The 144,179-nt window shown below is 39.9% G+C and overlaps 1 protein-coding gene and 2 non-coding genes across 4 annotated transcripts; 2 read left to right on the top strand and 1 right to left on the bottom strand.

The window, feature by feature from the left end:
• Positions 1 to 6,090: 6,090 nt before the first annotated feature.
• On the top strand, positions 6,091 to 6,163 carry TRNAD-GUC (transfer RNA aspartic acid (anticodon GUC)). The gene has a single exon. It is a non-coding gene; the product is annotated as a tRNA-Asp (tRNA).
• A 45,189-nt stretch (positions 6,164 to 51,352) lies between these two features.
• LOC116150320 (uncharacterized) lies at positions 51,353 to 54,869 on the bottom strand. Of its 2 annotated transcripts, none has more exons than XR_004134005.2 (3): positions 54,641 to 54,869; positions 53,654 to 53,823; positions 51,353 to 52,245 (listed from the first exon to the last, which is right to left on the bottom strand). It is a non-coding gene; the product is annotated as an uncharacterized LOC116150320 (transcript). The 2 variants fall into 2 exon arrangements; XR_010377744.1 differs by having other exon boundaries at positions 54,699 to 54,869.
• Positions 54,870 to 55,123: 254 nt separating this feature from the next.
• PKP2 (plakophilin 2) lies at positions 55,124 to 130,195 on the top strand. Its single transcript, XM_031443813.2, has 13 exons — positions 55,124 to 55,374; positions 68,725 to 68,837; positions 69,598 to 70,277; positions 78,081 to 78,216; positions 90,168 to 90,375; positions 98,501 to 98,678; positions 113,326 to 113,443; positions 114,280 to 114,444; positions 115,313 to 115,486; positions 121,307 to 121,460; positions 125,650 to 125,839; positions 128,301 to 128,388; positions 128,520 to 130,195. Exons 1-13 carry the CDS (start codon positions 55,152 to 55,154, stop codon positions 128,586 to 128,588), a joined length of 2,496 nt encoding a protein of 831 aa, XP_031299673.2. The 5' UTR covers positions 55,124 to 55,151; the 3' UTR covers positions 128,589 to 130,195.
• Positions 130,196 to 144,179: the final 13,984 nt, after the last annotated feature.

Here is a 144,179-nt window from a genome sequence, read left to right as displayed (position 1 = left end):
GTTGAAAATAAAATACCCTGATTCACAATTGAAGGTTCTTTATGTTTCGTTTTGTCTTTACTATAAAACACAGTTGAGAAACCAGTAAACCATAATTCGGGGCACTCCTAGTGAGTCACGATGCCCTGCCTAATTGCTGGTAGCTTACATCAGCTAGTAATAGTTAGTAATAAAAACTAGTAACAATAATGCTGTTTATATCTCAAATGACTTTAATAACTCAATTATGGGTCAATCATTTGGATCATTTATTTAAAAATAAGCATTTGATCAAATATATAGACGAATCTATCTAATGGGCCCATAATACAGGATTGATTCAATAGACTATGGATGAAAGATAAAGGTATATTAAAATAGACCAATACTGTTGAGTGAAAAAAAAATCAGGTTTAAAAGTAGTATGGGGGGAAGGCGTAGCTCAAGTGGTAGAGCACACGCTTAGCATGCACGAGGTCCTGGGTTCAATCCCCAGTACCCCCTGCAAAAAATAAATACATAAATAAGTAGACCTAATTAACTCCCCCTCAAAAAATTTTTTTTTAATTTTTAATAAAAAGTAGTACAAATACTATAAACCCATTTTAATAAAATTATACATCTATAGAGACAAAATATATTATTGTATATATCTTAGTCTTCCATATGCTGGGGAGGGGGAATCAACAATTGGCAAGCCATGCAGGAGATGGCTGGACCCTGCTTCCCACCCTGAGGATGCTGCAGCTAGGAGACTGTGGGACATCTGACAAAGGCCAGTAGAGGGTAAGGTTTCTTATCACATCAGCCCCCGAGACCTCTGCCTGAAAGATTTGGTGGAAAGAAAAGTGATGAAAGTCCCTTTTCTCTCTCTCTCTAAACTTAGACTAGCAGCAAAGTATACTTGTGGAGCTACTTCCTCAGACTTAGTGACTCCTGGGGATCCTTTTCCTCCCAGAGGTGGTCTCTGTTTGTCTTTGTCTCTGTCTATCATATCATTTGACATAAGGAAGAAAACCATTCATCTGATTACGTTTTCCCTTCTTGTTCTGTGTCTTAAGAGCTTGGCTTTGTGTCCAGTGAGAATATTCTCTCTGATCTCTGCCTTTCAGAAGGCCCATTTACCAAGGTGCATCTGATGGTCAGCTAATAGCCTGGTGATTTGAGACACGAAGTCTTTTTGTCTGGCTGTGCCAGCTCTCAGGGGAATTTGCCACAAAAGGTGCCAGTCCATAAGAGGCCTTTGTCATCTCAAACTTCCTTGCCTTCAGTACACTTTTCTTACTGCCTAGAGCAATGAAGGGCTTTTACTTTCTTAGACTAACCCTGGGAATGAACTTTCCGAATCTTGTGAGAGCTGCATACCCTCACGGGAGATGCCTCTCATGTCTTTGGTTATACCATTTTTAAAAAGGATTATTGGTATGATTCACTATTTGAGATTAACAGAAGATGCTACCCATCAATGTCCAGATGATAGATCCTTTAAATCAGTTATATTTAAAGGGTAAAATCTGAAGGAGGAGATCAAGATTGCAGAGGAGGAAGATGCTGAGCTCACATCCCCCAACCAATGTATCAAAAATACACCTATATGTGGAACAATTATCACTGAAAACAAACCAGAGACTGACAGAAAGACTCTTCTACAACCCGAGCTGTAAGGAAAGGTCCACACGGAGTCAGGTAAAAAGGGTGGATAAAAATTCAGGTTAGGACCCACACCCCTAAGAGGAGAAACAGAAGAGTAGGGGGATATCAAGGGTTCAGAGACCCTCCTTGGGGAGTGAGGGGTTTGAACCACATATTACGCACCCGAGCCCCAGAGTCTGACACCAGGAAGACGAGTCCCCTTAGCTGGCTTGAAAACCAGTGGGACTTACAGGAGGGCTGTACGAAACTGAGACTCCACTCATGAAGATCATGTATACAGTTGCTCACTCCTAGGAACCAGGTGGAAGAAGCAGATTAAAACTGCGCAGGGCTCTGGCCAGTTTCCCATGACCACCCCGACCCACACTGAGTGCCCACACTGGCCCCTCTAACTTGGGTGCAGCTCCCTATTAGGACAAAGGCTGCCATTGCAAAGGAGAGTGAACAGTTTGGCTGGACAGAGCTAGCTTGGACCCAAAGCACAGAGCTTCTGATCCAGCACCTTGGGACCTGCTCCACCCCTCCAAGAGGTCACTGTTAACCACTGAGAATAGAAGCTCTGGCTTTAGCCTCTCTTTTTCCACCGCATCTCCCACCAAGGTGACAGTTGCCAGCACACTGTGGGGGAAGATGAGGCCTGTACTCACTTTAAATCCAGCTGTCTCACCAGAGCCACTAGGCACATGCAAATTGTACAGGGATGATCTTACACAAGAACATCCCTTCCAAACCAGGATATGTAACTGTTGCACCTCATTTCATAGAGACAAAGTTAAACAAAATGCAAAGACAGAAGTAACTGTTTCCATGAAAGAACAAGAAACAAACCCTGGAAAAAACAACTAATAAAACAAAGATAATTTACATGATTTCAAAGCATAACATAAGAATGCTAAGTAAATGTGTGAAAAGAATAGAAGAACACAGAGAATTTTAACAAGGAACTAAAAAATATAAAAAAATAACCAGTCAGAGCTGAAGTATACAATGACTGAAGTGAAAAACACACTAGAAGGAATCGACAGCACACTAGGAGAAACAGAAGACTGCATAAGTGATCATGAAAATAGAATAATAGAAATAACCCAAACAGAGCAGAAAAAAAAACCCCCACAAATTTTAAAAACAAAGACAGTTAACAAGACCTCTGAGACAACATCAAGTGTACTAACAGTCACATTACAGGGGTCTCTGAAGGAGAAGAGAAAGAGAAAGGGGCATAAAGTGCACCTGATGAAATTATGGCTGAAAACTTCTCAAACTTGAGGAAGGAAACAGATGTCCAGGTAGAGGAAGCACAGAGAGTCCCAAACAAGATTAATTAGAACAGACCCACACCAACACTTATCATAATTAAAATGGCAAAAGTTAAAAATAAAGAGAGAATTCTAAAATCAGCAAGAGAAAAAAAAAGGAGTCACATACAAGGGAACTCCCATAAGGTTATCATCAGACTTTTCTGCAGAAACCTAGCTGGCCAGAGGGGAATGGCAGGATACATTTAAAGTGCTGAACGGGAAACACTTACAACCTAGGATACTCTACCCAGCCAGGTTACCGTTCAGAATTAAAGGAGAAATTTTTAAAAAAGAAAAAAAGAAAGAACAAAAGGGAGAGAGAAATAAAGAAAGACTTCTCAGCCAAGCAAAAACTAAAACAGTTCATCAATACTAAACAGATGCTAAATGAAGTGCTAAAGGATATTCTCTAAGTAGAACAGAAAAGGCTACAACAAGAAGTAAGAATGTATAGTAAAGGAAAAACCCCACTAGTAAAAGCAAATAAATAGTAAAGGCTGTGAATCAGCCACCTAAATAAGCCAGTACAAACATTAAAGGACAAAATTGTAAAATCAACTACAAGTATAATAAACAGAGATAAACACAAAGATGTAAAATATGAGATGAGAAATGCAAAATGTGAGAGAAGTGAGTAAAAAATGTAGCTCTATTAAAATGTGTTTGAACTTAAATGACTATCAGTTTAGAACAAGTACGTATAGCTGTAGGTCAACACCCCATAAACCCCATGGCAACCACAAATCAAACACCTACAATAGGTATACAAAAACCAGAGAGAAGGGTCTATGGCCATACCACCCTGCATGGACCTGATCTCGTCAGAGAGAAGGAACATGAGCATACCACTAAAGAAAATCATCAAGCCACAAGGAAGAAACTAAAAGTACAGAAAAGAACTACAAAAACAAACAGAAAAACAAGTACAAAATGGCAATTAGTACATACTTATCAATAATCACTTTAAATGTCAATGGGATAAATGCTTCAATCAAAAGGAGTAGGGTGACTAGCTGGATGAAAAAACAAAACCCATCTGTATCCTGCAAAAGACTCACTTCAGGGCTAAAGACACATAGACCGAAAGTGGGGGAATAGAAAAAACATTTCATGCAAATGGAAATGACAAGAAAGCCCAGGAAGCAATATTCATATCAGACAAATCAGATTTTAAAACAAAGTCTATAATAAAACACAAAGAAAAGCATTATATAATGATAAAAGGATCAATACAAGAAGAGGATATAACATTCATTAACACATATGCATCTACTATAGGAGCATCTAAATATATAAAGCACATGTTAACAGACATACAGGGAGAAATTGACAATAATACAATAATAGTAGGGGACTTTAACTTACCACTTACATCAATGGACAGATCATCCACAAGGACAACTGATAAGGAAACAGTGGTCTTAAATGACAGATTAGAACAAATGGCCTTAAAAGATGTCTACAGAACACTTCATCCAAAAACAGTAACATACACATTCTTTGTAAATGCATATGAAATGTTCACTAGGAGAAATCACATGCTAGGCCTCAAAACAAGTTTCAAATTTAAGAGGATAGAATTTATATCAAGCATTTTTTTCACAATCACAAAACTAGAAATCAATTACAGGAAGAAAAATAGAGGAAACACAAACATGTGCAGACTAACAACATGCTACTAGAAAAACCAATGGGTCAATGAGAAATCAAAGAGTAAGTCAGAAAATATCTCAAAACAAATGAAAATAAAAGTAAAACTTTACAAAATCAATGGAACACAGCAAAAAGAGTTCTAAGAGGGAAGTGTGTAGCAATGCAGGTCTATCTCAAGAAAGAAGAAAAATTTCAAGAAAACAACTTAACCTACCATCTAGAGAAGTTACAAAAAGAAGAACAAAGTCCAAAGTTAGCAGAAGGAAGGGTATAATAAAGGAAATAAATAAAATAAGACAAAAAAAGAAAAAAATTAATGAAATCAAGAACTGGCTTTTTGAAAAGATAAACAAAATTGATAATAAAAAAAAAAAACTTTAGATAGGCTCATTAAGAAAAAAGACAGTATCCAAATAAACAAAATAAGGAATGAGACAGGAGAATTTACAACCAATATCACAGAGATTCAAAAAAATAAGAGAATACTACAAAGAGTTATATGCCAACAAATTGGACAACCAAGAAAGAAAGAAAGAAATGTCTAGAAACACACAATCTTCCATGAGTAAATTAGGAATAAATAGATAATCTGAACAGACCAATCACTAGTAGTGAAATTGAATCAGTAATCAAAACACTCCCAGCAAACAAAAGTCTAGGACAGATGGCCTCACAGTGGCATTCTACCAAGTATTAAGAAGAACTAATACCTATCATTTTCAAATTAGTCCAAAAAATGTAAGAGGATGTGACACTCCCAAACTGGTTCTATGAGGCCACCATTGTCCTGATTCCAAAACCAGACAGACACTACAAAAAAAGAAAATTACAGGCTAATATCTCTGATGAACATAAATGTAAAACTCCTCAACAAAATATTAGCAAACCAAATTCAACAATATTTAAAAAGAATCATACACCGTGATCAGGTGGGATTTATTCCAGGGACACAAAGATGGTTTGATATTCACAAATCAAATCAATGTGACACACACATTAACAAAAGGAAGGATAAGATCCCATGTTCATCTCAATAAAGGCAGGAAAAGCTTTTTAACAAAATTCAATATCCATTCATGATGAAAACTCTCATCAAAGTTAGTAATGAGGGACTATATCTCAACATAATAAAGGTCATTTATGACAAATCTCAGCCAACATCATACTCAATGGTGAAAAGCTGAAAGCTTTTTCTCTAAAATCAAAAACAAGGATGCCCACTCTAGCCACTTTTATTCAACACAGTTTTGGAAGTCCTAGCCACAGCAATCAGAGAAGAAAAAGAAACCAAAGGCATTCAAATTGGAAGTGAAGAAGTAAAACTGTCACTATTTCCAGATGACATGATACTTTATAGAGAAGACCCTAAAGTCTCCATACAAAAACTATTAGAACTAATAAATGATTTCAGCAAGCACTAGGATTACTAGAACACAAGATTAATATACAAAAATCTGTTGCATTTCTATGTACCAATAATCAAATATTAAGATGAGAAAGTATGGGGGGAGAGTATAACTCAGTGGTAGAGTGCATGTTTGTCATGCATGAGGTCCTGGGTTCAATCCCCAGTACCTCCATTAAAACAAACAAACAAACAAACAAACAAACCTAATTACCTCCCCCAAACAAACAAAAATAAGATGAAAAAGTTTAAAAACAATTCCACTAAAACCATGTCAAAAAAAAAAAAATAACAAAACTAAAAGTAAACTTAACCAAGGAGGTGAAAGACTGCATACTATACTATGAAAACTATAAAAACATCGAAGAAGGAAACTGAAGATGCTACAAAGAAATGGGAAAATATCCCATGCTTTTAGATTGGAATAATTAATATTTTTTAAAAGGCCATACTACCCAAAGCAATCTACAGATGTAATGCAATCCTTCCCTACCAAAATACTCGTATTTTTCACAGAACTAGAACAAATAATCCTAAAATATATATATGGAACTACAAAAGACTCCAAATAGCCAGAGTAATCTTGAGAAAATAGAAACAAGCTGGAGGGGTCACATTCCCTGACTGTAGACTGTATTACAAAGCTCCAGTCATCAAAACAATGTGACACTGGCACAAAACACAGATGCACAGATCAGTGGAACAGAACAGAGAACCCAGAAATAAACCCGCCCTCTTATGGTCAATTAATCTACAACAAAGCAGACAAAAATATGCAGTGGGCAAGACAGTCTCTTCAGTAAGTAGTGCTGTGAAATCAGGACAGCTACACGTAAAAGAATGAGTTAGAACCCTCCTCATGTCATATACAAAAATAAACTCAAAATGGGTTAAAGACCTAAATGGAAGACCAGAAACCATAAAACTAGAAGAAAACATAGGAAGAACATTTTTTGACATGAATAGTAGCAATATTTTTTGGCTCTGTCTCCTCAGGCAAAGTAAACAAAAGCAAAAATCAGCAAATGGGACCTATTTAAGTTTAAAACTTTTTGCACGGCACAAGAAGCCATTGACAAAAAAACAAAAAGAAAACCTACTGAATGGGAAAAATTGCTGCAAATAATAAGACCAATAAGGGACTTATTTCCAAAATATATAAACAGCTTATACAACTCAACATCAGAAAAATCAAACAATTTGATTAAAAAATGGGTAGAAGACCTGAGTAGACATTCTTCTGAAGACTGACAGATGGCCAAGAGGCACATCTTTGCGATGCTCAGTATCACTAATCATCAGAGAAGTGCAAATTAAAACCCCAATGACATATCATCTTACACTTGTCACAATGGCTACCACCAAAAAGACCACAAATAACAAATACTGGTGAGAATGTGGAGAATAAGGAACCCCAGTATACTGTTGGTGGGAATGTGAATTGGTGCAGCCACTATGTAAAAGAGTATGGAGTGTCCTCAAAAAATTAAAATAGAACTACCATACAATCCACCACTTCCACTCCTGGGTATATATCTGAAAAAAACAAAAACACTAATTAGAAAAGATACATGCACCACAATGTTCATAGCAACCTGTTGTTTTGTTTTGTTTTGTTTTTTACAATAACCAAGAATATGGAGGCAACATGTATTCATCAACAGATGAATGGATGAAGAAGATGTGAGATAGATAGATCAGTATATATATATCATATACCAGATATATATATATATATACACACACCAGAATATTCTTCAGCTATAAAAAAAGAATGAAATTCTGCCACTTGCAACAATGTAGATGGACCTAGAGAGTATTATGCTTAGTGAAATAAGTCTGAGAAAGAAAGACAAATACTGTATGTCATCATTTACATGTGGAATCAGAAATATAATACAAACAAGTGTATATAATGAATCAAAAACAGACTCATAGCTATAGAAAACAAACTAGTGGATACTAGTGTAGAAAGGAAAGAGGACACAAGATATGGGTCAGAGATTAAGAGATACAAGCTACAATGCATAAAATAGATAATAAGAATATTTTGTACAGAACAGGGAAATATAGCGATTTTTTCTAATAGCTTTAAATGGAGTTTAATGTATAAAATATTGAATCACTAAGCTGTAGACCTGAAACTAGTATAATGTTATAAATCAACTATACTGCAGTAAAAAAATTATAATAATAAAATTTGAATAAATAAATAAAACTAGCCAAATCTCATTTACCGCTGAAGCCTTCCAACCAATCCACTAGTCTCTCTAGTCTCTGAATTCTTATCCTTTTGTCTATACAACACATTTAGATCAATCTGATTCCAAGTTACATTGTTATTTCACTTTGTATATCTGTAAGACTGCCCTTTCCAATGAGAATGTAAGCAAACTGAGGACATGACTCTATAAGAGCCCAAGACAGCTTTACACACACAACCATTCGGTTCCTACTTTTCACATTTATGAGGGTACGTCTCCTTCACAAGGAGCTTGCTCAATTCCACTTAAATCATGAGAGGTCCAAGGTTCTGATGATCTTCTAACAACCCACAGCTAAATCAGTAATTCCTGTCAAAGATCTGTCACAGAAGAGTCCACCATAGCATGTTTGAAAACACTTCCAACTTGTATAATCCATTGTTGTTTACAGTAACTATGTCTTTATCTGATCATATGCCCATTGCTTGATTAAGCAAGAAATGCTTTTTACCTATGTTATCTGTATAGCAGTCAAAATATTTTTCAGAGGATGAATTTAGAGCAAATCTTCCCAAAGTTTGGTTTGGAGAACATGAAACTATTAAGATACTCTGTCAAAATTTTATGGTGAAATAAGAATGAAAATGCTGTGTATTTTACCCAACTCTTGGAAATTCACACTCTGCATTAATGTACTAAGGCTCCTGTGAATTCTTGCAGTGAGCAAACTTGCTTAATTTGGTTTAACCCAGCACTTCTCAGTGAATCATTTGTTGTATAACATTCAGTAACACGCTACAGAGCACTCTTAGGGAAATGCTGATTCTGAGATTCAGAATTTCATTTCCTCTTTCTTAAAGGACGTGCAAAAAGAAAACTGAATTATCACATACAGATTGTTCGGGTTAATTACAAGGAATCTTAACATCATAAGACTTTGTTGTGTCCAAACTTCTCCTTAAAAGGTTTGTCATTCAGAAGATTGTCTTTCAGTGTCTGGGGAACCAGAAAAACAATTCACATTATTTCAAGCTTCTTAGAAGCGAGGAGGATCATTTTGTTTACCAGTTAGCCTCCCCAGTGAACAGGACGGCTGTCAACTTTCTGGTCGCTAATATGGTTTTCCCAAAGGTTCATTTCTTATTTTTTTTTTTTTATTCTGGCTGAATTGTTGAATCTCAATGGTAATGCTTCAAAATATTCTATCTGGGAATGAATCTATTAACACCAAAGGAAGCTTTGGATTATGCACAGTGAGACTGCCTGACAAAAAAGAATGATGGAAAAGAGCATCTATCCTGATAGAGAACAAAGCCTCCTGGCTCTGCTTAAAATATTAAAATCTGGTTTGCAGCAGCTTCTGTCCCTCTGTGAAAACAGAGAAAGATGGTGAACGCTCAGAGCTGGAAGAGGGTTCTGGGTGCCATAGTAACGGCGCCCTCAGTGATGACATTATGTACCACCTGGCGCTCTCCGGACTAAATTGCAATATTATGTCTCGGTATTCACCAAGGTGGGACAAAGCCCAGGCATAAAACAGAATAACCACATTAAAGCAACAATTCACCTACAGGTTAGAGTAGGACGCATCAATCTTTTTTATACTCCTAATAATGTGCTTTGTGCTACCAGGTGTTGGCACCACAGCAAGATTTACGAGTACACAGCAAGACTCAAAGCGCTCTCAAAGTAAAACAGGGAGCCATCGATTTGTGAGTAACGAACCTGCGTATGACACCCGACTGAAATCTGGTTATTTCAGTAAGAAATTCTTGCCAAACTTTTAGTCTGTTTAATCAATAGATGTGCAAAGGGTAAGGTTCAGTGATCACTTCAGGGAAACACGGAAGAGAGCTGAGTAAGATCTTGGACCACAGGACCTTCACCGCATTAAAATGCACTGCTTCTGTGATGCAGTCACAATGGTTCATGGCATTAAAACTAAACAACCTACTTGAGAAAATTCCCAGTTTTCCACCTAAACAGGGAAAACACAGTTCCGCTCTAGCTTTACCCTCACACCATTACCATGCTCAAAATGCTTAGGACACCAGATGTGTGGGGTCTTTTCCCCAGCAAGCAATTCTCTGCAACACCAGCTGGGTGTCCTACAATTTAACTCAATTCTGACACTATCCACCTGGAGACAGTGTCAAATCCAACAGGTTAAAGGCTCAGTTCAACCAGACTGCCTCCGATTTCCCCACCCACCCCCAACCCCATTCCACGTGCCAATTACAAGCCCAGGCTACCGCCAGGGCTTCTGACTGGCTAAAAATTAAAAGTTTCCATGACTGCCACACCTTGGATTCCATTGATTTGCTAGAGCAGTTCACAGAACTCAAGAAAACAGTTATTTACTTTTACCAGTTTATTTAAGAATGTAATAAAGGGATACAATTAAACAGATGCATAGGGCAAAGTCTGGGAGGGTCTCAGGCACAGGAGCTTCTGTCCCTGTGGAGTTGGGCTGCCTCACCCTCCTGGTGCACAGGTATGTCCACCAACCTGGAATCACTCCATGGCCCATGGTATTAGGTTTCTTACAAAGGTTTCATCACATTGGCATGACGGATCATTAACTCCATAGTCAGCCCTTCTCCCTTCTGAAGAAGATGTGGGGTGGGACTGAAAGTTCCAAACTTCTAATCATGGCTTGTCTTTCAGATGGGCAGCCCCCACCCAGCGCCCACCCAGAGTTGCCTCACTGGAACAAAACGTACTACTATCACCCAGAAAATTACAAAGGGTTTCAGAGCTCTATGTCAAGCATCAGGGCCAATGACCAAATGAAGGATGCTCCTCGTGCTCTTGTCACTTGGGAAATTACAAGAGTTTTAGGAGCTCTGTGCCAGAAACCAGGGGCAGAGACCAATACACATATTTTCTATTATCTCGTGTTACCAAATAAAGGTAATGATAATTTCCCATCTTCCCATGAAAAAGAAATTCTTTATGGCTTTGTAAACTTATTGAAATGAAGCCTGTGTCTAACTGTGGGCCCTAATTCATTCCTAGACAGGTCAATATCCATTCAACAAGCATCTATTCATGGAGAATTTGTTCCACGTGGAGCATCACAAGTGCTGTGAAAAATATGTTATCATTACTATTCACCAAATATTTCTGCCTAGAGAGCTTTCCAGATACATGATGACTAAGCTCCCTGAGCCTTTCTGAAGTTGACAAGCAACTTGCTTTGGCCAATGGCGTGTGAGTAGAAGGGAAGTCTATTATTCTCCATTACCCTGGGTCCTTGAGTAACTCCACTGAGCAGAGCTCCCAGCTGACCCGTGTTGGACATGAAATCCAAGAGAGACAAACTTCTGTGTTATGTGACTAAGATTTGTATTGTTTGTTACCATAGAATAATCAAGACTTTATCAGGTAAGAAAAAGATAATCACTTTTTAGAGCACTTACTATGTACACAGCACATTATATATTATCACATTTAGTCCTCACCACAATCTCATAATGAAGGTATCTCTCTCATCATTTAACAGAGAAGAAAATTGTGTATCAGAGGGACTAAATAACTTGCCCAAGACCAAACAGCTGGAATATGGCAGAGCCACAAATCGGGTTCTTTTTTTGTTTTGTTTTTTTGGTTTTTTTGGTTTTTTTTTTTTTTTTTTTGGTTTGGTTTTATTTTTTATATTTTTTGCAGGGCAGGGTAGGTAATTAGGGTTTTGTTTTGTTTTGTTTTGTTGTTTTTTGTCTTTTGGGTTTTTTTGATGGAGGTACTGGGGATTGAATCCAGGACCTCGTGCATGCTAAGCATGTGCTCTAAGCATAGTTCTACCACTGAGCTATACCCTCCCCCAAAACCAGGTTCTAAATCCATACTCTTTCTACCACCCATGCAGCCTGTTCTTGAGGGAGTTAAATTCTAGCCAATTTTTTAAAACATAAAACACAATAATTTTGAGACAATACAAGTGTATAATGTATATATAGACAATACAGAAAAAAAAAACTTTGCAGAAATACAAATTTAAAAGATCCATTTGTTACAGAAAATCAGCCTCTGTACCCCAAAAGATGAATTCAAACTTAGTGACAGAGTCCTTCGGAGAAATAGAAAAGAGCAGCTTTATTGTTTTGCCAGGCAAAGGGGAATCACAGCAGGCTTAAGCCTCAAAAATTGTGAACCCATCTTGGGGTTGGGGTCTTGAGGTTTTGTAAGACAGAGCAGAAGAGCAGTAACAAAAAGGGGCAGTTTGTGGTGCTGTGTTCTTAATCTTTATAAGTCCATCTGGCGCCACGGAATACTCCTTAGGCTCTGTCCATTCTTCTGAGGTCATCAACCCGTGACTTTCTTTCCAGAAAACAGCTTCTGGGTTAAAGAATGGATAGGGAAGGTTGGGGGCTATTTTAGCAAAGCAATTGAGCATGTAAACAAAAAGAAAAATGAGGTGTGTCAAAATGAGTCAGCAAATGCCTTAGCATCAGGGAAGCCATTTTGTTAGTTATATTAGTAAGACTTCCACTCTTCCACATTTAGACCAAATGTAATTAGTAATAGTGATATAAATGGGTCTTGACTCAAATCTATAAGATTTAGCAAAATTTTGATGGGTAGGAAGAATGGAGATTACAAGAGAGGCTAAAGCACTGAACAAGCAAACATGGGCAGGAAGTTATTAGAAGACCGTTGTAGCAGAGGATTCTTATAGAAAAGAGGGGAAAAGATGCAGTAAGTTGGCCATGAATGGTCTCTTTATGTTTTATTCCCCCTATGGAACTAATTTTTAAGTATAACAGAAAGCCCTAAAATTCTAGTCAGTTCTAGTAGGACACATTGAGAAATATATTTAGGACAATTGTAAACATATTTGAAAATGTTACAACCTAAATTTAGATTCTGCAAAATCATAATGCTTTTACCTTAGGATTGTAATTCACCATTCTGTTACATCTTAAATTCAATTGTTAATTTTCTCAGTAAAGCACATATCAAGAAATACTTGTAGAACAAGACAGAAAGGGGTTTTACTGTATAGGCAGCAAGATCCAGTGAATAACCCCATCCTCAAATGGATGAAGGTGTCACTATCTTGTTACCCAGTTGAGTCATATGGATCCTGCTTGGGCCTCAGTCCAGCCAAGGCTCTCTGCCCCCGCAGGTGAGGGTTCTTTCCCCCTGTTTCGGTTCCAGGAGGCAAATGACAAAACCGAAGCTGAGATCAACACAGTACAAACCTTATTCAGTGACCAAAGAATGGAGAAGGGGGAATTAAGCTCACAGAACAACTTCTCCCCCATCTGGCTAAAGGGATTTACTTTTAAAGGGTAAAGACAAAGGCAGGAGGAGTGAGGCCAATGATGGGGTGGGGAGGCATATGCATTAGTCTACAGGGAAGGGCCAGTGCTTTTGTTGTTAGATGGAAAGAAGACGTGGGTAAGGGGAGAGGAAGGAGGAGGGAGCAACCCAGAAAATAACATACGCCTGTGCTCAGGATAAGGGGCTCCAAATTTTTTTACTTTCTCTAAATGAGGGCCAGCTAGGATCAAACACTGGCTGCACAGCAGAGAGAAGGACCAGCTTAACCTGACCCAGTGCTCATAATGTAATTAACATTACAGTTCGAGCCCCTCCCATAGGTTCTCTGTGTGCATCATGGGTAGAAACATGTGTAAAAGAGATGGGCGTGTCTGAGCACAGGGAACATGACCCATGCGTCAATCAGCCTGAGCACTCAAAGAACATAAGCCATCAATCAGTCAATCAAGAACCCCCCCCCCAAGCCAGGCTATAAGAGCAGGAGAGACAAAGGAGGGGCGCCATCTTTCCTCTCTTGGGTTGGCCCACCCCCCCAGTTCTCAGGGGTGTGTTGTATTTTATTACCTTTCTTCTTTACTAATACAATCTTCTGTTTATATCATGTTTTCTGTCTCTCATTAAAAATTCATTTTCTTCTGGTAACAAAGAAATGAAGTACCTTTTCCCCCCTCCTCCCAGTAACACTTTTCCCAAGGGAGTAGGGTGCCACCCCTTTTTATCCTTTTTTGATCCTTAAAGTCTGACCCTGACTGCTGGTAGGTGTGTCACTTAATATGCTAATATAGTAAAAATCAATGTATAAAGAGACTTAGGATCTGTTAGAGGTCAGATTTGTTGCCATCTTAGTCCCAGCCGGTTCCATCTGGGTTTTTTTCGCTTGTTTGTAGCTTCCTTTCTTATCTCTGGATCCTTTAACTTAAAGATTTATGTTAACTCCTGCTAAAGGTGGGCACTGGCAAGTCTGGAGAGAGGACACTCCTGCTAAAGGTAGGTGTTGGAGGGCTGTGAGCAAGGACACTCCTGCTTAAAAGTATGGGCTGGTGGGCTTTGAACAAAGACTTGGAGCAGCTCTGGCAATACTCTGAGTCAAGCCTAACCCCAGAGTTGAAATGTTGCAAAGTATAGACTTCTAGAGTAAAAAAGGAAGAAACTGAATTATTTAAAATAAAAGAAAAATGAGTTAGAATATTTGAAGAAAAAAGAATTGGGTTATAAGTTGCCTTAATGGATAGTAGGTATTGAATAAATGAACTACAAGTTAGGAAAAACTTCATAAGCAGGGAGGCAGCGATACACAGAGCATGTTTAAATTACAGCAAAGATCACGGAAGAGCAGAAGAGAAAATAGAAAAGTACTTGGAAAATACGTGTTTGTGAACAGATTTAGCCAAATAACCAAACAATAAATCAATGTGTTAGGGTTAGAACCAGATTACTGATGGGTTTTAAAGCTGACGAAGTCATCCCAAAGGTATGAGGCACCAGAAGCTTTAGAACAGAGGACTAATATAATGTGACAGGAGGGAAGGGGGCGGGCCACAGCCACTCAAGGAATGACAGCAACTTAACACCAAAACGGTGGAAGAGTCACCTCCTAGTGGGCCTTGAGGATTAAGAGGCTTGACTTCTAGGAGACCTTGAGCTTCATTATGTGCTCATTGTAACAGTGTGATCAAATAACACGCCCGCAAGCGCCATGACAGCCCCGAGGCTGACCGCAAAAGGCCAAAGAATGGGCGGTGGCCCAGTCCCTGGGGATCCCAGCCCCTTCCCCAGGGCCACTGGATGGATCTCCCCTGTGAAGGCCTGTGAAGCTACTGAGCCCATAATAAGTGACACCACCACGCCTAGTGGCCCTTTTCCGCTCCCTCCCCTTTGGGGACGGCCCACACTCTGTCTATGCAGTGTGTGCCTACTTTTACTTTAACCTGAGCACCCAAACCCCACACCTCTTTCCTTGCCTTTCTCTTGCCTTACACTCTATGCAGTGTGTATCTCTCTAAATAAATCTACCTTAACTCAATGGCGAATTCTTTCCTGCGTGAAGCGAAGGACCCACACTTGGCAGGTCACGTGCCAGGGGCTCAGCCCAGACCTGGGGCTCAGCCCTCCTCACGCCCCACATCCGCTTTCCCGCATCAATAATATAAATCCCTTATTTGTATTTAGTACATCTGCATGGTGGTTCTTTCCTTTTATGCTCCCTACAGTGCTAAAAATTGGTAAGAATACTGAGAAGCAATTATTTTGAGGTCTTTTTTTAAATTTTTATGAATTCTTTCTTCAAACAATACTAAAATGTTTTAAATGTGTAAGGGAGCAAAATTTGCCACCCCAAAATGTGTCTTTGACAGGAGGATTAATTTAGGCTGATTATTTTTAAGAAATCAGAGACTCAAGAAGTCACTTTTTACCTCCCCTTTAACTGCCTAAAGAATTTAGATAAAGGGCCTGTTCCCAGAACAGACCTATCACCAAAGATGTCTGCAAAGGACATGGGCTGGTGGGGGAAACTTGGCAGGGCTTGAAGACCAGTGTTCACTCTGTGACCCATTGTCTCCACATGGCCCAGCAAATACTTTGTTTACCCATCATTTGCTTTTCCGTCTCCATGTGAAATGCTTTCCTCCCCTTTGAAGTCCCAAACCACTACCCCCAACATCCTCTTTTATCTTCAGCTGAAAATGGTCTTTGAGGTGAGGGCTTCCACCATTTGGGGGAGCTACTCAGTTCTCCTCAATCTCTCCCATGTGTGCATGTGGTTGGGGGGGGAGGAAATTTTCCTCTGCCCTCCTAGGTTCTGCTGGCTGGCATGAGAATGAAACTGGCATGAGACAGATTAACAGGAAAAACTCAAACAAAGGTTTTATAACATGTGCACGAGGGAGAGACCCAGGAAAACTGAGTAACTCACCCAAGTGATGGAGGAAGCCCATCCTTCATCCTTGGTGGAAGACAAAAGAGGGTGCTGAGGGTGGGTGGAGTCAGAGTACCAAGATAATCACAGTAAACAGGAGTGAGGCTGTTCTGCAGATTTAAGTCACTGCCTTTTCTGTTGATAAGAGTTTCTAGAGCTTTGGTCATCCTCCTCTTCCTAGTACAGAGAGAAAGACACCCCTACAAGTACAGAGTTCCCTTATAAGTGTAAATGTTCCTTACAAAAAGGTAACTTCTACTTGGTTTTCAGAATTTCTCCCATGTCTGCTGTTTCTTAGAAAATAACCAACTTAAAATAATTAATATGCCAAAGAGACATATTTTGGGGTGGCAAGTTCTGCTCCCTTAGAATGTTATTAAATAATTTGCTTGATTTTTGCCTGTTAGTCTGTCTCATGTCAATTGAATTCTCAGACCAGCCAGAAGAACTTAGAAGGGTAGAGGAAAATTAATTCCTCCTGACAAATGAAAATAGTTTTTTTTTTATAAATGTATATACAACAGCACTTTCTACATTAAATTTAGAAAATGTAGTTTTTTAAAAAGTTCCATCAGTAATAGTAAATAATAATAATAATAATAACAATAATAATAATAATATTTCTATAATACCTCTGAATGAATCTAGCAAAAGATATATTAACTTAACACAGGTATGTGAATTTTACCCCAACAGAACTTTTACCAAAAAAAAAGTAACAAAAAAGTTCACAGATATAGAAATTAATGTAACATTCTGATATACATCTTCCAGATGCTCTTAAATAAAATGAAATTATACAATGTATGCCATTATGAAAGCTACTGTCTTTGATTTGACATGATATTAAGACTATTTTTAGAAGTCAATTAGCATAAAAGTCATATTAATGGCTAAATAGTATTTCTTTCATTGATGAAAACTTAATCAGCTGATCTAAGAAAGAAATGGAAATTTTTATTCCAGCCAAAGTGAGGATTATAACCCGGGAACAGCCCCTCAGAAAGCTCTGAGAACTGTTCTGCCCATTAGAATTCAAAGCACACGTATAGAAGTTTTTTTGAGACAGAGGGCAGTATATTAAATGATGTATTATTGACAGTTTACACAATCTAGATGTAAGCATACAAAGGAAGCAGTGGACCATGGGCCATCGTGGTCCCTTACAAGATCAAGAAGGAACGTTTCTTTAAGGAGTTGTCTGGTTGGTGCTGGGAGAATATTGCTCCTTATGACTGAGTAGGGTACTTCTGCTAAATGGGGAGGTTTGGCCGATGCATAACACAGACACACAATGCACAGTAGAGGGGAGAGAGGAGGTCAAAGGGCTGAGAAACCTTTTTATGTTAAAATTTTTCTTATCTGACCATAAAATACAAATTTTATTTCACACTTTATATGGATACCCCATAATTTATCGAGTCTATTGCTTGGCTATTATAACATTTTTAAATTTTGATGTTAAAGCAATGATGTGGGAATACTGTCAGATTATTTCTATTGGATACAATTCTAGAAAAAAAAATTGTGGATCAAAGGAAATAGACATGTTTTAATGTACATGTTACTGAAAAAGTTACAGCAATTTAAATTTGGAGAATTACCGTTTTCGCACACCTTTATCTAAATTGAAAATTATCACTTTGTATCTTGACCAAGTGAAAAACAGTGTATCATGATATCTTAAATTGCATTTCCTTAATTACTAGTGTGTCTCAACAATTTTTATACATGTACTCACAATAGGAACTTTTAATTGGCAATTCATATCCTTTTCCCATTTTTCTATTGATATGTTTGGTCAAGTGTTTTTCAAAGATAACTCCAGTTAGGACATGCTAAATAGATTGAGCTATGTGTGCTGCCTGACTGCAACTGAAGGCAGATAAGATTTCAGGACCATAAATCTTCATTTCATTTATATTGCTTATAAAGCTGTGGCTTGTTTTGTTTAGGACCAGAATGACATTGTGGTCAAAAGAAGAAAATACCAAAGAAATGTCCATTTTTAACCCAATGTAGTCAATAATCCTGGTCCATGTAGTTGAAAGCAGCTCTTTGCCCCTTGCCCGCTTGCCCATTTCTGTTCCCTTCTAGCCTTAAAAGAACCTGATTACAGGAATGCGATCCCTAGGCAGTTAACCTAACCCCTGACTTGTGCTCTCCTGAATGCACACTGCACCTTCCCTAACCTGTTGATTCTTTTCCTAGGTTAAAAGAAGTAAGAATGAAGAATTAAGTAGTTAAAGAACGACTAGCCCTCTACCCCTAAAGCCCCCTTAGTGACCCTGCAGACTGATCATGCCGGCAAGATAATATCTAAAGAGACCGTCAGCCCGTCTGCACGCAAAGGAGAGTGATGCATAATCCAACCTCCTGCCTGCATGATTCGCTGAGGTTCTTCCCCCTCTTCTCCCTTTAAAAACTGTCATGGCTGAGCAAAATCTTCGGAGTTGGTCTCGGGACATGAGTCCACCTTGCCCCCAGATTGCCAGCTTTTCTGATTAAAGCATCTTTCCTTTCTACTGACACTTGCCTCTCAAATATTGGTTTGAGTGGCAAGTGGCTGAGCCTGAGTTCAATAACGTAATCAAAAGCCATTTGAATTTTTAAACCCAAATCCTTTAATTCTACTTCTTGAACACTGGGAAAGGAAATGGAAACATGGAGTGACTAATAGTATTTGTTAAAAAGTTTCCTCTTCCTCTCCCATTCATCCTCTCATTCTAGTGCCTTTTGACCCTATTTCTCTCCTCAAAGCCACCTAAAACTTCCTCCTAGCCCAGGTAACTTTTGTTTCTATCCCCTTCCTCGGCCTCACTACTATTTACCGCGTGCTATGCAAATGTAATTTTAAAAAATTCTCCTCCCACTTCAAATAACCTCTCCACAAAGGTAGAAGGGAAAGAAAACAGTTTTATTATTAAATAAGCATTAAGCCAGAGTGTTACGCATATCACAGGCACTGTTGTAAGAGACTGCAAAGACAGAAGAACGTCTCAGCCTTTCATATAGCCAGGCATATCTAGTACATCGCATTTATGTTCTCAAGCTGAATAATAACTAGCTCTCAGGTAAGAGAACTGAGAGCACCATTCATCACGTGTAGTCCATCCCACATCCACTTGGTAATGAGGCGGGTCACCTGTGTTAGACAGTTGGCTGTATCCACAGAAGAAACAAACTTCTCATCTCTTGATGGCAGGAGATAGTTTTGAAGTGAGACACCCGCAGAAACTAGGCACCTACCGTCCCACAGAAGCTGGAAGGTAGGGACACTATTTTCCTTAACGTTTCCTTACATTTCAAAGAGATGGCTCCCCGGTCCTTGAGAAAGATAGTCCTGAGTTGTGATGTAAGCAAGAGTCTTATTTAGGATTTTTTCTTTTTTTTTTTTTTTTTTTCCTGTTTGTTTGTTTTCTTATTTTTCAGGGGGAGGTAATTAGATTTATTTATTTAAATTTATGGAGATTGAAACTATGACCTCACACGTGGTAAGCTACCACTGAGTTATACCCTCCCCCCTCCTTATGTAGGATTTTAAAAGATTTATGTGTATATATTCCAAAGGGACAATTAGCAGATTTTACTTTAAAATGCACTGGAAGAAAAGAAGGGGAGGGGGTCGGTTTCCCCTCCTTTTTGCATTAGAGAAAATAAAAGAATTGGTTTTTCTTTTTCATTTTGTATCTATATTCGCATATCAAATAGATTTACCTGACTCAGCTTGGCAACACCAAACTTTTCTCCTGAGGGCAGGGAAGACTAGGCCGGAGGGCTCCGTGATAGGAGGGCAGAGGGGGAAAATGCCTCACTGTCCCTGAGGAAATGTTCTTGAGGTGATTAAAACACATTTAGACTAACAGTCAGTGTCCGCAAGCTCCAATCTGACTCCTGCAATTAATTTGCTGAGTGGTCTGGGGCGAAGTAATTTTAACTTTTGCAAATCTCAATTTTTCCCTCAGAAAAGTGAGGGAATAATTATTTGTGTAGATCCTTTCAACTACAAAGTTCTGTTTTTCATGAGAAAATAAATGATAATGGACACTTCAAACAGATGCCCTGGTAAAAACTGAAATGGACAAATTTCTGGAAAACTGAAACACGTCTTCAAATCATGAAGAGACGCAGATGAGAAGGTAAAGAAGCAGAAGAACCAGGATTCTTTATCCAGAACAACAGGGAGCCATTCACTCAGAACCACCAACCACCATGAAACAGGCAGCACAGATTGCACTGGGAAATGCCCACCACATCTCTGTGCACTGAACTCTGCTCAGTTACATCTCTGACCCTCCAACCGTATCTTGAGAAAATCATCAATTCAGTCATCTGAGGATATGACAATCATGATATCTAAATTATTAAAAAAATTTAAACACAAAAACATGAGTCACTATATTCAATATCTTGTAGTCACCTATAATGAAAAAGAATATGAAAACAAATATATGTATGTACATACGTGACTGAAACGTTATGCTGTACATCAGAAATTGATACAACACTGTAAACTGATTATACTTCAATTTAAAAAATGCAAGAGAAAACACATATGTCAGATTTTACAGATTAAGTGTTGTTCTGTTCTTCTTCCCCTAATTTGGCAGTAAATCTAAACAATGTATATGTTGGATAAGTCGGATTAGATGTGCCACTTACCTACGCTCTACAGCAACCACAGCGGCATTCAACAACGGACGTATTTAGCTCAGAGTGTGGATGTGAGCAGGTCTGGCTGGATGGGAGCTGCAGGGCTGAGCTCGTGCCTGGATGCGTGGGCTGCCAAGGATCAGCCGTCAATGGAAGCCTCAGCTGGGAGAACGCAGCTCTGCTTCCGGTGTCTCTCCTCATCCAGCAGGCTAACTTGAGCATCCTTCTCAAAATGAGGCAAGAGTGGCAAATGAAGGCTCTGTGAATGAAACACGTTTCCTGTCATATCAGCAAACAAAGGATGCTTCAGCCTTCAAGCCATAAGCCACTACCGCCCTCCAGGTGGTGAGCCGGAGGGAACTCAGGATGGAGACAAAACGGGATACTGGCCCACATGGCTAAGGTGCGTGGCAAAGGAATGATTCAATGAGCCCAGACTCTTGCATCTTCCCATACACAGAAAAATGCTAAATCCATTAACTTGAGGTGTCTGGTTTTCTTTAATTAACAGTAATTTTTTGATGTCCCAACTACTTGGTTTTTGTTGCAAAAACGCCTATATATCCTGGCTCCTCCCTTACCTCTTCGGAGCAGTCCCTCAGAGCTATCTGAGAGGCCGCCACCCAGGCTTGAAGTCCCCAGAAAGTCCTCCAAATAAAACATAATTCACAACTTTTAGGTTGTACTTTTTTTTTTTTTTTTTTTTTTTTTTTTCAGTTGACAGCTCCCTTCCAGCCTCTGCTTGGTCATTTTGCCAAATCTTAGGGTGACCAACTCATTCTGGTTTGCCTGGCCTGTCCCTAACCCATGAAGCCCCCTCAGCTCCAGGTGAACCAGGGCAGCTGGTCACCCCACAACTACCCACTGGCCAAAGCAAGGAACATGGCTCAGCTCAGAGTCAGAGTGGGAAGGCTCTGCAAAGCTACATGGAAGAGTGTGGCTGGAGGGGGTCATTAATGCCATCAGCCTAGCACACAAAGTTTTTAATTTCTTACTACCTAAGTGTTCTATTCTTGGGTTTCCAAAAAAAAATAATCCACAGGGTTAGTTCCGTGTCCCATGCTTATGATGTGACTTCCCTGACCCTGGCCAAGGTGTGGTTTTTGAATTGCAAAACCAGGGAAGCACAAAACTCTCAACTTGGTACTAAAACTGTCTGACCCAGTAAAATGCTTTCTAACTTAGGGGCTTCAGACCTACAGGGGTAAGACCATTGAGAGTTCCTCCTCAAAAACTCAGATCAAAGGCATCCTGGCTTAACCCATTAATAATTATCTCATTAACAAGGGACCTGCTAGAACCCACCAGTATATCTCCAAGTTAAAGAACTTCGCTTTGACTTAATCTACAGAACTTAATTAACAAAGGTGTATGAGAACTTTCTCCTCAAAAAAAAAAAAAAAATTAAAATGTTACTTCACCTATTCGGTCAAAGCCAAGCCTATGAACTTTTCCTGTGAAGTGTGTTGCATTAGACATATATTCCAGAGAAAAAAGAACATTCCATATTTCAAAAAAATGCAAATCTAATATTCATGCTGGATCCATCCAGTTGTTATTTCATCAAATGTGATGAAAGCTTATCAGCCCCATATCTGAGCAGTTTTTCCTTTTCTGAATTCTTACTGCCCACAAGGATCTCACAGAACTACTTTTAGGGCAGAGAATAGCATTAGTCATCTAATTAGGACTGGATAAATTTTTGGTATCTCATTTAATCCTCATAAGAACCTCACACAATATACTAGTTTCCATCCTTCATCTTTTTTATTTTTTTTTTCTGTTTCAAAACCTTGAGAATGAGAAAATTGTTACCTTGTTCTTCAGGATTATTCTGAACTTTCTCCCAACTGTACTTAAATATTTAATGGTTACATCTCTAAGAAAGGAGATAATGTATTATTTAGATAATTCTCAATGAATGTGTTTCTCAAACATAAGCAAGACCTACCTGAGATATCTGTTAGTAGATGTGAAAAATGTGCAAATCCCTACTCAGCTCAGGGATTCTGTTGCCATAGTTCCTGGTTGTCTCCCATAATCCTCAGCTTTGACAGCAATAAAATCCAGATCCTCATACATCCGTCAATTGATATAATATTGGGACTGAGTATATCATTCACTTAGCTCATCACCTCCATGTTAAATATTAACAATAGTTATTAGATGTGCTTACCATTTGTTGCAAAGAAGAAAGTAATATATTCTGTCCTTTCTACAATAAAAAGTCAGGGAAATAGACAAATCCATAAAATGTAATAAAATTATAGAAATAGATTATATATGTTATATAATATACATAAATATGTTTTATATATTTAGTACATGTTGTATATACATCTATCTTTTTACTTTTATATTATTATATTTTATATACAATTATGGATTGTATTATATATAAAAATCATGACAAATGTGACACCTTAAATCAGTGGGGAAAGTATAGGTAAGTCAGTAAGTGGTATCAAAAACTCTCTGACTTTATACAAAAATAAATCCTAGGGGGAGGGTATAGCTCAAGCGGTAGAGCACATGCTTAGCAGGCATGAGGTCCTAGGTTCAATCCCCAGTACCTCCTCTAAAAATAAATAAATGAATAAACCTAATTACCTCCCTGCCCAAAAATTTTTTTTCAATAAATAAATTCTAGAACGATTGAAGATTTAAATATCAAAATGAAAAATAACTGCTGCTAGGAAAAGATATAGTAAAATGTATGTAAATATTAAGGTAGGGAAGGACTTTGCCATATAACATAAACTATATGTAAATATAATACAGAAGCCAGATACAATAGGCAAGAAAAGTAGCAATGCAATTTCCAAAAAAATGTACTGTTAAAAGTAGATGTTACCAAAAATGAAGGAGGGCTTTGAAGATTTTACCAAATTACCCTCCTTGCCTCCAGTCCGCTGGCTTAGCTATCTGACTACACGGTGATGAGGGGCTGGGTCAGAAGAGATGTATTCATACCTATGAGATTGCTGACGGTGTGCGAGGCACCCTGCCAGGTTCTGGGGATGCTGAGATGGTCCCATTCTATGATGGAAGAACTTGGAGTCTTGTGAAGCAGATAGATTTCTGCTTATAATACAGGGAGCTCTGGATAGGCAGGGAGACTCAGAAGGTACCAGCCATGAATTTGAAAGATATGTATCTAAGGTCCTGGAAATGATGAAAGCCAGAATAAGGTCTAAAAAATCTAAAGATCTGATTAGATTGTGTGATAGAGATCTTCCTGTGATCCTGACAAATAATTTGTTTTTCCTTAACCTCAAGGAAAGGCTGCCTCAAACAAGATAATCCTTAAGGTCATTTCTTATTGTAACATTACACCAGTCTGTCAAGCAGTTGCAAAATCATAAGACAGTTATCCAGGCCATAGGTCATACTATGACCTTGAGTCTATGTTTTCATCCTATGTGTTAGAACTGCTTTAAGTAAGTTTTCCTGAGCTGAACTGTTTCTAGAATAAATTATCTCTCTCACCTTCCTGGGGCCTAGGAACTCATGAAAAATTCTCATAGGTTTCAGGAATTTTGCTGCCTGTCTTGCATTCTCATAAAGAGATTTGCCTTCTCATATGAACTCCTTAGAAAATTTTCTTTTACAAGTTTATAAGTATATAGCTTCTTCAAAGACTCTTGGGTAAGAAAACAAGGCAATTGCTTTCCTAAGTACATATGCTGTGTGTAACGGAAAGAGCATTGACCTGAGAGTGAAAAAGCCTGGATCCTTGTTTCAGAAAAGTTACTAGCCTTTATATATATATATATATATTTTTTTTTTTTTTTTAATTGAAGTATGGTCAGTTATAATGTGTCCATTTCTGGTGTGCAGCACAATGTCCCAGTCATGCATAGACATACATATATTCGTTTTCATATTCTTTTTCATTAAAAGTTATTACAAGATATTGAATATAGTTCCCTGTGCTATGCAGAAGAAACTTTTAAAATCTATTTTTATATATAGTGGCAAACATTTGCAAATCTCAAATTCCCAAATTTATCCCTTCCCACCCCCTTTCCCTGGTAACCATAAGATTTTTTACTATGTCTGCAAGTCTATTTCTGTTTCGTGATAAATTCATAGTGTCCTTTATTTTTTTTCTGGTTTTTTTTTTTTTTTTTAAGATTCCACATATGAGTGATATGGTATTTTCTTTCTCTTTCTGGCTTACTTGACTTAGAATGACGATCTCTAGGTCCATCCATGTTGCTGCAAATGCTAGCCTATATATTATTAGACAATATCTTATATACAGCAGGCACTCACTAAATGCTTGCTGAATTGAATTGGAGCTGCTAGACCATTATTGTGAAGGATTTTGATGTTGTAACACTACCACCTAGTGGGAAATCTGATCAGGGAAAAAAAAATTCAAGGTTTTCTTAAAAACATCTTTTGATTATCTTTGAATCAAATATTTGAGGTCCATTTTTAAACAGCCAAATGATAAGGTAGGATTTCTTGATCACTGGAGTCACAATATATGAATAGGTGACACATAAAGAAATACATTGGTGGTCAAGTAATTTTGGGTAATCCAGGATAAAATGAAAATAAACAAGCTTTTTTTTTTTTTTTAAGGTGAGGCTTCTCAGAGCATTTTTAACTTGTACTGTTCACCATGTAATGTCTTTGGAATCGAGGATTTGACTTCCAGCTGATGTGTATATTTAATGTTGCTGTAGCCTTTTCTCCAAAAGTTACTAAATCAATGGCAGGTGTTACAATCACAGCTACACTTTTATTGAGGATAAGTATAGCGATTTGCAGATTTCACAAGCTTTATTTGAATACTGATTTCTTTTGGGGGGGGAACATCTCATAGGAATATGTTCCACATACATTTTTATCATAGATCACATTTAAAATGTTGATCTAGTTATATTGGAATGGTTATCAGGGTAAACGGGTCAATTGAGCAATTATTTTGTCACTCTTATTACGCAAATCAGTTTCACCTTTGTGACCTTCCAATGGCTTGAAGCCCTGGAAAAAGTAAAACCTGGCTAAAAATATTAAATTTGGTAGGATCATTGAAATATGTCCTATAGAAGAACAGTGAGGAAATAGGGACTCAATGTCATTTTTTTTAATCTGAAATTCTGCACCAACACACCGCAGGGCTACTGCAGGCCATGTTAAGTTTTCAAGAGAAACATGTCTTGACATCTGTGTTGGATACTGCGTTAACGATTAACCCAAAGTAGTTCAGTTTCACCGTTAGTTCGCATTACATTCCTTTCATTGACATCATATCTTTGTGAAGTTGAGTTTTCTATGGTTACTGTGATACAAAAACCAAAAACAGGCACTGTTTGAAAACTGACTGGAACTATTACTTTTTTCTTTTTCTTTTTCTTTTTCTTTACCATGAACCGAGAAAGTGTGAGGCCCTCTGGATTAATTCATTCACTAGTTAACAAATACTTGAGAACTGACTAGATCCCAGGCGTTGTTTTGAACGCTGGCAATGACACCAATAAAGCTCACAAAGTCCCTACTCCTAGAAGTCACATTTTAGACAGGAAAGACCGACAACAACAAATGAACATGCACATCAGTGTGGTCTGAAGAGTAATTTAGTGCTGTCCAATGCCTCTTTGATTCCATTAACCCTGTTCAAAAACCTCTGATGGATTCCCACCACCCATCCAGTAAAATGTAAAGTCCTCGGTCTGGCCTTCAAGCACCCCCACAATACTTTCAATCATTTAATGGTTATAACTTTTTCCCACGAAATTCCTGGACCTAGAGGTTGCTACATGCCCCCTTCCAGACACCACCGGTGTGAATGTAACGGCTTCCTTATTAGGACATAAACTACTTGAGGAAAGGGACAGAACTTCATTCAGTTTTGCATTCCTTTCAGGACTAATATGGTTCCTTGTCTTCGGAAATCACTCAGTAAATAATTGCTGAATAAAGGGAAGACACTAGATCACAGCATTGTACAAAAAACAAGAGCAGGTCAGTTCCCCGCCTTACCAGAGAAGACTCCTCTGCATAAATTTCTTGAGGACTGATCCAGTCTTCTCTACTTACTCAGGGGATGTCCAAACTGCGTTCTTACACACCCATTCCTTTGGTTTAGGAACTCCATTACAATAAGAATGTATCTCAGAAATCTTCTTTGCCTTTTTTGCCTTGTTAGAAATTCACTGTCTTAACTCTAAACTGCGAGCAGGTTCAGGAATTCAGTGAATACCTGTAGGTTGGCAAATAGCACCAATTACTTTTCTTGAACTGACAGGTCTCACATTGTCTGTTTTCAAGAAAATGGTGTTAACACCCAAGTCAAAACAATCCTAGTTCTGGGTTTCAGGGAAATGTTGCTTGTCAGCCTGCAACTCAAGTGCTTTTCTTCAAGCTAACGTCACACTTCAGCAATCAGCACAGTGCTTCATGTCTACTTCCCATTTCATCACATGGAATATTAAAAGTTTGCTCTTAGGATTGAAAATTAATGAAATTTTAATTTTTACTTCTGCATTAAATGAAAAAAATACTTGTGGCTTGGAAGAGTAAATGAATGGATTAATAAATAGGTGAGTGAGATTAGGTGAGGATGATTCCACAATTAACACATAAAAATAGAAATTACGCCAACCCAAAGATTACAAGACTCAGCTGTCCATCGCTTTCCATTAGACATGAACACACTTTTTTAAAAAATCTCTCCTGGTTATGATTATTAACGATAAAATAAAACATATCAATTGACAATTAAGTACTCTGTGGTTTGTCTACTGTCATTTAACATAGGTTCTAACCAGTTTGCACGGCCAGGCTGCAAATTAAAGAATTAAAGGTCCCAATAATAGTTCCTCTTAAGATTAAATTGAATGGAAAATGAACCATTCCCAGAACAAGACTGAGTTAGAGGGGAAACAATTTGCCTAATATCACTTTGGAAACCACCATACGTCCCACATCCTGCTAGTGCCTGTCTAGAAAATGCCATTTGCTTTAGGTGATTCCTACACAGGGATTCTGTGCATCATTATCATGATAAATCATGTTCATGTATTGGCTGAATACTCTGTATCTCCCTACCAACACCACTAGAATAGAAGCCACCCTGTCTGTCTTATTCATCACTGTGTAACAGTGCCTGCAATGGTATTTAACTCGTAGTAAGTACTCAGTTAAAGAAGATACCAATGTGAGCTTGGTTTGCCACTGGATTTCTTCCCAGTGCTGAAACACATATTAGAAAGAATAACATCAGACAGAAGCAAGACATTCAACAAGCTTTTATTTTACTTTTTTAATGGAGATACTGGGGATTGAACTCAGGACATTATACATGCTAAGCACTGAGCTATATCCTCCCCTTCAGACAAACTTTCATAACATCTCTACTACTGTAAAAGTGTCTGCCAAGTCTTACCATGAATTTCTCATTTTAATAAGCCATTTTTTAATTAATGCTTTAAATTCCCCAAAGACCAGGTTAAAACAAGAAAAATCCAAGCATTTTATTTTCAAGACAATTTTAACTTCAGAAGTACATGTTTGACTTTATTCAACAGATAAGACCTTCCCCTTTCACATCACCCTCACCCACCATGCTTAATTGGGGGTATTTTTTTCAGTATGTGGACGTAGGCATTAGAAGGAATTTAGACTTACATATAAATGGAATCATCCTATACTATTGCTCTGTAATTTTTTTTTTCTTTATACTTGTAATGAAATGTATCAGGGACATTCTTTGGTTTCAGAACATGTTGATATTTCTTATCTTATTTTTGCCCAATCATCTCCTGAATAAGGAGAATGATGGGTCATAGATCATGACATTGTCCACTAAAAGTGGAGAACTCTGCTCTCAGCTATCCCTCATGCTCAACCCCTACAAAAAGGAAAAGGGATATTTCTCCAGAAGCAGTAAATATCAGTTTTTCTAGACTCTCCCATTCTTTCTCAAAACAGCCATTTGAGACCTTGTATTAGTTTGGCATGGCTGCCATAGCCAGAACCACAAACTGTGTGGCTTAAAGAAATAGAAATTTACTTCCACACAGTTCTGGAGGCTAGAAGTTCAAAATCAAGGTGTTCACAGGGTTGTTTCTTCTAATGCCTGTCTCCTTGGCTTGCAGATGGCTGTCTTCTCCCTGTATCTTCACATCTTTCCTCTGTGCATGTCTGTGTCCTAAACTCTTCTTATAAGGACATCAACATGTTGGATAAGAGTCTACCTTAATGACCTCGTTCTACTACTTTAAAGACCCCATCTTTAAAAATAGTCACATTCTGAGGTACTGGAGTTAGGACCCCAACATATGAAATTTAGAGGGAACTATTTATATTTAAGAGTATATGCAGATTTCCATAACATAACAAACATTAATTTTAGCAATAGGAACTATGAGACTAGAGTACTTCATCAAAATTCTAAATTAAGTAGGACATACGAGAGAACTGCAACTTTGACTAGAGATCCCAGCTATTGGCAGGGATAGAGGTGTTTTGCCATTTAATTTATGTATTACTTTTTCCATTTTGATTTGATGCTCATATATCAGAATGGATACTGATGGAAAACACACTTATCTTCCATGTAAAATCATTATTAGGAAATAATGTTATCAACGGCAGCCAATAGCAGTTGAGAAGACATGATTATCTCGCTTACTGCCCTTGGTTAAAAATGAAGTATTTAAAATCCTTAATGCATTCACTTATCATTCTGTCATCCAGGTATTTCCATTCCCCAGTGAGATCCAAGCCTCAATTTCATTTTAAATTTATGCAGCATCTGTTACCTATGCCGTTCGATATGGCACAACCTTTTCACAAAGTCCCTGCTGAGCACTAATTTCTTCTTGCATAATTTCCACATTGATTTCCAAGACACCAATGACCTGAATAAAAATCAAGCTGCATATTAATCTCCTGCTCATGTGAATTCTTCAATTCAGGAAGTTTTTTCATGTATTAACCTTCGTGTGAACAACTTTAACCCCTAACCTCCCACAAAAGGCAGTTAGAGAGACAGCGCTCATAGGCAGAACTGAGCTGGCAGGACCCTCACACACTCATTGTCACAATGGGGTCAGGGACTTGCTTGTTGATTCAGCCTTTTCATGTGAGCTCGAGGAAAAAGTGGAGGCATTCAACTTACTTATGGCTTAGAAATAAAGACTCTCTGCTTTGTTAAGGGAGTTACAACAATCTAGTCTATGGCTGTTATTTTATAATTTCCTGTGTGTATCGTGATAAACATAACTTAGGCTTAGAGCATAGAATATAGAGTATGGAGAAAAAGTCCTGAGAAAATCTCTTTTCAATACCAGAAGCAACAGACTACAGAAAGGGAAAAGCTATCACGCTTAGATTGGTGTTTTGTTCCCTAACATCTCTTGTGATAATCCGTGATCCCAAAAGCACATTAAATTGGAACCCCAGTTAACATGAAGGGGGACTGTTATAAACTGTCAAGGTGACTTCAGTGCCCCAGCAGGTGGGGAAGAGAATAGTTTCAATGTCTTCATCATGCATAATAACCAGAAAGTAATATATTTGAGCTAACGACCATGATCTGAACTTGGCCACTATAAATGGTGCATATATAAAGCTCTACACAACATAGTTCATTCTGCAACTGTATTTCCCAAACACAAAGAACACAATGAAATTCAATATCACAAATATTACAAAAGTTAGCTTGTTTATAAGCAGAGCACTACTACATCTAGCAAAATCCATTCTGTCAGTGTGGGCTGAGGATAGACTCATTTGTCTGTTTCAAATTTACATAAACCCAAAAACTTGTATTAAAACCTGGAAAACCACAAACTTAAATTTATTAGATCACTGAGAAATGGCCTTTATTTTGCACACACACACACTTCATGTTTACAGATCTTTGCCTTGATATTCCTGAAGCTTCTAAGGGATTGATGAGTGTCAGGTTCTATTTACCAAATGATGGCAGACTTACCACCACACCTCTCTTCCACTCGTAGACAAACGAAGAAGCACCTGTTAAGCATGAAGTCTCCCCAGTTATCTCTCCCTCGAAACCCAGGAGCGCCAGGGCCAAGGTTATGCCTTTTGGCCCAGTCCCCTACCAAGATCTGTGGATCACAGCAGGTCACTCATTCTCTCTCTCTTTCACTCTCTCCCTACCTCCCTAGCTTTTATAAGGAAGCACCTTCAACACTTCGCCTGTAAATCTCCTTACCTAGATGACCCAGTTCATTAGGTATATTTCCTACTTTCTACATTACCTCTGGAGACAATGTTGCTATACTTTCTGCCACTACACAGGGATCCCTTTTTACCTAGTTTCAAAAATGTTTCCCCCAGTTTCCTTTAAGCCCTCCCTGGCAGCCTCCTGCAAGGCCAGCAGTCCTTCACTAACAGTCTCTTCAAGACACCTCAGGCTGTCACTTACACTCTCCTCAGAATTCTTCCAGCTTCTGCCCACTGCCTGAGCTCAGAGCCATTCCCACCTTTCTTTAAGTTTTGTTATGACAGCACTCCACTCCTAGACATCCAGATATGTAATAGCTATCCAATGCTGCCTAACAAATGATTCCAAAATTTAGCAACTTAAAATAACAATCTGTATTTATTATCTAACACATTTTATTTGTTTATATAATTATTGGGTTACTGTATCTTTCACCCCCCTAAAAAAGTGAGCTTCATGACAGTAAGAAATTCTTCTTGTTTATTACAATACATCCAAATCTAACTATGCCTAAGAAACAGTAGACATTCAATAAATATTTGTTGAATATATATTCAGAGAAGTTAATTGAACTATTTTTGACCCAATTACTTTATTATACTTAAACAGAGTTTAGTTTTAGAAATAAAAATATTATTCCAGACAGTAATCCATGAAATGTGTGAATTATCTCTAATTCATTATGCATTTGAAACCAAAACATACTCAACACCTAATTCAGTTTTACTCAGTATGATCTCACTTTTTACAATACTCTTTTGAAACTTCTCATATTCATGGTGACACCTGCTTTCCTTTTTCTACACCTTTATTCCCAGTTTGGCCCTCTCCATCTATACATTCAGACACCATCCAAGGATAAACAGAAACTCATTGAAAGATACCAGGATATGCCACTCCAAAATGTCTCTTTGAAATAGTGACTGCTTTGAGCTAAAGGTCACTGAGAGCCAGCAGGTGCAAGAAAAGCTCTTTACCTCCCCCTAACTGACTAAAAATAGAGCATAAATTTTCTCTTTTACAAAAGACTTTTAGGGGGAGGGTATAGCTCAGTGGTAGAGTGTCTGCCTAGCATGTACAAGGTCCTGGGTTCAATCCCCAGTAATTCCATTAAAAAATGAATAAATAAAAATAAAACTAATGACCTCTCCCCCCAAAAAAAACCAAAAAGAAATTTTTTTAAAGGATATTTATATTTATAGAGGAAATTTACACTTGTAAAGATGTCTCTTTGCCAGGAAGAAAGCCATGTCTGGAGACAACTCATCACCTGGGAGACTCACCTGCATAACAAGGCAACCCTTATTTACCAAACATCTCCTCCTCTCACCTTCCCATCGTGCCTTCCCCACTCAGAAGCACAAAACCCTTTTTGTTTCCAGTCTTAGATTGTAGATAAGCTTAAATCATCCAGCTGCTTCCTGGAGCCACATTTTATTTTGCAAACTCCTGTGCAAATGTCAGTCATTAAAATTGATTTTTCTCTTGTTCATCTGCCTTTACCACTTTAATTCAAGGGCTGCAAATCCTTGAACCTAGGAGGGTGCAGGGAAAAATATTTTTCTTCCCCTACAACATCCAGACACACCCATGTACATGCAAGCATGCACGCACGTGCACACACACACACACAAACACACCACTCAATAAATGGAGAGACAAATTCAGAGAGGCAGGCATGCATGCACACACATAAAGACATAGATATACACAAACCTACACAAAGACACTGGAGGGGAACAAAATTTGCCACCCCAAAATGTGTCTCTTGTGCTTGATAGCGATTTTGGGGTTGATTGTTTTCAAAAAGCAAAGGCTTATAAAGAGCTTTTACCTCCTTCCCTTAACTGCCTAAAAAAAATTAGATAAATTATGTTTCAAGAGAAAGAAAAAACTGTCACCACAGATAACTAGAGACTAATTTGAACTGGGTGTGTTAGGCTGGGGAAACTTAGCAAGGCCTGTTTGACCAAAGTTCTCTGTGTCCCATTGTCTCCGCAGGGCCGAGCAAACATTTGTCTACCAAACATTTTCTCTTTTTCATCTTCCTGTAAATTGCCTTCCTTCCCTTTGAAGACATGAGTGCCTACCCCCTTCTCCTTCCCTCAGATGGCATATGAGTTTCAACTGCCTAAATCATCCTTGGAACTCCTAGTCTTAGGGAACCCTCATATGTACACAATTAAATTTGATTTTTTCCTGTTAATCTACCTCATGTCAAATTTAATTGTTAGATCAGCCGACAAACCCAGAGATGCAGAGGAAAGGTTTTTTCCCCTCCTTTACAACATATAGACACACAATGAAATGCTTAGAAAGACAAAATTTTTAAAAATCTGTACAAAACTGCTACACACTACATCCTCCCCTCAAGATTCATAAGTTGCTTTAAGTCTCTTGTGTAAAGAGACTAGATTAAGTGAATTAGCATTTTCCAAAATTATGCGAACACAGAACTACCTTACCCTGCTATTAGCACCCTAAGGGGCAGTCTTCTGGAGGACACTGGCTTGGTAACCCTGAGCAGGAGCATCCTGAGAAGTGGGTACCTCGGATTATTTTAGCACAGGGAGTATGCATGTCACCTGGGGAGATTTTTCAAAATCCAGGCTCAGAAGCCATCCCAGATATATTAAATTGAATCTCTGCACTAATCCATTATGTGTTGACCTGTCACTAAAATTTAACACAGCAATTTACTTCTCTTATTTCTGCTTTCTTAGCTGGCATCTCACCATTAACCCCATAAACAAAACTCTCTGGAATTCCTTTCATGTGACGCCTAACTGTCTGGTTCTGAGCCCAGATGTCACCAGCCCCAAGGAGCCTTCACTGGCCTGTCCAGATGGTCAGTCTGATCCCTGTTTTCCATGAAGTGGTGTCACTCTACCTTGAAGTGTTTTTCTTGTCCCTATGCCTACAAGCCTTCATCATAATTATTGGACTGTATGTTTCTCTTTTTTCAGACCGTTGCTTCTTTTTTTTTTTTTTTTGGTGAGGGGAGGTAATTAGGTTTCTTTATTTATTCTTAGAGGAGGTCCCGGGGATCGAACCCAGGACCTCATGCATGCTAAGTACGCGCTCTACCACTTGGGCTATACCCTTCCCCAGACTGTTGCTTCTTTGCATATGAGTCCTCAATTTTACATCTTTATATTTCTGCCTTTCAGCTTGTTTAACATAAAATAAATACTCAATAATTTTATTGTTGTTGGTTTGGATTTAAGTTAAAGTAAATTGAAGTTTCATTTTATTCTACTTTGGGGCAGTTCTCAATTCTCAGTTACTGGCACATAACAGTCATAAACACTGAGCCCTTTAGGTAGCACTTACCCCACTTAATACATGTGTCCCTGTATTAGGGACACACTATGGAGACAGGAAGGGGCAGGGCACAGCCATTCAAGGATTAACACAGCAATTAACACCAGAATGGCGAAAGATTCAACCCCCAGGAGGCCTTGAGGCTCAAGATGATGGGAGGTTTGACTTCCTTGAGCTTCATTATACGCTCATTGTAATATATTAGCATAGTAAATAACATGCCCACAGGCGCCATGGCAGTCCTGAGGCTAGCCGCAAAAGGTCAAAGAGTGGGACATGGCCAACCTCCTGGGAATGCCAGCCCCTTCCCCAGGCTACTTAGACTGGGCCTTCCACTTATTAGCATATGAAGCCACTGAGCCCATAAAAACTGGCAGTATGGGCGCCTCATGGTCACCCTCTCCCTCGCTCCCCCTTCAGAGACGGCCCGCACTCTGTCTATGGACTGTGTACCTACTTTCACTCTAATCTGAGCACCCAACCCCCACACCTTGTGGCCTTTCTCTTGCCTTTTGATGTATCTCTGAATAAATCTGCCTTTACTCAGCTGTGGCTCTCTCTTGAATTCTTTCCTGCACGAAGCCAAGGACCCACACTTGGCGGGGCATGTCCCAGGGGCTCAGCCGAAGCCTGGGACACAGCTCCCCTCACACCACACATCCGTTTTTCCTGCATCACTATTCCTGGCCAGTGTACACAATTGCGTCAAAATGTGTATAAGGATACAACCAAGAAGATAACGTTGAATAAGACGTCCAAAGCATTCAGAAGACTAGTGTTAGCATTTGAACCAGATCCCAGACTCCCAGCTCACTGATCTGCCGATGGCTACCACCTGTGTTAGCCACGGTCGTGTAGCACTGGAGAGGTCAGAAGAGGCCAAATACTGAAAAGGCAACACCAAAGGTTAAAATAATAATAATACTAATAGCAGCTGTCATTTGCTGCCTGCTTGCTACTTGGCCGAATGCTTAACACTTGTTAACTCACTAATCCTTACAACGCCCTTGTGAGCTATTTACTATTAGCTTCCTGTTTTTACAGATGAGAAAATTAAAACATAAAGAGTGTTTATAGACTGAAAGTTTGTGTGCCCCAAATTTTGTATATTGAAGCCCTACCCCTCGCCTCCCCCCATGTGATGGTATTTGGAGCAAGGGCCTTTGGGAGGCAATTGGGCTTGGCTGACATCAGGAGAGTGGGGCCCAGACGATGAGCTTAGTGTCCCTGTAAGAACATTCCTTAAAGTGCTTTTTATCAGCTCTTGATCCTCCTGGCCTCTGACTTTCCTTACCCTTAACACAGATGCTAAATGCGACCATCAGCATTGTCCCTTATTCAACGTTTAATAAGTATTTCTTGTGATCTTCCAATCCAGATGGTGGGTCAATCTGGGGGGCATTCTCTGTGTCTCTTTGCTCCCATCCCTCAATAATCATTCTTCCTCCAGCTGCACTATTTCACACTTTCCTTAACGCACAAACTCCCTCAATTGGCTCAGCTTTAGAATTTGCCTTTCTCCCACCTAGCCAGCCTGCCCTCATAGGCACAGTGTTTTTCAGAGCTTCTGTTAGGATACTTCCAGATACAAGTATCAACGGCAAAAAACCTGACTGATGGAGGCTGAATCCACAAAGGTATGATTCATGGTTAACAAAAAGTCTAGAGTAGAGGTTCCAAGCAGCTTAGTGGCTCAGCATTCTGGATTAGAGTCTCAGAGGTGCTCTTGGCTAAGTCACAAGACGGCTATTAGAATTCCCATCAGTACTTCTTCCCACCGGTGTACCCAGCGAAACACAGAGAAGAAGAAGAAAGTACCTCCCCACCAAGGGTACTCATTGCCATAACTAGAACTAAGCCTGCCCTCTTCCCACCAGCAGAGAAGGATGAGGTTAGTGTGACTCACTTCACCAGTTACGGTTCACTTCTTGCATCAAGGGGCAGGCGTAACTTCCCTGAGCCCGTTGCTGCCTGACTGATACCTCCACAAACGCAAGGTTAAATCAGTAAGAAGAAAGAGAAGCAACCATTGCTGGGTCGATAAGCAGCTGTCTTGGCCACGAAGCCACCCAAGCTGCCAGGACCAGAGTCTTATCTGTCTCACCTTGTATCCATCACTCCATCACACAGGGTGCTTCGTAATATTCCAAATGGATGAAAGGCTCAAAGATGACTTCAGTAGGATGGCAAACAACAAGAACAGTATTTTAGCATCTGTGTGTGTGTGGTGTTTGTGTATAGTAAGAAGCATTAGGGTTAAATACATAAGTCACACTAATCTTTGAAAGACCAAATGTTGGGTTTTTTTTTTTCAATTCTTATTTTTTACTGAAGTGTAATTGATTAACAATGTTAGTTTCAGGTGTACAGCAAAGTGATTCAGTTATACATATACATACATACATATATATTTTTTTTCAGATTCTTTTGCATTACAGCCCATTACAAGAAATTGAATATACTTTCCTGGGCTATACTGTAGGTCCTTGTTTATTTTATATATGGTAATGTATATCTAATGTGTATAGTAAATTAGATAAACAACAGGGACCAGTGGTTTTGAAAGATCAAATGTTTTAAAACTTAGCAAAAATATACAACATGTACAAAGGTATACAAAAATTAATACTTATAGATGGAAAATCGTGTATGGGCTAGATAGTAGTATACGATGTGATGATTATTTTTAGGAGAGACTTCTAAGAAATGTGAATTTTCAAACAGAATGTGAAGGAAGGAAACAACAAATAAGGAAATGAGTGAGAAAGACCGCCCAGGGGAGGACTGGACTAGAATCAGGAATGCCCAGTAAAGACCACGTTTTGACCCCTTCTTCTTTTTTTCTTTTTTTCCTAAATGTCATTATTTCCCTCTCCTAGCAACCTCTTGTCATTCTCTGCCAAACTTGTTTTATAAATAGTCACTCCACACTGCCTCCGCTCCTCACCGCCTAATGACTGCTCAATTCTGCTAGACAAGAGCAGAAAAGATAGCACTCCTGGAAGTGATTTAGCCCGCACCCCATTTCTTGCCCTCCAGGTCACCTACCCTAAGACATAGAACCTTATTCCAAAAAGATGTACAGGAGAGCCTTCCTCTGGATGAAAGGAGACACCGGCAGAAATTCTGAATTTCCTTTTAAAAGATGTAGCTGGCCCTTGGAAAAGCCAGTGCTGTCAGTAACCCTCTCCTTGTCCCCCAGTGCCAGCTTGGCTTACCAGAATTTAGCCCATTAGACTTTGATATTCCCTAAATTAAAGTGATTAGGAAAGCATCTTAGAAGATCCCTTATGGAAAATAATAATAGTGATAGAAAAATGCAAGACACAAGCCCAAACCAAAACAATTGCAGAGTAGTAGGTAGTGCATCTAGAAACTGGGTAAATTCTTCTAATTCTTGGGTCTCAGTTTTTTCATATTTAAAACTGGAAAGAAAAGGGGAGTTAGAACATCTCTGTAGGATTTTTCAGTGCCTAAGATTAATTATTTTATGAAATTTCTGTCTCAAAAAAAATCACCAATAACCCTTCGAATTGTTACGTGTAGTATTCTTTAGTCTTTCCTCATTTTCCTTTGCCCCTGCAGCTCTGGGCGCTCTGGAGCACCTCTGCTTCCTTCGCTTGCACTCAGAGGAATCTGGAAATTTGCCATGAAGGAGATGGGAACTCCAGATGGGCGCACTGACACCAGGCTCAACAAAGCTGTCTGAGCCAAAGGAATAAGGAACGTCCCATACCGCATCTGTGTGCAGTGGTCCAGAAGACGCAATGAGGATGAAGATTCACCAAACAAGCGCTATACATTGGTTACCCGTGTACCTGTCAGCACTTTCAAAACTCTATAGACCATTAACATGAATGAGAACTAACTGCTGATTACCTATAAATAAAGTTCTAGAACCACAAAAAAACACACACACACAAATAAATGTATGTATATGTACAACTGAAACATTATGCTGTAGGCCAGAAATTGATACAAGGTTGTAAACTGACTATACTCCAATTTTTAAAAAATTCTTTACTGTCATCTTTAACTATCTCCTTTCCTCAGTAAATGACCAACATATATTCAACTTTTTTTTTTCTTTAGCATTCACTCTTTTTAATTAAAAAGAAAAAGTAGTAGTTCACACAAGGCAATCCCCTTAACCCTACCCTCCTCTCCTTTTCCCCAGCAACGGTATTTGCCAGTTATCTCATACACCACTCCCCGATATGTCTTCCCAAGACCTGATCATCTCTGGTTTTCTTGACAACATCCATTTATTGCTGAAGAAAATAAGAATCATCCATGTTCTGGCCTCAGTCTGCTCTGTGAGCTTTATCTCAAGCTCAGTGGGTGCTAAATATATACCCATTGGAGGGGGAAAGTACAGAACGACTTGACGAAAGGACAATTATTATTGGCTACAATATAAATTTTTTATGCCGCATCTGTTGTCCAAGTAGATACAGTTTGGTTCAATCCATTTAGAACATCTGACTGGGTAAAATAAAAGTGAAAGCTTGATCCTCTTATGTGGAGTTTCACAGGGATTTAGAAAGCACCCAGTGTTTCAGTCCAAGGACACTCTTGGTCTGAGGCAAGTCAAAGAACTCTTCCTCATCTTGGAACTTTTAATTACTCAGAGGCTAAAGAAAAATTAACCTCTCCTCATTATTCACATATGAATGTGAAATGCAGAGGGACACCTCATCACTTAGTCATTCATAAATTTTAGAACATTTGGCTCAAAAATAGACGATAACTCCTAAAAGTTCTCTCCCTGCTTGTTATTTCTGATTATTAAGTTGTCTACAGCAGAGAGTCTGTGACCCAACACATCAGCCTACTGCTGTTTTTAGTTTTGTATACATTTCCTTCCTGCCAATTTTCTGGATGTGACAGTCTTCTACCGATGACTTAAAATGAGTAGGTATCCAGGAGCTAAAACTGAGGACCAGCCCTTTCCCCAACTCAGAAGGCAGTTAAATCTATCATTTTAAAATGAAACATCTTTCTTTTTCGTTTCAGATTTTAGAAGCATAGGAGAGACATAATGAATAACAACTAAGAAGAATGACATTTGAGAAACATAAGGGGGAAAATAAAAAGTCCTTCCTGTAAATTGGTGACTTTGTTTTTTCAGTTCTCACACTAGTTCAGGTAGCCTGGGATTAGAGGCTAATCTAGTTGCATACTGTTGATACTTCAACCAAATCTGTTGCTTTCACATACAAAATAATGGTCCCTGAGACCAACAGTAATTCCATTTCCTTTATATTTTTTTCTTTGTAATTAGATGCTCTTCCTCTGCCAGTGTTTGAAACACTCACAGTCCAGAGTAACTAAACCCATTTCTCTTGTCTCCATGCCAATTAATTGCCTAACTTCCTCTTCTCTCCTTTGTAATTTGGGTGTGTCTTACTTTGTTTAGCAAATGTATCTTTTTGGTGTGGGGGGAGGTAATTAGGTTTGTTTACTTTTGGAGGAGGCACTGGGGATTGAACCCAGGACCTCCTGCATGCTAAGCATGTGCTCTACCACTTGAGTTCTACCCTCCCCACTAGCAAATGGATTTTTTTAAGTGTGTATGTAAAATTTTTTTGAATTTAGTCCATAGTATAAATATACTGGTGAGGTCACTGTTTAAAGGAAATCATTGATAAATGCTATTATAAGGTAAGAAACCTGGCAGCCACCTCTTAATGTCTCTCCTATAAAATCTGGTTTCCACTCTGAGTGGCATAAAGTAAGATGTATCAAGAAACATTTCAGGTCTTTAGAGTGTAAAAGCTTTCCAACTATTTTTACTTTGTGTGTGTGTTTAATTAGGACAGTTTGAGCGTTGTTATTGTTTGATACCCAAGCTTCAGCTCACCACGGATGATCATGAAAGACGTGACCTTCGCTGCAGGCTACTGAGTTCTTGGCCCCAGAGTGTTCTCACTTGAGTCAAGATCACAGTGCTCTCTTGTTTATGAGTCATATTTTTAAATACACTGACAGTTTCATCAGCATTATCAAAGTTTTTGCATGTAGGGTTTAGTTCAGGCTTTCTTTCGCTTCACAGAAGCCACCTGGTTCTACAAACAACTAAACAAAGGTGTTTATATTGGATTAGCACTCAAAGGATTGCATGTCAGGGTCGAAATTTGTTTGTTGTTTTTTCATTCTTTTTAGCATTTCTGGCGAGTAAAGCGTGCAGGAACTAAAGAATACATTCTCTACCTGATGCGAGGAAGAAAGGAAAAACAATACTCTATATAAATTGTTTCTGTTAAATATCAAAGTCCCAAATAAAAAGGAAAATACCCCGAAACGACCACTTGATGTCACTGCTGTAGCTCATCTCCAGGTTTGGAGGGGAGCAGAAGTTCCCTCCTTCCTTCCTGTCACCAGAAAAGAAAAATGAGATAAATATAGTTTTAATATTTTTTCACAGACATTTTATAAAGGGTAATGATTGTTTCCATTTTAAATTGGGTTATTTCACCTTATTTATTTTTCTTGCTCCCCCGAGAGAAGGCAATTATATGGAGTCTGAGCACGTGCTACTGGAGAAAGGCAAATATTCCATTCCCACGTCTGCAGTTCTCAAATGTAACTTTGTATCAAAATTCATCTGGGGAGCTTTTTAAAGCACAGATCCCTGGACTCCATCCAAGAACTACAGGATGAGAATCTCCAGAGTGGGTGACAGGGATCCATATTTTTGTAAGTTTCTCAAAGTGATTCTGATTATCAGTAAGGACTGGAAATCTCTGTTTCACTTCGCCCTGCACCTCTCCTAATTTATCATATTAGAGAACATAGGCTGACCTGATGGTCTATATAACTGAACAATTTTAAATTTCACATCCTCATCTGCCACTCAAAAGGAACTTTTTGGATGCACTCCATCCTTCTTTCAATCTTTTTTCATCTTCTCTTTGTTAAATCGCCTCTTATTTCCCCTTCTTTAAATATTACACAGCATACATTCCCTTACTAGCAATAATTATATATTTTGTCTTACTTCTATATTTATTTCTCAACTGAAGGAAAGCTGAGCTGGTCCCACCTCCCTCTGCTGTTTGGTCCTCCCTTTTATGACAAGCAGTATCGTAGTTCCAACATTATTCCTAATAATCAAAACAGACTCCCTGATAAAATGCACACAATGTTATATGTCAAATATATTTTTATGAAAAACAACAATGCTCCCTTTACTGGCCAATTACATGCCTAATCCTATGTAAGATATTTCAGGTACGTTCTGTCATAAAACCTCCTGCGAATAGCACCATTAATGTATCTTTACAAATGAAGAAATTGAAGCCAGCACGTTGCCTCTTTCACGCCCACACCCTAATCTGAAAGTCAGAAATCCTATCTCAACCTCCCAGGTGTTCACTCTCTTTTAGATGCTACTTTGTTTTGTTTTGTTTTGTTTTGTTTTGTTTTGTTTTGTTTTGCTAGATGCTGCTTTGTCTGATCAGAAATAGGATCACCTTGGTACTGGCCAATTTATTCAATGACCAGTGTAGACTTCAAGGAAAATTAGGCGACAGGTTAAACTTAATGAGGCCTACATGATGGCATAATATGCAATCTGCCTGATGAGTCATGTTATTCCTTGTTACCAGGGAAGAAGGGCTAACGGCAAACCCCAGAACTGTGAGCCAGCTGCTCTGTGCCAACCCAACACACTGAGGATTTTCCCAAAATTTCGCTGAGTGAGGGACAGAAGAACCCACACCTTGGACAAAGAACATAGTTAGTGGTCTTACTTTTGGCTGATAAAATGCAGATTATGTTTTCTTGTTTTATTTCTACAATACTCACTGCATTTCTACTGCTCTTCTATAAAAAAAAAAAACCCAAAAATGTCAACAATATCAAGTTTCTTGCTTGCTTTCAGACTTCAGAGATTTGTGACTAAAAACAGACTCGCCCAACCAATCATTTATGTAAGAAATACTGATTTGATTTTAGCATGCTACCTAATTCTGCCTTTTTCCTGACACAACAACTAGAAAGAATATCAAAGAAAAAATGCATTGCTAATTCTGAGAGTAGCCAAAATAATGATTATACTAGCACCAGAGACTTGAAACGCTGCCAACAGAAAGAAAACAGATACCTCGTTCGTGTTGCTTACTTGTGTAAAGTTGAAAAGAGATTCTGAATCCATGCCAAGGGCCAGGTCTTGGACCTGGCGATCACTCAGCCATGATTTTTTTTTTTAATTAAGGTGAAATTCACATAACAGGATATTAACCACTTTAAAGTAAACAATGCAGTGGCATAAATGGCATTCACAGTGTTGCACAATCACCACCTCTAACTAGTTTTAAAGCATTTCCATCCCCGCAAAGAAGTCTTGCACCCATGAAGCAGTGCTTCCCATGTCTCTCTCCCCCAGGCCCTGCCAACCACCAACCTGCTTTCTGTCTCTATTGACCTACCTGTTTCAGATATTTCAGATAAACAGAATCATATAATATGCAACCTTGTGGGTCTGCCTTATTTAACTTAGCATGTTTTTAAGGTCTACCCATGTATCAGTACTTCATTCCTCTTTATGACTGAATGACATTCCATTGTGTGTATATAACACTGTTCATCCATTCATCTGTGGATGGGCATGTGTGTTATTTCCACCTTTTGGCTAATCTGAATGGTGCTACTCTGCAGTAAACTCATGTATACATGTATTTGTTTGCTAGCAACTTCTAATTCATTTTGGTGTAGTTAGGAGTGGAATTGCTAGATCATGGGGTAATTTTGTTTACCTTTTTGAGTAGCAGCTGTAATATTTTTTATAGAATATCTCTTCTCCTGCCGTCATCTCTATCTCCATTGAGATAGAAATCTAACAACTTGCATTAAACCAGCAGTTCTCAAAATTTTTCATCTCCATTTCTCTTTACGCTCACAAACATTTTTAAAGAACCCAAAGAACTTTCTGATTGTGTTGGCCATGTCTACCAATATTCACTGTATTAGAAATTATAACTGAGAATTTTTTAAACTAATGGAGCAATTCTGTATTAACATAAGTAACATATTTCTTAGAAAGATAACTGTATTTCCCAAAATAAAAATATTTAGTGACAAGAAGGGAATTTTTATATATTTGCAGCTAATGTAAGACAGCTGGGTTCTCATACCTATTTCTACATGCAATCTGCTGTGATAAGCTGTTTCACTGAAATATAGAAAGAAACTCTAGCTGCACACAGATATGTAGTTGGAAAAGGGGGGAGTGCTTTAGTAGCTTTTTTGGAGATTTATTTTCTTTGATACTACATGAAAACTTAACAAATGGTGGAATCTTAAAGGCTAGTTGTGATGTTGGAATCTAAAACTGTATTAATGAGTTTTTCCTGATTGATTGCATTAAAATCCATTTGTTTATTTAAGTACTTTGAATTTCTCTTTTATCCATGCATGATTTTAACATTATAAATGCTGGCTTACTGAATTATATATCGCCTCCAAACATTGATGCATCTTATACAATAACTAAAAATACCTTATTTGTTAATATCACCATATATCTCATTAGAAAAATACAGGAAAGCGTTCAAGGTCACAATGGTGGCAGAGACATGTTTTCCAGAATTCTAAGTTTTACTTAAAAGCATGAATTTTGTCATTTGTGATGTCCCTGAATTGGCAGACTTACTCCCTTTATTTTTGAAATAAATACCTGCCAATTATGGAAATCTGAGTAATTATATTTTATCAATTCATTTCTTACTAGTTGGTGGAAGTTTTCTATGATTATCACTCCTGCAGTTCTCTTATCAAGTCCCCTGAGGTATTTTTCCCCTTTAAAAAAATCCAAACATTACTAAATTTAAGAAGTGCTGTTGTATACAGTACAAAATCCACTTTAATATTCAAGACCTTTGGGATGTGGACCTCAACTAAATTTCTTCCTTTATGGTCCACTAATCCCTCTTACCTGTGGTTCCCAAAAATAGCTGTTCATTGCTACAGATTTCAGACACCATCCCTGAGGGATTCTGATTTAATCGATCTTCTAAAAGATTAACTTTTAATGGGAATCTGTACAATTTTTAAAGTTTCCTCCTTGATTTTAATGTGCAACTGTGTCTGGGAACACGAGCTGGAATTACTCTGGTCAGACTACCTTCCCAGTCAGCCTTTCCACTATCACACTTTTCTACCTCCACACGTCTGCTACCTACCTTTTTATACCCTCTGCCTGCTTTCCAATTAATCACTTCCGACTCACCTTCAAGATGTAGTTCGATTCATATCCAATCACAGTCCCTACAAACATCCTCCCCGATTGTTCCAACTGGAAAGCAATCTCTCACTCCTGGAACTTCAGGAATAAACACTGTTTATCTTCCCAATGCATTTGGCACATCACCTTGTACCACTTCCTTTACTGTTGCTTTGAACAATTTTCGACACGCTATTGCTACTTAACTTTTGACATATTTTTGTTTCATCTCCCTTTCTGCAATGAAAGGGCCTCCAGGGCAAGAATGTGCCTCATTCTTCTGGATACCCAGTTCCCAGGTACTGTCTTGCATACTGCTAGCTTTCAGACAATCTGTTACTTTGATGGCACATCTCTAAAAATTATAGAATGTACAAGGTAATATTTAGTATTTGCACAGTGCTTGCTGATTTACAAAGAGTTTTCATATCTGATTTATGAAGAATTGTCATATTAGCCCTACTTAATGTGGCAGTATTTATTACTCCTCTCTTCCAGCTAGAAACTAAGGCTTAGAGGAATCTAACAATCTGACCAAGGTTAAATAAGTATTAAGTGACAGAGTACGAAAAAATAATATCTAATTCCAGAGGCTAATCTCTGAGCTATTATGCTATATTTCTTTATATATTATACATTTACTATTCACTTTTTTATCCCCTAATTTTTATTTAAGTACTTTACATATGCAAGCAAACATAAAACAGTCATGTTTATTTAGCCTAGGACACTAGGCTGAGCTCTTAAATAATGTCATCTCATTTAATTCTCAGAAGGAAAAAAAATGATTCTAAGGAGTCTGGGGCATGGGGCAAAGGGCAACCCATGAGGGCAGATGAAGTCAGCCTTGCTAAGGAGAGGAAGCACAAATTGGACCTTAAAAGATGGGTAGAAATAAACTAAGCAGCCACTAAAAATAAGAGGAAATGAGCACCAAGAATTTAGGGTGTGATAAGAATTTTAGCCTGGCTGCTTCAGAATGTTTGTGCTGGTAGGTTCCATATTGGGAGATAACGTCAGCTTGGTAGGGTGAGGTTGAAGAGAAAGATCTTATGCCAGGATAATTAATGCCGTCTTGATCTCTTATGCAACCTATTGTTACTGGAGTCATTTCCTCACTTAAGGACTTCCCTGATAACATCTTTGAAATTTGGTTTGAGTCAACTTTTGCCTTGTTATTTATAGCCTCAAAGCCTGATATATTTCTGCTGAAATCTACAATGCTGAAATATTAGCAGGATCAATCAAAACACCCCGCAAATCATTCTGAACTATTTTATTAGAAGCTGTTGCCGCAGTCACAACTTCAGAGGGGCTACTTACTTTCTCTCCCCCTTCTGTCTCACAGGGCAATCATGAGGGCTCTGATTTGACTTTGGTTCTACGGCCAGAATATTTCTTCAAAAGGTTCCCCGCTATCTGAGATATAATACTTTAAGCTTAAAAAGAGCAGGGACATGTTCTAAATTCGACCTAGTTTAGTTCAATCCAGTGAAATAAAGTAAGTAGAAGTCTCAGAATCCCATCTTGCATTATAAGCCTTTTTTTCTTTTTTTCAGAAAAACACAAAAAGATTTGTCCTCACATTTAAACTCTATTAATAAAATAGAAGAGGGAAGAATTAAAATTAAAATGTATTACTATTATGCATTCATTTAACAAATCCTGTGAGCTTACATGTTGGAGTCTAAGAACAGAAGATGAATTGGTGAACAAGAAAACCTTTCTGCTTGCATTAATCTTTACATTCCAGTAGGGACATAATGCATATGAACACATATATATCTCTGTAAATAAGAAAACTAAGTGTTTTGTACAGAGTGACAGAATATGTACTTTAGACTGGTTGGCCAGGAAAATTCTTTCTGAGGAGGAGATATTCAAACAAATCTGAATGACAAGAAGTCAATCCCATGAAGATATGGGGAAGGCATCTTCCAGTGATGTAGGAAAAAGAATATGGGGCAAAAGGATGGCCATGGGACATGCCCTGCCAAGTGTGGGTCCTTGACTTCACTCAGGAAAGAATTCAACAGTGAGCCACAGTTGAGTAAAGGTAGATTTATTCAGAAAGATACATACCCCATAGAGTGCAGGCTGTTTCAGAAGGCAAGAGAAAGGCCATGAGGTGTGGGGGTTGGGTGCTCAGTTTAAAGTAGAAGTAGTTACACACTCCGTAGCCAGAGTGCGGGCCGGCTCAGTCAGAATGTGGAGCAGCCACGAGGCGTGGGGGTGGTTAGTTTTTATGCGCCCAGTAGCTTCCTATGCTAACAAGTGGGAGGATTATTCCAACTACTTTGGGGAAGGGGCTGGGAGTCCCAGGAACTGGGCCACTGCCCACTTTTTGACCTTTTACGGTCAGCCTGAGAACTGTTATGGCACCAGTGGGAGTGCCATTTCCCAAGCTAATACGTTACAATGAGTGTATAGTGAAGCTCAAGGTCTACTGTAAGTCAAATCTCCCACCATCTTGGGCCTCAAGGCCTCCTGGGAGTTGAATCTCCTGCCATCTTGGTGTTAATTGCTGTGTCGTTCCTTGAATGGCTGTGCCCTGCCCCCTTCCCTCCTGCCTCACCAGGAAGAGGAAAGAACTAATGCACAAGTGTATTTTGTCAAGAAATAAAAAAGGATTCTACCCCTGCCACTCAACTCACCTGGACAATTTTTAAATTGGGGTCCATGCTACAGACCTAATAAAAGAGAATGGAACATAACTGCTATCATCTGAAAGTTTGTGCCCCACTAAAATTCATATGTTGAAACTAATGCCCAGTGTGATGGTATTAGGAGGTGGGGTCTTTGGGAGGTGCTTAGGCGAGGAGGTGGAGCCCTATGAATGGGATTAGTGCTTTTATAAAACAGACCCCAGAGAGATTCCTTCCCTATCTGCCATGTGAGGACACAGTGAAAAGATACCTCTATAATCCAGGAAGTGGGTCCTCACCAGACACTGAATCCACTGGTGTCCTGATCTTGAACTTCCCAATTCCAGAACTTAAGACATAAATGTTTGTTGTTATTAAGACACCCAGTTTACAGTGTTTTGTGTAGCAGCCAGAATAGACTAACACAATAATGGAATAACAATGTAAAATAATGGAGTCGGACTGACAATTATCTATCCTTTCTCACCGACATAGTCTCTTGGCAACTGCTGTTCTTTTGGACTATAGCGACCATGTTCTAAGTGAACAGTACACTTTCCTTCTTACTATTGGTAAAAGTATTGTGTATTTTTCTTTCATCATGGTAAGTACGAATGCCACAATAAAATTATACTACTAATCACTTTTGAGGTTCAATTCTTTATGTCTATTAATTTTTTAAATTATTAATAAGTATATTCTAAATATAATCCAAAATGATTGCCATTGGAGCACCAGTGACATCACTGAGATGGTGAACAAATCGGAACTTCAACCATTTTTGAACCAGTAGAGGACTAGCAAGGAACCCTTCATATCCAATGAAATATGTCTGGATTAACCATACTTGATTTCCAAGTATATACAAGGCTCTTCTGAATAAAGTTTAAATTCACTGATATAACAAGCAGGGAGCTACCCCCTATCCACTAATCACGACTGCTTTCCTTTAGCTTCATTCCTCAAGCCATCAAAAGGTAGTAACAATAATCCTGCCAATGCTCGAGAGACAAGCCAATTCTAAATAATAATGATAATAGTAGCAGCTACCATCTATGGAGCAGTAAGGATGCTGGGTGGTTTACAAAGACAGCCACAGTAAAACTTTGTGATTCCTCCCTTAAGAAGTGGCTCTATCACCACCCATTGAATCTGGGCTGGTCTTGTGACTCACTTTAATGAAGAGAAGGTGGACATTGGCCAAGTGTTAGAGTCTAGGCTTAACAAGGTCTATTGCTTCTGCTCTTGCTCTCTGAGAATGCTGCTCAAGACCACTCTAAAGAAGCCCAAACCAGCCTACTAGAGGAGGAGTGGCCATGTAGAAATAGCGGGTCAAACATCAGAGCTAGCCCAGCCACACAACAGATTCATGAGAATGACTGTCTTAGAAGCCAGCCAGTCCCAGCCAAGCCAAGCCATTATGTGATCTCAGCCATATGAATGAACTTAGGTAAGACCCATAGAAGAATTGTGGAGTCAACCACTAAATCATGAGAAATAAGTCAATGTTGTTTTGGGAGGGGAGGGGTAATTAGGTTTATTTATTTTAATAGCGGTACTGGGGATTGAACCCAGGACCTCATGCATGCTAAGCAAGTACTGTACCACTGAGCTATACCCTCCCGTCAAGTCTATGTGTTGTTTTAAGCTCTTAAATGTTGGGATGGGGTTTTTTGCAATAATAGATAAATGATAACCTAAACATGGACTAGGAGATCTAAATGTTTCATAGTGAGTATCTAAATGAATTTTTTTAACAATCCTGTGATGTCAAACTATTAAAGACATCCCATTACAAATAAATAATTTGAAGCTCAGTAAATTTAAGTAACTTGCCTAAGGTCACACAGTAAAGCAACAAATCAAACCCAGCTCTGTTTGTCCTCAAGAACCTATTTATATCACTCTACCATTCTATGGGGTGTTTTAAAGTATCATTCTATAATAATGTTTGTGAAGGAAAAAAGGTGGGTGATGAGGCTTTTAAAATCCAAGCCAGCTCCAGGAGAACTAGATAACTGATACTCCTTAAGCCACAGTGCTAGAGAGATATGAGCAATATGAAGAAGCAGAGGAACCACTCCCAATTAAAAGATCAAGAGAAATCCCCTGAAAGCACGATCAAGGAAACAGACATTGATGGCCTACTAGATCAAGATTTCAAAAAAGGAGTGATCAAAGTACTGAAGGAACGAAAAGAAATAGTGTTTAGAGATATAAAATATGTCAAAAATGAAATAGAAGCTATAAAGAACCAAGTAGAATTAGTAAACTCATTTGCTGAGATGAGAGCTGACGTAAAGGCTGTACAAAGCAGGATAGAAAATGCAGAGGAATGAATAAGTGACCTAGAAGACAGGACAACAGAAAGCACCCAATCAGAACAGCTGAGAGAAAAACAAATAAAAAACAATGAAAACAATATAAGGGACCTATGGGATAATATAAAGCGTGCCAGTCTACGCACAATAGGGGTTCCAGAAGGGGACGAAAGAACAAAGGGGATTGAAAAGATATTTGAAGAAATCATGACTGAAAACTTCCCAAACCTAAAGAAGGAATCAGATATCCAAGTACAAGAGGTTCAGAGGGTCCCAAACAGGAAGAACCCAAACAGATCCACACCAAGACATATCATAATCAAGATGGCCAGAAAGGATAAAGAAATGATCCTAAAGGCAGCAAGAGAAAAAACAAAGAGTGAATTACAAGGGAACCCCATAAGATTTCTCTACACAAACCTTACAGGCCAGAAGGGAGTGGCAAGTTATATTCAAAGTCCTGAATGAAAAAAAGATGCAGCCTAGGATACTCTATCCAGCAAGGCTGTCCTTTAGAACAGAAGGAGAGATAAAGAACTTCACAGACAAGCAAAAATTAAGAGTTTAGCAACACTAAACCCATGCTAAAAGAAATATTGACAGGACTACTCTAAATAGAAAAGAAGCAGGATGCTACAAAAATGAGAAACTCATAACTGGAAAGGAGGTAACTGCCATGAATTACAAAAAGAATAAACACAAAATTGTAAAAGAAGACAACTAAATCATTAAGAGTGGGAGAGGGAAGCAAGGAAAGCCACTGTGGAAAACAGTATGGAGAGTCCTCAAAAGACTAGGAACAGACTTACCATATGACCCAGGAATCCCACTCCTGGGCATATAGCCAGAAGGAACCCTACTTCAGAATGACACCTGCACCCCAATGTTCACAGCATCACTATTTACAATAGCCAAGACATGGAAACAGCCTAAATGTCCATCAACAGATGACTGAATAAAGAAGATGTGGTATATTTATACAATGGAATACTAGTCAGCCACAAAAAACCAACAACATAACTCCATTTGCAGCAACATGGATGTTCCTGGAGAATGTCATTCTAAGTGAAGTAAGCCAGAAAGAGAAAGAAAAATACCATATGAGATCACCCATATGTGGAATCAAAAAAAAAAAAAAAAAAAAAAACATAAACACAAAACAGAAACAGACTCATAGACAGAATACAAACTTGTAGTTGCCAAGGGGGTGGGGGGTGGGAAGGGACAGACTGGGATTTTAAAATGCAGAATAGATAAACAAGATTATACTGTATAGCACAGGGAAATATATACACGATCTTGTGGTAACTCATAGCGGAAAAAAAATGTGACAATGAATATATATATGTTTGTGTGTAACTGAAAAATTGTGCTCTACCCTAGAATTTGACACAACGTTGTAAAATGACTATTACTCAATAAAAAAAATTTTTAATTAAAAAAAAATCCAAGCCAGTATTATTTTTCTATATGGAATATAATATTTCAGTTTTTAGAATTTCAAAAAATAATAATATGTATGTAAAAAGGAAGACAAATTAAAAATGTAGATAATTTATTTGTGAATGGATACACATACACATATATCAATCAACATCTTACATTCACACAATTTCCAATCAATTCAAAAAGTTATAGTACAATACTTTTTAAAATTAAAACAATGCCTGATGCTGGGTTCCTAGATCTTCTACAAAGTTATAAAACATGAATTCTTCCAAATTTCTCTGATAGCTTCATAAGCTTAAAGAACACTAAACATTGTGCTCCCTTAGGCACTCCAGTCACTCTGAGATTTTGTTTCAGGCCAGGCCACCTCCTTCAGGATCCTTTTGCTCAGCTGCACCTAGGTCCACACAGAGGCAAACTAATTATTCAAAATGAGCACCTGCTAGTTATCTCATTGCTAGGTTCTGGGGGCAGAGATAGAGAAGGGAGAAACATCGTCTCTTATGAAGCCAAGAACATATGGTGGAAATCAACCGAGGTGTTCCCTACTTGTAGCCTCGCTGGCCATCGGATGAAAGATCTGACAACTGATCGTGTAGCAGCCAAAGTCATCCACCCAGAAGGTAATCATTTTAACTGACGTGCGGAACACACGCAGGCCCATGGGTCATGAAAGGAGCTGTCTTGAAAGCCTCGGTGTCAACAAATTGCTCATTGCAGCCCTCATGGTGGCCCAACTGGTTTCCACCTCCCCACCCATATTCAGGATCTTTTTAAAAGAATAATTTTTAGCCCTATACATCCAAAAGAGCAGACACAACGAGCATCTGCATGAAAGGCGAGCGCTTTGACCTTCACTGCTCTGCAGTCCCCACCAGAGAGTGGTGTCCGGCATCCACACGTTTGAATCTTTATTGTAGATTGTTACCAGAAGGAACTGTAGCCTCATAATTGTTATCTGTTATTTACATTCCATTTCAATATTCCTGTGGTTTTCTTTTTTTTTTCTTTTATCAGATTCTGTTGGTAAATGAAAAACAAAGAAATGGAAGAGCTTTCAAACTGAACTTAAATACTGAAAATTAGGGAGGCAGAGTGCATGCTTGGCATGCATGAGGTCCTAGGATCAATCCCCAGTGCCTCCATTAAAAAAAATAATGATAACTAACTAAAGACAAACCTAATTCCCCTCCCCCCAAAAACACAAAGAAAGAAAGAAAATGTAAATAAATAAATACTAAAAAGTAGTAGACTAAAACAGCCAAACACCACAGAAGGACTCATACATAGCATTTAATTTCCATGCTTCTATTTGTTGGCTGGAAACTGTGTTCAGGAGTCATTTCAGAGCTTGCTCACAGTCAGGAAGTCGGCTAGGCAGCTTTCCCAGGGAACGCAAAGAACATGACAGGGCCTGCGCTTTGACAGATGCACGCCTAGACCACCTTTGGGGGCACCATGCCAGGGTCCGTATTCCTCACCCTGTAATTAACTATTGCCATTGCAATAGGATCCTTACCTCCAAAGTTATCCTTTTAATTAATGTATATATTGATCTTATTTTCAAAGGGATTGTTCTAGTGAATCACTGAATTCTGAAAGTAATCTTAGTTATCTTATCAAAAATTATCTTAGTTTGTTTTTTATTTACAGGGACTATTCCATAGCTAGTAGAATACCTAGAATATATAATATCTACATGACTTTTTAAAAGATAAGAACAAGTTACCAAAAGAGTAACTTTTGAAACACTACATAATTATTAACATTTGTTAAGCACTCATTGTATACCATGTAATATACTAAGTGCTTTTATACATCATTCATTCATTCATTCATTCACTCATTCGATATATACCTAGTGTCTACTATGGGCACTATTCTAGGTCCTGGAGACAGCTGTGAACAAAACAAAGCCCCTGCTTTCACAGCGCTCACATTCCATTAGGGAGACAATCAACAAATAAGTAAAATGTAAAGCGTATGTAGGAAAATAAGTGATATGAAGAAAAATGAAGCAGAGAAGGGAAATAGCGAGTGACTCTGTGTATGTGGATGTCAGGGGGATGTTTGTTAAGAAGCATTGAACAATTTCTTACAAACCACTTATTTAATGCCCACAACAGCACTTCATGGTAGGTACTTCCATTTTACAGGTAAGAAAATTGAGGCTTGAAATGTAAAGCAATTTGCTTAAGGGCACGCAGTATACAAAGGGCAAGGCAAGATTTTAACCTAGCTCTGCCTTACTCAACAAGCTGTGCTTTTAACCACATTCCTCCCGTCGATTCACCCAAGTTTGTTGCTGGAAGTCACTGTCACTGCTTCCCCTTCTGTTCACCCCTCTCTCTTCAACTGAATCTCAGCACCAGGTTTGAACGTTAACATGTGATATATATATTTGAGTTCTTCACAATGCATAACCTACCTCAAGACTGGTTCTCCTAGGATAACAGGAATTGCTTCTAAGACTCACCATCCACATGGCGTCGCTTAAGCCACGTAGCCAGCTGGGAAAGGGTGGCAGAACTATCACCACTCCGTTGTCCAGGCTTTTGGCTCCTCGATTTCCTCTTCACCCCCTGGAAGGCCTTGCACCTGTGCATTAAATGCATGTGTAAAGATAGAAGGGGTACGCCACAGGAAAATGGGGATGGGGGAAGCTGTGTTCTCAGCCACTCCAATCCTGAAGAAGAGGGGCTGGGCGATAATTGAGTGATTTGAGGGAAAGTACACATACAATCCTAAGCAATCAAAGGGAAGATTATCTTTCTTAATACTGGGGGTAGATGTTTTTCTTTCTGCCTCTCAAGTCCAAAAAGGGACTGCAGAACAAGTGGCTTAGGTTGTAAACGTTAAGGTCAAGGACCCCTTCTGTTGAACTTAGCTCTCAAGATCTCACTAGTCAAGCAAGTGTGAAGCATAATTAATAGCAAGGGAAGTATATGTTGTGGAAGATACGCTGTGAAAGTCAGAGGCTCCTTCCATGGGCCCCAACAGCGAGCCTACCACAAAGAGGACTTAACACTCGCAGGGCTGTTAAAAAGTACCACTTACTGAAAGCGTGCTCTTCCCCAGAGCCTCTTACTGGAGTTGCTCTGTGTGGGCGTGTTCATAAAAGTGGGTGAGCAAGCGTGTACTGGGTACAATCTGTGAATGTGCAAGGGAAAACAGAACCTCTCAATGAGAAAGAACATATGTTTCTGGCACTGCATCTGTGCAAAAAAGACACAGTCCCTGTAAATGTACTAAAGAAAAAAAACTATTTTTTAAAATCTTGTATTTTACACATGTCATCTTCTTGGCACGTTTCCCTCCTGCTGACTTCCGGCCGACCTAATAGCCCTTTCTCACCTGAGGGCCACGAAATGTTTCTAAGTCTGGCAAAGCCTTACTAACCAGACAGACTACTCACTTGGGGATCCCAGAGGCAAACCCCGGCCCAAGAACAGACGTGACTCTGCAGGGCGCACCTGCCTGGAGGGCGGAAATCACATCCTTTCCGAGGGCCGGGCGGAGGCCGAGCCAGGCCACGCGAGCCGGGCGCGGCCGGGCGGGCAAGGATCCGAAGTGACTCGAAGGGTGTGCGCGACCCGGGGCGGGCAGCGCCCCCTTTTCCCGCTTCCCCGCGGGCGATCCAGCTCTCCAGGTGCCGGCGCGCGCGGCCCGCGCGGCCCCGCTCCCGGGCCCAGTGCGCCTGCCCGGCTGGAGCCGCGCCCCCTCCCCCGGGCAGGCCCGGTGCCCGGCTCCCGAGGCAGCGCTCCCCCAGCTGCGGCCTCTCACCGGCGCGGGGGCGGGGCAGGGGGCGGGGCCGCGGCGGGGCGGGGCGGGGCGGGGCGGGGCTCGCGCCAGTGCCCCGGGCTCCGCCGCAGCTTCGCCTGCAGGTCTGGCGGCGGGCGAGCGGCTCGGTCGCGTCCTCCGGCCCCATGGCAGCCCCCGGCTCCCCGGCTGAGTGCGGCTACATCCGGACCGTCCTGGGCCAGCAGATCCTGGGGCAGCTGGACAGCTCCAGCCTGGCTCTGCCTTCCGAGGCCAAGCTGAAGCTGGCGGGGAGCAGCGGCCGCAGCGGCCAGGCGGCCAAGAGCCTGCGGATCCAGGAGCAGGTGCAGCAGACCCTGGCCCGGAAGGGCCGCAGTTTCGTGGGCAACGGTGAGTGGAACCCCGCCGCCCTCTGCGCCCCCCTCACCCTTCCCCTTCCCCCTTCCCTAACCCCCCTCGCCCTCAGCGCCCAGCTGCGTCCACCCGCTTCTTCCTGAGAGCGCGGGAGCTGGGGTTCTGCCCACCTGTTGCTCGCCGTCCCTTTGTACGACCTGGCGCGCCTGCAGACTCAGACCAGGTTACTTGGGGAAAGCACTCTTTTTAAAAATAACCTCTTACTCAGCTTTGTCATATAGGTAGCTATGTATATTAAATACACATACATATCCATGGAAAGAATTCAGTCCAAAGGTTTTCACCCCTTCCTTAACCAACTCCCCTCCCCCCTCCCCCCCCACCCCATCCCGGCCTCCACCCTAGGGGACTTAATCTGGAGGCTCTGGAGAAGTCTGTAACCGCTTTGAAATTCTTTGCAGAAATTTGGTATGATCATTTTTCTGAGAGAAAGTTCCCCTAGCTTTTATTAGATTTTTTAAGAAGCTATGACCCCCCCCCCCGCCCCGATAAATATTTTTAATAAGAAAACCTGAGAGTACTGGCGCTCGTACAATTTGTAAATTGGGATTGCGGTGCCTCGCCCAGGTACTTCGGGGCACTCCACCCAGCGTACGGAGTGAATGGATGATATAGGAAGTGAAAAAGTTGGGTAGGAAGCTTTGGGCTGGGAAACAATCACACCACCCGCGGTTGGCCAAGAGGAGAAGGAAGGGGACTTTGGCCCCGGTGAATGGGAGTTTAAAAAAGAAAAACAACACTATATTTGTAACTGATAATCAGTGGAGGTGGAAGGGGAAGAAGACGGCAAACCAGCTGTGAAAATTAAGAGAACATGACATGTCATTTCTCCCCTGCTGAAGGTCAGATGATCAGAGCCACACAGTAATTCTTTTATTAGTTGTTTAATTTATTTTTATATTATACAAGTATTATAGGCTTATTATGGAAAAGAGAAGAAAGAGAAGAGGAAAGAAATTGAACAATTAAGTTGGGATATCAGTTGCTTTCTGCCATGCTGAACTGTTTCTCTAGGAACTTAACTTGGGCAATGTTAAATGTAGAACCTATTAGGAAAAACATAAATGCTTGCAGACCAGATCAGAGATTTAAAACAGCAGACCCTGGGAGGCTGTATTGTTTTCTATTTGTGTAAAAGAATCTTCAAGGGTCAGTCAATATTTACATACTTAAGAAGTAAAGAGAAGATGTTTGACGATTATAGTTGATGTAATTGTGTGCCTACTATGTTCCGGGAATTGGACTAGGTAGTATGCATTCATTACATTATTTATGTTTCCAGTGGGGAAAAAAGCTTGTGAGGTAGGATGCTTATACCCCGTGTTACAGATGAGGAAACTGAGATAGCTCCGTGAGAGTGGGATGGTCTGGATGACACAAAACTGCCACAGCACATGGAGAAAAAGAGCCTAAATGTACATTTAGGAGTCTGACTAAGGACCCCAGGGCAGGTGTGGCCAGTTTTTGACCAGTGGGGTCGTCGTACCCCTTGAGTCTGCAGGTCCAGCACTAAACTGGAGCCAAACAAGCTGCTTCTGCTTGGGGGACATGAGGGATGCACGTTAAATATTCTGTCTTGCCCTCTGAGAATGGCTGGCCAGGAAGAGCAACCAGACATCCACTATTCAATAAATGTGCAGAATGAACAGAAAGGAGCATTTGCTGAGCATCTACTGTGTGCCTAACCCTGTTCAAGAATACGTTTGCATTTTATTGTTTCCTTAGAACAATTTTATGAGATAGATGTGAGGATCCATTTCACATAAGAAGAATGAGTCAGCCTGTCAACATTTATTGCACACTCAGTCCCAAACCCACACATGGTCTGTCCTCTCTACAATGTTCATGTTGCTTGGTGAGTTCAAGAACTACCAAGTGAGCCTTTACTTCATGCAGGGCACCACACATGAAGTTACACAGATATGTGGAATTAAACAGACACTCTGCGTGCTTTAAAGCAAGGAGTTTAAAGTCTGCAGAAGGAAACTGCCCTCTAAAGAACTGTGTTATCAAATGTAAACAGTGGTACGCTACCCAAAAGAACAGCCAACAAGTTACAGAGTTTAGAAGTGTGATTACTTGGAAAGCTTCTCAGAGGAATTGGGATTTTAGGTCTCAAAAATTCAGTGGGATCGGGCATAGGGCAAGGGTTGGAGGAAGCGCATTCTAGGAGGAACAGCAGGGATATTTCATAGTTCACAGAATTGACAGTGTTCGACCAAGGGCACTGGCATGATACTTCTGCTCAAACGCTCAGGGCAGCTGCTTGAGGGGCTAACCAAGGAACAAAGTGAAGTATTTTTATGACAACAGGAGCTTCCCAACAAGCTGAAATACACTCAGCAGCCTACACAGAGCAAGTCAGGCAAAGAGATGAGGCAACAAACACCTACTTAACTCTAAAGCTCAGCTCTCTGAAACGCAGAGGAAATCTGCTTCAAAGGAATTGAACATTAACACACCGTGGGCCAATTACCAGGGTGGTTTGTGTATGTTGTTTAATTAAAGTTCTTTGAAAAGGTTGGGGGGGGTGCTCCTTATGGTTGTGAGTATTGTTTTTTTATTATTTCCGTGTTACTATCCTGTCTCTAAAGTTGAAACAGACAGGCAGTTGTTGAAACAGGGCTAGTCTGGAAAGAATCCTGTATCAACACAAGAAATTCCGGGAAGAAAGGACCCTGGTGTTAACTGCTGTTAGCTCCAGGGCCCTGGAGAATTCTGAATTGTTGACATACCTGTAAGATCCAGGCAGCAGATAATCTGTTGAAAACAAGAGAATGGGATAAATGTGACTGATTTGTTGATAAATATCCTGCAAGGGTCTTTAACCCACCAGCTTCTCTCTAATGCCTTTATATATAAGTGAGTGGTTTTCATTGTAAATCACTCTAACTTTTGTTGTGATTTTAAATTGTGCTGAACATTTTAAAGTTGGCTGTATCTCTTGTGGTGAGTGGTGGGGGAGGGGACAGAGGTGTATAGCAGCATTGTGAAGTGAGTCTGCATTGTAGGAGATTTTAAAAATTCTTTTGTAAAAGTCATCTAGAAGACGTTTAAGAATTGCAAGTATTAGCAAAGGGAAATTTTTACTTACTTTGAAAGTAAACTTTACTTACAACACTACTTGGGTACTTGGGTAGGAAGAAAGAAATGTTTTAAATTGTTGTATGTAATCCTTATAAAACACAATGAATAATATATCCTAATGAAATTTGCAGCTTCTTTGGAAATCCACCATAAAACCTTGAGGCATGCTGTTTATTTAAATGGTTTTCCTGGCCAAGATGTTTTGAATATCAATGATCAGGAAGAATTCTGGGAAAAGGACTGAAAATTGGCTCAGGTAGCAAAAAAGGCAATTAATAGGTTTGGGGTGGGGGGTGGTTAGACATTGTTTAAAGCCTGTATGAATTATTTGTTGCCAAAAAGGAATTCCAGGAATGAAGCAATTCTGGGATCTAGGGGACTAGTCATTAGAAAGTAGGAGAAATCAGGAAAGAAGGAAAAAAATATTTGGGTGGCAGGGATATACATACATGGCCGTGCTGCTGGGAACGTTACAGTGTCAGTAGTGCCACCTGACTTAACATACCTCCATGTCTTCTTAGTATAGCCCAGTGTCTAGCAGATCGATTGCAATGAGTTTAAAAAAAAAAAAGAGTGTGTGTGTCTTTAAGGAATTCTTCCAATTATAATTAGTCAAAGGAAATCGAATGACAACAACATGGTGATTACAAAAAAATTAACTCCCCACCCCTAGAAATGGGCAAAACACATCTTTTATGGAGAAGGTCTGGAGTGTGGGCATGGGTAGGGGTGCTTCAGAATCAATGAGACTGTAGCAGTGTTTGATTATAAAAGTACACTGCTCTCTGTGTCCCAGGAGATGCAGGCAATCACCTTGAGGGTACTGTTCACTTAGGCTTTTTTAAAAATTAAATTTAATGTTTTTAAATTGAAGTATAGTCAGTTTATAATGTTATGTCAATTTCTGGTGTAGTGCACAATTTTTCAGTCATACATGAATATACAAATATTCATTTTCATATTCTTTTTCACTGTGAGCTACTGTAAGATCTTGAATATATTTCCCTGTGCTATACAGTATAAACCTGTTTATCTAGTCTATATATACCTGTCAGTATCTACAAATCTTGAACTCCCAGTCTGTCCCTTCCCACCCACTTCCCCCCGGCACCACAAGTTTGTATTCTATGTCTATGAGCCTGTTTCTATTTTATATTATTTAAGTTCATTTGTCTTCTTTTTTAGATTCCACATATGAATGATATCATATGGTATTTTTCTTTCTCTTTCTGGCTTATTTCACTTAGAATGACATTCTCCGGGGCCATCCATGTTGCTGCAAATGTCATTATTTTATCATTTTTTATGGCTGAATAGTATTCCATCGTATAAATATACTACAACTTCTTTATGTAGTCATCTGTTGATGGACATTTAGGTTGTTTCCCACTTAGGCTTTTTAAAAGACTGCTTTAATGTTATCTATGCCCTGTATTAGTGGTTCCAATCATGGGAACAGAGGGTAGCTCACTTGAATTATTCTAAGTGTTTGTTCACATTGGGTCATTCTCCTAAAGTATTGTTTTGGATATCGGCTTTACATCTTTTCCCCATGTGTTAAAATAAGGCTATTTTATCTTTATTTTATCTTCAAATAGTTAATAGTAATTTTACACTCAAATTGAATTTCTGGTCTGATCCATAGACATTATTAAAAGCTTTATTTTTTTCTTTTCTGAGGCAACAAGCATGTTTTCTCCTATCTATGATAATAATGAAATACAATAACAAATTTGTTCCTAAAACCTCTAGAATTTAAAATCAGACTTGATTAATACAGCCTTTAATAAGATCATTTTGCTCTATCTCAGATGATAGTCAAGAATTTTAAATTATACAGTTCTGAGATAAATGCTGGGCTCCAGCTGTTTTGTTCATGTATACAAATGTATGAAGACTTAAAAACCATACTCCTCGTGGGGAATTAAACAGTAAAAAGCAGTGATGCAAGTAGGAATAGACAAAATGAGTAGAAAACGTAATCTCTGTATTAGAGTGCACCATCTCACGGCCCTGATTTAGTAGGGTAAGAACAATAAGCAGAATTTCAGGTCCTCTTAGAATGATTCAAAAAGCTATTGTTTAGCTTTTGTACAATGCCATTAATGGTGGCTGGCCGTAGAACATAAAAGCAGTCGCTCTGTTCTTAAGTACAGTGCTTTAAAATGAGCTAGGAGCCCAACCAATATGTAGACTTGAAGAAAAATGCATATTTAGAAACAAGAATCTTGAGCATTTGAAAAGACAGCTCTCCATTTCCATGAAAAGAAGCCACATATTTATGTTCTTGGAATAATCAGCTTTAGGCTTAACAATATTAATTGGCCAAAGCATCATAATCGAAGTTCTGCAATTCCTTGATATCCAGAAGAAAATGTTGTTCATCAGAAGCTTAATAAATTATTCCCACTAAATCTTAAATCTTACTTAATACATTCCCGGGATGGAAGTGAGGAGCCTCATGTCAGAATTGTTGTATCTTTATTACCTTTTCCTTTGAAGGAGGAAAACAAATGGAAATTTTTTGACAGATCGTAGGAACTTATTATAGACTACCAAAATATCACAGATAAATACGCAAGCCTTACAGGTAAGAGAATGACAGTAAAGATATATCATCCAGATGTAGAATCAACCTTGCCACAACAAACATTGTCACTTTTTCTAGTCACTTGGAAAGAGACTGTGTATATTTGGAGGATATTTTTTTTTCCAAGACAAGAGCATTCATGCAACTATCATCGTCCCATTTTGGCTCCACTGTGGCGACCCACAGGAGAGATGTAGCCCCAAAGGGTTAAGTGCAAACTGAATTTGGGTGGCTAGGATATTTTGAATGAACAAGGAAATATTGACCAATCAGCCATTAACTTGTCAAGTTCAAGTGCTGATCGAGGACTGTGCTAGAAGTGGCAGTAAAGATGTGATGCTTTATGTCAAGAAGGTGAAAATTTACTTGCAAAACAAGCCCCCTTCCTGTTTTCATCTGGCCTCACTGCAGTCCATTTTCCACCTAGGTAGCGGAGTAGATTTCCTCAAATCTCAGTGCATCACTTCCCGATTTAAGTTTCTTGCTGTTCCCTACGGGAGTAAAATCCTCATTCACCACGGCATTCCAAGTTCTCTGTGATCCCATGCCTGCATCTTCTCAAACTTCATCCTATCACCACCTCTCCCACGCCCAGCCAAACGAAAGCCTGGGGTTTATCTCGCTCAGATTCCTACCCCCCACCCCTCCTGCCCTCCTCCCTCCCTTCTCTTGGCAAGGTTAACTCTTACACGCCCTTCAGAACTCAGTTCAGTGGTGCCCTCATCCCTCCCTCACCCTCCCTCACCTCACGGTGTAGGGGGAAATCTTGAATGCAAGTGACAGATTGGATCACTGTGAGTCACAGAAAACGTTTCAACAGGGGAGAAACGTGGGAAATGCAGAGGTTTTCTGAAGAATGCACTGGGCAGATTTGGGGGATTTAAGGAAGGGAGAGAAGAGGTTAGCACTGACAAGTGAGAGGCAGTGGAAATACCGGGACTTGTGAGTCATTACAAAAACCAGTAGTGAGGGTTTTTTTTAAAAGCAAAAAGGAATTAAATGTGTAAGTACTATAAACTCGTCTTTTTGACTATTAGTTGCATCACTGTGAGGATAATGTCACTGCATTGTAAAGTCTTTCAAGTAAGCATTATGGGATGTCTCAGCAAATGAACTGTCAGGAATGCCAAAGTAAGGAGATAAATTATAGGAATTAATATAATTAGATTTAGCAACTTCCGGGATGTATCAGCTTCAGTACTTCACCAGTGTGCTAAGAGACCCGTTTATAGTCACAAATTTTATAATCACGTATTCTGGCCACTCAAATAAAATACATGATATAGACACTTGCAATATAAAAAGGCCTTTTAAATCTGTATTTTGTGGTTATCTAGGGCAGTAATTTGAGGATTACCCCCCAAAAATGTCATAGAGGGGGGAGGGTATAGCTCAGTGGTAGAGCGCATGCCTAGCGTGCGTGCGTGCGTGAGGTCCTGGGTTCAATCCCCAGCACCTCCATTAAATAATAACAAATAAACCTAATTACCCCCGCAACTGATTTTTTTTTTTTTTAATATCGTAAACAGATGTATCAGAGGATAACCCCAAACTGCTTACGGGGGTCCTGGGAAATAAGGACTTCTGGTGGCTGGCTAAGATGTTACTAGTGGGTGATGGCCACCGACTGGGAAGCATGTGGCCCTTTCTGCCGGGAGAGCTGCTCTGTCCCTGACCTGTTCAGCTTTGCTGGAAGTTCACCTGTGCTCACTGCTGTACCACCAACGCTGAGCTGACTCCTGGCATATTCGTTTGTAAGAACTCATAGCAAGTACTTGCCAGCTGTACACTCAATTTTCACTGAGTTGTTTCTCATGGTCAATTGTGTGAGCTGTCTTAACTGGTCACTTACAGCACTGCACACTTTTTGTGAATTTTTCAAAAATGCAAAACATTATTAGGCTTTGATCTGCTTTAAAACAATTCCTCGCTATGGTTTTTTAAACCAATAAATTCCACTCATCTTCCAGCCTAAGCAAGTGCTTACGGAAGCTCGATGCAATGTGTGGAATTGTGGTTTCCATGAATATCTAGTCATTTTTCTTAGAAAGTAAAAAATAGAAGAAGAGAAAGGAATTTTTTTTTTTTTAATGTTAAGTCCAGGGTAATGAATTCTATGTTGTATGCCCACACAGGCAAAGAAAAATCCTTCACTAATTCAGAAGTCCTGATGTTTGGCTCTTAATGGTCCTAACATATTTCATGTGTTCTTTTAAGTACCTACTTTTGTTAGTAAATGATTTTAAGGAGCTATTTAAATATGAATTGCCATAGAAATTCCTTCTGATAAGGTTCCAGATTGTCATATAGATCATATGTCATAATCTCACCTATAACATGTCCTCAATTTTACTTTAATGGAAGAACTTAAACCTTTTTAAGGTATGTGGAGAAAGGGAGCTGCTGGAACCCAGAGGAAAGACCAAATTCAAGAAGATGATGGCTTTTAGACTCGCAATCTCTTTCCACCAAAAAGACCACAGTGAATCCACTGTGAAGGGAACGGCTTGTGACTGTCCACACAATTAAGTGTAGCATTTAATACTGGTAGTGAACGCCTACTGATTCATATGCATACATTTAACCATACCTGTTTTCATGGGGATTTCTTATTCCCTCCATCTCCACACAGTCTCCTTTTAGAGCTCAGTGTGAAGTCCATCAGTTTTTTTAACCACGCTTGGAGTGCAGAGGCTTGAGAGGAAAGATTCCGAATGTGAATGCTCCTCTCCTCTCTCTAATATAAGCAGGTTATATAAAAGTTTTGCTGTTTGTTTAGCAGTTCTCTATCATCTCCTTACCATAAAGGAAGCTGTAGTTGATTTTTTAAAGTGCCCAGATATAGGTAATAGGGTCCCAATAGAGGCTTGTTAATTTGATTTCATAAATGTATTAAATTTAACCAATAAGGTAATAAAGCTGGTGTCAAAACCTACAAAGAAAGAACTGATAATAGAAATTAATTTATTACTTTTGACCTTTAACAGTATTTCATTATTTTGGACAATACTTGCATAGATGACTGGAAACCAGGGTGGTTTTCCCATGAGCAGTTGCTTTGGGAATCACATCATTCAGATTCACATCCAGACCTAGAAAGAGAGAAAATTACACTCCTGTGAGGTCTGCACCTTTGCAATCCTCTGAGCAATTGGAATCCTTCCACCATCAAGACCAGCCCCCCTCGCTCCCCCCCCAGCCCCCTCCCACCTCCAGCCCTGCCCCTGCACAGTTGCCTTGTCCTCAATTTGCTTATTTAAAGAGGATAGGGTTCTGTAACTACCTCCTTGATTTCCCTTAAACTGGGCTCCATAGACGTCCGCAGTGTTCTTGGAAAAAAAGGTTTGGATGTTGCCTAAGTTAATTAATTTGAAATATTCCCTATAAACCATCGCCTTCAGTAGGAAACAGCAGAAGCACATTATGTACTGTATCAGTGAAATGAACAACTGGTCAACCCACAGTAATGTCATGGTGATCCTCAGTGTCTGGGTCAATCAGAAATAACCAGAAAAAAGCCAAAATACCAGAATAAAAACTCTGAGATACAACTCCCTGTAAATTAGAGCACGCAAACTAGTTTACCCTCTTTCTACAGCAGATTAATTCATGAAAATGTATGCAAAACAAATTTTGTGACCCAAATTCTTTTTTTTAAACCATATCTTATTTTTTGCATTTTGCTTTACAATTTTAAAAGCACTTGAATGTTTGTTTATTTTTTTTTCTCAGCTAAACCTCTCTCTCAGCAGCTCTGTTAGTAGGTGGGATTACGGGAAATAAATCTAAGTGATTTGTCCAGACACACAGAAAGTAGTAGAGTTGGAGGCTCCAGACCAAGTCCACAGATTTCTCAGCTTAAAGAAAATACCTACATCCTTTTTTGAAGTAAAGAAATCCTTTGAAATATACTCATGCCCTAATTTTCCACATTAGAAAATATGGATTTTTTTATGTTGGACTTATTTAAAGTAGGATGTGCCTGTATGTATAGTATGTTTTTGTTGCTTTCTTATTTCTATTTTTGGGGAAGAGCATGGCTGAATTATTCTGTATGTTCAATAGTCATATTATTACATCTTTTTTCCTCTGATTGAGCAGAAAATAATGGTTTGCCCTTACGAGATTAGTTTCCACCCTGATTAATATTTAACCTTTTTATTTTTAATTCCACCCAGTTCAAAATTTCTTTAAAATCTTAGAACACAGCTGCTAATTCACTAATCCACTGCACTGATCTCAAACTTATGACTGCCTAGGCCAATTAATCTGCATCATTTGTTGTTTAAGATTGTCCTTTTAACCAGAGAAACCATCTCCTGAGCCATCCTGCTGGTTGAATATTAGGAGTCAGACCTTTTCGTGCACAGGAAGAGTCCGTGGTTTAAAGATCTAATCTTATTTTATTGCCTGTTACCAACTACCTTGTAGTTATTTTGGGAACCAGTAAACCGGCCTCAGTTCATTCATCTGAAGACTGAAGGAGAAGTTTCCTTATAAGGATTTATGTCAGCAAATAAAGAATGAACATTTACAGAGTATTTACAGTTGCCCCGGCAAAAGGTTCAAGAGGAAAGAGAATGATTGTTTCTGGTTCTCATGTCAAAAACTGTGAACACAGTCCCTCCAGGGATTTGGTCAAATGGCAATTTCAGAACAGCCACGATGCAGTCAGATAGTGGACATCAGTGGAAAGGCTGAACCCAGACTTCAAGCCTGACATTAAATCTCTCTGCAAGTAATTTACATTTCCCTGTTTATGAAGGGACATGATAGCTAACTGCACCACAGAATATTGATTAAAAAGTACATAAAATAATTTGAGCTCCTTAAAGAAAAGTAATATTGAAATGTAAGGAGTTCATCCAAGTTGCTTTTAAAGGCCTTTACCCCCACCCCCAAGCAACAATGTGAGTTAAGCAATGTAAGATAAACATTTAGCCTCCTTTCCCATACCAGCAGGACCCTGGCAGCCCAGCCTCCCCATAGCCTGCCGTGGGGGCGGGGGCGAGAGAAGGAGGAGGGGGACCAGAGCTGGGGACCACAGGCAGGAGCCCAGGCAGGCTTCCAGAGTTCAGTACTTATGCCTCTCACAACCTTTGCTCTGGGGTCGTATTGAGGATTCCTTTCCCTCATTCAATGTCCTGGTTGCAGGCATCACCCTGTGTCGCTGAGGTTAAAAATTAAGGGGCTGCCTGACCTTTTGCTAACCCTTGAGAAGAAGTCAGGCCCCTAGAAACAGGAGATGCCTGGCTTAGCTCAACTCTTCTGGTCTTCAGGGTGACAGTTACAAGCCTGCGGCTGCCTCCCCCAGGACCCCTTGAGGACTAAAACCTGTTTACCAGCCAGGAAATAAAACACATGTACAAACACAATTTGGGATGGATTCATACTTTTTAACTCTCTGACAGCAACACTCTCCATTCCCCTCTCCCTCAAAATAACTTGTGAGTCTGTAGTTAGTCTTTGAAATTTTGACTTTATAACAATTTATTGGAAAAAGTACGTTGGTATGTTCCAGTTGTATTGGAAAGGATCAGCCTGTGTTGCTTTATTCTCAACATCTTTCGTAGAAGAGTTAACTGAGTATTTCAGTTTTTCCTTTGATTTCTAAAAGAATGCTACATGACAGAGAAAGTAATTTTGGTTAAAATTAGGGAACTAGAAATTACCTAGGTTTTAGAAGCCTTTGTTTTGATTAGCCTTTTTTTTTTTTTTAAGACAGTGGGAGATTACAAAAGAACAAATAAAAAGCTGGGAGAAGGATAAAGGAAGTAGGTAGAGAGAAGGGTCAAAATACTGTCTTCGACTGCCCCCTCTACAAAGAGGAGCGTTTTAAAAGACTTGCTTCAGTTGAGAGTCCCTGCAGGCCCCACCGAGCTGAGCAGAAAGGGCTGCCTTCTGTGCAGTGTCTGCGGGAATCGGCTGCCTCCTAGACCCCATACTAAGTGTGAGGCAGGAGGTTGATTCCCTTTCCTACGTACCTCTCACATTGCCAAGTGCCTCAGGCCAGAGTTGGCCCTTTTAAAGCTGATCCATGCAAAGTTTTCTTTGACTACACCAACCCATTATATTTATTGCCTTTACCTACATCCTCCTCAGGAAGCTTCAGAGTTCCTACCTTGGAAATAGAGGTCTCCTACTCTGACTTAAGAAACCGAACTTTTCTAGTATGGACTACTAAAGCCAATGAGTAATTCCCAAACCAAATTCTTCAGCATTCTAATAAACATTTTTAATGATTTTTGTGAAAATCCCCTCTCCTTTCTTCCCTTTCAGCAAAAGAAAAAAATTCTTTAAAAAAATACATCTTAAAAAATTGTTTTTAAATTTTAGTTTTTTGAATTAAAGTACCATCAGTTACAAAGTGTCAATTTCTGGTGTGCAGCACAATGTCCCAGTCATGTGTATACACACATGTATTCGTTTTCATGTTATTTTTCATTAAAGGTTATTACAAGATATTGAACATAGTTCCCTGTTCCCTGTGCTATACAGAAGAAATTTGTTTTTTATCTATTTTTATATAAGTGGCTAACATTTGTAAATCTCAAATTCCCAAATTTATCCCTTCCTACCCTCTTTCCTGGTAACCATAAGATTGTTTACTATGTCTGCGAGTCTGTTTCTGTTTTGTAGATGAGTTTATAGTGTCCTTTTTCTTTCTTTCTTTTTTTAGATTCCATGTATGAGTGGAATATAGTATTTTTCTTTTTCTTTCTGGCTTACTTCGCTTAGAATGACGATCTCTAGGTCCATCCATGTTGCTGCAAATGGCGTTCTTTTTTATGGCTGAGTAGTATTTCATTATATAAATATACCACAACTTCTTTATCCAGTTATCTGTCGGTGGACATTTAGGTTGTTTCTATGTCTTGGCTACTGTAAATAGTGCTGCTGTGAACGTTGGGGTGCAGGTGTCTTTTCAAATTAGAGTTCCCTCCAGATATATACCCAGGGTGAGATTGCTAGATCATATGGTAAGTCTATTTTTAGTCTTTCAAGGAATCTCCATACTGTTTTCCATAATGGCTGCACCAAACTACATTCCCACCAGTAGTGTAGGAGGGTTCCCTTTGCTCCACACTCTCTCCAGCATTTATTGCTCATGGACTTTTGTATGATGGCCATTCTGACTGGTGTGAGGTTGATACCTCATTATAGCCATGCACAAATCACTCAGTGTGATACACCACATCAGCAAAAGAAAGGACAAAAACCACACAGTCATCTCAATAGATGCAGAAAAGGCATTTGATAAAATTCAACACCCATTTATGATAAAAACTTAGCAACGTGTGTATAGAGGGAACATATCTCAACATAATAAAAGCTATTTATGACAGACCTACAGCCAGCATACTATTCAGTGGTGAAAAACTGAACGCCTTCCCACTAAAACCTGGAACATCTTTATTTTTAATTCAACTTTTATTTTGAAAAGCTTGTGGACAATGTTGTGATCACCTTGTGGTCATTTGCCACATCCTCCAAGGGTGATGTTAAACTAGCACTTAAAAAGCCACTCATATAAAAAAATAATGCTTGTCATTGACCTTCATTGTGCAAATTGAAAATATACTATTATTATATAACCTTTAACTACTGATTGGCCCACTTACATTCTCCTAATATGTGCTTTGTTGCAGGAAATCTTCACCGAGCTACCAGTGTTCCCGAATATGTCCACAATCTACACTTGGTTGAAAATGACTTTGCTGCTGGGCGCTTCCCTTTTACTAAAACCTATGACGTGCTGCAGGTATGGTACCGGAGAATAGAGCCCTCGCTGCTGGACTGCCATGCAAACATGTTTAAACTTCTGTAGGTTATTTTTATTTTGGGGGGGGGGGAGGTAATTAGGTTTACTTATTTTAATGGAGGCACTGGGGATTGAACCCAGGACCTCTTGCATGCTGAGCACGCCCTCTACCACTGAGCTATATCCTCACCCTGTAGGTTTGTTTTTTTTTATTGAGTTATAGTCAGTTTACAATGTATCAATTACTGGTGCACAGCACAATGCTTCAGTCATACATGAATATACATATATTCATTTTCCTATTCTTTTTCACCATGAGCTACCACAAAATCTTGACTATACTTCCCTGTGCTACACAGTATAAACTTGTCTGTTCTCTATATACCTGTCAGTATCTGCAAATCTCAAACACCCAGTTTATCCCTTGCAAACCCCCTCCTCCCTGGCAACCACAAGTTTATAGTCTATGTCTGTGAGTCTTATAGTCTTATTTTTTAATGTTTACCATTCTCAAGTATTACCATTGCCTAAATGAATTATGAGAAGATTGGCTTTGTGTGGACACCATGGAAAACCAGGCACTAAACGTTATCAAATCCTGGTGCAGATAGTCAACCGAGTCTTGTTTACCCAGAAAGGGGCCGACTTCTCCACTTGACCCAGAGGAACCAACCTCTTGTATAATCATCCTAGCATCAGTGGACAAGGCAGATGAAAACTGATTCCCGCCTGATTTGAACTTTCTTTCTGTCTTGTGCAGACAGGCACAACCGCCACTTACGAAGCCCGCTGGGGGAGAGGAACTTCGCAGTACAGCTCGCAGAAGTCAGTGGAAGAAAGGTCCCTGAGGCAGCCTCTCCGGAGACTTGAGATTTCCCCGGACAGCAGCCCGGAGAGGGCCCACTACCCGCCCGGCGAGCCGCAGTACAGCCAGAGGAGCCAGGCCGGGCACACGCTGCGGGCCCAGGAGGGCCGCCGCTCCGCGCCCGCGCTGCCGCCGCGCTACGCGCGCTCCGAAATCGTCGGCTTCAGCCACTCGGCGGCGGCGAGCAGGCAGCGCCACTACGACACTTACCAGCGGCGCTACCAGGACGCCGTCTTCGACGGCGCCCCTGTCGCGCCGGTGCTGCTCACCTACCCCAGGCCCGGGACCAGCCACAGCCTGGGCAACCTCCTGGAGAAGGAGAACTACCTGGCCCCGGGGCCCGCGGCAGGGCAGGTCCGGCCGCCGGCGCCCGCGCACCCCGGCGGCGCGCAGGGCCGGGCGGCGCGCTCGTCCTGGCACCAGAGCTCCTTCCACAGCACGCGCGCCCTGCGGGAGGCCGGCGTCGCCGCGGAGTCTGGCGGCCGGAGGATGCACATGACCGTGGGCCAGGTGGCAGCCGGCGGAAGCGGGAACGTGCTCGCGGAGAGAGGCGCCTTCGCCGACGCGCAGCTGGGGTGAGTCCCCGTCCCCATCGTCCCCATCTGCGGCGCGCTCCGTGCCAGCACATTCTGTTCCCACGGCCCTGACCGCGTGAGCTGGCGCTTCTGGGGCTGCAGAGAGGCTTCCCGAGATAAGTGGTTAAAATAATGACAGATTAGCCTATTTACTCCAGGGACAGGGGCCAAGCTACCTGCTCATATGGCAGCTTCGTGAGGAAATGTGACTTTTAGTCCATCTGTTCCAAATTAGATGCTGGCTAAAGGGATGGCTACCCCTTGGCTATGTGAAAATCTGCTCTGAATAGAGCTAACTGCAAAGTAGACCAAGAAATAGATAATTGCATGCATTTTCTCAATCGTTCCTTGAAACCAAGGAAGGAAAAAGGCAAACATTTATTCCTGGTGCTGAGTGAACCTTAAATGCTGTTTTTTTGTTGTTGTTCACGAGATATATTCTTTTTTTCTGAAATCTTTTTTTTCCTTAAATGCTGTTTTGATAACTACTACCATAAAAAGACTGAGAGCTAAGCAGAGGCAGATAATTTCTAGATATCTCTTTCCTTCTTTTGATACCTTATAATTTTACCTTTTGATTCTAGATTCACTGATTTGGAGGGTGGTTTTGGGGTTTTTGTTTGTTTTTTTTTTCAATACTGAATAATTAAAATAATTGAAGTTTCAGGGTCATTTCTTTGCCTCTTCTATTTACCTTATAGCTTGACTAACCCAGAGTCTTTGGAACTTAACAGTTATTCAAATTTAATGCTAGAGCACAAATTTCAAAAACCGAGTTACTAAGAGAAAGGCTGAAAAACGGGTGATTTATTACATCAGTAACTCCTAAAAGAATGGTATAGTATCACTATGGCAAAACATTATGTGATTTTTTTTTCTTTTAATTTCTGAAGTTGCTTAATGGAGGTTGTTACCTTTAATCATCCCTTTAAGTGAATTTGTACAGTGCGCTCACTGACTAGGCAGGCACCAGTGAGAAAAGATGTTAGGGCTAATCTAACCTTTTTAAAAGTTGAAGTGCAGTCATTTTACAACATTGTGTTGATTTCTGGTGTACAGCATAGTGACTCAGATATATACGTATGTATCTTTTTCCTATTCTCTTTCATTATAGGCTATTACAAGGTATGGAATATAGTTCCTTGTGCTGTACAGTAGGACCCTGTTGTTTACCTATTTTATATATACTAGTTAGTATCTACAAATCCTGAACTCCCAATTTATCCCTCCCCACTCCTTTTCCCCCCGGTAACCATAAGTTTGTTTTCTATGTCTGTGAGTCTGTCTCTGTTTTGTAAATAAATTCATTTGTGTCCCCTCCCCCCCTTTTTTTTTAAGATTACACGTATAAGTGATATCATATGGTATTTTGCTTTCTCTTTCTGGCTTACTTCACATAGTATGATGATCTCCGGGTCCATCCATGCTGCTGCAAATGGCATTATTTTATTCTTTTTTGTGGCCGAGTAGTATTCTATTGTATAAAAATACCACAACTTCTTTACCCAGTCATCTGTTAATGGGTATTTAGGCTGTTTTCATGTCTTGGCTATTGTAAATAGTGCTGCTATGAACATTGAGGTGCAGGTGTCTTTTTGAATTAGAGTTTCTTCTGGGGGGCTAATCTGATCTTGAAACAAGAAATAGTTTTTATAAAGCAAAATTGAGCATGAGACAGCTAACATTTCTTGTAGAAAGCAGATCTTTGTCAGTATGGACACACTTACAAAGAAGAAAAATTCATGAAGTAATTATTTATGGAGAAAAAAGCTGATCAAGTCTTTTAAATGGATAATTCAGAATGTATTAAATGCCCACTGTATTTCAGGATTTGTGCTAGATACAATTTTAACAAAATTATTTAACAATAACAAAACTGTTGTGCCACATCCTCCAACAACTGGCTTCTCCTCCTCCTCCATTTGTGTGCCCCACATGGCTTCAACCACCTTGTCACTTCCCAGTCTCTCATCAACCCACAGCAGTATGGCTTTAGTCCCCACCGTTTCGCTGAAACATTTTCCCCACACATCTGCCAGTGACAGTCTTAATGCTACAACCAAAGTAGACACGTATTCGGTGTGTATATTACTCAGTCTGTGGGCAGCGTTTGACACCACCAGCTGTGAAATTCTCTCTTCCTTGGTTGTCAGCGCACCACCTTCTCCTGGTTTTCTGTAGCCATGTCTTATTCTTCTCTGAGAAGAGTTTTCTGCATGCCCAAGGAGGTCACCCTCAGCAACCTTTCTCTTCTGCTCTTGGTGCTCTTCCAGAGAAGCCCTGGGGCACAGCACTTGTATTCTGTGATTCGCAACATCTTTGTTCTTCAGTGTGTCCTCCAGCCTGAACTCCAGATCTGTATGTAGTTCTAAACAACCTCCTGGACATCCCGATCTCAGTATATTCAAAACTAAATTTATCAGCTCTTCCCTGCCCTCTGTTCCTGTCTCTTCACACTAAAGTCTCACCGTTTCCCAACCTGGAAGTCATTTTTAAATTTTACCTCCATAGTCACAAATCACCAAGCCATACATATTTTTATCTCATTACTGGGTCTTAAACTTCTACCCTTCTTTCTGTGTCTGTTGCATTGGCCCCTCTGCCTGTGGTCTCCTCACCCAGAACCATTCTCTAGGACTATTAGGATGATCTCGCCAAGTCTGATCACCTCTGTCTTCAATTTATAGCCTTTACTTAATTCCACCAGATTTGCGTGCTTGTTAGCGTGGCGCACAGAGCCCATGTTTTCAGCACTACGTATCATTCTTGTCTCATCTCTTTCTGCTTCTCCATCCTTCATCATCACTGTCCCCAAACACTCCCCCAGACACCCAAACCACCTTGAACCTCTTTTACTTCCCTTAATGGAAAATATTTTTTGCATATTTTCTTTCTTGCTTCATTCCTCCCTTTCTTCCTTTCTTTGCCTATCTATCTATCTTTCTATCTATCTTCTCTGTTTCCTCCCAGTAGTTGTGGTTTTGCCTGGCTACTCATGATTCTGCATTTAGCTCAGTTACCACCTTTTCCCTGGCCACTCCCCTCACAGTCTAGTTTAGGTGTCCAGGTAGCTATGCAGTGTGGGTGTCTCTACCAGCATAATTTATTGTGGTTATTCATTTACCTATCTGCTCTCCCTCTAGTCTTGAGCTACTTGTGAGTGTCTTATCATCTCGATATTCCCAGTACCCTAGAACAGAGGTAGGTCCGTGATAGGCACTTTATAAATATGAGGTGAAAGAATGAAACTGAAGAAGAAAGAAATGAAATATAAACTTAATTTCTTGCCATCTAAGTTCTTTGTTGCTCAAATTCTAGAACTATTAAATAATTTATTTCCAGTTATTGTTTTAATAGATAGGGTGAATTTCCTTGGAATAATTAATCACATTTCAAAGAATAGAAGGAACACTTGGGGTCAAGAAATTTAAAATAAAGCACAAGAAATCTGTCCTCAATAATTCTCAAAGTTGCCATCCTAGAGACCAGACAGCACAAAAATGAACTCTTCTTGAAAATTTTACTATTTATGGAAAAGAAAAGGGGTCAGAGGTATAATGATCAAGGTGGCATCCATGCCTGATTCTCTATCTTCCTTTGGTGGTCCACATGGCTCATTTCAGTTCCCCCCGGGCTGCTGCCTAAGAGCCCTGCCCCTGACAGCACACACTCTGCCTTGCAATGTCTCACGTTTCAAACTCTCTCCAGTCCCTGTATTTGGAATCCACATTTTTACGTCTTGTGAAGGTCCCACATGTAATGAAGAGTTCTTTCACATTTGTGGAACATTCCCAAAGAGTAGCTGGATAAAACTAGAAACCTGCATAATGACATAAGGTATCAAACAATGGATCTTTGTTTCCAAAAGAAGAATGGCTGGTCAGTTACTAATGCAACTAAAAATCAAGACATTGGAGTGAAAGAGAGGCAGTCCACCTGCTCTAATTCAGACTAATGAAAAAGGTTAAAAAATCACCAAGTAAAACATTCTAGATCAGTTTTTCTGAAAATAAGATTTCTGTGTGGGGGACTGGTGGGTCAGCAAATGAATATTAGGGTCCTCCAGTGAGCCCCACACTGCAGTAAATAAGCACCAAGGAGATTAAAAATTGAGTGGGATATACAAGGGTCTAGAGAGGACCCATAAAAAGAAAATAAGACACATCAAGTGCTAGGTTGTGCTAGTGTCTGTAGGAATTCCGAGAACAGAAGAGCAGTGTTCTCTAGGATTCGTAGAGGAAGACTAAGGAGAGACTGTATCTCTGGTAGGACCACTGGTCAGGTTTGTGACACAGAGCAGAAAAGATGTCATATTAACTTCCCTCCACATCCTCCTAATTACCATTTTTGTAGTTCTTTTGATTCTTCAAGTCTCTTTCAACTGTATCTTTTTTTCCATTTCCATTTTTAACAACCCAGTTCACAGCTTTATTGCTTCAGTGAAGACTCTTGTGGTGTCCTCAAAACTGTCTCTAGAAACACATATCCACTCCAGAGTCGTCTTTGCAAAGCAGTGCTTCCATCACACTTAAAATCTTTGTGAGGTGGGGGAATTTGCCTTTCCTAAGCATCCGACAACACACAGGAGCCCTTCACTGGTCGTCTGGCGTCGGCTTGCCTTCTAAGCCGGAGCCCTGTTCTGACATCTGGGAACCAGCCTGATCAGGGCTGTGTTGTTATTGGCAGCAATGTGTTTGCTGAGAGATTGCACACCTACAAAAAGCACCATTTTTAGTTTTTTCCCTGTACTATCTCATATTCTCACCAATGATATTTTACACTGCTTCCTCTTAACATTTTTCGTTTATATTAACATCATTTTAACATATTGACTAAAGTTGTTGAAAAGACTCGCTCCTGGAGAATGTGTTCAGTGGGTATTGGGGCCCAGGAACAACTGGTTTTCCTGATCCTCCCCTCTCCAACCCCATCTCCCAAGCCACATTTCTGCAGGCTTCAAGAAGTGTTTTAGGAGTGAGGGGAAAGGAAGAAGGAAGGAAGAAAGGGAGGCAGGAAAGAAAGTAAGGAGGAGAGAGAGAGACAGACTGAAGTGAATCTGAGCAGGGGTCTTTCCTGGGTACAGAAGCCCCTCCATGTCCCCTGTTTCTTGTTTGTGGGGGTAAAAAGGCTTTAGTCTCCTAGACCTTCTCTAAATTGCAAAGAGCGGTCTCAAAAAGTTAATGATTAGGAGAACAGAGTCACAGGACAAGTAGTTCCTCCTGAAGGGATATAGATAACAATCTGATGCAGATCTTTGAGTTGTTCTGCAGAAACCAAGACCCCCACCCATGGTGAAGAGTTACTGCACACTGACCACCAGCACGTAGACCTCATACTGGTTGGAACCAGAATGTTGATGATTGAGATTCCCCAAACATCACCCTGTTACCTCAACACCAGCCAATCAGCATAAAGTCCAGAAACTGCTTAGGCAACCCTGCAACCCTCACCCCTAATGTCACCTTTAAAAACTGCTTTCCCCAAAAGCCATCAGGGGTTCTGGTCTTTTGAGCACAAGCTGCCCATTCTTCTCACTTGGTGCCCTACTATAAACACTGCACTTTCCTTCACAGCAACCCGGTTCGTTACATTGGCTTTGCTGCATGTTGGGCAAGCAGACTCGAGTTCCATTTGGTAACAGAGGGGAGGAGTGCTGTGTGGGAGAAGAGAGACGGGAAGGAATAGCTGTAGCTGGGGAGAGGAATGCAGGACAGGTTTCACAAGAAGTGATGATATTTGAATAGATAAGAATTAGGTAGAAGAATGGGCTTTCTAGAAAAATCCCAGAGACTGGCTTGTGAAGAGGCATGCAGTGTTTAGAGAAGGATTGAAAGTCCAGTGGGATGGGAGGATGGGTTAGTCAATGAGGGGGTGGAAGATGGCAGGACATGGAGCTAGTCTAGCGTCAGAAACGTGCGCCATGTTTTAGAGTTGGACTTTACAGACAATAACAAAACAGAAAACTGATGCCCTGACAGCTGTGGCAGACCTTCTTGTTGAGGAGGCCTTCCTTGTGGTTGGGAATTGTCTTTAATGATGAAGTAGCATTTGATGGGCTAGTAGTGAATGCAGAGCTTCTTTGTGAGTCATGTCCAGGAAAATAAAGGATTAGAGTAATGGAATCATTTGTGGGTGTTGGAGACTTGGGAAATTCAGACTTTCCTGAGTCATTTACGACTTATGAAGTAGATTAATGACTGAATCTTAAAAAAAAAAAAAAAGGATTAAACATAAGGTTATTCTTAGGTTATTAATGATCTTTCATCGGTTATAACACCTGAAGTGGCAGATGGTGAAAGATTTACAGCTGTTTGACTTTTGATTTCCCTGTAAAATTATTGCAGTCCATGCATGTAGGCTATTTCCAGCTCTTTTAAAAAGGGTGTTTATATTAAATAAAAGTGATTCAAATTCTGGTTTTAATGGTACAGCCTACATTTTTTACCAATTAAATTGACTCCTGAGGCACATTCTAAAATACGAGATCATTATGTAATTCTCAGTATAGATGCCAGAGGTGTTCTGCTTCATTTTTAATATCCTTATACTCATGAGGTAACACTGCTATGTTTGAGCATGTGTTTCAGAAGCAGTGGGAATTCCATTTTGGTCAGAAGGCCCATTAGTCTTATCTCCTCACCTGTGCCACATCCACCCCACACAGACACCCCACTCACAGCGTGCACAGGCTCACCTCTGTGCACAGGTGCGTGTGTTACTGTGTTAGCCTGATGTAAGGGAGGACTTACTCACTGCTTGCTGGCAGATGCTGGAAGACACCCTCGCATAATGTCTTTGGAACTTCCATTATCTGGAATGACTCAGCTGTAACCCTCTTTGAACCCAAAAAGAGCCTTTAAGGCATGTCTTTAGCCCCAGTTCTAAGATGTTGCCCCCTGAGCATGGTTTCTCTGAGACCATCCTTAAGGAGGTACTAATGTGCTAACATCCAGCTTGGGAACAGGCTGCCTACCCTAGTCACCCTCCAGGCAGAAGTAAACCGGGAGGGGGGAAAAATGCCAGCGCTATGACGCATTTGGGAATTATTGTTTTACAAGTAGTGATTTTATTTGTCCTCTGTAAATCATCCTCTCTGTATCAAACTGAAATCACATTTCATCCTGCAATTAGGAGAGGACAAAGTATGCTGCCAGATAAATTGAATGTCATTGCAGTGACAAAGCAAACGGTAGCAGAATGTCTAAAATTGTTTTTTAAAAAAAATTTTATAGTTGCATTTTATCATTACCTTTCTTGATGGATTCTGAAATACCAGCATGACTTATTTTGACCAAACTCAGTTTTTCTGGCTTTTACTTTTCTCTTACTGTTATATTCATTAAACAAGAACACTTTCGGAATGCTCCTTCTAAAACTTATTTTCAGGTAAAATAACAGATTCGGAGCAGCTTTGAGAAAAATCTAATGATTTTTGAGAGAAGGTGTGACATTACCAGGGTAGAAATAATTCCATGTAAAGTCTAGCTGTGCCTTCAGTTACTTTATAAGATACAATTGTTATACTACACATATTTTGTCGTAAACAGAGTTAAGTTTCTTTCTTTGGTCTCTGTTATGATTCTGCTCAATTCAGTGATATCTTCAGAGGCTAGTCTGACCAGAGCTGGAGTGTTTCTGCTACTCACTTCCTAAACCTTCTGACCTCAGGGGCTGATTTTTCCTTCGGGTGAAGAGGAGCCAAAGAGCAGATGACCTAGGTGCTCAGTCATCACGGGAGGATCAGGTTGACAGGCAGGAGAGAGCAGGTTTGGAATGTTGTTTAATCTGTGACTCTTTGTCTAGGAATCTGGACACGGAGATGACTCTGGAACGAGCAGTGAGTATGCTTGAGGCGAACCACACGCCGCTGTCCAGGATTTCTGCTGCAGCCACTTTTATACAGCACGAGTGCTTCCAGAAATCTGAAGCGAGGAGAAGGGTGAGTATCATCTCAAGTCCGGTGCAAAGCTAGCACACTTTCACATCTATTATGGTGGCCCTGCACACTGAAACCAAATTTAATTTATTTTAATTTTTGAAAAATCTTCATGGAGTTAGTGTCAATTATGGCTCAATTTAAAAATAAAATAAGTAAATAAGTAAAAATAAAATCTTTATTGAGTCTTTTTAATTTAAAAGGAAATTACGCTTATTACCAAAAAACAAAACAAAACGTTCCTTCAGTTTAGAAACTTAGAAGGTAAATCACTACATGTACGTCTTCCTTCTTTGGCCACCTCTTACTTTAGAACCATCCCCAGTGATAATTGTAACAGTCTGTGTACTTTCAGATTTTTCTGAAAGACAAAGAGGGAGAGAGCGAGAGAGAGTGTGCGTGCATTTTAGGCTATTGTTTTATATATTTTAAAAATATATTAAATGTAAGCAATGTTTTCCAAGTTTTGTTTTCATTAAATAATTTCATTAACATAGTATAATAGAGGTTCGCTCATTAACATAGTATAATAGAGCTTTGTACACACATCTTTTAGCATTTCCACAAGTGTTCCTATAGGACACATCGTCCAAGATGGAATCAATAGGTCATTTTATTTTATTTTTTTTATTTATTTCCATTTTTTTTAACTGAAGTATAGTCAGTTTACAATGTTGTGTCAATTTCTGGTGTACAGTATAATGTTTTAGTCATGCATATCTATAATGTATTCCTTTTCATGTTCTTTTTCAATATAGGTTACTACAAAATACTGAATTTAGTTCGCTGTGCTATGCAGTATAAACTTGTTGTTTATCTGTTTTGTATATAGTAGTCAGTATCTGCAAATCTCGAACTCCCAGTTTATTCCTTCCCACCCTCTTTCCCCCTTGGTAACCATAAGTTTGTTTTCTGTGTCTGTGAGTCAGTTTCTGTTTTGTAAATAAGTTTGTCTTTATTTTTTTAGATTCCACATATGAGTGATATCATGTTATTTTTCTTTCTCTTTCTGGCTCACTTCACTTAGAATGACGATCTCCAGGGCCATCCATGTTGCTGTATATGGCATTATTTTATTCTTTTTTATGGCTGAGTAGTATTCCGTTGTATAAATATATTACAGCTTCTTTATCCAGTCACCTGTTGATGGACATTTAGGTTATTTCCATGTCTTGGCTATTGTAAATAGTGCTGCTATGAACATTGGCTGCATGTGTCTGTTTGAATTAGAGTTCCCTGTGGATATATGCTCAGGAGTAGGATTGCTGGATCATATGGCAAGTCTATTTTTAGTCTTTTGAGGAATCTCCTTACTGTTTTCCATAATGGCGGCACCAAACTACATTCCCACCAACAGTGTAGGAGGGTTCCCTTTTCTCCACACCCTCTCCAGCATTTATCATTTGTGAACTTTTGAATGATGGCCATTCTGACTGGTGTGAGGTGATACCTCATTGTAGTTTTGATTTGCATTTCTCTGATAATTAATGATGTTGAGCATTTTTTCATGTATCTATTGGCCATGTGTATGTCTTCATTGGAGAATTGCTTGTTTAGGTCTTCTGCCCATTTTTGGATTGGGTTGTTTGGTTCTTTTTGTTTTGTTATTAAGTTGTATGGGCTGTTTATATACTGTAGAAATTAAGCCCTTGTCAGTTGCATCATTTACAAATATTTTCTTCCATTCTTTAGGTTGTCTTTTTGTTTTGTTTATGGTTTCCTTTGCTGTGCAAAAGCTTATATGCTTAATTCAGTCCCATTTGTTTATTTTTGCTTTTATTTCTGTTGCCTGGGTAGACTGCCCTAGGAGAACATTACTACAATTTGTGTCAGAAAATGTTTTGCCTATGTTTTCTTCTAGGAGTTTTATGGTTTCAGGTCTTACGTTCAAGTTTTTAAAACATTTTTAGTTGATATTTGTGTAGGGTGTAAGACAGTGGTACAGTTTCATTCTTTTGTGTGTGGCTGTGCAGTTTCCCCAAAACCATTTATTTTGTATTCTTGGCTCCTTTGTCATAAATTAATTGTTCATTATGTGTGGATTTATTTCTGAGCTCTCTATTCTGTCTCATTGATCTATATGTCTGTTTTTATGCCAATATCATACTGTTTTATTGTAGCTTTTTCATTATAGCTTGAAATCAAGGAAACATGATACCTCCAGAAACATGATGCCATTTCTCCAGATTGCTTTATCTGCTCAGGGTCTTTTGTGGTTCTGTATAAGTGTTACAGTTGCTTATTCTATTTCCACGAAAAATACCATTGGAATTTTTATAGGGATTTCATTGAACCTGGAGATTGCTTTGGGTAGTATAGACATTTTAATGATATTAATTCTTCTAGTCCATGAGCGTGGAATATCTTTCCATTTATTTGTGGCTTCTTCGGTTTCTTTCATCAATGTCTTATAATTTTCAGCATACAAGGTCTTTCAAAACCTCCTTGGTTCAATTTATTCCTAGATACTTTATTCTTTTTGGTGTAGTTGTAAATGGGATTGTTTTCTTAATTTCTCTTTCTGATAGTTCATTATTTTAGTATGTAGAAATGCAACTTATTTTTGTATATTGGTTTTGTATCCTACACCTTTACTGAATTTGTTGATTAGTTCTAACAGTTTTTTGTTAAGTCTGTAAAGTTTCCTATATATAATTCCATGTCATCTGCTATAGTGACAGTTTTACTTACTCCTTTCTGATTTGTATGCGTTTTATTTATTTTTCTTGCCTAATTGCTCTGGCTAGGAATTTCAATACTATATTGAGTAAAAGTGGTGAGAGTGGGCATTTTTGTCTTGTTTCTGATCTTCAAGGAAAAACTTCAGCTTTTTACCATGGAGTATGATATAGTTGTGGGTGAAGGTTTTTCATAAATCACTGTATCAAGTTGAATAACTTCCCTTCTATCCCTAATTTAATGGATTTTCCTTTTTACTCAGGAATGGCTGTTGAATTTTATCAAATGCTTTTTATTCATCTATTGAAATGGTTCTATGGCTTTCATTTTAATTTTGCTAATATGGTGAATTACTTCGATTAATCTGTAACTGTTGCCCCCGTTCCTGTGCTAAATCCCACTTGGTCATGATGTGCTTTTGTACTTTTGAATTAGATGTGCTAATATTTGGTTAAACTCAAGGACACAGTTAAGTTACTTGCAGACAGTTTGACTTCTTTAAAATCTTGCTTTTAAGATTTGTTAGGTGGGACCAGAGCAGCGTTTATTCAAGAGCTAATTAGCCCCCACTTCTTAAGGCAAGGCACTTCTGAGGACTCTACTCAGTGCCCCAGTGAGTGACGAGGTTTTCTGGCTGGCTGATCCCACCGCTCCTGGGCCTTCGTGAGCATGAGGGGCTGTTCCTGTAACTCCTTTTAGGCAGTTACTTCCCTGGCTTCAGGCAGCTTCTTCACACAGATGTACTAATTAATACTCTGCTGAATGCAGATGGGACCCGCTGCAGATCTCAGGAGGCCTTTTTCTGTGCACCTCTTTGCTCCCTGGCGCTCTTCCCTGCATACACTAGCCTCTCTGTTCTCGGATTCTTCGCTCTGTCTCCTCAACTCTGCTTGTTGAATCCCACTTAGGTTCTCCCTCCCCACACCGCAGCCTGGGACTCTCCTGGACTACGATCTGCTGCAGCAGTAGGCCCTCCTCACTGGTTTCTCCATCTTTTAGGGATCGCTGTCCATCACTGCATCGTGTCCAATTATTGAAACCGTTGTATGTTTTGTCTGGTTTTTAAAATTGTCTCGGATGTAGGTAAATCCAGTTCTCATTACTACTGGATCATTTTTTAATTTTGATAAATAACTTCCTATAAATCCTCCCCCGAATTACACAGATTTACAGTCCTACCAACATGGTGTCAAAGTGCCTATTTGCAGTAACCGTTACTACCACAAGGTATGATTCTTTATTGTTCATTTTTGCTAATCTTAGAATCAGAAAGAAAGATACCTCTTTATAGTAGAAATTTTTCTATTTTTTGAAATCTAGACTGGTCAGTTAATCAGTTACAGAGAAAATCTTTATTTAAAATGAGACACATGCACATCCAGAGAGCTTGTCATTGTCTTTCATATGTAACCTCTGCCCATCATGTATCATTTGCCACTTTTAGTTTAAGTTTTTTTAAAGTGAAATGAGCACTTAATGGCAGTAATTTATTTGAGTTCATGTTCTTCTAGATTCTTACATTTTACCTAGTCTTTTATATTAATTTCTTCCACAACTAATTACAGAGCTTTTTAAAGCTTTTCACCTTTCGCTAGCCTTTCTAAAGTGTTCAAGTGAGTTTTCAGAGAGACAGAACTTCTTCCATACTTATATATATTACTTTCTCCTTTTTAAAAAAAGTTTTAACACCTTTATTGTAGTATGATTCCTGTACAATAAACTACACATAGTTCAGATGTATAATTTAATGAACTTTGATAGATGTATACACCAATGAAACCACCACCACAATCAAGATATTTTATTCATTTTTTAGACTAGGTAAATGAATGACATAATTATAATAACAAGTCCAGTTGACATAAATGCATTGGGTAAGAAGCCTAAGTTGTGCGTGGTAAACTAGAAGAAATAGGAGTGCAAAGTCTAACCTAGTCACTGACTAGCTTTGGTAGTACTCAAAACCAGTAGATCTCAGAGGGAAAAGGGAATGTGATTATATATAAAACAGAAATGGACTCACTGACATAGAATACAGACTCGTGGTTGCCAGGGGGAGAGGGGTGGGAAGGGATAAACTGGGAGTTTGAGATTTGCAGATACTGAAAGGTATATATAAAAGAGATAAACAAGTTTATACTGTATAGCACAGGGAAGTATATTCAATATCTTATAGTAGCTTATGGCGAAAAAGGATATGAAAATAAATATATGTATATTCATGTATGACTGAAGCACTGTGCTGTGCCCCAGAAATTGATGCAGCATTGTTAATTGACTAGACCTCAATTAAAAAAAAATTATTAAAAAAAAAGAGAGAATGTGATTAATCCTGCAGATCAATTAAGTCAGACAAAAGACCTTCGACCAATTTTTTTCACTTGCCTTTCTTTAATTATTCATGAAGCTTGAGCACCTTTGGGTATATATGTATTTTTGACTTTGTCTTTATTCAGTCAATTATCATTTTTTTTATTCATTGACTATTTTTCCTAAGATGTGTGTCTCCTTGATTATTTGTAGGAGTTCTTTACCTATGCTGCGTGTTAATCCATTGCTGCATATGTGACGATGTGGTTTTCTAACATGGCTTATGATCTCTTTTATTATGCAGGATTTAAAAATCCTTATGAAGTAAATTTATCAATATTTTTCTTCATGATACCTGTATTTTAGCTATTGCTTTAAAAGACCTGTCCCTTACATCTGTTTTTTAGTTTTAAAAGTTAATAATTCTTGGGTATTTCTCACTGACCCTTTGTCTGTGTTTACTCCGTGGAAAAAATAAGTAAGGATTTTTAAAAACAATATATTTATAGTAATAAACCTTCTTTATCCATAGAGGTAAAGAGAATTGGGCTAATATGAGTCCTTTGGTGCTAAATCAGATAAATGTTCCAATCACTTTTTATTCCCAGTTTTTAAAACTGGGCATTATCATATATATGCTTTCATTTTATAATGTGGAGTTACATGAAATTTTCTTTTGTTAACCAAGGTGGACTAGATTTCCACTCTCTCTTAAATTACTAATTTGATTATAAATATCATTTTGCTTACACATAGCCGTGCTGCCTTCTTAGCTCTTACTTAGTGATGAAGCTAGAACAAAGGCTAGTTTTAAAAATAATGAAACATGAAAACTGTATGAAACCTAGACACATATGTGCGTGATAGAAAGTCACATATAACATCACGTATAACATCGTGATATTATAACCCCAGAACATTAACAAAATTCCATTAATATTAAGCATGGTAGTATAGTATTTTAAATTTGTATATAAAAAACAATTACAATTTAGATATGAAGGTCAGAATTTGAAATCATAAACTTTTAAAACCTGTGACATCTTTTCAATCGTTATTTTATTTGGTTAAGACTCAGAATTTAACATTTTCAACCCCTCACTGCTTTTTGAAAGTCTTCTTTTGGCCCAGAGTTTCCTGTGTGTTTTGTTTTGGTTTTTTTTCCCTGTCTCTTTGGCTCCTTCAAGTTTCCTCTGTAAAAGAGAAACATTATCCTCAACCTGTCCCTGAAATGTTTATGTTCGTTAGATGCTTTCCTGGGACTGTTCTTATTTGACACCGTCTCCTGACTGCCCACGTCTGCTTCTCTGGCTTCCACCGATGTGTGATCTCGGTGCTGGTCACTCAGCATCCCCAGCACGTATCTTTCCCTGGGTTCTGAACCACATGTCCCTCTATCTCCTAGATATCCCACTGAACTCAGTACCAGCTTATCTAAAAAATGAACACTTGTCTTCTTTGCTTTCTTTTTTCTCCGCTTTCTAGTCCTCCTTCTAAACTTACTCTTTCTGCTGGGTTGGGAGGCTTCAGCATGGACTCTCAGGAGTCAGTGGGGGCTGCTTGTGAATCCCGGCACTCTGATAACCTGGGTGACCTTGGGCAACGTATTTTACCTCTCTGAGCCTCAGCTTTCCTACCTATGAAATGGAAGTAATAGTTCTGTAAAGAGCTGTGAGAATGCAGTCCGATAATGGTGCAGCACTTGCCCCATGATAGTAACTCAGCAATTGTTTCCTCTGTGAGTGAGTGGTAGTTCACCCAGGTGGTTGGACACCAAAATATGAACCCAGAGACTTCATTGTGTGTTTTTTTTTTAATTAAAGTATGGTCAGTTACAATGTGTCAATTTCTGGTGTACAACATACTAGTTCAATCATACATATACTTAACGTATATTTGTTTTCATATTCTTTTTCATTATAAATTACTACAAGATATTGAATATTGAACCCAGAGATCTTGAACCTTCTTTTTTCCTTACGTATTTGTGCAGATTCAAGTCCTATTAATGCTGCTCTTAAAAGTGTCCTGAATCTACCTACATCTTTCCCTCCCTACTCAGTGATGCTATGCTGATCCCTGTCACCATCATCTCTATTAATCCAGCTGCTTCCTAATTAATCTCTCTGCCTCCATTCTTATCCACTCCTAATCCAGTCTCCTCACAGCACCCAGCAGGACCTTTCCAGTAGCTGCCCTGCTTTCCTGCGTTATAGAAGACAAATTCCGTAATTTAATCTGCAAAACCCTTCTTAAGTTGGTTTTATTTCCATGCCTGCTTGAAATCTCATCACCAAAGCAGTGACTGCCGTAATGGTCTTGCAAGATCTTATTATAAAACTAATACAAATTCATTATAAGAAATTTGAGAAATTAAGAAAGAACAAAGGAAAAAACCCCACAGGTCCTCTATTGTTCTCATTTTGGTTTTGCTCTCTGATTTTTTAATACATATATATACATAGGTGTAATCAAATTGAATATGTGGCTTTGTTTATGGGGATTTTTTTTGTATTGATTTTTAAAAGCATGCATAAATACATGCTTGTTGTTTTTTTAAAAAAATACAAAGTAGCAGGTCCCGTTCATACATGATAGCCTCACGTTTCTGCCAGACTCCCCAGTCCATTCCCTTCTTTATGTCTGTGAGTGGAAATGCATAGATATTTTATTCAACTTTTTTCAGTAACATTACATCAAGCATTTTCTCATAACATTAAAAATATGTTGTAAACTTCATTTTAACAGTGACATATTAATAGTGATAGTAGTAACTACCATGTGTTGAGTAACTAGTCTGGGCCCAGCGCACAGCTGCTAATCTCACACAATCCCCGTTTGACTGATGAGGGAGCTGTACGACTAGGAAGATGTCTGTCAGCTCAAATACCTGTCTCTGTTGTGGATACCTGAGTATATGTGCATGTGACGGTTAATCATTAGCCAGCCTTCCCTCATCACTGGACATTTATGGCTTCTTGCTTTTCAGTATTATAAATGATGTAGCTGCTATTACTGTGTTAATCTGTATCTGCATTTCAAATTATTTTCTAACAAAGTTTACTAGAAGTCATTATTTTTTAAAGTTTTTGACACATAAGGCCAATTGCCTTCTTGAAAGCAATTTACAAAGAGTGGTTAATTCTTTTTTTTTTTTTTTAATAGACTGTATTTTTTAGAGCAGGTTCAGGTTCACAGCAGAATTGAGCAGAAAATACAGAGAGTTTGCACACAGCCCTCCCCACCCACACATACATACTCACCTACCCTCAACATCCCTCGTCCGTGTGGCATGTTTGGTACAATCGATGAACCAACATGGGCACGTTATTGTCAACCAAAGTCCATAGTTTACACTAAGGTTCACTCTTGAGGTTGTACATTCTGTGGGCTTTGACAAATGCATAATGACATTTAGCCACCACTGTAGTGTCATATAGAATAATTTCATTGCCCTAAAAATCCCTTGTGCTCCATCTATTCATTCCTCCCTCTCTCCCTCTCCCGAAACCCCTGAAAACCACGATCTTTTTATTGCTTCTGTACCTGTGCCTTTTCCAGAATGTCATTTGGTTGGAATCATAGTTTGTAGCCTTTTCAGACTGGCTTCTTTCATTAAATAATGTCTTTTAAGTTTCTTCCATGTCTTTCATGGCTTGATAGCTCATTCTTTTTTTTTTTTTACTGCACATATTTTTTTTAATTTGCATGTATGTACTGTTCATTAATTCTTTTTAAAAAATTTTTAAAAATTTTTGAAGGGGGAGAGATAATTAGTTTTATTTGTTTTTATTTTTATTTTTTTTAATGGAAGTACTGGGGATTGAACCCCGGCCCTTGTGCATGCTAGGCAGGCACTATACCACTGAGCCATACGCTCCCCCATCCAGGGAATGGTTAATTCTAATGGGAGGGAAAGGAGAGAAAGGGAGTGACACTTCACAGACGAGGCGACATTAGAGCTGGCTTATGCAGAATGAGTAGGGCTCTGCCAGAAGAAAGGCAGAGGGGCCCAAGCAGCCCAGACAGGAGAGGATGTGAGAGCAAAGGGCCCAGGGCATGAGGGAGCCCTGGGCCGGCAGAGTCGGTCTGTTCCCTCTACTTATTGGCCACCAGAACCCCTCATCATTTAATTCTCTTGGAGGTGGCGGGGAAGAGAATCAGAATAATCAAGGAGAAAGTTAAAATTCTAATATATAATTCTGCCCTATCATATATTTAGAAACCAGCTCAAATGAAGCTTTTTTGAAGTTCCGAGACATTCATGTTAGTCTAGATTTTTTGTTTTCCCTAAAGAGGGGACACATCCCCTGAGGACTGAGCATCACAGGAACACACGCAGCCTCTCTGGTCCCACTAATTTCCCTGAATTTAAAGGGACAAGAACAGCGCATTTGATGTTGTACCTAACGTGCAGAGGAGTCATTACCAACTATCCCAGTTGTGGGCAGTGAGGAGGACGTCATCACCTTCTTGCGTTTGATATGACTTCTATCTATTTGATAAAATGGATAAAATAACTAAAGTTTATTTTTAATGTGGGGCGGGTGCCAGACACTAGGGAGTCAGATTCCACCGTGAGCAGAGCTGGAGCAGGACTTCAGCATTTATCTGAGCCCGGCATGTCTGCAGTTCCTTCTTTCCAGACTGGAGCAGATGCTGGAAGCCAAGGGGGTAAAGGGGAGCAGGGCGAGGGGATGAGTCAGAAGGAGCTGAGCAGAAGCCGGCCCTCCCCGCCCCCCCCCGGGCAGGGCAGTGGAGGCTTCCACCCGCCGCTTCTCGCTCCTGCTGTCGTCACAGCTGGAAACGCGGTTTGGCCAGTAGGCCATCTCGTGTCATATTTTGAAGAAGACAACTTACAAATTCTAAGTTATAAATGAAGTAATAAAATATTTCTCTAGTCTAGCTGGCATTTATGAAGTTTATAGAGTATGAATTCGACCATCATAAAACCTAACTATGAAACAGAAATTGACAGAATTAGGGGAACACATGAGTTACAGGCTGTTTTCAAATAAATTGTGTCTTTCTACTTTGAAGGAAGTGTAGTAATAGCAATAGACAAAGCGATCAAGTAGGTGGTCTGTTGGGCCAGATTTAGTTGGCAGCTGTCATTAGCATTTTCCTACATCAGAATGGCTTTAGACATAAGCCCAACAAAGTTGCTGTAACCAGTCTCCCGACTGTTTCCTCTTCTACCAATGTCTCCTCGGAAAGGAGCCAAAGTGGAAGTCTTCTTCCCTATTGCTGCCAGTGGCATCGTAAAGAGACCGAAAGACTACTTTCCTCTTAAGGTTCTTGCAAGCTACTGGTAAGATACTGTGTATAAAACTCGTAACACTGTGTAACCCCTCCTAATGATCGACGTGGAAGGAAGCGTTGTTATTTTTGTTTTTTTATTATTATTGTGGTTATTGTTATTATTTTGTTATTATTTTTATTATTTAGATTATCTTAACAGCTTTAGCATTTATTCCTGACTTGCTAGTCTCCTCCCTAATCCTAACAAAGGTAAAGGTAAGACTGGGAGACACTGTCTTAAATTCCATTTATCTGTCTATACATAGAAGGTGGGAAAATGTGCCAGTGGACCTCAGTGCAGCTCTCCCCTCAGGGGGACCCGTCGTGCAATTAGAGCGTCATTCATAAGTGATGAACTTCATCTGAATGGAAAACTTACACTCATTCAGGGCAACTTCATTGCTAAAAATTTCTGCATTAAGATGATGAAAATGACTGAGATCTTTACCAAAAGCTCTTACCAAGTTAAAAAAAATTTTAATCAGGTGCTTATGGAAGCCTGCGAGAAAGAAAGCCCTCAGTCTACAACTTAACCTTTCTCCTTGGAAATGCTGTGTCCATCTCCTGATTTCTTCAGATAACATTTGTAGCACAAAACACAAAGTCACCTTGTTCAGACTGTCATTATTTGTCCTCTTCTCAAACAGCCATAGGTTTCAGAGTTTCACATCTGCTTTTCTTTTCTGTTCCTAGTTCTGACCCTCTGGTTTCTTCTCTAATAACATGCCCTTTCCTGCATATTTATATAGAAGAAATATTTTTAAAATAGCACATTAAAAAGTATAAAGTTGTGTTATTAAGCTGCTTGCATAACTTATTTAAATGTTTTTAAATACTCAAAGCAACTGATCATAAAAATAGTTTGTATTTTTCCAGTTTGAAAATACACTGGGAATTACATTCGTGGAAATATAACATGCAGTATGGTGACTGTGGTTACTAATACGGTGTTGGATATCTGAGAGTTGCTAAGAGAATAGATCTTAAAAGTTCTCATCATAAGAAAAAATTTGTAACTATGCGTGGTGCTGGATGTTAAATAGATATGATCATTTCACGATATATACAGATACTGAATCATTATGTTTTACACCTGAAACTAATACACTGTTAACTGTCAATTATATCTCAATAAGAAAAAAAAACAGCTTGCGTTTAGGGTAAGTTTTGCATTGCTACTACAGTTGCCTTGGTGAATACATTTTTATTTCTGCTACTGATGAAGGTAATTCGTATTCAGTTTGTAGTAATTGTAAAGTTCTGTTCTGGAAAAAACACTGTAATATGATATTCTTTCATAAAACTTTCTTTAGTCCTCTTATTCTCAGTTCTCTTCATCCTTATAATGATTAAGACTTTAATCATTTCACTGTTTCTGTCCACTTAATTATCACTTATCCACTGCTTGTCACTTAACTTTGCCCTTCAGTTTTCTCATGGGTTTCTGTCTTCTCTTCCCAGCTTTACTGTAAGCTCCTTGAGAGATACTGCCTTGCAGCAGGGGTATCTTGTGCACTGAGTGTCCCAGGCTGTGCCACACATTGATTGATGAGAGTTATCACCAAAATCAGTGAACTCATCTGTTCGTTCATGTTACACTGAGTATCTTTAATGCCGCATCAAAAAGAATAAATACCTGAAGTGTGCATCCACTTCATCCCCAGGTTAATCAGCTTCACGGCATCCCCAAGCTCCTACAGCTCCTGAAAGTTCAGAATGAAGACGTCCAGCGAGCCGTGTGTGGAGCCTTGAGAAACTTGGTATTTGAAGACAATGACAACAAATTGGAGGTAGCTGAACTCGGCGGAGTCCGTCAGCTGCTCCAGGTGCTGAAGCAAACCAGAGACTTGGAGACTAAGAAGCAAATAACAGGTAGTGTTTGCTGAGCGCCACGGGGGATGGCACAGTGCGTCTCAGCCAGATGCGTTATGTCGCCTGTTTTTCTCAAGTTTCCTGGAACAGACGATCCATGGGCTCGTTGTTACCTGAGGGCTGGCTTTCAAGGAACATTATCACTGCTGGCTTAGACCCGAGATTCAAGTCAAGTTCGAATTCCCTTTTTTTCCCGAAGGAGAAATTATTCTGAGGCTTTTGGTTAATTTTTTGTTGTTTTGGGGGGAGGGGGGAGTAATTAGGTCTATTTATTTATTTTAATGGAGGTGCCAGGAATTGAACCCAGGACCTTGTCCATGCTAGGCATGCGCTCTACCACTGAGCTATACCCTCCCCCCTAGTTAATATTAATTAGAAATTCTATGCACCTTCCATCACCTGGACTCCCCTCAATACCAACTTCCTAGCTCACCAGTCTCTCTACCCCCGAAAAAAGAAGAAAAGCAGGACTGGATATGTTTTCCAGTTCTCCACTTCATATTTCTGTTCAAATACTGATTTGAGCAAATAAATAAGTCCTTTCTGCCCATAGATTAGAAAAATAAAATAATAATTGGCTAGAACTAAAGCAGTGGTTTTAATGGCCCTTGAAGCATGGAGAAGGGAGACGCGGTTCCACTTAAACGAATAGTGCATGTGGTGGGGGAGACAAATGGTTCATTGAAAATGAAATGAAAATAGTTCATCAGATCTCCGCTGAAGCTCCCTGAACACACTACAAACAGCACAAGAAGCATTCCCGAGAGTGGTCATCAGTGGTGTTGCCTTGGGGACACTTTCATTAAGTAGCTTCGGTGTCCCCAGTGATAGATATTTTTAATATATTATCATAAAAACCTTAGGTTCTGAGGTATTTTTAGGTGTTGTCCGGTGTTAAATCTCAGTTTTACAGATGAGGAAATTAAGGTTCAAAGAACTTAACCCTTTATAATATATGAATTTGTTGTTGTTGTTGTTGTTGTTGTTGTTGTTTAATGGTAATAGTTACAGGGATGACACAGGAGAACGGAGCGCCGGAGGGTGGTTGCGTCCCAGGTCTCGGGCGCGTCCCTGGGATGCACCCCGCCAAGTGAGGGTCCTTGGCTTCACGCAGGAAGGAATGCGAGAGTGAGCTACAGTTGACTGAAAGTAGATTTATGCAGAGAGAGATGCACACTCCGTAGACAGAGTGCCGGCTGCCTCTGAAGGCAGAACAGAGTGACAGGCCTAGAAGACACACATTCCACTGGCACCATGCGGGGCGGTTAGTTTCTGTGGGCTCCATGACTTCGTGTGCTAACCGGGGGGAGGTTCTTCCAGCTACCTTGGGGAAGGGGCTGGGAGTCTCAGGAGCTGGGCCACCGCCCACTTCCTGACCTTTCGTGGTCAGCCTTGGAAGCATCATGGCGCCCATGGGAACGCCGTTTGGCGTGTTTGTGTATTACAGTGAACATGCAATGAAGCTCAAGGTCAGGGGGCTGAACCTTCAGTCGCTGTGTCATTCCTTTAATGACTGTGCCCTGCCTCCTCCCCTCCTATCTCAACAGTGTCCATACTTACTTAAATGAGGTACTCCATAAATATTGTTTCAAATTGAATTGAATTTACGTTGCACTTCTACTGTTCTTTATAATAGAGCAGTTTTCTTTTTTCTTTAAAAATGTTATCATGCTATTTTCTACCCATTTACGTCTCAAAATATCACATTTTTTCTGTTTTGATGTATTTTAATTTTGTAAAACTATATGAAGGGTTACAACATCCTGCCCTTCCACCCAGCATGCTGTCATGTCCCACAAGAGACTTCCTTTCATATCCATGACTTCTGTTAAAATACCTACAGAAATTAAGAGTGATCTCACTCATTCATTCATTCATCCTTTCATTCAGCCAGCATTTACAGAGCAGCTTTCAAGTGCTGAGGGGTGAATCACAGTCTAGAGAGAGAGACTTTATTGTAGACTTTATTCTCCATCTACTAAATAAAACATAAACAATTCTGTGGTGGTTGGCATAAAAAAAATTAGCAACCAAACCTCACAGTTAGGACCCAATGTTTTCCTCATTAAAATACAGTACTGAACCACAAAGAGAATCAAACCAATTTTCCTGTTTTACAGTCAAAGAGGACTCCACGAAGGAGATACATTTCACTGTGGACCTTAAAAGAGGGAAAGGCTTTGGGCTGGCGTTTTGAAGGAGGATCAGTGTTATTCCCAGCAAAGTGAACGTGACTAAGCAGAGAAGCTGCTGGTCATTTCGAGGAAACTTGGGTCATAGAGTGACTGAGGTCGGGGTGAACGGTAGCTAGAAAGCTTGGGAGGGTATGTGGGTGTGTGTCAAGGAAACTATTTATTGTTTATGAACTTCCTTTTTTTTTTGTATAAGGAGTAGGAAACGAAGGACAGAGAATGTTCTGTGGTGTTGATGCCATAGAAGCCGTTCAGTCATCCTTAGATATATCTGCGGAGCTGATGAATGGCGGCTGATGGTGCAGTTCCCAGGATTTCTAGTAAAAGCAAACATCCCTACCAGAAAGGGTTCATTACATGTTAACTGAGTTGATATTTGAATGTTTGATACAAATCCTTCTAAATAACTTCCTTTGGTTCTATTAAAAGAAGCAACTAAATAAGTGTTTTCTGAGCCTCAGAAATAAATTGTTGACTTGATATTGACATTTATGTTTTTGTTCAGGAACACAAAGCAAGTAACCCTATATGTGAATCTTTTCTTGGCTATTTCTGAAACATCTTTTTATTGAGCCCCTGTTATGTGCTAGTCATAAGCTAAGAGTTTCCATTTTTCTATCTTTGTTCCTCTTGGCGGCTCCGTCAGCTAACGGTATTATTGACTGTTTCCATATGATCAGTGTGAGGCTCAGGGGGTTAAGTGAGTCACCCAAGGTTGCACAGCTAGCAAAGAGGAAAGTCCAGATTTGAACCCAGTGTCACCTAAGCATTTGTTTCGCTGTATCGAAGTGGCTCACACCGACTGCTTTTGGGGCAGAGAGTGACTGATTTTTACGGTTCTCTGGGAAGAGGCTTGTCTTTGAGAATCTCAGATCAGAGAGCTCTCCCTTGCCCCTCTTCAGCCTTTTCCTGTCTTTCCTCTTGCCACTGCCTTGGTTCACCACTCTGCTTCTGGTGATTTGTTTCTAAAAGGAAAATATTGTCCCATTATGCTCCCCATTACCTATAAGTTAAAGTCCGTCCTCTGTAGCATCCTACCCAGAGATCTTATGATATGAGTCTGGTGACCATTGGAGAATGTTTCCTTTCATACCCCTCTAGCCCTGGCTCTGAAGTCCTAAAGAATTTGCTGGTCTATCCTGTGGCCCTTCTGTCTTGATATCTTTGCCTCTGCCGTTGTCTTGGAGTGGAACCCTTTTCCACACCTAGACCACCTGGTAAACTCTCTCGTTCTTCAAAAGCTGCTCAAATATCACTTCTCCCTGAAGCATTTTCAAGGACCATCCTACTATGCTTTCAGCCCCCCTCCTCCTCTCAGCACAGTTTTGAAGGAAGAGGCTTCTCTGAACTGCCTTTGCACCTTTTTAATGTTAAATTGCCACTTATTTCATCCAGTATATTATTCCAGTAACAACTGTGGTCTCATGTAAGTTTCTCAACAGCTGTGGGTGTCTGACCAAATATAAAAAAGAGATTTACGGCCTGGGACTGTCTAGATTACAGACAAAAATAAGAGAATTAGGTGTGTTTTCAGATAAGACCCTGACATTTCTGGCCAAGATGTGAAAAAATAAACCATCTTTTTCTGTATATGCATAAGAAGTTCAGTACCAGAGCTTTATTTGCTGGGAAAGAAAGTCAACTCACGTAATTTTTCTGCGTTTTCAGTACCAGCCTGGGGGGGGGCTCTTCCCTTCAGATGAAAAGACTTGAGGATCATCAAGACTTTCCCCCCATGAGATGCCCCCCCTCCCTTGCTGAGTGAGTGTGGTGGGGTACTTGAGTGGAAATGAGAACAGTACCTAGTGGTCTCAGAAGTTCACCTTTAAGGTGACTCAATAGTGAGCACTTGCTCGAGTGAGTAGGGCTCTGCTTGGAGTTAAAACAGGTCATGATAATAAGGTAGGGGATCATTCGTCCCTCTTCTGCAAATTGCATAAGGAAGAGTCGGGATGATTGTCAATGGAATTTGTTGAAAATGCATATAGACCTCTGTATATTTTATGGAAATATTTAATTGGATTGTATTTTCATAAAATGCTGAGAACATTTTATTATATAAAATGCTTATTATGCACCTTCTTAAAGTGTACATTATTTTATTCTGTATTTATAATGGTGCAGCAAGTTACCTTGGATTTATTTATAGCTTCAAATAAATGGCCTTTGCAATAATGTGATATTCCAGGTAAGACTGACAAAAGTTAGGTGAAAGGAGGAGTGTATTTGTGCAAGGGAAACTGTAAAAATATATTCCTCCTGCTCTGTGATCATTTGGAAAAACAAGGTTAAAAAGAGCCAGTCCTTCTCCTGGTCCTCCTCCTCCTCCGACCCTACTTCTGAAGATAGGGATTCATTTCATCATAAAATTTGCAAGTTTTGCTCCCTAAACCTTATGGGGGTTTAGTTAAATTGAGACCGGAAGGAAGAGGGCAGGGCCCAGCCACTGAAGGAAGGACACAGCCGTTGAGGACAGGGCGAACAGGTTAGGACCAAGATGGCGGAAGACTTGACTTCCAGTGGACCTTGAGCCCATGGCCCACCCAAAGGCACCATGACAGTTCCCAGGCCGACCGTAAAAGGTCAAGAAGTGGACAGCAGCCCAGTTCCTGGAAATCCCCACTGCTTCCCCAAAGTAGTTGGAGTAACCCTCCCACTCGTTAGCATATGAAATTACCGAGCGCATAAAAACTGACAGCTCTTCACCTTGTGACTCTTCTCTCTCTCTTTCTTCTGAGACGGCCCACATTCTGTCTGTGGAGTGTGTGTCTACTTATACTTTAAACTAAACACCCCGCACCTCTAGGCCTCTCTCCCTCTCACCTTCTGAGCTGGCCCTCATTCTGTCTATGGAATTTGTATCTCCTAAGCCACTCTCCCTTCTGAGTGAGACGGACCCCACTCTGTCCATGGAGTATGTATCTCTCTAAATAAACTTGCTTTCACTTTACTATGCTTTGCTCTTTTTTTTTTTTTTTTTTAATTGAGGTATAGTCAGTTTACAATGCTGCGTCAGTGTCTGGTGTACAGCACCGTGCTTCAGTCATACATGCACAACATATATAACAACATATATTCGTTTTCATTCTTTATCACCATGAGCTACTACAAGATATTGAATGTATTTCCCTGTGCTCTACAGTATAAACTTGTTTGTCTATTTTATATATACCTGTCAGTATCTGCAAATCTCAAACTCCCAGTTTATCCCTTCCCACTCCCCTCCCCACTGGCAACCACAAGTGTGTATTCTATGTCTGTGAGTCTGTTTCTGTTTTATATATAAGTTCATTTGGCTTTTTTTTTTTTTTTTTTGCCTTGCTCTTCAGTTCTTTTCTGTGCAAGACAAGAACCTATTCTTTGGTAACAAAATAAGTCTATTTCCAGTTCTAGAAGAGGGCAGTGTCAATAAAACATGGGTTTTAATATCTATAAGATCCCTTTACTAGGTAACTATATCTTGTAAATATCAATTGGCAATAAGTTTCTGGATAGTGAATGCAGTTATCATGATCTCTCTTATAATTGCTAATTATTCAAAGTATATCCCTGACCAGTGTCCAGTTTCCTGTTTGTTTTTTGGTTTTTTTTGGCTAGAATGAGAGCTTAGTGATAGAAAATTACAGATAGAACAGCTACAACAAAGAACTGTAGTAGTAGAAATTTAGGCTCTATGAATAAATTGACTAGAAGTTAAGAGTGAGACAGATGAAAACCCAAACCGTGAATATTATATCAGGGACTATAGAACCTAATCACTGAAAGGGACATACATTCAGGGTCACTTATTTCCTGGTGCCAGAAATGGGAATCATTTTTTTTTAATTATAAATTCCTGGAATCTATCCTGAGACATCAGGTTTAGTAAATTTGAGTTCAGTGAGAGACGGCTAGTCCCGTCTGACACTCCAGTTTGGGGATATTTTGATATTTTGATAAAAGACTTTTTTATTGGCTCCAGCAATAGTGCCAGATCTTTTACAATCAGATTCTTCTGTTTGCTTCAGCGCTGTCTTAGAACTTTGTGCTTTCAGTGAGCCAACATCTCCTTCCCTAGAATTTCCACTCATTGGTTCTGGTTTTGTCTCCTGTAGCCACAGAAAATGATGAGTAGCAGTTAAATTTGCATTTCTTTAGTTACTGGAGAACATGCATTCCTATGTATATTGGACTCTTAGCTTTGGGTTCATGTTTTTTACTAGTAGTTGAATTTTTTAATGATTTTTGAGAACTCTGGATATTAAGGGTATTGACCCTTTGTCTCATATTAGCATGCATATTTTCCCAATTTGTAACTGGTCATTTACTGATTTTGTATGTAGATGTGAGGGAGCTGTGCCTAAGTACGTGTGCTGCCAAATCTCCAGGGAACATCTAAGCTCACTCCTAGCTTCGTACCACACAGAAATTTGGCAGGTGTGACGTTTCTATACAAGATCCTACAGTAAAAATTCAAAAACTATACGAAAACCCCCCAAACCCTATACTTCTGTAGAAACGGGAGAGCATGCCAGGCTACAAAGGACATTGACTATTGAAGGGAAATTCCAGTCCCTTTGTTCAAATTAATCCTCTCTGGTTTTTATTGTAAGGTGTACTTTGCCTTTGAGTGCTCTCTGTGGTCCTTTTTAAAAGGAGGAAATGTCATTGTGCCTCACATTTTTAAGCCTCTGGCAGGCAGAGACTGTTAATTTGTTTGTTATTTAGAACAGGAAGCTTTTTTCCCCCCTTTTCTCTATTTTCTTTTTGGTTTTCTTTTGTAACTTAGTAACCAAAACTCAACCTGAGACCTGCCTTTAAATTGTTTTCAACCACCTTGGGCGTGTTTTGGAGTTTTATTCCGCCTCTCCCCCTTCCGGGGCCTCTTCCCCGGAGGTGGGACTAATGAGGTCATTGTGTTGCAAAACCTGTGGCTGAGACATTGCTCATGACTAACCCCAAATGTCAGTTTGGTCGGGAAAAGACCTCCCCCCCAAAACCAGAATTCTAGTCCTCACAAGACACCAGACCCAGCCTTGTTCTTCTCTCATCAAAGCTAGGTCTAGACTGCAGGTGAAATTTGGTAATTTTAAAAATGAGTTACTTGGACACGGCCAAAGTAAACTGCTTAAGCCCAAAAGACTGCATTAGGCCTAGAATGTTCTCATTGATGGGCCAAATACAAGTCTGGTTGAATAATTACCAAGTTTCAATCATACAGAACCATTATTTCAGCCATTCAAGTCAGGGGGGTGATACCACCACGTATTTCAGCCAAGACCGCCATATTTGCTTTCTTCGTAAAGTGGACTGTCCTGTATGTCTGTGCTTCCTTCTTCCTTCATGCAAACAAGGCAGTAAGTTTAAGAGGAAGGAATTACTGATGGGCAGGGGGGGGTGTGCACAGAGGATGAAGCTCCCTTCTCTTTCTGTCCCCTCTCTCATTCTCCTTTCCTGGACAATAGTTAGAGTAAATAACTGGAGAATGAATGACCTGCAGAGCAGCTTGACGCCTGCTGGGAGCCACTGGAGTAGCAACCAATAGCTGTAGAGTCCTTCCGGTCTCTGTCCCACCAGTGCCCTGGAGGGGACAGTGCTCTGTCTTCGTAGTTTCTCCCCGAATTGGCTTACACGGCCTTTCTCTCTCACTGGAGGGCGGGGGGTATTCAGGAGGAAGAGGGAAGTGATACCAGTCGTAGAGCAGTGCTTAGGCCATGCAGCTTGGCAGGTAAAATTCTCTGGTCTTTCCTTCTCTGCCAAACTATTAAATAATAGAAGGGGAAGCACCAGTGTAAACTGTGGGAGGACATAATGTCTGTCATTCTGTTTTGTTTCGTTTTTCCCTTTTATAACTCACCGCAGCTCTCGGGGTGACGGCCTTAACTAACTGATCTTTTCAGCAGTCATTTTGACCCAATCCTGTAGTGTTTTCATGGTACTCTTTGCTTTTCTAGGTTTGCTGTGGAATTTGTCCTCCAATGACAGACTGAAGAATCTCATGATAACGGAAGCCTTGCTCACCCTGACCGAGAACGTCGTCATCCCCTTTTCGGGCTGGCCGGAAGGAGACTACCCCAAAGCGAATGGCTTGCTCGACTTTGATATATTCTACAACGTCACGGGATGTCTAAGGTAATGGCCCTCTGCAGCAAGGCCCCTCGGCCTTTCCTCTGTGCACCTTAAAGGCTGCATCCTGATCGGTCTAAAACGCCACGCCAGTACCTGGAGATACTGTGAGAATTGTAAAGATCACTTCAACACTAGAAGCACAATGCAGAGACAGTGAGAAAGGTCAAATAGCAAAAGAGTATTTTTCCAAGACGTGTTTGATTCCAGAAGCTACCCCCATCAGCTCAGGGGAGAGAGGGCGTGTCAGTTCCACCAGAGAAACCAGAAGGCCAATCCGAGCACCTACAATTCTATGCAGACTGGCCTTCCCTGTCTCACAGGGCCTAAGCCAGGTTCCATGCTGTTTTTTAATTCACAAAAATACCATTTAATGGCAAGGTTAAAAGATAGTTTTGAACCTGGTGTTTTTAAATAGGCAGCAAGTCCTAAACAGACAGATTGTCTTTCCACAGGAACAGCTACAGAAGAGGTTAGTTTGATCAGCATTTCTAAATACTGGGATGAAAAATGCTTGAAATGTTTTCTTCCCTGGGCTATCAGATGCCAGCTAAACCAAGAGGAAATAGAAGCAAGGAAGAAATGCTAGTCTTAGCTTCTCTAGGATCATGCGTATCAAGCTTTCTTACGTGTATTTGAAAATAATTATGTCCTTTATGTCCAAGGATTAAAAGAAACCAGATAGATGTGTAATCAAAATTCAGGCAGCCTGAAAGAAGTCCGGAATATATTCTGCCTTTTGATCATTTCTCTAGTTACACTCGTTACAATCTCTAGTCTTACTTTTTGAGGGAATCTGTTTGGGTGATAACTGAGGGAATTTATTATGGTAAGATGTTTGCCTTATCTCCACAGAAATGCATATGAAATGCCAATGTTTTATAAAGCGTTAGGTTAGCCGCTAAGAGTTTTACAAAGCTGGAAATAAGAGAATTCTTAAGGAACCTTGCATCTAGCAGGGGATGAAGATGAGCAAACGAATAAGGGTACAATGAAACGTGTTAGTTGTTCTCAAAGCATGGCCCCTGGACCAGTAGCATGTATGTTATCCAGAACTCGTTAGAATTCTTAAATTTCACCCCAGACCTACTAATCAGAAATTCTCAGGGCGGAGCCCAGCAATCCAGGTTTAACAAGCCCCTAGGTGACTCTGGTAGCCGCTGAAGTTTGAGGACCGCGTGTCAGAGGTACCAGTAAATTGCTGCAGGAATGCAGAACAAAGGACCATTCATGCCAGCTAAGTGGGACCAGAGGTGCCAGATGAGCTGGGCCTTGCTTGGACAATTGCAGTAGTCAGACATTCTCTAAATGGTCTCCCTTGAAATGTATCTTCTGTCCAGTCCACTGGAACTGCCTTTCTAACATATGTTTGATTATAAAAACATGTTGATCCATTTAAAAACACTTTGCCTCTTAAAATTTTTCTGTAGCCCCCATTGCCTTACCAGGTGCAACAGAGTAATGTATTAACGTGGCAGATAGTTCTGTCAGGGCTCTTTCCGTTGAAAATGGCAGAAACACAACTCAGACTCCCTTCAGGGTCCTGTGGCTGCGATGTTGACAGTCCCTTGTGGCGGTGAAAGAAGTGCGCCAGGAACCATGGCCTCGAGGACGGGGACAGAAATTCAGTGTCCCTGGGACCTGGACTCTTTCTGTTTACAGACGTACCTCGGAGATATTGCGGGTTTGGTTCCAGACTGCTGCGATAAAGGGAATTACTGCAACAAAGCAAGTCACACAATTTTTTTGGTTTCCCAGTGCACATAAAAGTACGTTTACATTATGCTGTAGTCCATTATGTGTGCGTTGGCACTGTGTCTCTCAAAGTCAATGTACATACATACATTAAAAAATAACGTTATTGCTGAAAAACGCTAACCATCATCTAACAATGCGGGGTTGCCACAAACCTTCAGTTTGTTAAAAAGAGAAGAAAAGAAAAATGCAGTATCTGGGAAGCTCAATAAAGCAGAGCACGAGAAGTCGAGGTGCGCCTGTAGGTCTCGTCTCTGCCTCCTTGCTGTCTTTTGTACGTGGGGCTCGCTCCCTCCCAGCGCCAGCAAGCCTCCCGCACGGAGCAGGTCCCTGACGCGCAGGCAGCCCTTGCTCAGCCGCCCCGCAGAAAAGGCTCGCCGCTTGCTTGTCAGTCTCAGGGAAGGTTTAAGCCCGGCCCTGCTTCTGAGAGGCACATCCTTTGAGCCCCTGCCCCCGGGATGGGCCAGATCTGCATCAGATCCTTGCTTCATGGCAAGGATGGCAGCAAAGTCTGTTAAAATAACAAGACGGAGGGGAACACTGGCTGGGCAAACAGAACAGAAACAGGAGACACCTTGCTCAGTGCCAGCGTGTACAGCCTTTCAAGTCTCTCCACAACCTTCCTCACAACCTTATTTCCCGTTTTCCCGCAAACATACTTCATACCCACCAAAGTGCTTAACTTGCTTAGGTGGTCTAGTCAAGGTGTTTCATGTACTCAAGACGTTATTCAGTTTTATTGCCTGATGAACATTTTCTGTCATCTGCCTGTTGAATGACTTAATCTCCTAATCATTTCACACCAAAGATAAAGTCCACCTTTTCTGTAGAACATTTTTCTGCCTCCAGGCAGGAGCCATTACTTGTTTTTAAGAATTCACACAGGCCTCTGTAGGTACGCCTCCTCCGTACGGATTTGGTGTCACATTATTGCTTTTATGATGAGTTATTTACATACCTGTTTTACTAAATTGTGAACTTTTTAAGAGCTAAGCCTATGTATTTTTAAATCTCTAATTCCTAGCACCTAGCAAAGTTTCTGGGATATAGTTAGCAAATGTAAAGTATTTGAGTGAAATGAATGAATGAATGAGTGGGCAAGTGAAAGTCCATGATAAGTTAGGTGGATAGTCAAGTCTGGCAAGGCATCAAATCTTTTTTTAAATTTTATTTTATTGAGTTATAGTCAGTTCACAATGTTGTGTCAATTTCCAATGTAGAGCACAATTTTTCAGTCATACATGAACACACATGTATTCATTGTGGCATACTTTTTCAAGGCAAGGTATCTAATTTGTGATGGAAAGTAATCAAACAGAAGTTGCAGACATAAGCTAGGGCCAGACTGTGGGGGGCCTCAAAAGTAATGTTAAAGAGTTAATTTTTTTTCCTTCCTTTTCTTTTTTTTTTTTTTGAATTATTGCAGCATAATGAATAAAATACTAGTTAACCAAAGACACCTTTATTTTTGTCTTCAAAGAACAAACTGTTCTTCTCCCAAGATAACCATGATTAACTTACAAAAATGGGCATTTACAATGCATCTTCAAAGCATTTGCCTATAATGGGAAGTTTGGCCTCACAGACTCCAAACATTAAAAGGTTTTTTAAAAAATTCTACTTAAACTTCTTTCAGGAGCAGAATATAGCAAAAGAAAATCTGGGAAATTGAGCATCATAGTATTTGCTTACTGAAATGTCTGTTCTCATTCCACCTGTGTATCTAAGTTATAATAATAGCCAACATTTATCATGTTGTATGCTCTACAAACCATTCAGAATGCATTGTGGGGATTTCCTCTCGCTGCCTTCTTCCCCGGGCTGTCAGGTGCCAAGAGGAGACAGCAGGGAAGAAACACGGCAGAGGGAGTGTGCTCTCACAGCGACTCCTATAAAGTAGACTTTCCCAGTGTAGAGATAAGGAAACGGGGGCTCAGAGAGGTGAAGCGACTTCTCAACATCACACAGCTAGTAAGAGACAAAGCTAGAATTCTAATATCAGGAGCCTGTCTCCAAAGCCAAAGCTCTTCATCGGCACGCTGATACGTTAATATTAGTCACATGTCTACAGGCTGTTGTGGCAAAGCCTCTGCCCTTCAGCTCTCACAGCCTTACGGGGTCAAGGAAGGCAATTTACAGACGTGTTCAGGTCTCATCATGGGCATTGTATCTGGGTGTCAGTGTTTTTTCTGTTTTGTTGTTGTTGTTGTTATTTTTAGTGAGTTCTATGTAAGTGGAACTCTGCACTGCACTTCATAAAAACAGAGAAGATACAAAGCCTATGAGATGGGAGGTCTCTTCAAGGAAGGGGGTGCTTCGCAGACATCTCCAGGGTAGATGTCACATAAGTTTCCTACTTCCGTGGTCAGTAAGATGTAAGTCAGAATGTAAAAACCTATAGAGTACCTGAAATCAGACAGTCTCAATTTCCATGACATTCGAGCGCTCTTGTGAAGAGCTGCTGATTTATGACTCCTGGTTACTCGAAAAGAATTTTAAGACAAGTGTTAACTAGTTCTAATAACAGTGGCTCTGAACTGCATTAAAAGTCATCAAGTTCGCAAGTATCTTCATCGCTGCAAGTTCTCTGGAAGTATTGTCCCCCCCGCTGGGTGTAGAGCTGGCAATGAATTGGCAACATGACTGGTATTTTTGGCGTTGTGGTTGACTCGGGTTAGTGTAGCTAAATTCCTTCCAGCTACTTCGGAGTAATTCTTCATACACCTGTGACTTTGTAACTCGACTGACTTGACAGTGAGATCAGGTCTGAGAGGGACTTCCCTGGTCTTTAATCAGCAGTGGTACAGGGTACATCTCTACAGGTAAAATGTTGGCTTCATTAACAGACTTGTGACAGTGGCTCCAGTTCATAATGAATAATAAAAGCCAAGGAGAGGAAAAATAAATTGATACACAATTTGTGTTAGAGCCAGCAAGAGCAGCTGTCACCATCTCTTCATACCTCCACGGGCAGTGACATCATGTTGGTAGCTTTAAGTCAGCCATGATGGGAGTATTTACACCACAGAAATTGGCAAACGCTACAAATCTGAGCCCTCCCGACTCCCCCGTCCCCAGAAAGCTGGTTGTTAAATCAGCATACCACTGGCTCTGAACTTCCATTAGTTGATTAACATCAGGATGTGGATAATTAGGGTAAAAAGGCATATTTCTCCTTATACATCCCTTTCCAAAGAAGAAATAGTTCCTTTGTTTCCTTGGAAGGGATTGTGAAGGTTTAGCCTTCCCCACCCCCTCCCTTTTTTGTGTGTGTGGAGAAAACCTGCTAAAATCCCCTATTCTTTTTTCCAAATTATTTTCACTTACTTAGGGCAGGCAACATAACAGTTAAAATAGCTACATAATAGTTAAAATACAACATAATAGTTAAAATAGTGTTGTAATTAGTAGGGTACTCTCCCAAATATTTCAGACTCCAAAAGATTTATGTGACATAGAATCGTAAATTACCAAAAAGCATTAGCTGCCCTCTGGTTGTGCACCCCTCGTATACACACTTGTTATGAGCCCCTGCTCTTCTCCTTCGTGTGGGAAACTCACTGGGAATTGGTGTGACGTGGCTGTTGAATCTGTATGTTCCACCTCACTGATCACCAAGCTTTTGGAAACCCTTGGATGTGACATAAAAGCAGTCGTTATTATCAGGGTGTATGTTCAAAATTTCAGCCAAAGATTGATCACTGTTCCTCCATTCCTCCATATCCTCATGATTTCTTTCTTCCTCTTTTCCTTCCCTCTTTCCTTTTTTCCCTCCACTCCCCTCAGTCTTCCTTGCTCTCTTAAAAGAGATGAGGTAGAAACAATTTAGAGGTCAGCTTAAGTGGACAGGGGTGAGACCACTGGGAATGGTCAGGGCTGTCAGAGGAGAGAATGTGTTAAAATGCTTGCCCCAGGAGCCGTGGCCATTTAAAATTCTGGAAGACACTTCAGGCCAAACAGACAGTTCTGAGGCAGCCTCTGTTCGCAGCCTCATCCTTCAGCTAAATAAATTAAGTGCCAGTGACTCTTGGGCGATGGTAGAAACCGTTATCAGAAATTTGAGAAAAGCAATTCATCCAGCCTCCCTGGGGTCTCACCGCTTGGTCTGTCTTCCCTCTTGGTCTTATCCACCCCTTTCCAGTCCTCAAGTGCCTGCTGAATCCAAAGCTCTGTTTAAATTTCTGAAATTTCTAAGGGGCGTGGGACCTGTCTGCTCTGGAGGAGCTCCGGGGTCAGTGGGGGAAAGGCGCCAGCAGAGATAATCACAGTCCGTTTGATGAGTTTCAAAAGACAGTTACGGAAGCATTGAGTTGCTTACCCGATGTCTCCTGGGGGGTGGGGAAAAGTGTTGACTGGAGAGTCACACTCAGGGAGCTGGTAAAGGGTGAGTAGGTGTTTGAACAGACCTCTTCAGTCTTTAAAAGCCCATCATTCTCTCACTAATCATTTTTCAATATAGTCATATTAAAAATATGAATTCATAAAGCCCTGAAAAGTTGTTTTCCGAAACTCCTATTATTTAACCATTTACTTAGGAGAAAGGCTTATAAAATTGCTGCCTTAATCTTATCACCACAATCTGATTAGCAACGGTTTCTGCATGGTAAAGGCCACCCCAGAATTTGCCATTTTGTTTAGGATAGTAGGACAAAATGACAGAACGTGACTGTAGCACATTGTGAAATGCGCCTTTTTCTTACTTTTACTGTCTGCTAGTTAAAGAGGAGAAGCAACTGGCAGTGCGTTTCTCCTGCAGATGACTTAAACCCCGCTCTTCCCCACGTGTCGCGCTACAGTGAATGTGTTTTGATGAATGTACAATGTAGTTATTTGTACTAAAATTTAGGACTGTCTTAAAAGAAACTTCCATTGCCACTTATCACTGTAAATCTAGCTGAGGGGGGAGTGGTCAGAGGGAGCAACCTGTACCTTAGAAAGAAAAGCTGTGCTTCCTGGTCTTTTTCCCGGTTAGTCCCTGGGTTAATGGCAAGTTTTTTTGTAACATCGGTACCATCTCCTTTCCAGAAAAATAATATCTCCATGTACATTTTTAATTTATTCTATTATATCCATCTACTCCTGTACAATAAAACGTAGCATTGTGTTCCAAAATTCTTAATGCATTTTGGGATGTCATACTTCAGACCTTCAGTGAATCTGTATTTCCTTAATTTTGTTTTTCATCCTGTGTATCTTTGCTCAGTTATGTCTTATTCTGAATACTCCTGAGAGAAAAGGAGTCTGTCTCTCTGCATAATACTGTTTAATTGTTTAAATAATTAAGAATTGGATCATTTATAAATAGTTAAATAAGGTTCTAATTTCACTTAATAGCAAATAACTGTCTTTCTTTTTTGTAAGACTATAGATTTAAAAAAGCAGGCCAGAACTTATTTTTTTAAACCATAATCTAAATGTGGTAATTTACTTCTAGAAAATAACTTAACATACACTAGAAAAATGTTAGCTGAGGCAGTCTAAATGAGACAGAAAGCTGGCAAAAGTATCCAGGTTGTTCAGGCTGGAGAGTGACTTTTCCAGAAATACAAAGGCATTTGAGTTATCAGCGTTAGCCTGTTATTTGGTTGTTTAAACTCTTTACATTTGATGTGTAAATGTAACCAATATGAAGTCCATAAATAATGAAATAGACAGTATTTCTAGCAACGTTACTCTAGCAGTCATAATCATATCTCATAGGTTGACTACTTTAGATGTACAAACATGTGGCTTAATGAGTTAAATTATTGTGTGAGTTTCTCTTTAAGTAATTTTAAAAGGTGTAAGTAATTTTAAAACATTATTGTTTTATGAACTAAGCTTCAGGGGCTTTAGGTCATTATTTTTAAAATCTCTCAATTAATAATTAAGTTGTTAAAGCAGGCAGACCGGAACAATCAAACAAGGCAAATATGGCCATGCCTACCTCATCAGCCCTCTCTGGTCTCCCTGAACCCAGTGTTTTGAAGAGTATTTGTCTTATTGGGAAGATTAAGCAGCCCCCTTGCAAAGGTCTCCACTCTTCAGGCTAAATTTTTCACCGTCTTATTTGTGTCCTTAGCAGGTGGGCCCAGATTAAAAGTTGTACTTCACAGAAATTATATGACATTTCAGCTTGCCAGATAAATTCTTTCTTCTTACCAACCAGTTCATAAATATCATCTGTCTGCTTTGGGCCCAGCCCTGGAATAATCGTTAAAGAAAATACATGAATAAGGATAATGTGGAGGAGGAGGAATCAGCAAAGGAAACAGGAGAAACTTTTTTATTTTATCAAGAGGCCTGTATCTGCTTGCCTTTCTACATCAGTTAGTTTATGAGTTGAGTCTTGAACAGAAAAAGAAATTCCCCAGAATGTCTATGCCAGAGGTTTTTAAAAGCATCCTAATATTTAAAAATTCTATGCATAATGTAAATTGAAAGCGTTAGCAGACAGAGAGATCCTTGCAAATCAGAAAGCCCACCAAAGGTGGGAGTCCTTGCCCACTGGCTGAGAAAGAATTATCAGCAGAGACAGAGGGACAGAGTGAAAGGCAGGCTGCTTTATTTCTCAAAATAGGAAGAGGAAACAAAGCTTTTGGGTGGGAAGCTATCAGCCAAGATGGCCAGTCGAGAGCTCCAGCTCCAGGGCAGGCCGTGTCGGCTTTCACTGGGGACTTCTGCCGCCCTGTCCTCATTCCAGGTGTGCTGGAGCCAGTCACCTTTTTTCCCAGTCCTTGTATGGGCTTTTCCAGCATTTGTCACGGCAAGCCCCGTCAACGGTCATAGCACTGGTGGGCGTGCCACTTAGCATGCTAATACATTATGATGAGTGTATAATGAGGCTCAAGGTCTACTGGAAGTCAGCTCCTCCGCCATCGTGGGTCCAGTTAGTTTTAACCAGTTCTTGGGTTTTGTTTTTGCAGCTTCTTTATGAGACTTGGAGAAGAATAATTGGTTTCTATTTCAGGGAGGGGCAGGGGTATGATCCTGGGGGCAGCCGCCTCTGTAACAGTTCACGTGATAACTGAAGAGAGAGGAGGCCAGGAAAGAGATCTGATCACCGTGCAGCTTAGCCTTTTCCCTCTGGTGGCAGGTAAACTCAGGAATGTGCATCAGACAGTGAGACTGTGACTCTAGTATCTTTATCGTCAGCATCTTGAGCCTGCTCCTTTGTGACTCAGGGAGGCTTGGAGACTCAGCTTTTCTGTAAACAGGAGGCAGGGGTTGACGGGTGCCCCACGGGGCCTGCTCCATCTCAGAGGTAGTGTTTTATTAACCGTGTCTTATGACACTCAGAAGTCTTTTTCCAAAAAAAAATTAATACTGTCATCAGAGAACTACTATTAAATGTTTCTAAAGTCATCATCATAAAAACAATGAATGCGCTGATGTATTCGGATAAAGCCACTGATGACTTTGCTGCTGTCCTGGGGTTAAAATGTATGCCTGTCGTGGACCTGATGCTAAGTGAACAAAGTCAGATGGAGAAGGACAAATACCATATGATTTCACTCATATGTGGAATGTGATTTCATGCATTTGTTTTTTATAAAAACAAACAAACAGAATTTTTTAAATGAAGAAACCAAAACTAACAAAAACAGGCACGTTAGATACAGAGAGCAGAGTACTGGTTACCAGAGGGGAAGGGGTGGGGGAGGGTGAAAGGGATAAAGGGGGTCAGCTGTGTGGTGATGGGTAGAAACCGAACTTTTGGTGGTGTGCACGCTGTAGTGTAGACAGAAGTAGAACTATAATGTTGTACACATGAAACTCACATTATGTTATAAACCAGTGTTACCTCGATAAAAAATAAATTTAAAAAAAGTAGGCGTATCTTGGAGGTACAGGCTATCTGAGCACCATATTGTCCTGCTCTAGGTCTTAAGCATCTACATCCCAGACTTCCCCCTTAGGCGTGAAGAGTGTCTGCTCGAATTCCAGTGGCTTCCGGGCATACTTTTAAAATGAGTTTGCTGTTTGTAATTCATTTAAAATGGGATTTGGTACTCTACCTTGAGCAGCCTGCTGAATCAAGGGGAAAAGACTCTTAACCTACCAACCAGATGATTTCTGGCTGAATGGGCCCTTGAGAATGCTTTTGGAAAACTGAAAGTGTAGGAAGGCAGAACGAAAGGATTTTTAAGGATAGATTTTTTTCTCCCCTCCACCTTCTAGTTTCCTGACGTGTAATAGATGCCAACGTGTCTTTGTTCGGTCAACGTTCCTTGTCCTGGAAAGAACAGGACACTGAGGTTGCAGAGCTCTGTTCTGCTCCCAACGATGCTCCTGTTTGCAGAGGGCACAGCTGACTTTGGCTGATGTTTGCGGATACCTGCAGGATCTAATGTCGATTTCAGAGTCACAGACAAGCCCTTCTTTGGCATAGAGTTTTTTGTTCCTCTGCCAGTTCAAATGAGGTTCCCCTTTTGTTCTGTGCAACCACAGGCTGCCTCTGCTTTCTCCAGGTTAATCACAGACAGGGGCTCAACTGTTTGATATGTATCAGCTGACAGTTAAACAAAAACCCAGACCTAAATCTCAAATAACTAGAGGAAGAAGGGTGCCTCCTTATCAGCCAGTGTCTTACCAAGTGCCTGTCGGGTCTTAGGATGGACTCAGACCAAGCACTTAATTGACTGGCACCACTTGGGGTACAGTTTACAACACATGGTGTTAGGAAGCCTGTAATTGTTGGTGAACAATTATGCACCCCCAGTTTAAAAAAAAAAAAAACATCGCGGTAATCGCTGTCTGAGTTGCTGGTTAAACCTTTAAGAGTGGTCCCATGGGCAGCAGATCTTACAAATGCACGCGTAAATTGTGTGTTAGTAGGAAGCCACCTTTTATGATAGAAATGGCCCCATTAAAGGAAAATCTCTGTGTCTCAGAATTACTTGTTGTTGAAGTGTCTCAAAAGGTTCCCTCTGGCCCTACGATTGCCTGCCATTCTTGTGCCCTGGTAACTAACGATAACCTTTCACTTTAAACCTTTCATATTAGTTCATCATTTCCCCAGGTCAGGTATCCATACACCAAGGTTGGACATTCTGTGTTGTAACGAGTTTCCTTTCCGTGCTGGCAAATTTGCTGTATTTGATAACTTCTTACAGAAGGGAGGGCTAGTAAAAACCCCACTAGCAGCAGGTAATTCTCATTTTCAAACAGTCACAGGTCAGGATTCTGTTTTGTTTTAAGGGGAGAAGGTAGTTAGGTTTATGTGTTTATTTAATGGAGGTATGGGGGATTGAACCCAGGACCTCGTGCGTGCTAAGCACGCGCTCTACCACAGAGCTATACCCTCCTCCCCAGGTCAGGATTCTGAATGAGATTTTAGCATACCCTAATTTGAGGAGTTTTGTGAAAACATAGCCTCGTATTTGCGAAGTGTCTACTATAATGCGTAGCACACACACTCAGTTGCAGTTTTTTTTATCATTTGCCATTTTTTCATTCTTTGGTTTGCCGTATGAATTTAAGGTTTAATCACACTGTTATTAATCTTAACAAAGACACGCCACTCTTTCTTTTCATTCTAGCAAGGTCCAGGGTGTTTGGTTTTCTTTTCCCCTTTTCGTTGTGACACTCAGGAATGTGAGATAAGTGGTTCTGGAGAGAGTCACGAATCACTGATTCGCTTTCAGATAAAGCACCTGGGAGCTGTCTAAATATGTGAAGTTTTGCTCAGAGACAGACGTTCCGAGTCTCTTTTTTCCCATCCCTTACAAGTCAGATCACCAGAAAAATTCTTAATATCAAACACAAGCCGCAGTTCGAGCTGGGATACTTCCTCTCAGCCCCACTGGAGGGAAAAGCTCTGAAAAGGCTCTGAAACAGCCCTGCGTTTATGTTCATGGTGGTTCACACCCTCCTCTGACCCCCCCTCCCAAGGCCCCTGCTCCTAACCCCACGGACCTGGTTTTTAAATTTCATTGTAAAACGGTGTGCAGTTCTGATTATCTGAAAGGTACTCACGTGTATACTCAGACTTCCGGTAGATTATACCAGGGGAAGTAGACCCATCATTTAATCAAATTCAAACCATAGACATTAAATTAAGCATTTCTAATATATTCATTGGTAACTCTGATGATCAACGTTTACTGAGTAACTACTGTGGTTTATATGCTTTTCCTTTTTTACTTTCTTTTTGTTTTTTTTAGTAGGGGGAGGTAATTAGGTTTATTTATTTATCCTTGGAGGAGGTACTGGGGATTGAACCCACGACCTCATGAATGCTAAGCATGTGCTCTACCACTTGAGCTATACCCTCCCCTCCTTTCTTACTTTTCAACGAGATAATTTTTTGATATATTTCATGTATAGTTTTGAGATCATTTTCCATATTAAACCTCTATTGGGCTACATATAGGAAATAGTTATAAATATTTCTCAGGGCTCAGGAGATAAAGTGTAAAAGGATCAATTCTGCCAAAGGTTAGCCGTGTTAATTCTCTGATTCCTACATACTTAAGTATTAGTTGTTGGAAAAAAATACCTTAAGATGGATATGTCATTTTCTAATAATTATTGGTTACTTTCAGAGCAGTATAGTAACAAATTCCTTTCTGACTCATGACCTCTATTCACGGATGTATTGCTACAAAATAATCCACCCTTATCATTGGTATTTCTGGGTAGTTGAGTAAGCAAAGAAGTATTTTTGATATGCAAGGGCAAATACTGAAGCAGTGGGGTTCCATGCCCTTTCTGTCAGCAAAGCTATCAACTGCCAGGAACCCCTGATAAGTCCTATTCCAAGCAAGTAGAGTCTGGATAATACCAAACTACAAGACAGCAGTCAGTGCGTGTGAACTGCCAAACTGAATTACCACTCACCCAAAATAAAAAGTCTGGAGTGAAACAAAGCTGAGTCATCCATCTGCAAGGTATGTAGTGGGCTTAGCCAGGGAGAAGGACCTTTTGATTTGTCAAAGCAATTTTAAACTACTGCCATTTCTCCAAGCCAGAGATTGAAAAGGTCAAAGGGAAGCTTTCAAATATGATAACATTGGAGTTGAGGGGCAGACGGCACTTGCTAAACTGTGAATGAATGTTAGAAGAGGAGCCGCCTCTGGGTACAAGAGTAAAGAACAGCGCTCCTATCCTGACCTCACCACTAATTTAGCGTCACCAGGAAAGGTAACCTAAACTCTCTGGTCCTCAGTGTCTCCACGTATAAAATAAGGAGACCATAAAAGATGCATTTTCAGATTTGTCCAGCTTCTGAAGATCCCGTGGTCTTAAAGGGCTCAGAGAGCAGATTAGAGGATCTTGGTTCAAATGATCATTTCTTGAGGAAAAATTATAGTAAAAATGTTTTTATTTATAATTTATGAGCCCATTCATCATCTTTTTTTAATGGCCAAAGGTTGAAGTCTCAGGTACAGCCGAAAATAAGGAAGTGTTTGATTACATTGGAAACAGATGAAAACCAGCCACAGAGGGGATTTTGCTAAAATAAGAAATTCATTGTGTCAGTTCAGCAACCATTAAATTATTAGCATATCCTTACTTTTAGATGAATTAATTTTATCTCCTCAACAGTTAGACTGGATTGTGAAACTGCATTTTCATAGGTAAGAAACGGTCAAGCATTTTCAGTTTCCACCTATAGACGTGATCTCCCTGGGTGGTCCTCCCTAGTTCCCTGCGGTTCTTAATATAATGCTGGGCATATTTGTTCTTTGACATTTGTATTGAAGGCAATATTGGGGGGGGACAGAAAGGCTTTTTGAAATCAGTTAGTGCAATGTATTATTTTAAAGATGAAGAAAATACAACAAAAAAGTTCTCAGAATTATAATTCTTTTGATGCTCAGAATGACACTGAGACATTATACACAAAAAGTCTTGATTGTCCTTTGAATATTTTACCTACCAGTGAAAGGAACTGGCCTGATAAATTTTACAGGAATAGTTCTTAGCAAGTTAAATTCCCAAAAGAAAATAAGGGTGGTTCTCAAAACTCTAAAAACCTGAAGGCATTGTTCTTTTGCTATTCTTGTTGATAGAGTTGTGAACATTTTTGGGAAAAAAAAAATTTTAATTGGTTAATGTTGGCAAGGAACATTTAATCCAAAAGAACATAGTCATAGTAACACCAGAATATAAATGTGACCTGAATCTGAAACCTGATCCCAAATGCATTTCTTTGCTGTATTTGATAAGCTTCAGTTCTCTATAAGGAAGCAACCTCCACTTGTAGATTTAGTCACTGTTTATAGAAAGGTGTCCTGGCTTAACCAAATTAGAAATAGACTAAGTGCAAAGATATTTATAGGTCATGCTTTTAACTTAGGTCTTACGTACTGTGAAACTCTGCATTTTTTGTGACATCTCTCTGCCATTTTAATTACAGAATCATCACATTTTAGAGCGTTTGGATTAATATTTGTCAATAACACTTTATGCTGAAACCTACAAAACCCCCAAATAATATAGTCTAACACCTTGTATTTACAAGTGAAGAAACTGAGGCCCAGAGAATGTAAGTAAGTTTAATTTGCTTAGAATTAAGGCACAGAACAAGGTAGGACTTGGACATCTAAGTATACCGCTATGTCTAATGTGACATTTGTTCATCTTTAATTGCAAAATGTTTTCCTCATATACTTACACCCTCTCAAACATGGGGTGAGGATTAAGTAAATAATGCTACGATCTTGGTGCTTGGAATGAAGTAGACAGAAGACTTCTACTGACACGATGACATGTTACAAATATAGTTATAAATTGTGTCCAGAGTTGATGACCATCAAGAGAATTGATGATTTATTCACCCCAGGACAAGTCTGTCATATGTTGACAAATTTGCCAGTTTTCCAAACCCTTGGAAGAAGCTTTGAAACAAAAACTTATTTGATACACAGCCACAGCCTTATGATTTTGTTTGTTTGTTTGTTTTTCTTGATAGAAACATGAGCTCAGCTGGCCCCGAAGGGAGGAAAGTGATGAGAAGGTGTGACGGACTGATTGACTCACTGGTCCATTATGTCAGAGGAACCATTGCAGACTACCAGCCAGATGACAAGGTGACTCAAGGGTTAAATATCTCGCACACTGAATTACTTACTCTGTCTTACTAAGACTCTTCAGAGTATTCTTGAAGTAGCTGTTCGGGTTTGCTTTGTTCATTAATTCATTTGGTGAGCTTAAGATTTCCCATACATGCTTGTAAGTTTTAAAATCCATCCAGCCCCATTTTTCTTTCCATCTTCCAGCCCCAGATTTCTATCTGTTTAACAACTCTGTGGATACACGTTCAGGAGTGAAATTAAATTCACCTCTTTCCTCATCCCCAAACTTGCTCCCCCTGTGTAATCCTTCTTAATAATCGTTACCATCTACCAAATGAAAATAGAACTCTGAGTAATCTTGGACTCCCTCCCTTCCCGCTCATCCCACATCCACTCCAGCGAATCACGTGCGTTCTGTGTCTGAAACGCCCCTCCGTGTAACCACGCCTCTTTAACGCCACCACTGCTGTCCCGATTTGTTCGTCTTTCATACTGATCATTGCAGTCGACTCCCGATTGGCCCCTATAAGAAGTATCTCCTCCTGTTTTCCAACTCTACATGATTGCTAAGGAATGTATCTAAATTTTTAGAATCATTCTGAGCACCCTTTAAAAAGTAAACCAGAACGGCTCTCCAATGTTTTAAAACCTTTGGCCTCTACTTCCTAGCGTTGTGCTCGTGACCATTTCTGGCTTAGCCCTAGCCTTCCCAGCCGTTCTCCACTTCCCTCCCCCAGCGCCCCGCAGGCCAAGCGCGCCTGTCACGTCCAGTGAACCCGAAGCCCTGTGGCAGCGCACCTGCAAAGGAATTTCTGTATTGTCTGATCGGTGGTCATGTCCTGTTTTCTCAGGCCACAGAGAACTGTGTGTGCATTCTTCATAACCTCTCCTACCAGCTGGAGGCAGAGCTCCCCGAGAAATACTCCCAGAGTATCTATATTCAAAACCGGACCATCCAGGCGGACAGCAACAAAAGTGTCGGGTGTTTCGGCAGTCGAAGCAGGAAAGTCAAAGAGGTACATTGGGAGGGATTTGAAAGAATAAATGCATATGCTGTGTGTACTTCTGAGTACTTGGTATATGTCAGGCACTGTTTTAAGTTCTTTGAACCCTTCCATCAACCCCATGAGGTGTGTATTATTAATACTTCCATTTACTAATGAGGAAACAGGGGTAGAGAAAGCTTAATTAATTTTCCCAGAATAATCCAGCAAATTAGTGGAGGAGATGGAATTCAGTCCCAGGCAGTCTGGTCCCAGATTTACACTGTCAGCCATCAAACCATACTGCTCTGTGCCCTACAGGCTAGGAAATAAGTTTAATGCTACGTGGCCAGTGGTAGAGCATTGTCTTAACATTGAAAGCAGCCCTGCCATTCAGCTGTGAACGTTCTGAAAGCAAACGTGGACACCTTAAGCAAACCCCATGGGAAGGAATACTCTCCATACTGGCATTTCATGAAAATGAAGGGATGCGACCTCTGCCTTGTGAACTTGACTGGTAGATGTAGATGGCCTCCCGGACAACTTCATAAGGCTCTCAGGAAAGACCTTCAGAGAGGTTGTGACTAATGTAGATTTCAGCTTAACAGCAGCCTGAAAACTGTTCTAGAACCGTCCATGCTTAATTCTCTGCATTCTCTCTAATTGTGAAATGTGAACTTGTGAATACAGGGTGTTGAGAGGGAGAAGTGGTTATCATGGACTAAAAGTTAAGTCATGGGAATCATACGTATTTGCCTTTTCACTTTGATTCTGAGGGCTTCTTATCATGCAAATTGTTAGTCTCTCTAGGCAAGACTATGTCTGGTCTCTCAGTTTGGGTGTGGAATTGCAGAAATCACTTGAAGGTGTTAATTCTGGATTTCATCGTGTGGATGGTTAGCAATACCAGGACATGCCGATGCCGGAGGAAAAGAGCAACCCCAAGGGCGTGGAGTGGCTGTGGCACTCCATCGTGATACGGATGTATCTGTCCTTGATCGCCAAGAGTGGCCGGAACTACACGCAGGAAGCATCTTTGGGAGCGCTCCAGAATCTCACGGCAGGAAGTGGACCGGTGAGTACCATGACTGTTTTTCTGCTTTTTAAAATAATGACATTGTGGGCACACCTATGTTAAGTTCAGACAGTGAGGAAAGAACAGAGGTTTTCTTGCCTCTGTCAAAACAGTTCTCAGGAATTGCCTGAGAGAGTTCCAGCTTCCCAGGACTTTTAGCCTTGGCTTCTGCAAAGACAAGTCAGACTGTGAGTATTACATGTCTCAGAGTCCGACCTAAACGGGCTTAGGCGAAAAAGAGGAATTCCTTGGCTCATATAACTGAAAAGTCCAGGGTGGGTCTTCCTTCTGTCATGGTGGAACGTAGGTGCCCCACGATTATAATTATGCCTCTGTCTCTGGACTCTGTTTCCCTGTGTTGGTTTCATTCTCAAAGGCTGTCCTCACATTACAATAAAGAGAGTCACCAATGATTTCAGGCTTACCTTTGATTCAGCCCAGTGTCCCCAAAGGAAAAAAACGACTGTTTTCCCAATAGCTCCATTGAGAACTTGGGGAGTAAGTCTCACTTGCCCATTCCCAAACCAGTACCTGTGGCTAGGAGCCTGTGACGTTGATTGGCCAGGTCTGGGTTATGGGCTCACATGTGAATTTCGGGGGCATGGGTTTGGGTGGACGAGGGTCACTGCCGCTTGTACCCCATGGACCGAAATGGTAAAGGAGTGGCTCCCTAGTGGAAAGTCAGAGTGTTATTACCCAAAGGAAGAGTGAGTGCTGGAAAGCAGAAACAGTGCATGTCCACTGCAGTTGGAAAGCATCTGTGCTCTTCTGTCCCACAAATTCAACCACAAAACAAAGAACTAGTTCTCTTTCCAGGTGCACGTACTTTATACCAGCAAAATCAAAATATTAAAAAATGGAAGAACATGTTCCTTTCCCCATGTATTTTACACCTGGCATCATAGTAAGGGAATCTAGAAATACTTCGTTTTTGAACTAAGCTTATAATCTTTGCCTTGATCATGAAATGGCTAGAATAAACTCTCCTCAGATAGTTCATAATATGGCCAGTCTCTAATTATCCATCGTCACAGAGGTAACACTCTTGCAGGCAACCAAAATATTCTGTGTTCTGCATCTGAGAAACTATGTTCATTCTTTAATAATGTGTTTATACAGAAACTTGGCTCTGTTTTGAGTAAAATGGTGAAATACTAAAATACCAGTATTTCTCTTGTTTTAGCAGTGTCATTAAGAATACAGCCAAACTGGGGGGAGGGTATAGCTCAGTGGTAGAGTGCATGCTTAGCATGCACGAGGTCCTGGGTTCAATCCCCAGTACCTCCATTAACAAAAACAAAACAAAAAAGAATACATCCAAGCTTTAATTTCTTTGTTTTTCTTCAAAATGTACTTCTGCACAAAGAGAAAGAAATGGGGAACAACCAGGGAGCCCTGACTGACACAGGGACGTGATTTTTCATCTTACTTTCCCGTTTCCCCGTGCTTGGTTTCCCAAAACTATTTCTTTCACTTTCCCAGACTACAGAAGCCCTCTTATTACTGCCAGCCAACTTAATAGAAAATGTCAGAAATTAAATTGCAGTGTGTGTATGTATTTAAGCTCACTACGCTCTGAGGATGGCTCAGTATGAGCTAACCCTCTAAGCCTGGGTTTTAGCCTTTTGCATTTCAGGATTTCTCATGGAATCCAAGCTGTCCAGCAGTGTTTCCATGTTCCTATGAATACAGGAATATTTGCCATGTAACATACAGGAATATACCACTTAAATTCTGAATATGTAGCTTATTCCTCAGATCCTAAGTTCCTTTATTCATTTATTAAATAAACAGTTTGTGGGCACCCACTACATAGCAGGCACTAGCCTAGTGCCACGTATATAGTGGCGAATGTGACAAAAATCACTGTATTTTGGAATAATCTAGCTGGGATAAACGAATAAACACACAGACAGAAATCTAAGGTAATAGGAGCCTTCCCAGTCCAAAAGGAACTCAAGCAACGGAGATACCTTCATTCCTGCTATAATTACGGCAAGGCATTTAAAATCATACCTAACCTTAAACCAGTCCAGTCCTCTGAAAGGAGATCTACATTAAACTGGAATTAATCCATGATCAAGGTTGTTAGAGTTGAACTTAACTAGAGATTTGCAGGAGAAAATCATTAGCGGCATGGGACAGTGATACGAGGACCCTTTGTTCTTTTAAGTTATGAGATGCTTTTTATTTAAATTTTGACTTCCAATTTATGTCCTTTCTAATTATTTCTTTTCCTAATTTTGTCATGCCTAGATGGTGTGATTTAAAAAAAAGAACTTGTTTTTGTAATTTCTAAAAGGAATCACTGAATACAAAAAACATGAAAATAGGCTCTGAAACATAGTTGCAGAAAATGTCCAATCCATCAACCTGTGTTCATAACAGACAGCTGGAGCCTTGATGGCTTCGTGCCTTAGATGGCAAAGAACTGAATAGCTTCCAAAAGATAGATTCTATAATTTAAGTATAAAATTACTTAATAGTAATTAAATAGTAGCACCTAAAAGATAGTCTATAATTTAAACATAATTAGGATGGTCATTTCTTGTCAGTAGAACTACCTTAATGTAAACTTTATTAGTTCAGGTGTAATGGTTATTATTTAAAAAAAAAGACCAAAATAAACAAGTAAGAGGATGGATTGATAAAATTTACTCATTTAGCAAATTCTCTTAGTACAGTGTGAAGTGTCAGTTTGTAAGTACAGTGTAAGTCCGTCCTGGGGGTGTACTGTGCAGCGTGATGACTGTCGGTAACAATACTGTATTGTGTATTTGAAATTCACTAAGAAAGTAGACCTTATAATTTCTCATCACAAGAAGGAAAAAAAAATTTGTAACTGTGTGGTGATGGCTGTTTCTAAACTTACTGTGCTGATTATTTCACAGTATATACATATGTCAATCCATTATGTTATACACATAAAATTAAATATTATATTGTAGAAGTTAAAAGTAATAAATAAACAGTTTTCAAGTTTCTAAAACATTTAAATTTTTTTTAATTTTTAAAAAATTTTTATTTCATTGAGTTATAGTCAGTTTACAATGTTGTGTCCATTTCCAGTGTAGAGCACAATTTTTCAGTCATACATGAACATACATATATTCATTGTCGCATTCTTTTCCACCATGAGCTACCACAAGATCTTGTATATATTTCCCTGTGCTGTGCAGTATAATCTTGTTTATCTATTCTATATACACCTGTCAGTATCTACAGATTTCAAACTCCCAGTCTGTCCCTTCCAACCCCTGTCCCCCCTGGCACCCACAAGTTTGTGTTCTCTGTCTATGAGTCTGTTTCTGTCAAGTTTCTAAAACACTTTAAAACCACTTAATTTGATACCCACTGGGAAAAAACAAAGTGTATTCCCTACCTCATACCTTGCTCACAGATCAGTTCCAACAGCAATAAGATTTAAATGTGAAGGTAGAACAATGAAGCTTCTAAATGATAACATAGAAGAATATCTTTATGATCTGAAATAGGGAAAGACTTCTTAACAGCAGACACAAAAAGCACTAACCATAAAGTATTTTATAAACTTACTACATTTAAATTAATAATTAGTAACTTACGCTATCATGCTTTCAAAGACATTGCTAAAACAATAAAAAAAGGCAAACCACAGAGTAGGAAAAGATGTTTGTAAAGTTGTAAAGATATAAGTAACAAAGGTTGATATCTAGGAAATTTTAAAAAATTATCACATTAACAATAAAAAGACAGACAACCCAGTAGAAAAATGGACGAGATTTGAACAGCACTTCACAAAGGATAATATAGCAATGGCTATATTATCTATATTTGAAAAGGTCCTCGCCCTCATTAGTGATCAGGGCAGTACGAACAAGGAATGCTGTTTGTAAATAGTTGACTAATTAATAGTCATTCTCACATATTCCCTAAAGCTGGAATAAAAATCTCTCTTTGATAAATCTGTTTGTTTTCCTTATGGAGGAAATTCTGAAGACCATTCCTCACCGGCGTCTCCTGTTTCCCTCAATGAGCCAGCATTTATGTTTCCAATGATCGTTTTTATATACTAGGCCCTGAGCTGAAAGAGAAGATGCTGATGGCAGTGACTCTGCGGAGCAGACCGTGTGCATAAGGGGAAAGGCCTGCTGGGTGGGCCACTGGGACGAGAGAGGGATGCTAATGGACCCGAGGAGGAGGAGGAGGCGTTGTACAGAATAAGCAGCCTCCCCTTTAGGTGGCTACAGGGGAGGGATTCTTCTCAGAAGAGAGAAAATGGTCTAAGGGAATGTTCTGCAAGCTAGTGAAAGGCAAAGTGTAACTTGCTTACAATAGAACAGGCATCCTGAAGTAGTGGTTATCAAATTTCTTTGAGTCGTGGGCACTTTGAGTATCTAATGGAAGTTATGGTCTCTTTCCCTGAGAAGAGAATGAGCACAAGAGTAATCTTAAGGATGTCCTGTTCCCTCCCGGAAACCTATCCTGGTCCCTGTATTAAGAACCCACAGCTACTGTAGAAGGTGCAGTGGAGAATGTCAGAAGGCGAGCAGCCTGCAGGAGGTGGGGGAAAGAAGGAGCATTTAGATAAACAAAATAGACACCCTGGAGAATGGGCAAGAATACACGGATTTTTTAACACAGTATTATAAACCAACTGTACCTCAATTTTAAAAAGAATGTATGTTAGCCACAATATATAAAAAATATAAAAATAGATTAAAAAAACAGATTTCTTCTGTATAGCACAGGGAACTATATTCAATATCTTATAATTCCCTTTAATGAAAAAGAATATGAAAATTTGTATGTATATGCATGACTGGGACGTTGTGCTGTACACCAGAAATTGACACATTGTAACTGACTATACTTCAAAAAAATTAAATTTAATTTTAATAAAAAGAATATATGGATTTCTGGCATGGTAGTCTCATATTAGCTTCAAACAAAAATGTGTAAAGCTGTAGGTACAAGCTAGAGCCCCAGTGCTGTTGGAGGTTTGCTGATGCTAGGAAGGGCCTGGCTGGCATGGTACTCAGACCCTGGGAGAGCAGGCGGCCAGCTAATTCCACATAAGATTTGCCTTTGGTGGACCTAGACCTGGACCAGACACTTGCACATGCAGCCTCTGGTACAGAGAATAGAGTTAACAGACAGTCTGACTAGCCATACATTGCTTTCTTCAAAAGTCAGTATCTCTTTCGGAATAAACTGGCTTGTTTTGGAAATGAATTTTACATATTTACTAAAATATGAGAAATGCCAAGATTTGAACACAAAGAAACAGAATAGGTGAATAAGCCAACAACCAGTAAATACATTGAAATAATAATCGATGACATCTCCCTTTAAAATTTTTCCCAGCTCAGCTGGCTTTACACCCAAATTCTACCAGACCCACAAAATTGAGATTATTCTTGCATTACACAGATAGTCCAAGAAAATAGAAAAAGGAAAAACACTTACTCAGCTAATTTTATGACATTAGTGCAACTTTGATTCTAAAACAGTTGGTCCTTCTCTTTCACAATGATAAGCTGAAAATGTGAATAAAAAGCAGAATATGATAAGAATGAAAAGACAAACCCATCTTATTTATAAACACGCAAAAAGTAGTAACTAGCCAAACCTAATATTTTATTTAAAAATACTGAATAAACATTAATAGTAATTAAATTAATCGTAATTAACAGTAATTAAATGGAAAACCTAATAAGAGTTTGAAGAAAATTTCTCTAGTTTTGAAGATGTCTTGCTCAGTCTCTAGTAACTACAGAAACTTACTGTTCCCACGAAGTGAAGTGCAGTACAATTTACATGGCGTATCTCACAAAACAGATGCCAGCATCAGTGGCGCAGACAGTTGTCCAGAAGGAGAACGGCCTGCATCACACACGGAAGATGCTGCATGTCGGTGACCCCAGTGTGAAAAAGACCGCCGTCTCCCTGCTGAGGAATCTGTCTCGGAACCTTTCTCTGCAGAATGAAATTGGTGAGTCGGTGTGTCTGGTTGTAACGTGTACGTATTGGAAATCCAAGTGCAATAAAACGTCCTTATCGCTTTGTTTCCACAGTGATGAGCTGAAAGCGTCAATTAAAAGCAAAATGTGGTAAATAGAACTGGTTTTTGTGCGCCCAGGCATCAAGGGTGGGCTTTCTCGCTGGTCTCAAGCAGGATGTTTCTTAATGTCCAGCTTTTTTGTTGTTGTTGTTTTAATTACTACCAAAGAGAGATTAATTAACAAGATAGGTGACATATTTGATATTTTTCAGCCCTCGGGTGTGCCATGCAGTGAAGTCTTTTTAACCTGTGTCTTTCAGAATGTTCTCTGCATCTCCTGCTGTAAGCACCACTCTTCTAAAACATTGAACACAGACGCGCGCGCGCGCACGCACACACACACACAGTAGGTGTTTACTTCAGAAGCCTGGCCATTGTACTAGGAAAAAAATGGATGGACAGAGTATCACAAGAAGGAACCACTGAATGGAGCAGATTTGACATAGATGGTTTTGGAATAAATATTTGCTCCCTCTTTTGGAAGTCTGTGTGACTTTTTTTCTTTTTTGAATTAATTAATTTATTTTTTATTGAAGTATAGTCAGTTTACAATGTTGTGTCAGTTTCTGGTGTCCAGCACAATGCTTCAGTCATACATGAACATACAGTTTTTTTTCATACTCTTTTTCACCGTAAGCTACTGTAAGATATCGATTGTAGTTCCCTGTGCGGTGGAGTCTGTATTATAGACAGATGATAACTATGTTACACTATCAAATAATACAATTTTTCATTCATATTATTTATAAATGTGAATTAAATCAAAAACTATAAAATGAGATCAGATAGGAAGATAATGCTAAAAATAATCTTGCTTCCTAATGCTTCATAGATTAGTCATTTCTGACAATTTAAAATTCAGTTTTTCACAAAATTCTGGTAATAACTTTTTTAACGGATTGGATTATTTTGGAATACACACACAAACACATACACACACACACACACACACACCCCAGTACCAGAAGTCTGTGCTTGTGTTTTAATAAAGCCATTTCCAAAGACAGCCAGCAGCACGGCATTGAACAGGTGGTGGCATTGAACAGGTGGTGTCATACAGTGGTTTTGAGCCCATTATAAATGCAGAGGGCCTGGAAAGTTTTCAGTGAGTCTGAAAGAAACCTTGCCATAGGCAGTCTCAAAATTAGGAAAGTGCTTCCCTCATTGTCTTTTGGGACCTTTGTGCTGCACTTCAGGTCTATTATCCTTTGGCCTTTTTTCCTTCAAATGAAGTGTTGACTCCATCTTTAAAACATTGCTGATGAGAAAAGAAGTGATCGCTGCTTACAGCCTGTGCCCTCGGAGCGGAAATGCTCTTGTCAGGTTCTGCAGCCCTCCGCCTGCTGGGACAGTGCAGCGGTAGCCCCACAATTTATGTAAGATGATTTTGTTGCTGAAAGATCGGCCCCGTCCCTGATGAGCCAGATAACTCAGAGACCGGGGCTCGGAGCTTTGAAGAAAAGAGACAGCTTTCTTACTTTGCCCGGCAAAGGGGACTCCCAGCAGGGTGGTGCCTTCACAACTGTGAAGCCCCCTTGGGGATGGCGTGGGGTGGTTATACGGCCACAGCTCAAGCAATAAAGCGTCGATAACAATCAACAGAATCGTTTTCCCATCAGAAGACTCAGAGTGGCTCCAGGGGACCAGGCCTGTAGAGGCTGGTGGTTGTCGCTCTTTCCATCTCTGTATCTCGTAAGCACCCAAGGCATGGTCTTCTTGGCAATTCATGCTATTTTGTAAGGTGACAATCCTGTGACCTTCTCCCTGGAGAACGACTCAGAGACCAAGCATGATTATTACTTTCAATTACTGGAGTAAAGTAGAAACAGTCAGATCAATAGATACAATTTTAACAATGGGCCTGGAGCTGTGAGTAGCGGCCGGCCGGTCCGGTTTGTTGACCGCTCTAAGGGCAAGCGTAGGAATGAGCCGTCTGTTAGCCTAAGTGCAGCCATTTTATTATTCCTCCTTCAGTTTCACTGATAAACCTCCCCTCGTTTTAAAGACAGTAGTGAGAAGAGACAGTAGTAGAAGAGAATTGACAAGATAAATGCAATTTTTTCAGTCCCAGGTTGGCTTTATGTCAAATATATAATTGGAGTTTGAAGTTCCTGTCTTGTGTGTGTGTGCGCGCATGCACGCACAGAGGCTGAATGACCCTCTCTTACCACATTGCAGTATTTAATTTTGTTGGTGTAAACACTTACACTATTGTTCTACAAAAAACAGGCATAAAGTGTTAAAAACTTTCACTCTGTAACTCTCACTCCTCCTCAGACATAACCCCGAGCTTCAACCTTAACCTTGGTGTGTAGAAGTGGACATTCTTGTTGGTTGTGCAGAGGGAGGGGACGTGGGACCGTCTCTCAGCAGAGAGGGCTCTCAGGATGGGCTACCGGGCCTCCGCCAGCCGTCGCTGCGCCCTGCAGGGAGATGGACTGAGCGTTTTCTGTTGTGATTGTCTCACATTGTTTTCTTGCTGTTGACCTAAATTCAGCAACAGGAAAACTCAGGTTCTCAAGGCCTTTCATTGTGTGGTCTACCTTGTTAAAAGGAGGGAGCCTTCTGATAATAACTCACGTCTATGGAGAGCTTCCCGTGTGCAGGGCACTGTGGTACAGCCAGCACATGGTGACTCATTTAATGCCTCAAAACAAGCCTGTGGAGTAAATACTGTTATTATCCCATTTTACAGATTGGGAAAATGTAGCATGAAGAGGTTCAGTAGCTTGCCCAGATGGCACGGCCGTTAAGTGGCAGACAGGACTAAAACCAAAAAAGTGTATCTTCAGAGACTGAGCTCCGAGCTAACACGATGCTGGGGTGCTTCGACGACAGGAAAAAAGGAAGCGTGCAGGCCTTCGAGCAGGTCCTTCCTGTCCGTCAGACCCAGGTGTTGCCAGAGGAGGGCGTACGGCTCTGTTTGTTTTATTGAGTACCTCTCTGTCCTAGGCTTAGTGATCGCGGCCGGAGAGCCAGAAACGAATGCAGTAATTGTCCTCAAGGAGCCCACAGCCCCGTTTGGAATTCAGACAGGCACCCGTCAGAGCAGCGCAGTTCAAGGTGCCACATGAACTCAGATGAAGAAACAACAAAATTAGGCAGACGTAACTGTACGACCATGATAAACACAGCACTGAATTAAAGAGCTATGAGGAACCACAGAGGCAAGTTCTCTGTCTTTCAAGGAGAGTCCAAAGTAAAGGGGCAAAAAAAAGAAAACGTACGTGAGACGAATTTTGGCAAAATAGCAAGTGCAAATTCGTATTGCCCAAAATGTGTACCATAGGACAGGTTATAATATAATCATCAAATTAATACCTCTCTTGTTACTACAGAAAAAGGTAAACCAAAACCCTATAACCCAGAACTTATAGACATAGTGAAAAAATAGATTTTAAGTAGTTTCTTTCTCTTTTTTACTAATAGTGTTATTTTTGCATTAAAGAAACTTTCGGCAGTACAGGTAATTTTTAAAAATTACTTTTAGGTCACCATCAGCATTGTTGTCGGAAAACAAGTCCTATTAATATTTTAGCATATTTCTTCTCAGGTTTCTTGTGTGTATTTTTTCCCTAATGTTACAATAATATGTATTCTTCATATAAATAAGCACACTGATCTTTTTCACATAGAATATTAACATATATTTTTCTTATTATTATACGTGGTTCATAGATATGTTTGGGGAGGCACAATATTCTTGGCAGATGTTTTATGGTTAATCATATTTCTATTGGGATGTTTAAGCTTTTTATAGTTTTTCATTTACGTATAGTACTATAATAAAGATCTCTGCTTTTTCCATTTTTAAAGTGATGTCTTTAGGATAAATCCTCAGAAGTGGGAATACTGAATCAAAGAATGTGAAAATTTAAAAAAATTTTTTGACATTGCTATCAAATTGCTTTCTGCAAAGACTTCCAGTGCACGGAGCACAGAGTACCATCTTTTTAAAAATCAATTTTTTTAATTTGAGGATTTGAGAGGTTGTATCTTTCCATATGTTTGTTAACCAAATGTTTCTTCTTAAATGTTCTTTACCCAAAATGTTACTGGGATCTTGAGATTAAGGAACAATCTTTTTAATCAAGGATTCTTTTTTTCTTTCACTTTGTAGCCAAAGAAACGCTGCCTGATTTGGTTTCCATAATTCCCGACACAGTCCCAAGTACTGACCTTCTCATTGAAACTACAGCCTCTGCCTGTTACACGTTGAACAATATAATCCAGAACAGTTACCAGAATGCACGGGATCTTCTAAACACTGGGGGCCTGCAGAAAATTATGACCATAAGCGCAGGTGACATGTAAGTCCTTTAGCATCTGCCTGTCGGTTGTCTCCTCATCCCACCACCACCACCCCCCCCCACTCCTAGATGTAAGTAACGGGGTTGTGAATGTCCCGTCATCCGGTGCCGTGAGGCAGCACGGCCAAAAATAAGACTGTAGAGCAGGGCCAGTCCTTAGGGAATCAGGCAAGTGAAAAACTGAATCCTCCAAGCCAAATAGGTGCTCATTCTCTTCTACAATATAGAAGTAGTCGAACGCCATAGCTTCCCTGAGTGGTGCATTCCAGCATTTTATTGACCTGCTGAATTATTTCCCAGAGCCACAGCTGTGATTTAAGAAGAGATGAATGTAGGCAAATTGGAGTCCCGTGGACGGAATGCCCTCTTCACTTAACCAGTGAAGCCAGTGTCACCCCAAGTGATGGCACAAGAAGTAGGAGGCAGCACAGGAAGAAATTCTTGCCTTCTCATTTTTCCCTGTCATGTCTTTTCCATCTCTTATTCTCTTTTGAGAATAGAAGGCTTAATGCATGTAAGTCATCCTACATCCCTGTCTCTGTCTTCCAAATATTCCCATTTAAAAAAGGGGGGGGGGGATGGGAAAGAGAATGAAAAACATTGTGTAACCAAATTATCACTATTAGTTATTTAAAGTGATGGGATCCTAAGAAAAGAAATGTTATTATAGCCCAGTTCTAATGATTTGCAAAGCAAACAGACATCACCTGTAGGGGACAAATGTGTGTTGGCTGCACAGAGCTAGCGGGGGAGCCTGTGGCATCCTGGCATGGACACACGGCCCCGCCCCCACAGCCCCAGCCCGTCTGGGCCCCTTGTGCTCTGCAGTCCCCCTCTGGCAAAGCGCACAGGGAAGGAAGGCCGCATGCAGTGTCACACGATTAAAAGGAGACCTAGGTCAAAATGGCGGTTTCCCCAGAGCAGGGAGGCCGTTATTGTTCCCCGACAGCAGTTGCTCAGCCCTTGTGGAAAGAATGCATCAGTGGTGCAGAGCAGAAATGGCAGTTCTCAGTAGTCATCCCAGCTTCTCAGCAGACCTTCATAAGACAAGATGACTTTAATTATTTGAGTTTTCAGACATCATAAGCACATGGGAATATAGCATCCCTTTTGGAAACTTCTTGTGGCTTAGCGAAATATGGGAGTGTGCTCTGCTGTTACTTCTTTGTTGTACTGAGTGTCCATTTGTGAGCCGGTCCTCACGGGCCTTGTCCCCTCCCCCCCCAAAAAAAAGTTAACAAGGAACTTCTAACAAATGTGCGCACTGCCGCCCCTTCCTGGCTAGAGTGTGGCGTCCTAACCCGTAGTTTGTGGGCCAGCCTGACGACCAAGCACCATTTACATTTCATCTTTGAATAAATGAGTTCCTACTGCCAAGCAACCAACCTACGAACAGACTTTACCACCACACCGCCCTCACAATTTAAGAACCTTTTCCAATTGTAAATACTAGAGATCCATAACTTTCATGGACTTACCGGTACTTCAGTTATTAGCGACTCCGGAAAGTCCCTCGGGTCCTAAAAGGAACTCTGTAAGGTGCAGGTTTGGCTTGCCCGCCCTGTAAGGCTGGCCTGGAAGAGAAGGTCTTTCGGCTGATGAGCGAGCCCAGCCTGGGTACGAAGCTGCTCCGCAGCTTGCGCGCTTTGTTCTTGGTTGCGTCCTTACCAGCTCCTAGGACAGGAAAAATAAAATCTTTGTTTCTCTGTTAAAAGCAAAAATGCAGCCAAGTGTTAATTCAAGTGATGGAAGAGAAAGAGATGTCAGAACGCACTGATCCTTAGCCAGAAACAGGAAGTTTAAGAAAAATTTCAAAGCAGAACATCAGGAACTCAGTACAATCTCACTTCAGCGGTGACTTGGATTTCTAACGGGAACACATTCTTCATCTGCTGTCTCCAGAAATAAAGAAATTTTGAAACTGCTTTACCAAATACTCCAGCAAGAATTTATTTTATTATTCTTTATTTATTTTATTATTATTTTCTATTTATTATTATTAATTTGAAAAAGCTACATTACTCCTTTCATGGAGTCACTAAGAGTGTATATATTTTTAAGTCATACTTTTCATATGTTTGTATTTTTAAAATGTGCATTATAAGTATACAAATATATTTACATTCTATAAGTATATAACATATTTTTAAAAATTGTATTCTATAAATCAAGGATTTGTAAAAGTCTTAAGAATGTATTCCTTATAAATATCCAGAATTTGCTCTATAAACTATTTATTTGTTAGCCCTTTGCTAGTGGTTTAAAAAGATTTAAAAACAAAAACAAAAACAAACACCCACGTGGCCCTTGGCCTCCCGAGGCTCACCGTGATGAGTGGCCTGACTTAATGAATGGCTACTGAGCGACAGCAATTAAAGATTTCCGGGCCGTCCAAAGGCAGCGTGGAGAACCCTCCTACATTCTCCCTCATCTCAGAAAAATGTCCATTTCTTCGTTTCAGCTCTGCCTCCAACAAAGCAAGTAAAGCGGCCTCTGTTCTCCTGTATTCCCTGTGGTCGCACGCAGAGCTGCACAGCGCCTACAAGAAGGTAAGGATGCTGGAAAGAGCCAGGTGATAATGCCCTGCTTGACTCGGCCCTGGTGAGAAGTCACTACAAACTGCGTTTTCTTGTCTGAAAAATGTTGTTAAAGTTCACATTTCTGTTTGCTTGTTCCCAAGGCTCAGTTTAAGAAGACAGATTTTGTCAACAGCCGGACTGCCAAAGCCTTCCACTCCCTTAAGGACTGAGGAAAGTGAAGAACGTGGAGCCTCCCCCTTCTCAGTCACCAAAAAGCCCCGAAGGAAAACACCTATTTTTCTACTTCCCCTCCCAGTGAACCGCAAGAAAGCATGCCCTGTTTGTATCTTTTTCTATTCCCATGGCCCCCAGGATCCAGAAAACAAATGATCAGAATATAATTTATTAAGTCTTCCAGAAGACTTCTACAGGTTTGCCACCAGTAGACCCAGGCTCAGTTTCACCCTCTGCAAATAGTGGTCTTTGTCATCAGGGCTGACGGTGCATGGCGTCCTGGAACCAAAAGGTGAATCCATGTGGAATGGACATTGACAGAATAAATAAGGGAAGAAGCTGTTGTATGACTAGGATTTTTTTTAAAGTCTGATCTACATCTGTTTTCCTGTTCTGGTTCCCATGTTTTGTCACTCACATGCATGTTGTTTCACCATTGAGCCGTGAGTGTGTTGTTCTGCAGTGTTGAAAACAGAAAAATGGAAATGAGATAATACTTGTTGAGTTTATCTGGAAGAAAATTTAAATGGCAAAATCATTTGTTTGTTTATTTTGTGCTTGTTTTTATCCTCTTGATTTTTTTTTTCTCTGATTTTCAATGAACTTAAGAAATTTAGATCACAGAGCACGCATGACTGTAAGAAAAAGAAATTGAAGGGAAGTGATCATTGCAAGTGTAAAAATCTTTTCCACAGAGAAAGACAACTATGGCTGTGAAATTCGGTGTTCCCTCTAAATTCTGAATAAGTGGGATTTTTGCTCAAGAAATTATTTCACCTATTTAACACCACCATTAAATGCAAGTCTGTTCTGACACTACCGTTCAGTGTAATTTGTTCCCTGGATTGGCTACAAAGGGAACCCGGGCCTCTCACACTGCTGGACCAGCCAGGGCCCTGAAAACACAGCTCCTTTTAATGAGTTAACATTATCAACCAGCCCTACTTTGCCCAACGTTTAAAAAGTAATACAGAACCACTAAGTCTCGTATGACCTTGCTCAAGCCATTATTTTAAGTCAAGAAAGTGCTCAAGAATTAAAATGAAGTTACACTGAGGAAGAATGTGTCCGGCCCACCCAGAAATGATGTGAGAAATAGTCACGTTTAAAAGTTGACAGCATCACCTATTGAAAGGACTCTAAATTAAGTGTTACTTTAACTGGGCTGTGATTAATACCATTCAGATAGAATTAGTCTTCTTAACTATAATTTGTTATGTTTTGCTTTTTTAAAAAAAATCTAACAATATTTGTTACAGAAAGTCAGAAGGAAAAAAATCCTTCAGCTCCTTTTGGCCAAAAAAAGTATAAGAAATAAATTGCCACTTTCAATTTGAATGTGTACTTAAGTCTTTATTATGTTTAGAACTTAAAATTTTTTCAATTTTAAAAGCTCGATGAAGAGAACCTAATTTAAAATGAAATTATTTAAATACAAATTTTTAAAATAGTGAAGAGAGAAACTATCTTTTTTCAGAGTCTGATAAGCATTTGGAGTCTATTTATTCCTCCAAGTAATTAATGTATATTCAAAAAGTTTCTGTGTTTTTAAGGCATTAGTAGAGCCTTCAATAATATTAAACACAAAATAAGGCAAAAGTAACACTGCTTGCATTGGGATCTGTGTCCATTTTGGTTTATTTATGTATCTTGGTTTATGTGGTATGAGGGACATGACATTTGAGGATTTGACCTTTTAAGTTTCAACTTTAATTCCTGAGTTTAATACTTTGTAGCTGCTTATGTTTATTCCTAATCAGTCCTAAATCCTTTACCAAGAAGCACTTCCTATGAGAAAGATGGGGCCAGCTAGCCACTGGCCCATGTGAAAATGGAGGGACATGCGAGTAAGTTAGCTCTGGTCACATTTTGGTAAATTGAGTGGCTCTGTGACCGTGAAAAGATGGGCTTTGTTTGATCCCCGTGTCCTGCTCTGTCCACTCTGCTTACAAAAACCTGAGCACTTCTGAGGGAGGTCCTTAGATGATTGAATGCCAGTTTTGATCATAGGTCCGTACACAAGCTTTTTCTCTTTTCTGTGTCCCAGACTGGACATTCATCAGAGGAACAGGCGGGCTCGGCTGGGCCTTTGCGTTTATTTGAGCTGAGAGTCTTAAAGGGCTTGCTGCCTTGTGAAGAATTCTTGATGGTTTTCTGGAATATGAGAGGCTGCTGTCCTGGGTTTCTGTCAACTGGAAACATTTGTTTATACTTGATGGAAATAACCAAAAGGTTATCTGACAAGATAGAGGGAAGATTAATGTGTCAAAGGGGCAAAGCAGCAGCATGAGTAGATAAACCACTTCAAAAGCAATTTAATCGTCTTATGAAGAAGCAATTCCTTAGTAGAAAGAAGGAAATGGGGGGGGGTGGAATGTATATTCTTAAGTATGTGTGTATATATATAACTTATATGCTATAGTTATACGTGAAATTTCCTCTAAAGAAGATACATAATGCAGATCTTGCACTGAAGTGAGGAGGACTTGAGTACGTGTGTACTTTGAACAGAATTGCAGAATCTAAGGATTAGGAGGGAATTTAGGGGGCATCTGGTCAGGTCCTCTTTCAAGTGTCTTCCTGCAGCAGAAAAGATTCAGTTCTTATTAAAGTGACAGAGAAGAAAAATACGCAATCATTCATTCAACTAATGCCCAGCATGCCCCCGTAACTGGTGCACCTTGAGACTCAGTAATGGTTGCATTTTATTTATTGTGGGAGGGGAAACGGATTAAAAAGGAAGCAAGCTCTTCAAAATAAAATTCTGCTTTAGGTTTAACATTTTACACGTAGTGCCACTGAGGGTTTCATCTCTTTCAAAATAAACTTCAATCTTGTAAGGACTGTAATTAAAAGGAAAACTCCCTTGTTAATGATCTGTTCAGGAAAGAGACCGAAATGCCACACGCTGGCACGGGAGTTGTTGACAGTATGATAAGGGAAGGTATTCTGAAAGCCGTCTGGGAGACACAGGTAAGAACCCAGCAATGCTCAGCCTGGAAGAAGGGTGTTGTGTTACCTATCATTAAATATCTGAAAAGCCCACGGTACAGAAGCCCTCACAGTCTCCCTCTGACCATGGAGCACAGACCAGGGTCGGTAGGTGGAGGCTTGTGGGACTGGCTTTGACTGAACGAGAGTGCGCATCTACTGACCACTTCTCCCAGCCTTTTCATGAAGTAACACCTTTTTCTTCTTTAACACCTTATTGTGGCATGCTTCCTGCACAGTAAACTGCACATATTTCAGGTGTACAATCTGATGGATTTTGATAGCTGTACACACCCATGAAACCACCACCACACTCAAGATACCTAACATTTCCATCACTCCCCAGGAGGTGCAATTTTCAAATTCCCAATTTATCACTTCCCACTCCTTTTATCCCCTGGCAACCATAAGTTTCTTCTTTATGTCTGTGAGTCTGTTTCTCTTTTATAGATAAGTTCATTTGTTTCCTTTTTTTTTTCTTCAGATTCCACATATAAGTGATACAGTATTTTTCTTTCTCTTTCTGGCTTCGCTTAGAGTGATGATCTCCAGCTCCATCCATGTTGCTGCAAATGGCATTATTTTATTCTTTTTTACGGCTGAGTAGTATTCTGTGTGCGTGTGTGTGTGTGTGTGTGTGTGTGTGTGTGTGTGTATACACCACATCTTCTTTACCCAGTAATCTGTTGATTTACATTTACATTTTACACGTGAAAATAACCAGAAGCAGAGAAAGGTTCAGTCGCATCCCAAAGTTACATAGCTAGAAAGGCCAAATGAACCCAGCTGGGATGGTTGCTTATGGGGGGGGGGGGGGTTCCCTGGGAACCAAGGATGAAAGACTGGAGATGTGGGGCTCTCTTTGGCGAGTTAAGAAGACAGTCCGACATAATGGTTAAGAGGACTGATTCTAGAACGAGCCAGCCTAAACTCAGTCGTGACTGCTCCACTTTCGAGCGGGGGTAAGTTTCTTAATTTCTCTGAGCCTCAACTTTCCTTATCTGTTGTATGTGAATGGTAGTAGTGGTTACCTCATTGGATTGTTTTGAGGATTGAGTGTTTTCATAATTACAAAGCATTAAAGCAGTGTGCAGTATGTACTCGATAAATGCTAACTAAAGTTGTTTGGAGTTCCCTGGTTTGGGGGACAAAGCTCTTCTTTCTTTAATCCATCTCTTTTCAGATATGAGTGGTGTAGTTAAAACCCCCAACCTTCCCCCCAGCCACCCATTTTACACACACACACACACACACACACACACACACACACACATACACACTGACCCATCCCTCAGACGGCCGGTAGAAATGAAAATAAACATGGCCCAGACAAATGATTCTGAATGTCTGTTCTTTGCGGGTATTTATAAGTGTTATGTGAAAAGAAGTATCACACACTTCAGTAAGTTTGAGAAGGGCTGAGTTATACAAAAATTGAAAGGACCCGGATTACAGGGCGGGTAGAGTATGTCGCCTGTCACAAACCTTTTGTCTGAATCAGTAAACCCCTTTTTTCTTAAATGACTCCTGAAACTGTGCTTCTGTTGTAAACACTGTGACCAGCCATGATCTAAGCCATAGGCAAGAGGGCAAAAGTTATCTTTTCACGGTCTAGCCCAGCTCATCGCCTGGACCAGCAAACCACACCTGGAAGTAGTAAACCATACCTAGCTTAATCCTGGTTTAGTGAAATCTGCAAACCAGCAGTTTCAATAGATTGAAGACTAGTCCCTGAACATTTTCTCATTCGCATCCAGAGTGCCGCTCATCTGTGAACGAGAAAATGACTCCGGAGGTACATACTAGCCCAGAGAAGCAGACTGAGGCAGCGACAGACATTCCTACCTCTGGCTGAGCAGACTTCCTCATAAGTCTCGCTTCAAGAGACAGTTAAGTCTCTTGGAAGCCTGCATTTCACCTGTAGGCTGCTAACACACAATACCTCTGTCAAGGAATAAAAATCAAGCCCAAACAGTTGCAGATTTTCTTAGAACCGTAGCAGGATGTTTCTCCCAGTAACAATGAGTTTTTTGGATGTTTTTGTGCTTTAGGAAGCTAGGGATCTCCATTTTCAGTTAGGATGTCTTTCAACCTACATGTATTGAGCATTTACTCCTGGAACTGAGGACCAATGAGATGCACCTTTCTGAGGAACCACTCACAGATCATGAAACTGACTTCCCTGTGACGTTTTCACAGTTCACAGTGCCCTTTGCTTCACCTGGGAAATAAAGAGTTCCAGGTGATGGTTAAGGCACTCTGGACCCACCCAGGTCTTCTGGAATAGAGAAAGATCTCTCATAAAGAAATGTTAGAGTGAGAAGCAAAGAATTATTGAGACGATACCTTCATTTTTAGCCAGAAGGAGTTAAGTCAGAGTTGACAGCCTCTGATAGGAATGTATGAATATCTTGTAATAACCTTCAATGAAAAAGAATATGAAAAAAAATATATATATATACATGAATGCCTGGGACATCATGCTCTATACCAGAAGTTGACTCATTGTAACTGACTACAATTTTTTTTAAAGTCCATGAAAATTCCAATATTTAGAAAATTGGCAAAATTTATTTTCCTCAGTTTGTTTCTTTTACCCCTTGCTCTAATTAGAGATTTTTGCAGCTCCTAATTTTAAAAAATACATAAGTAATCTATTTTAGTGGGTATTGTCAAAACAGCTTTATAAAGAATTGTGTGTGGACATGTTAAGTAGCATATTAACATAGTCCCACTTTTAGTGACTCATACCTAAAGTGACCCATTTCCTCATCTCATCTTCTATTTCTCCTGTTACAGTTTATCACTTTAAGACGCTTCTTTTGTATCTGAGTAGCAAAAATGTTTAACTCAAAATGTCTTAGGCCATAAGTGTTTTTATCTCATGTAACACAAAAGGTGTAGGCTCAGGTTTGGTTATTTAGCAGTTCACTGAAGTCATCAAGAACCCAGATTCCTTTCATCTTCCTGCTCTACCATCCTCACTTTGTTAGGTTTTGATTTCTTCACGTTGACAAAATGGTTGCAGCAGCTCCAAACATCCCATCTTTACAGAGCCATATCCAAAGACCAGAAGAGTAAACACTCCTTTCTTACCTCCCTTTTTTTCAATAAAGAAAATTTTACCAGAAGCCTCCATCAGACATCTCTCATTTCATATTGCCCAGAATTACATCACACATCCATTCCTAAATCAGCTCCTGGTGAGAAAAGTGAAACTACTAGTCCTTTCTTAAACCAGTCATATTTCACCCAAGGCTGGGGCTACCTTCCTGGAGACTCACAGGTGGGGAATACTTGAGCAAAGTTATTTATTCCATTCTATTGAGCAAGGAAAAGGGAGGCTGCAGGATAGTCAACCAACATTGCCTGCCCGATGTAGGGACACTCAAAGAAAATAAGAATTCAATATTTTTGAGCAAACTGACTTCATCACCTGGCCTATTAGACAACTGTTCTTTCAAATGCAGCAGGTGAACGAGCAAGGGTTTCCACTGTGGCTGTTGCACTGCATTTAGGACAAAGTCCATGAAAATTTATGGTTAAAGAATGATGAGAGAGCTGGGAACTGCATTATGATTTCAAGGAGAATAATGAAGATGAAAAAAATGATGCTCAATTAAACTACGCGTGCTATAAAGTCATTTCAGAAACTGCTATGGGGGGTGGGTACAGCTCAGTGGTAGAACACATGCTTAGTATGCACAGGGTCCTGGGTTCAATCCCAAGAACCTCCATTTAAAAAAAAAAAAAAAAAAAGACTATGCCTTTTTTTCATTCTCTCCTTTACTTGATCTACCATTCCTCACCTTTAACTACTAATTATGGAACACGAGTTGTGCCATCATTGACCAAATTATCTTGGAAAGAAGCTGGCTTGAGCGTGAGTTGGTCAGATAATCTCCATTTACTTCCATGAGACATCAGTTTAGCTGAGTAGAGAGAATTTGGATTTTAGATTCTGACTTTACCTCTCAATGGCTGTGTGACTCTGGGGGTTAGTTTAACTTTCTGAGTGTTGATTTTACCTCATCGGTAAAACGCAGTTGATAATTACTGATTATAGGATTGTTGAGGGGATAAAAAGAGATGATGTTTTCAAAAATGCCCGCCTCCTAGGCACTTGGAGGTAGTGATTACTTCCTCCCTCTTGCAGATCTGGCTGCTGCCCAGGGGTCCCCAGGCTTCAACTTCTGCCTTCAGTTTTATTCCTCTGCTTTTCACAGTGTCCCAGGGGTCATCTTAGAGCAAAAAGCAAACTCCCTGGGGGCAAAACAGATACGAGAGAGGAGGGAAATCTTCCTGCTGAATCTCCTTGCCCCCTTCAGCCCTTCCTCACACCTCCAGGTTTCACTTGCTGTTTTCCTGCTGACCTGAAATCCACAATGCTTGGCCCTTGTCCTGTCCATTTTTACACCAAACTCCATCTTCCTGAAGAAGCTAAGTCAGGGGAAACTTCCAGGATCACAAAATGAAAGGACTCCCCTCCTGTCTGCTAGGGTTGCGTCATGAGATGTGTTCTTGCTAATCCAGGTGGAAATACTGAGTATGTTTTCCTATTAAAATAATTTGTCCTACCCAGGGCAAGTAATGTGTAAGATCATCCAGACAGTAAAGCTTAATTTCCTTTTCTGAAACAAATTAAAGTGATTTTTTTTGAGAATATTCTGATACCCTTCAAAAGTAAATGTTTTATGTTTGTATGAAAGGTAGGTGTGGCATAGACTGGATTTTTAACAGAACATGTGGCACCCAGCATGAAGACTATATTTCGCTGCCTCACTTGAAACTGGATGAAGGATTATGACTAAATGCTGCCAATGAGGTGGAAGTGAAGTGTAATCCATCAGCTCCTTAAAACCTTCCTTAAAAGACAGCAAAGAGGATAGAAATTATTTCAAGCATCTTTTCTGACCACAATGCCATGAAACAGAAATCAACTACAGAAAAACAAAAGAGGAAAAAAACACAGCATGGAGATTAAACAACAAGCTACTAAAAGAATTAATGGATCAATGATGAAGTCAGAAAAGAAATTAAAAAATACTTTGAGACAAATGGCAATAAAAACACAACCACACAAACTCTATGGGATGCAGCAAAAGCAGTCCTAATAGGGAAGTTCATAGTGATACAGGCCTTCCTCAGAAAACAAGAACAATCTCAAGTAAACAATCTAATTTTCCACCTAAAAGAATTAGAAAAGGAAGAGCAAACAAAACCAAAAGTCAGCAAAAGGAAGAAAATAATAATGATCAGGGAGGAAATAACATAAAGATTAAAAAAAAATAGAAAAAATGAATTAAACCAAGAGCTTGTTTTTTGATAAATAAAAAACAAAACTGACAAACCTCTGGCCAAGGTCACCAAGAAGAAAAGAGAGAGAACACAAATAAACAAAATAAGAAATGAAAATGGAGAAATTATAACCAATACCACAGAAATACAAAATATCATAAGAGAATACTATGAACAACTATATGGAAAAAAATTGAACAAAGTAGAAGAAATGGACAAGTTTCTGGAAACATCCATTCCATCAAGACTGAATCAAGAAGAAATTGACCACTTGAACAAACCAATCACTAGAAATGAAACAGAATCAGCAATAAAAAAAACCTCCCTGCAAACAAAAGTCCAGGACCAGATGGCTTCACGGGGGAATTCTACCAAACAAACAAACAAGAGCTCATACTGATCCTTCTCAAATTCTTTGAAAAGATCGAAAAGGAGGAAGTACTCCAAAACTCATTCTATGAGGCCACCATAACCCTAATACCAAAATCAGACAAACACTACCAAAAAAAAAAAAAAAATTACAGGCCAATATCACTGATGAATGTAGATGTAAAAATCCTCAACAAAATATTAGCAAATAGAATCCAACAACACATAAAAAAGATCATACACCATGATTCATCCCAGGGACACAAGGATGATTCAATATACACAAGTCACATCCACAAAAGGAAGGACAAAAATCACATGATCATCTCAATAGATGCAGAAAAGGCATTTGATAAAATTCAACACCCACTTATGATAAAAGCTCTTACCAAAGTGGGTACTGAGGGAACATATCTCAATATAATAAAAGCTATCGATGACAAACCTGCAGCCAGCATAGTACTCAATGGTGAAAAGCTGAAAGCCTTCCCACTAAAATCTGGAACAAGATAAGGATACCCACTCTCACCACTTCCATTCAACATAGTATTGAAAGTCGTAGCCACAGCAATCAGGCAAGAAAAAGAAATAAAAGGGATCCAAATTAGACGAGAAGAGGTAAAATTGTCACTATATGTGGATGACATGATGCTGTATATAGAAAAGCCTAAAAGCTCCCCACAAAAACTACTAGAGCTGATAAAAGAATTCGGCAAGGTAGCAGGATTAGCATACAGAAATCAGTGGCATTTCTTTACACTAACAATGAAATATCAGAAAAGCAAAGAAACAATCCCTTTTAAAGTTGCATCCAAAAAAATAAAATACTTAGGAATAACTCTGACCAAGGAGGTGAAAGACTTATACGTGAAGAACTACAAAACATTGACTAAGGAAACTAAAGATGACTTAAAGAATTGGAAAGCTATCCCATGCTATTGGGTTGGAAGAATCAATATTGTTTAAATAACCATACTGCCCAAGGCAATCTACAGATTTAATGTAATCCCTGTCAAACCACCCAAGTCATTTTTTACAGAACTAGAATAAGCAATCCTAAAATTTATATGGAATCACAAAAGACCCAGAATTGCCAAAGCAATACTGAAGAAAAAGAAGGAAGCTGCAGGAATAACAGCCTTCAGACAATATTACAGAGCTACAATCATCAAAACAGCTTGGTACTGGCATAAATACAGACATACGGATCAACGGAACAGAATAGAGAAGCTAGAAATAAATCCTCAGACCTATGGTCAATTAATTTTTGACAAAGGAGGCAAGAATATATAATGGAGAAAAGATAGTCTCTCCAATACTGGTACTGGGAAAGCTGGACAGCTACATGTTAAAGAGAGAAATACAACATTTTCTCACACCATATATAAAAATAAACTCAAAATGGATTTAAGAACTAAATGTAAGACTGGAAACAATAAAATTCCTAGAAGAAAACATAGGCAGAATACTCTTTGACATAAATCATTGCAATATTTTTTTGGATCTGTCTCCAAAAGCAAATTAAATAAGTGGGACCTAATTAAACTTAAAAGCTTTTGCACAGCAAAGGAAACCATTGGAAAAATAAGGAGACAACCCACTAAGTGGGAGAAAGTATTTGCTACTGATATGACCAATACGGGGTTAACATCCAAAATACACAAACAGCTCATACAACTCAACATCAAGAAAACTAACAACTCTACTAAAAAGTGGGCAGATGATCTGAATAGATGTTTTTCCAAAGAAGACATACAGGTGGCCAACAGTCACTTTTAAAAACGCTCAACATCGTTAATCAGAGAAATCAGAGAAATGCAAATTAAAACCACAATGAGGTTATCACCTTACACCAGTCAGAATAACTATCGTCAAAAAGACCGCAAATCACAAATATCAGCGAGGAGGTGGAAGAAAGGGAAATCTTGTGCACTGATGTGGGATTGTAAATTGGTACAGCTGGTATGGAAAAATAGTATGGAAAAGCCTCAAAAAATTAAAAAAAAAAAAAAAACTACTATATGATCCAGCAATTCCACTTCTGGGGGTATATCCAAAGAAAATGAAAATGCTAGCTTAAAATTTTATATGCACCCCATGTTCAGAGCAGCATTATATACAATAGCCAAGACATGGAAACAACTTAATGTCCATCAGTGGATAAATGGATAAAGAAATATAGATAGATTGATAGATAGATAGATCATACACACACACACACACACACACACACACATATATATGTAATGGAATATTATTCAGCCATGACAAATGAGGAAATTCTACCATTTGTAACAACATGGATGAACCATAAAGGCATCATACCAAGTGAAATAAGTCACACAGAAAGGCAGAGTATATTATCTCACTTAAATGTGGAATCTCAAAAAAAAATCATAGAAAAAGAGATCAGACTTGTGGTTACCACAGGCAGAGGTTCTAGGGAGAGGAAATTGTAAGAAGGTGGTAAACAGGTACAAACTTCCAATTATAACATAAATAAGTACTAGGGATGTAATGTACAACATGATGGCTGTAGTTTACAGTTCTGTGTGATACACAGGGAAGTTAAGAGTACACCCTATGAGTTCTCATTGCAAAAAGAAAATTTTTTCCCTTCCTCTTTTTTTTTTGTTGTTGTATCTTTATGAGGAGATGAGTGTTAGCTGAACCTATTGTGAGAATCATTTCACAAAATACGTAAATCAAACCATCACGATGTACACCTAAAACGTATACAGGGATGTGTATCAATTATTTCTCAGTAAAATTAGAGTCATTTAACTTTGTGAGCAATGGCAGAAGGCAAACTTAATAATGGTCTTCAGGCTTGAAAGTTCTTTGCCAAACAGAGTAACAACAATTTTGAATCACTCTTGTGTGCTGAACAAGAAAACTCCCCTTCTGAGTGCTCGGTGTCAGCAAATACACCTGTTACTTTTCCTTATGGCTCTTTTGCCTAAAATATTCTGTCGTCCTTATCTGTAGTTTTCTTGGTCTGTACATTAACCAATGTTTATTGGCCTTCTCAGTGTAAAGCTATTCATCATGAAAGAGTAAATTTCTAATCTGCTTCCCTCTTGTACTGCTGTATTATGAAATACAAAGATAATTATAAAGAACGTGGGTGTGTGAGCTCTATGCTGAAAGCCTGCATTTTCACAGCCAGGAGGACCCTTGTCAAAGGGTAGTTCTGGGGCTAAAATGAGAACTCAGTCTGAGACCTCCAATAGGAGACCTTCTCTGTTGACTAATGAGAGGGCTGACGAAGCCACACGCCAGCAAGGGCTTGAGAACTCTTCCGTCATTTCACTCAGGATCCTGGAGACGGGGAGCAAAAAAGAGTCCACATACCTGTCATGCAAGTCACCAAGGCCTGCCACCTCATTCCTGCCACATATGAGTCATCAAGACTGCCAGCGTGCTCAGTGACTGAGAGGGAACGAAGGCTCTAGTCAAAGGTGGCTGCATAAAACAATAAAGTGCATAAAATGCATCCACCTTTGCCAAACGTATTACACACATTATTGCTTCCAGCGTTGTCAATAAAAACGCCACGAAGAAGACACTACTCTCACTATATTCCACAGGAGGCAGCTGAAACTCAAAACGGCCAAGTGACGTGCTCAAAGTCGCAGCCAGAAAGAAATTGAGCTGAAAATCAAGACCGTGTTTGTCTTCTTAACTGTACGGCATGGCTTCCCCCATGCAGAGGGAGTCTAATCGGAGCCCTGGGTCAGGAACTCTTCTAGGGCTGGACAGAGGCTGCAGGAATCCGCACGCCTCTGCTCTCACAGGAAGGAAGTACCCGGTTATCATGGCTTCTAACCGCAAAGCAGAGATTTAAAAGCAGGTGTGGAGTTACTCCTCGCCTGAGGGCCCCCTGCAAAATTCAAACCCTGGGTAAGCAGGTCAGAGAGAAGAATTAAAGCCTCCCAGGTCAAGGCTCGTGGATAAGTATGCAGGTCAGCACGCGGGGGCCGAAGGTGAGTGTTGTGGAGTGAGAGGTCCAGGCTGACTCACAGCTTAAGCCAACTGTGAAACACGGGGGTAGACGTGAGTTTAGTCCTGTTTGGATCAGCATCACAGAATCTTTAAAAGTAGAGGGTACCCACAGAGCGGTAACAGTGGGCAGGACTGACTCACTATCCCAAGGACAGGGTCTTTCTGTCCTCTGCTCTAAGTCACTATTACATGTGGATGAATATGGCCACACCAGTGTGTTTAGCCATCATATTAAGCCAAGGTTCTGTGCATCCCCTTTAGAGCAGAAGGCTTGGACCTCTGCAGAGCTTTCTTAGTTGTAACAGAGCTGATGTAACCATAAAAGAGATGACATTCATAATAATCTGCACCATTTGGAGTAAAGGCACCATTCGTGCAAATTAACATACATAAATGCAAACCCAAATGCAGGAGCACCGGCTTTCTGGTCCAATAGTTGCACCCACCGCCCGCTCCTGAGTCTCTGTGTATGTTCAGTTCAGAGCCCTGGACGTGTTGATGCCATCTTGCCTGCCAGTAAGATTTCATCTATACCCTGAATGCTTTCCACTGGAGAGAATACTGAATTATATATTCTGCTCAGTCTGTTGACTTCATCTGACGCATTAACAGGAATATCATTTTATCGAGAAAAGGGCACCTGCAAGAACAAAGCAAGCTTTGTTTCTCATCTGGACAAACAAGTCCTGTGAAAATGAGTGACTCTGACTTTGGGGTTTATAAAACCTAACATTGCCCTTCTATCTCAAAGTGAGCACTTTTAAGCCAGAGCCATTGCAGCTAGTATGACGCAAGTTTATAGGCGTAGGTGGAGTTCAGGGGGAGGACTTGCCCTCAGGTTATCTCCCTGTGCCCAGGCCAGGACAAGGAAGCAATCAACTCATTTGTCTAACATGAGCTGACTTTGAATTTATTATTGAGAATAATCATAATGCTTTACTCTTGAAGATTACATACATATTTCCCATTCCCATCATACAAGTTGCTTTCTTTGATTTTACAAAGGTTCACTGGATCAACAAATGAATCCGAGTTCTTACTAAATATAAAGCACTATACCCAGCATTGTAAAGGACACATTATTCACTCTCATTTATTTCTGGCAAAAATTGTCAGTAACTGTCAAAGTTAAAATTGCATGTCCTTCGATCAGCAATTGAATTTCTAGAAATTCTTACTACAGATGCATTAGCATATATGTAAAGTAGCACGTGTAAGATTATTCATGCAAAGGATTTGAAATAGCTAAGGATTAGTGCTATTGATCATCAGTAAGTATTGGTTAAATAAATTAAACAACAGACAAGACATGGAAGCAATCGAAGTGTCCATCAGTAGATGAATGGATACAGAAAATGTGGTATGTATACACAATGGGATATTACTCAGCCTTATAAAAAGGATAAAATCTTGCCTTTTGAGGCAACATGGGTGGACCTTGAGAGCATTATGCTAAATGAAATAACTCAGACAGAAAAAGATAAATATCATATAATCTCACTTACATATGGAATCTAAAAACCAAAACAAGCTCATAGATACAGACAGCAGGTTGGTGGTTGCCAGAGGCAGAGATGGGGGGGGAGCAGGCAGAATGGGTGAAGAGGGTCCAGAAGTACACACTTCCAGTTATAAAATAAATAATTCATGCCAATGTAAGGTACAGCATGGTGACTATAGTTAATAATTCTGTATTAAACGTTGCTAAGAAAGTAGATCTTAAGAGTCCTCATCTCCCCCCCAAAGAAACTTTGTAACTATGGTAATGGATGTTAACTAAACTTATGGTGGTGATCATTTCCCAATATATACAAATATTGAATCATTATGTTGTACACCTGAAGCTAATATAATGTTATGTGTCAGTTATATTTCAATTAATAAAAGAAAATAAATGACTTAAGTTACAGCTTGTCATGAGACTACAGAAATGAATGAGGGTGCTCTCCCTAGCTGATTAGAAACTTTGCCGAGATATAATGTTAAATGAAAAAAGAAAGATGCAGAACAGTCTGCATAAAATGTTATTATTTGTATTATATGTAATATATTTGCAGAGATGCAAAAGAAACTGGTAACAATGGTTGTCTTCCAGAAGAAAAACAGACCTATCTCTAAATGCCTCAAATTTGACCCATAGAATTTTGACTTTGCTCCTAAGATATGAAGGCCAAAGTGGGGATCACAGCTCTCATTGTGTATTAAAGAGCTACCTGTCCAGGGAAAAGAAATAGAGATTTTATCTCTGCTCCTGTCTCTTTTATATATTTTTACATGTGGGAAATTCCAATTTACTTTCCAATATCCCATCCATTTGGCAATTTCTGCAGTCTTTGAATGGCTTCCAGGTCCTTTCCACCTTGGGCAGAACCCAGATGGTCTCTAAAAGAAATCGTCCCCTCCTTGCTCTGCATGTGTATCCTGTCAATTGTGCTGGGAAGAAAATTTCATAAAATCAATGTAAATGTATATGTTTTTAAATGTTAAAGTGTGATGGCAAATATACTGCCTGAGAGGAAACAAATAACTACAAATAAGAAAAGTGAGCAGAAGAAATCAGAAAAGAATGAGAAAAATTAAGGATGAACTTAGTTAAGGCCTGAAGTAAGGAGGATTATGTGTAGGCATTAAAAAACTGAAAGCCATTAAAAACTAGTTTTAAAATATTCCTTTGAGGGGAGCCAGGAGAGGTTTATCACTACAGGGGCTTGGCTTGTTTGCACTTTGCTCTGAACTACAGGGCATTCATCTTAAAAGGAATGTGTGTACCCCACGGAGGGTGCAAACTTATCCACTGGGAATGCTGGATGAAATATTAGCATTTTTATATTTTTAGTTCAATTTGTGGATCTTTTATTATTTACGTATGTTCTTTCAGTAGTACACATTTCTTACACCCACACCCACACACACACCCCAATGAG

This window comes from Camelus dromedarius, chromosome 25 (assembly GCF_036321535.1).
Source record: "Camelus dromedarius isolate mCamDro1 chromosome 25, mCamDro1.pat, whole genome shotgun sequence".
In the NCBI taxonomy this organism is placed as follows: Eukaryota; Metazoa; Chordata; class Mammalia; order Artiodactyla; family Camelidae; genus Camelus; species Camelus dromedarius.
Note: the sequence above shows the minus strand (reverse complement) of the source record. Positions and strands in the feature narration are given on the sequence as shown.

Excerpts from the sequence above, each read along its gene's own strand:
- PKP2 (XM_031443813.2), top strand. The coding sequence starts at position 55,152 with ATGGCAGCCCCCGGCTCCCCGGCTGAGTGCGGCTACATCCGGACCGTC. Across the intron at positions 78,217-90,167 it reads AATCTGAAGCGAGGAGAAGG|GTTAATCAGCTTCACGGCAT; the intron begins GTGAGTATCATC and ends CTTCATCCCCAG. Across the intron at positions 125,840-128,300 it reads ACCATAAGCGCAGGTGACAT|CTCTGCCTCCAACAAAGCAA; the intron begins GTAAGTCCTTTA and ends TCTTCGTTTCAG.